General features: G+C 40.7%; 5 protein-coding genes across 13 annotated transcripts in view; 2 read left to right on the top strand and 3 right to left on the bottom strand.

The window, feature by feature from the left end:
• Nucleotides 1-12,829, bottom strand: part of LOC127396482 (interleukin-5 receptor subunit alpha-like) — a 19,640-nt gene extending 6,811 nt beyond the window's left edge. Inside the window, exons 1-7 of the mRNA XM_051644216.1 lie at nt 12,727-12,829; nt 12,222-12,376; nt 11,949-12,096; nt 11,277-11,385; nt 11,004-11,191; nt 6,855-6,991; nt 3,318-3,462 (exon numbers count right to left, since the gene is read on the bottom strand). Of these exons, the coding sequence (XP_051500176.1) occupies nt 3,318-3,462; nt 6,855-6,991; nt 11,004-11,191; nt 11,277-11,385; nt 11,949-12,096; nt 12,222-12,376; nt 12,727-12,829 (985 nt within the window). The remainder of the gene's footprint in view (nt 1-3,317; nt 3,463-6,854; nt 6,992-11,003; nt 11,192-11,276; nt 11,386-11,948; nt 12,097-12,221; nt 12,377-12,726) is intronic.
• A 25,821-nt stretch (nt 12,830-38,650) lies between these two features.
• Nucleotides 38,651-68,298, top strand: LOC127392543 (granulocyte-macrophage colony-stimulating factor receptor subunit alpha-like). 3 transcript variants are annotated; one of them, XM_051636634.1, is made up of 13 exons: nt 38,651-38,778; nt 38,871-39,046; nt 41,259-41,398; nt 42,965-43,003; nt 43,900-44,038; nt 57,930-58,059; nt 58,151-58,329; nt 59,675-59,814; nt 63,104-63,142; nt 65,155-65,284; nt 65,724-65,820; nt 66,669-66,750; nt 67,849-68,298. In XM_051636634.1, the coding sequence occupies exons 1-13, from the start codon at nt 38,651-38,653 to the stop codon at nt 67,921-67,923; spliced, it is 1,494 nt and encodes a 497-aa protein (XP_051492594.1). In that variant the 3' UTR covers nt 67,924-68,298. The 3 variants fall into 3 exon arrangements, with proteins under 3 accessions (XP_051492594.1, XP_051492613.1, XP_051492603.1); XM_051636653.1 differs by lacking the exons at nt 38,651-38,778; nt 38,871-39,046; nt 41,259-41,398; nt 42,965-43,003; nt 43,900-44,038 and adding exons at nt 52,097-52,206; nt 52,969-53,062; nt 53,241-53,374; nt 56,648-56,771; XM_051636643.1 differs by lacking the exons at nt 38,651-38,778; nt 38,871-39,046; nt 41,259-41,398; nt 42,965-43,003; nt 43,900-44,038 and adding exons at nt 52,097-52,206; nt 52,847-53,062; nt 53,241-53,374; nt 56,648-56,771.
• Nucleotides 68,299-79,473: 11,175 nt separating this feature from the next.
• LOC127392557 (granulocyte-macrophage colony-stimulating factor receptor subunit alpha-like) lies at nt 79,474-97,623 on the top strand. Of its 4 annotated transcripts, none has more exons than XM_051636673.1 (12): nt 79,474-79,553; nt 83,876-83,993; nt 84,166-84,302; nt 85,338-85,458; nt 87,086-87,215; nt 87,307-87,485; nt 87,888-88,027; nt 91,362-91,394; nt 91,984-92,113; nt 92,803-92,851; nt 93,480-93,558; nt 96,834-97,623. In XM_051636673.1, the coding sequence occupies exons 2-12, from the start codon at nt 83,906-83,908 to the stop codon at nt 96,900-96,902; spliced, it is 1,155 nt and encodes a 384-aa protein (XP_051492633.1). In that variant the 5' UTR covers nt 79,474-79,553; nt 83,876-83,905; the 3' UTR covers nt 96,903-97,623. The 4 variants fall into 4 exon arrangements, with proteins under 4 accessions (XP_051492633.1, XP_051492625.1, XP_051492643.1 ...); XM_051636665.1 differs by having other exon boundaries at nt 92,761-92,851; XM_051636683.1 differs by lacking the exon at nt 93,480-93,558 and having other exon boundaries at nt 92,761-92,851.
• A 36-nt stretch (nt 97,624-97,659) lies between these two features.
• On the bottom strand, nt 97,660-103,338 carry SLC25A6 (solute carrier family 25 member 6). The gene is made up of 4 exons (XM_051636705.1): nt 103,149-103,338; nt 101,355-101,841; nt 100,570-100,710; nt 97,660-100,068 (listed from the first exon to the last, which is right to left on the bottom strand). The coding sequence occupies exons 1-4, from the start codon at nt 103,257-103,259 to the stop codon at nt 99,911-99,913; spliced, it is 897 nt and encodes a 298-aa protein (XP_051492665.1). The 5' UTR covers nt 103,260-103,338; the 3' UTR covers nt 97,660-99,910.
• A 2,619-nt stretch (nt 103,339-105,957) lies between these two features.
• Nucleotides 105,958-134,530, bottom strand: ASMTL (acetylserotonin O-methyltransferase like). Of its 4 annotated transcripts, none has more exons than XM_051636600.1 (14): nt 134,365-134,530; nt 132,698-132,829; nt 131,197-131,244; nt 130,523-130,587; nt 128,564-128,625; nt 126,413-126,521; nt 121,650-122,076; nt 118,403-118,565; nt 116,445-116,629; nt 116,270-116,305; nt 114,371-114,500; nt 113,226-113,369; nt 112,562-112,684; nt 105,958-106,196 (listed from the first exon to the last, which is right to left on the bottom strand). In XM_051636600.1, exons 1-14 carry the CDS (start codon nt 134,455-134,457, stop codon nt 105,982-105,984), a joined length of 1,932 nt encoding a protein of 643 aa, XP_051492560.1. In that variant the 5' UTR covers nt 134,458-134,530; the 3' UTR covers nt 105,958-105,981. The 4 variants fall into 4 exon arrangements, with proteins under 4 accessions (XP_051492560.1, XP_051492580.1, XP_051492552.1 ...); XM_051636592.1 differs by lacking the exon at nt 105,958-106,196 and adding an exon at nt 109,791-110,970; XM_051636620.1 differs by lacking the exon at nt 116,270-116,305.
• Between the last annotated feature and the right edge of the window lie 9,330 nt (nt 134,531-143,860).

Genomic DNA, 143,860 nt, shown 5'->3' with positions numbered 1-143,860 from the left:
TTTTTCTGGGTGAAAATGCTTAAAATTAGTCTCAAATAACAATACTTTGAAACGGAAACAAGTGGCTTGGTTTGCAAAAATGCAGGACAGCTCTCTGTTACTATTAACTTCAAAGTGATCTATGAATGCTCAGAAGCTCTAAAAATTAGACCAATTACTTCAAGTTGCTATATATGAATAATGCTGATCAAACATTTCTTTTTTAGCAGAAAGTTTCTGTACTAAGTAGTTCAGCTCAGTTTAAATTATTGGGGTGTTTTTCAAGGGCATATGCTAATTCCAATGGAAAATGAATGTGTTTCCCATGAGAAAATTAACAAATTCTTTTCATGTCAAAGGAACAATTCAGAACAAATATTTTAGTTATGTTTTGAATTATGTTATTTCATTTTGATGTTTCAGCTTTTTTAAGTGAATACTGAACTGCTTCTTAAGAATGCGTTCCTAAAGAAATGTAGCACATTTCGTAGATGAAACACTGGAATGTCATGTAGAAGCAAACAAAAAGCAGGTCAATCCAAGCTCCTTCAAAGTTTTCACCAGGAAAACTGATGCTTTCCAAAATAAAAATACTGAATGGATGTTTTCCCTTTCAAGTTACTTCACAGAAAGATCATTTTTTTTCAATTCACTCTATGAAATTAGGTATCTGATTTTCATGGCATTACCATGAGTGACACTACTAATAACTGTTGGTTTTTTTTATCTAGGAAATATTAAAGGACACTTCATAGTGTCCACTTACACATGTTCCTAAAATAAAATGGGCAGAACACTTCCCTAAGCATCAAGGGAGATGTCTAAAGATGTTTGCCTGAGAGTGTGATCCCTCAATGTAGTATATTCATAGCTTCATGTTATAAAAGTCACCCATCTTCTTTGAGTACAGGAAGGAGGGAGGGAAATTGCCACATGACGTGACCTTGCACATATGTGCAGTGTGCTCAAGGGGTAAATCAGCATGCCACACTGAGCACTGGTGATATTGCAGCTTATGTGCAGCAGTGGGTTTGTCTGTCATATACTTTTCTGAAGCAGAAGAAACCTGCAGTGATTGTTCAGCCTCAACAGCAGCTGTAGCAGAAACTGGGAAAGCTGTCGTGTTGAGAACAGTTGAAGGAGAGTTGCAGCTGCTGAGAGTCAGGTTTGGTAGATGGCAGCTGGGATGGGTGACTGTTCATTTCCTTCTTCTGGTAAAGGGCTGGCAGGGAGTGAGCAAACCTATGTTTCCCCACCAGGGAAAGCCCTTCTAATTTCCCTTCTCTGCACTGTCCACACATCAGATGTGTCCAGCCCGACAACAAGCAGAACCCCTTGCTGGCCATGCTACCATCTTAGGCTAATTCTGTTTTCAGCAAGAAGAAAGCAGCATCTCCATCTCTGACGGGCTGAAACACGTTCTCTTCCTTCACCACAGTCAGTGTGTGGAGAAACTAGGTTTCTCTCTCCAAGTATTTCACATGCAAAATGTTTCTGAAATGAATGAAACTGGGCCAACAACAGTGGCAGCTGTGAGGTGCCAGCAGAACAGTGGGATGTGGTGAGGCATCTCACAGAATAGTCAGGCAACATCTTATAAACCCTGTAACTGAATTTACAGTCAATCCACTGCAAAAATAATAGTGTCTGGCCTTCTGTTTCCTGTGTCTTCAGATAAATACAGGAAACTCGATAGATAAAAAAGACATATTCCAAAATACGCACTATCTTGCATTAAGTGACCATATTTGTCTTGTTTTTATTACCAATAGTACTGTTTTGGTTTTTAGCTGGTTTGTTGTTTGTTTTTTTTTTTCATGTCAAGATACAGAGACAAGTCTATGAACCAGTTTCTCTCCACAAATTTAGAGTGTGACCTCATTGTACTATTTCTTCTTTACCTAACCTGACATCAAGGAGCTGCTGCATGTGGAGGCGTTTTTTCTCATCACAGAAAGCACATGAATGTTAAAATCTAGTCATAGGGGGTGAGGGAAAATTACTACAAGTTTCTTGCTTAATTTGCTTTGAAGTGAGCTTTAGGAGCCAAACCAGATGCATTTAAATGAGAGCTAAACCATTTCTTACCTCTGTCATATAAGAAATTATTCCCTTGATGTAGCAAAAGAAATGTTTGACTTAATCCTTAAGGATTATATGATTTGATGAATTTTATTACTTTTGTGGGTTTCTTTCCTTTCTGACTCTAGCTGAAAGCATTTCTAGAGTTGCTTGGCCTGTCCATTGCAGAGCAAGCAGGAAAGGACTGTGAGTTTTTTGGCTGCTGACCATTTTTGTTTTCTAAATGCTGCCAAGAGTCAGATGTGACTTATCTCGGGAGAACAGTCCTGTGCTAGACTGCGTTAGGACCAAGGAAACACAGCTCATTAGACCAAGCACTGCCTTTCCCTACAGCACCTGGAGCTTTGGGGGCCTGACGTGTGCCATGGACATCTAGGTACTGCTGCAGTACAAATACAGCAAGGAGAAGAACAGGTGTAGTAATGAAGCAGATGTGTTCAATAGTAGTAACATACTGTCCTTATCTGAGCCAGGATGAAGGCGATTTTCCTTTTACTGATTTTTTTTCTTTCCTTCGGTAAGTTCTCTATTAACTAGCAGCAATTTTTCCAGCTAGTGAACTGATAACACTGGAATGTTTATGTTATTGCTGGGACTGCAAGGTCACTTTGGTCTACTTAGTGATTCTGCACCCACAGATTATATGAAAGCAGAAGAGTGGTATCTGTCACCCTCCCATAGGGAGGACTGGACTAGAGGGACAGCAAAATTGACCAAAGTATTCCATTCCATAGATCTTGGTAAGCTCAGTGTAAGGATCATGGAAGTCAAGCCCCTTCTTGCTTCTTCTTCCCTTCTCTTCCGTTCATGGCCAACGTCCAGGGAGGACTCCATCTCTCCACCACCACTGATCCCCAGGCCCGTGCATTCCTGACCCTCCTCACTCTCCCTCAGCTCCTGTCTGCTCTGCCGCTCTTTCCGGCAGCTCCAGGACATTTCAGAACCGCTCATAGCTCAGGAGATGCCCTGGGAGTTCCTGGAGGTGGGGGGAGGCAATAGGGCTTTGCACATTCCTGAACACACCTGTATATAATTGTACATATTTTCTTATATCATTGGTATTCAATCAAAGCTGTCTAGTTTAGTTTCAAATCCAGAAAGTCTCTCTCCTTCATTTTCTCTCTCGTTCCCTACCTGGGTGGGAGGGAGAGGCGTTGGAGAGCGTTCTTGTCGCTGGTTTGACTGCCAATCCTGAATCAAACCATGACACATATCTAACCATAGGAGCTATGAATAGTAAATACATGATAACTTACCATTGTGAATAAACACTGGTTCGCTCCATTCACTCCAAATCTTGTTTCTTACACATACCTCTTTCTTCACCTTCACTTGTGCTGAACATTTTTTTGCTGGCTTATGAAATGGGTACTCATACGTCTCTGCAGTGACATTTACAATCTATCAAGATACATTTAGGGAATCAGTCTAGGTGATTCAGATTGCAGTTCAAACTGATATAAATCTAGGGATGTCAAATACTATAATCTACATTTCTAACCTAATAGGAAGAGATTTTCAGAACAAGTGTTTAAGTCCAGACACAGTCTGACTCTTACCTGGAATGTGTTAAAACTCAGGCCTGAAAATGAAGGAGCCTCTAGAACTGATATGATGGAAGGAGGTATCAGCTATAGTGGGACAGTATGAATCTGAAAACACTGATTCCCCTTTCATTTTTTATCACACCAAATGATTAAGGATGGATACAGTAAAAATGAAACTCCAAACGTCAAGGTTTTGGTGTAGGTAGTGTGTTAGACTTGGTTGTCTGGTAGAATAAAATCTTGCATTTTTTATCTGACTGGTAGTGAGAGATGCTGACTCCTATTTTAGGGCCTATCTTGAAACTTCTTTAATTGTGCCCATAGAAGAAAGCACATAACTTTAAAAGATCAGCCCCATACAAGGAGTGTCAGAGTTAAAACAGAGAGATCCTTGAAGTAATCATCACTTTTGAAAACTGAAACCAACTGCTGTAAATAAACAATGCTACCAATTTCAGAAGTAACAAAAAAGAAATCAGGAGAGGACATTCCTGCTTATAACAATTACAAATAATGTTAGGAAGTTACAAGAAAGTAGAAAGTACGTATCTCAGACACAGGGTACCAAAATCTTTGCATTTTTGCTGCTAGGAGTGCATGATGAGGCAATACTACAAGGCCAGCTTTAAGAAAAGTGACTTCCTGTTCTCCTCATACTGACTAGTGCACAGTGTGGATTTGACCCTGTATACCATAGCATTTCTTTCTCTCACACTCTTTAAGACATTTCCAGATCTGGTGTCAAAATTCCGTCCAAAAGTTCAGGTTAAGTTTTTCAAAAGTAAGCAAAAATGGGGAAAAGCGCTTAAGATTTCAAAAGTAAACTGCAAGTGATTACAAGGGTTAAGTGCTAACCAAATGTTCTACCTGAAAATTTATTCCTAAGGGGCCAATAATCATTATATGTCAAAGTAAGAAATTTCCAAAATGCAGGACTGAAAGGCTTCTTATAAAATTGTGTAGGCCACTTTCTGGCAATCATGATGGGCAGCAACTTTCAGTCATGTCTACCATGATCATTCTTGGGGGATGTTTCTCTAATCTATTGTCAATAACTCTATAGAGAGCCACTCCCAAGCAGCCTCCAAAATCTGTTCCTGTGCCAGACTTTCATGGAATTAGGGCACTTTTCCTGACTTTTAACATATGCTTTCTTTGCTTTGACTTTAGCCAGTCACTTTTTATCCTACTCACAATTTGACATGGCTATGATCCCTTAACAACCTTTCACTTATCAGAAAACTGTTAACAGAAGCTACACTCTAGGCCATGTCCCTCAGATTTTCATTCCTAGAGCAGGTTTTCAAACCTTATGCTCATTTTGATATCTCTCTCTGATGTTCTCTGAACCTTTTTCTATAATATGTATATTTTGTGGTGGTGCCCATAGAACAATTTGAAACTTCAGGAGAAACTCAGTAGCTAGAAGGGCAAATTAGTCACACATCTTACACATGACAGGCTTGTCACATGTACTTGAATAATATTTGACCTTTGTGTAATACTATGAAATGTTTGCTTCGTGGTTCAATATGATCCACAGATTGTTTTTTCTTCTACATTGCTTCCTACATGTTAATTCCTTATTTTGTGCTGGCATGTTTGACCTATATTTCCAAATTATAGGACTTGCCCTATTACTGAATTTTGGCTTATTGATTTCAGACTTACTCAACATTTCAAATTCTAATCTTGTTTCCCATAGTCCTTGTCAACGCAGTCACATGCATATTTAATGCCCTATTTGCCAGCTTTATCAATCTGTATCATAGTATTATTATTTGTATATTAAGTATTCATCTGGTAATCTCTTCAAGCATAAATAAATAAATAAATAAATAAATAAAAATAGACTTTTATATTTTAATCATTATACTCTTACCTGTTCTTCAACAAATATTTACAAGTCTTTTTGTCGATACCCTAACACCTCAACCATTAAGTCTCTGTGATGAAAATTAAGCTATTTTCTTGACCAGGAAGCAAAACCCCAGGCCTTCTCTTTCTTCTCTCTTTCTCTTTCTTCTCTCTTTCACTTTCTTCTCTCTTTTTTGTCTCCTGTATTGCTGCTGTAGTTTTATTCCTTACCCCCTCTTCCTCATCCTTTTAGTACTCCTTGGCTAGGTAACTATGATTTTAATGAATATTAGCTTTAACACTGATTCTGCTCAAATCTACCTTAAAGTCCTATCATTCACCTGGTGCCCTCACACTTCTTGTTTTTGCTGTTATTTCACCAGCCTGTCTCCTGTTTTCCCAAACCATCCCATGTGTGGAAAGAAAATCAACCCATAATTTTCCACAGCTGTATGTGTTTATTCTTTTCCATGCCCCAATGCTTTTTCTTTGCTTGCCTGTCCTATGTTTATATCCAGCAGATGTGTACAAAGCAGAGGAGCAGCTGTGTAAGAGAAGAACAATAAGAGGTTTATTCCATTTAAGTATGTGTGCTGGACCATTTTACATATTCGACATTTCCTTCCAGGGTGTGGAAGGAATTAGGAAGCTGGAAACAGACTGCAGTGGCTTCAATAGACTATAGGTTGCAGGGTCCCTCTGCTCACCTTGGACACATCTCAGCCCCACAATGGGAGGGGGCCTCTTACTCCCAGCCCTCCCCACTTCCACCTCCCTCATTCTGGGTTTTTGGACATGAAGGAAAGCTGCATGCATAGGCAGGAAGGGATCAGAGGGCCCCAGGATATCTGAACAGGACATCAGGGATCTAGCATGAACCTCCCTTGCTCCCTCTGCTCAAAGCCTTTAGTGATGATGAGCTTTATGAATGGACAGGGACAAGCCCCTGGGTGTCTCTGGCAAGGGTTTTGAAGCTGTATCACTGGCAAACAAGAGGGGTGATTATTTTAGTAATGTACGTAGAAAGAACAACAATAAAGTGCTGTTTTTTTCTTTTAAAATATTATCAAAGTAGCAACTAAACTTTTCTTTTCACCAATACATATTTTTCAATAACAAAAAGTCAGTAACTGATTGATTTGTTAATGTCAAATTCAAATTGAAACTTAAAACAACCAATCTACCTCAATACAAGCATGATTTTTAAAGAGTTGAAAATATGTGTTGTTTTTTTGTTTCTGACCAGAAGGAGAAGTTAGATTATTCACAAAATACCTTAGGACTTCATTGAAGTTTCTTTGAGTTTTAATTCTATTAAATTCAAGGGATGCCTAGTTTTTATTAAAATTATGCTATACAGATAAACTTTACTACCAAAAAACAGATTACCTTACGATCTGTTATTTTCACTTGATACAAAAAGCACTTTCTTCTTGCAGAACCAATAGTAGGTGGGGGTTTCCAGTGAATTTTAATACTTCTGTTTTCAAGGGAAACAGAGACGTTGATGGGTGGGTTCAGTTTCTCTGAAAAAAGAGCACAGAATGACTTTCTTTACCTCATGTTCTTCTCATATTTATGTTGATGCAAAATATCATGTTAATATACAGCTGACTATTTGGGGTTTTATCACACCCAAAGAAGGCATCCAGTGAGTGACACATTTTCTTTAAATGTGCTGCGTGCTAAGTGGGATCCACTTCTGTTTTGAAATAGAGGAAAGTGGGGTTTTCTTCACATATCTTTCCAGGGAAGTTATTACGTGTGGGCAGGAGGAATAGCCTCTATGTGTCACTCTCCAGAGTCTGAGTGGGTGTCAAGGAGACCTCCAGTCTGCCGCAGTCTGCCCACAAGCCTGGTAGTATAACTTTGAAAAAAATTAAATGTCATCTCTCACTGAGGGTTTACTGAAGGAGTACCAGCTCCTGGCAGGTCTTTTTCAATATATGAAGTTTGCTGCAGATGCTTAAGAAATAATTCTCTTTCTCCTCTAAATGAGTAGGTGAACACTTGGTATGGAAGAAGAAAGTTGTGCTTAGGAGATGTAAGCCAACAGAAATTTCCCCTCCCACCACTGTGCTCCAGTCACAAAGTACAGGAAGTGCAGTGGCAATGGGGTTTTTATTAGGGAGAGACAAGGTACAAGGTTGAATGCAAGGGACATTTGGGTTGCCAGGATTTTAGGTTTAGATAAGCAAGTCTGCAGTTGCCTTCTAGCATGGCTAGAAAGTTAGGTTAGAACACTGTTCGGGCACTGTTCCAAGGCGTGTGCTGGAGTACTCAAGCAGCCTGAGCCCTCTCCAGCTACTATTGCACTGCTCTGCAGGGAGGAACATAGCTGAAGTTTTCCAGAACAGTTGTCCCAGCAGAGGCAGAAGTGCACAGCAAATCTCTGTGGACAGGGTCAGTGGGGTCTGGGGCTGACATGGCTGCAATGTGGTGCCAGAGAGGGAGGACGGAGGACAGAAGAAGAGAGAGAGGGTGAATGGCAGCATTACTGGTCCATGAACATGCTGTGCTTGCCCTACCAGCTGTGGCTGCATGACCTTGTCTCTCTCCATGGGTGTGTTTGTCATGCTCGGGTTTCCTTCTTGGCTTTTCTTTTTCCTGCTGTTCCTTGAGAAGTCTCTTCTCTTTGAGTAATGATCCCATGAAGTAAAAAACATTTCTCGCAGTGCTACCTCAAGCTTGTAAAGCTGTTTGCTTCTGCCTGTCTCCAAAGCTGTCGGCAGTGATCAACACCTACCTGCCTTTGAGGGTGGAGGAGTGAGAAAGAAGCTCATTTTTTCTTTGGTCTGTGTGGTAAGAAAACCATATTTTTCACCTATACTATTCCCAGAGCACGTCTCTCTTGTCTGAGTATACTAAGAGTAGGAAACCATTCTTTTTCACCCTTTTCTCATCTGGAAATTTTGTCAGCCTCCACACACAGACAGCCAGGACTGACTTGGTTTTGGGCTGTGTGCAGCACAGGGCACGCATGACTCCTGTTTCTCAGAGCGTGCATCATGTTACTAGAGGGAAGATTAGACTGCAGGGGTTGGTAACTCCCAGGAAGACAGTGGACCTCCAGGACCATGCAAGGGCTAGGCTGGATAAAACCTACCTGGAGTCTTTCCTGTTGAAGACAGGGAGCCCGTATATGAACAACCCTTTTTGATATGTGTGACCTGAATGGTAGAAGCACCTTCTCCTGAGGGAGATGACAATTCTGGCTCTCAACATTGGAGCCATGAGAGAGTAATTCCACAGCTTACAATGTGAACAGTGGTGTTCCCTGTAAGGTCACTTAGATCTTGCTGTGTTCTACCAAAGGCTAGCAATGGGTTTTAAAGGCAAGGGGAACTGACGGTTTTGTGCCTGAGAGGAGAGGAAGCTGCTGAGATAGCTGTGACAGGCATGCACCCTGATAATGACTAGAGATGGCTGCAACAGGAAGGGAAGAAGGGCAGGGCAGAGAGAAGGCAGTGGCTGCTCTCAGCAGAAGGAGATTACAGAGTCACTGTCACAGTCATTGCAGTTGGAAGGGACCTCTGAAGATCATCTAGTCCAACCCCCCCTGCCAGAGCAGGGTCACCTACAGCAGATCACACAGGAACACATCCAGGCAGATTTTGAATGTCTCCAGAGAAGGAGACTCCACAACCCCTGTGGGCAGCCTGTTCCAGTGCTCTGTCACTCTCACAGTAAAAAAGTTTTTCCTTATGTTTAACTTGAATCTCCTATGCTCCAGCTTGTGCCCAGAGCCCCTTATCTCAGCACTGAACACTGCTGAAAAGAGACTGGACCCATTGTCCTGACACCTAGCCTTTAGATATTTATATACCTTTTTGAGATGCCCTCAGTCTTCTGTTCTCCAGGCTAAACAGACCCAGCTCTCTCAGCGTTTACTCATAGGGCAGATGCTCCATTCCTGTGATCATTTGTTTGGCCCTGCACTGGACTCTGTCCAGTAGTTCCTAGTCCTTCTTGAACTAGGGAGCCCAGAATTGGACACAGTACCCCAGATGTGGCCTCACCAGGGCAGAATAGAGGGAGAGGAGAACCTCCTGTGACCTACTGGCCACAGTCTTCTTAATGCACCCCAAGATGCCACCAGCCTTGTTGGCCACAAGGGCACATTGCTGGCTCATGGTCAGCCCATTGTCCACCAGGACTCCTAGGTCCTTCTCCCCAGAGCTCCTCTCCTGTAGGTCAGCTCCCAAACTGTAGTGATACACAGGGTTTTTCCTCACCAGATGTAGTACTTTACATTTGCCCTTGTCACATTTCTTTAAGTTTCTTCCTGCCCAGCTCTCCAGCCTGTCCTGGTCACGCTGGATGGCAGCACAGCCTTCTGGTGTATCAGCCACCCCTCCCAGTTTTGTGTCATCAGCTGTCAGCAGACTTGCTAATGGTACACTCTATCCCTTTGCCCAGGTCATTAACGAATATTTGGAATAGGGCTGGACCCAGTACTGGCCCCTGGGGGACTCCATTAGACACAGGTCTCCAACTAGACTCTGCCCCACTTACCACAACTCTCTGAGCTCTGCCTTTCAACTTTCAACCAATTCTCAGTCCACCTCACTGCCCTGTCATCCGTCCATTGAGTGGATGGGGTGAGAAGCTGAGAAAGGACAGCTGGCTCCTTCCTACTTATCCCCCCACTCTCTCCTGCCCACCTCAGCCCTGGGCTGGGAAAGCTGCCTGGGGAGCAGCACAGTGGTGGGAGAAAGAGTGAAACTGCCAAGGTGGGGCTGGGCGAGCCCTCAGGAAGTTGTCAAGCAGATTAGAGTAGTTCAGGCTTCACCTGTGAACATTACATGGATCTTTTGCTGCTGTGTGAAACATTTGATCCTAAACCTATGTCCCATGGCAGCTCTCTGCTCTGGAGTCTGTGTGGGATCAGTCCCCAGCAGGCAGTCTGAAAGTGAGATTGTTCCCAGTCAGCTATGAAAACACCTCATGCAGTCTTTCTGCAGATCTTCTTGCTTATTATTTCCACCCTCCCCCTGCTCCCCCCTTTAAAAAAATGTATATATATTTTCAGGACAGTCTGATTTTCTTGAAAATGTTTTCTTTTGCTATAATAGAGGATCTTGCTTATAGCTCGATTTGATGGCAGTGTTAATCTTTAGGTTACTAATGTTTGAGAACATTTATATTCGTAATTTCAGTTAGGGATGAGATTTGTGTCTATTTATGTTCCTTTTTAATTGTTTTTTTTTTTATTTGTCATTAGTAAAAAAAAAAAAGTAAAGGATAAGAAAGGGAAAACAACAGAGAAGAAGAATATACTGTTTTTCAAATCACATTTTCTCTTACTAGCCTGTCAATTTTTTTAAATGCCAACTATTGATAATATTATATCAGAAAAAAAAAAATTAAAGCCTTTAAACAATAAGGCACTTTGTTTAATCTTTGCATAAAATTCTCAAGGAGATGAATGCATAAAAAATTAGAATTAATATTCTGACACTTCCCTCTTTCCTTTCCTTTCTTTCTAGACCAATAAAATAACCAATAAATGAACCTTTAATAATAGACAATACTTACCTATTGTCTGAGGGAGAAAAGCTTTGTAATAAGACAGTCCTCCTGAATTATTTCTCAGATCTCTGACAGTTATGTTCAAATATATTTTTCTTGCTGCTTGGAAATATATTTCTTTCATATGGCATCCAACATTTTTCTTCCTTGCATTTTGTATATATTGCTGGCATTCAAAGTCTTTTCTTACATGTCTGTAAGAAGGAAATATGACTCCAGTAAATCAAAGACTGATATAGAAAAAGAAGGTTTCATACTTATTTTGGACAAGATCCTTACCTGCAAGTAAAAAATACCTGAATATCTTCAGGAGCTTCTGCTTTAATATGCCATGTGCAATTGAAAGAAGAAATATTATATATGATGCATGAAAGATTCTGAATATACACTGCAACAAAGAAAGGGAAAAAAGGAAGTGTGATATTTATTTTACATGGATTTTCTAATAACAACATAATGATTGCCTTTAAAAATCCATTGTGTAGCCTTATTTCTAGAAGGGTGAATAACTGGCAGTTGAGAACAAATGAGGCTTTTTGAGCAGTGACAACTAAGAAGCACATTCTGCTACTACTACCATTTAAATAAAGAAAAAAGGTCGACAGTATTTTGTAGCTGAAAAATTTTGCTCTTTTAAGAATTTCTGAAACTAGATAATACAGAAGAAAATCTTCAAGAGACACATGAGTTGCTAGGGAAAATGGAGAGAGTGATTGGGTCCTTCTGACATCTTGCTCCACACAGCTGGAGTTTTCTGAATCTGAACATGTATAATAAAGGAAATAATTCTTCAGTATTCCAAAGTGTTACATAACATCTTCTTAACAAATCCACACACAAAAATAAAAATAGCATAACATAATAATGAGCTTTTAGAAATTATATGTCTCCAAGTAAGACAGAACATTATCACAAACACTTGGATGTGTTTACATGTAGGATATAGCTGACCTGGGGGTGCCTTGTAACTCAATTCTGTCCAGTGACCCTCCTTAATTACATCTTCTGATTCTTTTGCAAAAAGTTGTGTTTTAACTTTAGCGTTAAAACCAGGATGTAAATCAAGATGTATTCTCTTTTGCTTCTCCTGCAGTCTTTCCTAAGAAGGAAATGTATGAAAATAAATGGTACTAAATATTGAAAGGGGAATTATTCAAATTCATCTCATAAATGAAGGAATACAGTATTCCATTTTAAACTACATGTAACCATTGAACAACTTACTTTCCTTTCATGAGTGGTATTGAAGAATTTATAACTCAAAATATACTTCACAGTGTATTTATCTGTTTCTTCTTTTGTCAGGTTATTGTTCCAGAACAGAGTTACACTTGACTCATTCTTAATAATCCACAGAACATTATGTAGCCCAGTTCCATCTGCAAATAAAATGATATTACATAGAGGAATAAAGGGCCCACCACTGTCTGCACAAAGGATTTGGCTCTTGCCAAGTGTTACGTGCCCAGTAGCTTTCCCAGGAGCTCTGCTTTTACATAGAGCAGGAGGTTTCTGAAACCTGTTGGATGTGACTGACTTCAACAGTGAGATTTGTGTTTACCTATCTGCAGCTCAAAATGTTAGGTAATTCACTCTTACCTGCCTTGGACACCTGTCCTACTGCAGGTCTCTGTTTCTCCCTGTGGGCTGTAGAAAGTGCCTTGACAAGTTCAGATTAAAAATGTGGGATGGCTGCTGTAGGCTTAAATTTACTTAATACTTTACTTACCCACTAGATCTCGTTGTCCATTTGACAGGCTAGTGGAAACCACTGTCTTACACTGGAGAAAACTTAATATCAGCATGATAGGAATGACTGTAACATGTTCCATGACAAAGGCTTTGGGCCACAAGTCTGCAGAAAGTGAGGCTCTTCAGTTCCACACTTGGTTGAAAAAGTAGTTAGAACTTGATATTTTCATTTTGCATCTGTGAAATAATATGAAACATTCATTTAACCCCTTAAATAATGTCCAAAATATAAGTCACAAATATGAAATCACTTATATTTAATGAAGCTTGTTGATTGGTGCCTTCTATTCCCAGAATGTTTCTATTTAAACCCATTCTTTAACTGGGTGCCAGGGCCAAAGAGGACACGTGTGCTGGTTTTGAATGGCAGTAGTGCTTAGATTGCAAGGCAACACCACAGATATGACACTACTGATACTGAAAGCAGTTTGGGTAAGAGCCACCTGATAAATCCCTGGCTAGAAACAAAACCAGCAGTTGTTTCTGAATGACTTACCTAGCCTCTAGCGGCAGTAGAGCAACTGGCACTTCTAGGTTGTTATCTGTGTTACTTGATTTAGGTATGTCCTTTAAGAGGTTATGAACCGTAAGTATCAGAGGAGAGATGAATCCTGCCATTTGCAAAAGTGACTATCAGCAAAAGTGCATTTGGTGTTTGACAAATTCAGGATACAATAAGCAAACAGATTCCACACTGATCAAAGCTAGCTTCAGAAAGGCACAATTGCTGCTTCTCTGGTGGTTGAATATTCATTCTGAGACCCTCTGAGCTCTCCACAGAATTGATATGCCTTTGTGTTCAGAAGCTTTCACTAACTGATTTAACTTGGCTCTGACTGTTTTTGGTACTAAATCCTCTATGTGTGTTATACATACATATAACATGTATATGTATGGCCCTGGAGCCATCTCAAAATGTCCATAATACATCAGCTAACAAGTGGAATCGTCCATGTAGAGGAAAATGTGTGAATGTTCAGCACATCCAAAACATCTGCCATGAGGTTACCTGGAAAAAAAAAACACCAAACAAAACCATACCTGTACACTTACACAGATAAATATACCTACAACATCGTTAATTCATTTGTAATCTGTTTTAGCACAATGCAGTGAATGCATTTAATTAATGATGTCGTTGTTTATGAAGTGCTATAAAAAAAACATAACAAAATGCATTAAGGCAGAGATTTCTCCATCTGGTTCATTCTGGTACTGATCTCAGCTACAGCAGCAGCTGCTGTTTTATCTATGCCTCAGCTTGTATATGGCCAACAAAAAAAGCAAGTAAATTCTCCTACGTGCTGTATCTTGGAAAGAAGCCAATTCCAAGTGCCTGGAGAGGGAAGAGGTAAGTTGTGCCATTAATGATGGCCCTGGAATGGTAATGTGTGTGGCAAGATAAAAAGTTGGGGAAAATATAAAAAGAAAAAAAGGGCCTTTCAAGGTTTTATGATTCAACAGGTAGTGGTTGTAAAGGGTTCATCCTCTCTCATGACACGGAGCAATAGAAAATATTCCTAAAAACATTTATGTACTTTATATAAATTAGAAGAAAGGGAAAATGAGGATGGAAAACACTAAGCAAGTTAAAATATTTGTGGCCAATATTAACAGGACTTTTGTGGAAAACACAAGTCAAAAGAGGACCTTGTCCTGGTTTGAGCCAGGATTAAGCCAATTTTCCTTTTACTGATTTTTTTTTTCCTTCAGTAAGCTTTCTTTTAACTAGCAATAGTCTGTTCTAACTAAGGCTGATAAGAGAAGGTCACACCTTCACTCTGCCGGCTCAGACACTACAGGGAGATCTATGAGCCCCCCGTAGGAGGCTGAGTTAGACAGACAGCAAAACTGGCCAGAGATATTCCATCCCATACATCTACTTAAGCTCAGAGGAAGGTCAGAGATCACGGAAGACAACTTCCTTCCTGCTGCTTCTTCCCTTCTCTTCTGTCCATGGCTCGTGTCTGGGGAGAACTCCATCCATCCATCACTATCGACCCCCAGGCTCGAGCTCTCCTGACCCTCATCACTCTGTGCTCTCTCCGGCAGCTCCAGGATTTCTCAGGACTGCTCCAGCTCAGGAGATGCTGTGGGAGGTGCTGGGGGTGCGGGGAGATGAGAGACTTTTGCAGATACCTGAACATATTTGTATATAATTGTACATATTTTCTTATACCATTGGTGTTTAATTAAAGCTGTGTACTTTAGTTTTCAATCCAGCCCAAGTCTCTCTCTTTTTCTCTCTCTCCTTCCCTACCTGGGTGGGAGGGGGAGGGGATCGAGAGCGTTGTTGTCAGACCTGAGTCAAACAGTGACAACCACCCTTCTCCAGTGCAGTCCATGGAGAGCTCAAGGAGGAAGGAAATTGTCTTCTGTGATCTCTGACCTTCCTCTGAGCTTACGTAGATACATGGAATGGAATATCTCTGGCCAGTTTTGCCGTCTGTCTAACTCAGCCTCCTACGGGGGGGTCATAGATCTCCCAGTAGTGTCTGAGCCGGCAGAGTGAAGGGGCGACCTTGAAGCCCCAGCAGTTAGAAAAACGTTCTTCTCTTATCAGCCTTAGTTAGAACAGACTGTTGCTAGTTAAAAGAAAGCTTGCTGAAGAAATAAAAATCAGTAAAAGGAAAATTGGCTTCATCCTGGGTCAAACCAGGACAGACCTGAAACAGGAAAAGGAACAAAATTAATCTTCAAGTAGCAACAACTATTAGTGTTAGAAACAAAAGTGGAAATAATATTAAGGTGTTATAAATGCATTTGGTTGGAGACTGGAAACTCAGGGGCAGAGAACGAAGATTTTTAAAGTAAGTCTGAATAAACTTAAAAAAAACCCAACCAACTTGAGTCAAGGAAAGACATTTCAAGAGAGGTCAGTGCTGTTTCCCAGAGACAACTTACTCCTAGGAATACCTTTTGTACAGCACTGATTCAGTGTGTAATTAGCTCCTGCATCATGCTCCCACAGGCACTGCCATGGCAAACAAAGAAAAAAAAGCAGGCACATGAGAAGCTACTAAAAAGTGTTAGAGATGGATGTACCCTCTAACAACCCTAGTTCAGCAACTGTACATGCTGGGGCGGTGCTTGGAGAGTGGGTTGTAGGAGGTGGCCACAGTTGTGGTTTATATCTGAATAGCATCTCCCATGGCCACTGCTGCAGACTGAGCAGCAAATGGACCTCTGAGCTGACCTCATAGGGTGTTTCTTATGTTTATATGCAATTAATTGGTCCTCAGAAAACAGCAAAGGGAAAGCCCTGCTACAGAAGGACACCCAAGGTGACCAGCATGGAATTTAAAGCTGTCCATACCAAAAAGGCTTTTGATTCATGTCCTGTCAAAGAATGCATATTTCCATTTATGCCAGCACAGATGAGCAGAAAGACAGAAAATTTATTCTCAGACATACGTAGACAAGACCATGTGTTTCTAATCCTGTGCTACAAAAGAGTTTTATGTTAGCATATGGTGCTGAAATTCAGTCTATGTGGTGCAAAATGAAATTCACTGCCCGACAATATTTTTTTAGGGGTTTTCTGGTCCTTTTGTTTCTGGAGAAATGCACACTAGCTAAATATACTTGCAGACAGTCCAGTCAATCTAATGGGATAGAAATTACCTCAATAATCTGAAAAATAATCTTCAAGGAAAAAAAAAAAAATAAAAATTGCTTTTAAAAATTACACTGTCAATTTTTTTTTTTTTTGGTAGGAAATTATTCTTAATATTAAAAACCAGTACTGCACATATATAATTCACTTTTTTCCCCCAGTATTTAATTTATCCTCTTGCTTTCATTGCTGAGTTTCAACTATGCCAATGCCTGTTGTTTGCTGCCCAGCAATGTCTGGTTTATAGTAGTGGGTTACTGGAGTAAGAAAAAGGGGAGGGAACAAAAGAGGAACTAACACCCCATCCATCCCTGCAGCTGCAGAGATCATATTAAGGGCTTCTGCAAAACCCACCTGGTGAATCTGAGAAGTGGACAGTCAAGGCAAGAAAATGAAAGTAATGAAACTAATCTTCACAATATTTAGAGCAGTTACTTTGAGTGTCGGGAAAGGAAATAATTTCTTTTTAAAAATTCAGGAGACCTGGGATTTTCCTGAAAGGTAGATCTGTTCATGGTCCATGTGTCTGAATAAATAAATCTTTGAAAATTTTTTGGGGCTGAGTATGATATCATCCTAAATAAAAAAGTTAACATTTTAAGAAACAGCATCTTAAAATATTTTCTTTGAAAAAAAATAAGAAAATCATACAAACCAGATAATTCCAAGTGCTCTTGAAATATGTATTGTGTTTAATTTAGAGACTAAATTTATAGCATCATTGAATTGTTTTGGGGGAAAAGACCTTTAAGATTGTCAAGTTCAACTGTTAACCCAGCACTGCCAAGTCCATGACTAAACCATGTCCCTTAGCACCACATCTACATATCTCCTAAACACCTCCTGGGGTGATGACTGCACCACTTCACTGGGCAGCCTATTTTAGTGCCTGACAACCCTTTCAGAAAATATTTTTTTCCTAATATCCAGTCTAAACCTCCCCTTGGACAACCTGAGGCCTTTTTCTCTTGTTCTATCACTTGTTACTAGGGAGAAGAGACCGACCCCCACCTCACTACAACCTCCTTTCAGGTAGTTCTAGAAAGTGATGAGGTCTCCCCTCAGCGTCCTTTTCTCCAGGCTAAACAACCCCACTTTCCTCAGATGTACCTTGTAAGACTTGGGTTTTAGAGCCTTTACCATCTTTGTTGCCATTCTTTGGTAACACTTCAGCACTTCAATGTCCTTTTGTAGTGAGGGGCTCGAAACTGAACGCAGTATTCAATCATTAATTCAATCATTAAACAATGAAATCCTTTATTTGTATCTCTAATGCACAGTCCTAGCTAAGGGGTATCACTAGGACTTCTTTTCTGGTTGAGACTACCTAGAACATTTAAGACTCTCAAATCTTATTTTTCAAAGCCCCCATATTTGATAGTAGGTAACTTTGAAACTGATAAAGAAATAATGAAATAAACAATACAGGTCAAATACATTTTAAAGGTCTAGGTAAATAAAGAGTCAAAATAGCACTACCACTCACATTCCTTTTTTCAAAACTTACCTTCTTCCAAATAGCTGTTGAGTCCTGGACACTTATGCATCATTTGGGCTGAGAAGCAGGAGGTCAGCACTGGAGAATGTCTTCATTGAAAGCTATAATTAGAAACTGAATCAAAAGACTTCCCTTTTCACAAGACATCCCCTCAGAGAAACCTGTTTCCACAGCCACTTCCCACTGTGGGAACAAAGCACACCTCTGAATACACAAAAGCTAATGAACCTTTAGCCAAGTTCTTCAAAATACCTCGAAAGAGGCACACCTCTGAATGACTCAGTGTTCAGAGCTGTTGCTAATTTTACTCTCTTTTAATGCAGAAGAGAAAGATTTCAAAACATTTCCCATGCTGTAATAAACTCTTACCATTTAAGATAAAGACAGGTCATAGGACAAATTAAATCATGTAGTACAAGTGGTGGCTAGGAAATTAAAATCTCAGAAAAATCATACCCTACCTGCCGTTGTTCTCTTGGTGTTTTGGGTGGCTTATAATCATCTTTCACTAACTAACTAACTAACTAACTAACTAACTAACTAACTAACTAACTAACAAAACCCCCCAAAACCCATAAAAACCCACAAACTAGACAGATAACTAGAAATCTCAGAACTTATGGAGGAAAAAGAACACAAATCTTACATTTTGAAAAGTAGCTATGTCTGGATTACTGTCAATTTCTGAATCTTTGCTCTGCCTAGCTTCTGAAATTGCCCTACTTTTACCTTTTTTACTTTGTAAATGGAGTTTGTTTGCAGTTATCACATACACAACTACAAGCTGTACTGACATGTTCTGCCCCACATTCTGGGGGTGTTTGACTGCCTTGATAAGAAGGGGGTTTGAAATCAGCTTATCATTTTATTCCTCCAAGCTGATATTTTCAATTCCAGCTTTCCAACTTAAGCTGCGTTTAGAGGGGGGATAATTAATAAAATTGTTCCATTTTTTCTGGCAATATGTGGTTTGGAAAAGATATGTCTCTTCATTCAAGTTAAATAGTATATTTGCTGAGAATCTGACCCCATGTTTTGGTGCAAAAAATGAACCTAAACTGTCAAGAATTCTTTACTGCTTCTAAAAAAACCCCAATAATTTGGACAAGCTATTGTCATCTTAAAAGTTTCATTTCATAAGCACTGCTACAAAGGACTGTAGAGCTCAAGGAATGTATTTTCTTTAATTTACCAACTGGTGTACTCCCCTCCAGAGCATAGAAACTGGCTCTTCTGCTTTGCTTCTCCCCATCTTCAGCTACTGGTCACATAGCAGAGAAATGCTGACAAAGAATGGATCTCACCTCTCCCCCTCTCTTTGATGACTTGTTAGGTGAAGTGGTAGAGACCTAAAGATCATTACCCTCATCCCAGACAGAGGTTGTTACAGTTAAGTACAGAAAGATTTGTATTCTTTCAGTATGTCTGTTAAAAACAGAGTAAAAAGACAACCAACAAAAAAAAACCCAAACCAAAACCAGAAACCAGAAAAAGAACCAACACCCAACAACACACCCAAAGAGATGTCATGTAAAAGTCCAATGGAATATTTCAGCTTCCTGCTAATAAAGCCTTAAAACCTGCTGGTTTGTGTCTTGGGTGTACATCATCTGCCTCTTCCTTTTAATAGTTGTGGGGGTTTTTTTGCTGTGATTACTGTGCCTGTTTTATGCTCAGACATCCCTTATACATAGACTCCATAAGTTAATCTTTATTTTAGATTTAAAAATAATGTATTTAGGTCCATATGTTATGTTATTGTTAGCACTAGATAAAGCAATTATACAACCTAAGGCCAAATCAACAAACTTAACCTGTGTTTTGAAGTTTATTAGACATAAGCTTAAGGTGGATGTGTACAAAAATCCTGTACTTTTCTAACGATGGACTAGATGAAAGGAGGTAAATGATTCTTGAAAATTAAATACATTTACTAGTATGTTGCATTTAAGCAAGCAGAACGTGACTTAGAATCTCAAATCCAATGGTAATCACAACAAACCTGACCTCAAGCCCAGTACTCCATTTTTAAAACATAGAAAACTTATTTTCCCATTCTGCTTATTAGCAAAACATGTAAATCTTACCTGGTTTAAGTGTGGTTTGTACATTGAATTGATGTTAACATATTAGTAATTGCAGCAAATTCTTCTGGTGTTTTTACATCAATTAAATACTACCATTACTGACTTCAGAAAAATGCCATTCACTGCCTGCTGGTATGTTTTCTGAAGTTTTCTTATAATCAAAGATGAAAAGGAAGAAAGCTACACCTCAGGGATTTTTTATTTTATTATTTTTTTTAATTTTCAGATACTGTTAATTTATTCGGAAATGCAAGAGTGGTAAGAATTCGACACTTTTTTCCATCCTTACTAGACTCTCACACTGAATTGAATAGTAGATCCAGTCCATTGAAGTGCTGCATTGGAACAATATATAGATTTGGACTGATGGAAATGCTGTGCCATATAATTAAAAATATCCATAAAACCAATGCACTGTGAAGTGCTTCACCCATAAAGCCAGTACTCTAAGCAAAGCTCAGGACTTAGCAGCCACTTCTTTTGTACCCATTTGACCCCTCTTTTGCTTTAATTCCATTGAAGTGCCATGAGTGTGACTAAAGGACTTAGGTTTTCCCTTCCCACCCTCCCCTCAAATTCTCCCTTGTGGTAGTGTTTGTAATTATGTGCTGGGGACATTTGGATACTCTTTAGCTCCACCTTTGTTTACACCAAGAGGTGGAGAGGGGAGTATCTTATCTTTTGTTTTACACTGATGTGACAAAGAAGTTTCAGATATTTGGTCTGTTGAAAAGTTTCACTGCAAAGGGGTAGGGTGGCAAGCTTGAAGGTAAGGGGAGTGTCCTAAAAGTGATACATGCCTGTAAGTAAAAGGCAGTTTTGACATCACAGTTCTCTACTGCAATGTTTAAATTACCAGCATTTGGGTCTCTCAATCCTGCTTTGAAGCTGATCTCATCTTTTTGTTTCACATAATAGGCATGGCAGCTGTCCATGTGGCCTTCTACTCTGTGTCTGCAATCTCAAATTGCAATGTTTAATTTGTTGTGGATTACTTTAGTAACACTTTTTAAAATGAAATAAATGCATATGTACATATAAGGCTTGACAGATAAAGTAATTTCTTGGAGATGACTTCTTACTTTCGAAAAGCTGACTTTGCATTGGGGTGGGAATGAGCCCTATAAATGAAGGCAATACTATGTAGACATGTTTTTCTCAGCTAATCAGGAGGAATCAGTGAAAGGTTTGAATTTAAAAGGCAGTGCTGGTAGTATTGTGACTAAATCAGACCCAGTTATAATCTACCATAGGATATAAACTGCTTTAATGAGGAAGAGAAAGGGGAGGAAAAAATGTGGAAAAAAAACAGAGCCTGAATATTTTCTGAGCGAGGATCTGAGGAATGGAGAGATGATGCAAGTTTCCCACATCACACCAGCAACAGCTGAAATAACTAGGAATTGCTGCTATTCTGAAACTTCTGTTTTAAACTTTGTGAACTACATAGAAAAAGTCAGAACATGATCGGGAGCTGATACCTTATTATGCACACAAATTTCTCTGGGGGGTGGTGGTGAGATCAGTGCTGAATCACAGCAACTATGAAGACAAGCTTATAAAGCTTGAGACTAAGGCTTATAAAAATTATTTATCTTTGAGCATGAAAACAATAGATACACATCCTGAGTATGCCTAGGAAGAGAGTCTACTCGATTATCGGATAAGCTATTTTCATAACCATTACTCTTCTTTCAAGAGAACTGGTGAAACACAGCCTAACACAGAGAAAAATCCTAGACACTTAGGAACATACATATTGACATCTTATTGCTAATTTATGCAACTAGTCCTGATAACATATTCAAGCATGGACGACATAATAATTAATATATACACTATATATCAGCTAGTAAATTGCTCATTTCTGTATTGGAGCTACTAAGATCTGTGTATATCATTGCATATCTCAAGGAGGCAGAGACCTCAATGCCTTCTTCTTTAATTCTGTTTATCATTCAGCATTCCCACTTAAAAGGATGAAAATGAGCTACTGACTTAGTTGAGAGTATCTTCCTGCTAGACACACACTAAATTTCTGCAGCATTTTAGCAGCTACCTGACATGTGCAGTCTATGGACAGAGAAAAATGAGGGAAGGAGGCAGGTGGGGAGGAGGCCTGCTGGAAGGAGGCAGGTGGGGAAGGCCTTAAGATCCAGGCTCAGTTTTTTTCTCAGTCAAAAGTCTGGAGATGAGATGAATACTCAGTTTGCGTTTCTACAGTTTAGGACTAGGATCTAAGCAACTGCAAACTGGCATCTACAAAGAGCTGGTTTCCATTACAGCTAATGGAGATCTAATTCAAATTAAGAGTGAAGTACAGAGAGAGAGAAGGTATTGGGTGGGGAGAAGACTCATATCACCTTCAGGTAGGTCCATACAGTAAAACAGATAAATCAACTGTAAACTACATTGGTTAGATCTCTTCTCATGACACTTCAATTTCAGACCTCTGAAACTGTTACAAATGCAATCTCTGCTCCTTCTGTTCAGAAAAAAAAACTTGGAAATGGGCAGATTGAAAAAAGCAATATTCTGAAAGAAAAACCTTTTTTTTCTTTCCTATCATTTAGTGGAGCACTGTTAATTTCTCACCATGATTCCTCTAAAAAAAAATCATTTAAGAATATCCTTCAGAATGGTTCATCCTATTTTCCTTCCCAGTTGGTATTCATACAACATTTCAGCTCCTTAAAAGCAATCCCTGTCCTTATAACATCTTCAGGTCTTAATTTACATTCTTCCACAATTAAGAGCTAGGACTGGCTCTGTCAAAGCATCTGTTGATTCAAAAACAATTAGTAAAAGACCGTTTCCTATCTAAATTGCTGAAGATTTTTAGAAAGTGCAGCCTTCTGCATCCTCCATCTGATTTTTTCAACTCACAAACCAGTATTTGATAAAGCGTCTTCTAGTGTTACCATGGGGCACTATTTGCCTAGCCAAGAAAGACAGCATATATGTGCAAATTATATGCTTGGTGAAGATGAGCATATCCATGTTGTTTACACAGCCAAACACAGAGTGGAAAAATGTCTATTCATTTGCTCTAGCCATAATTTTTGGAAGAACTTTCTCACTATGGTGAGACTCCTCTCCTACCAAACCGTAGTTTCCAAGATCATGATCGTAAAGAGCAGCATTTCCCACTCAGTTGAAAAAATAAAAAAATTTACTCATTGCCAAGCATTCTGATCTTATAACACTCACTAGAGACAGTGTCACTGTTTGACTCAGGATTGACAGCAATACTCTCAATCCCCTCCCCACCCAGGTAGGGAAGGAGAGAGAGAAAAAGAGAGAGACTTTCCTGTATTGAAAACTAAACTACACGGCTTTAATTCAACACTAATGATAGAAGAAAATACACACAATTATATACAAATGTGTTCAGGAATGTGCAAAAGCCTCTTGCCTCCCCCTACCCCCAGCAACTCCCACAGCATCTCCTGAGCTGCCAACAGCCCTGAAAAGTCCTGGAGCTGCCAGAGAGAGCACAGAGTGATGAGGGTCAGGAGAGCTCGAGCCTGGGGGTCGACGGTGCTGGATGGACGGAGTCCTCCCCGGACACCGGCCATGGACAGAAGAGAAGAAGCAGCAGGAGGGAAGTTGTCTGCTGTGATCTCTGACCTTCCTCTGAGCTTACCTAGATATATGGAATAGAATATCTCTGGCCAATTTTGCTGCCTGTCTAACTCAGCCTGTCCTACATGGGAGTCATAAATCTCCCAGTAGTGTCTGAGCTGGCAGAGCAAAGACTTGACCTTGGAGCCCTGGCAGTAACAAAAACATTCTTGTCTTATCAGTCCCAGCTTACTGAAGAAAAAGAAAATAAGTAAAAGGAAAAGTGGCTTCATCCTGGCACAAACAAGGAGAGACAGGCAGAGGGAAAATATCTATCCATCTGCCAAGCACAAGTAATAAATTACTTATTTTTGAAACAACTTTTGCTAATCTCAGTTCCAAAACACGTCAATCTCTTTACAGTTGAACTATCTAACAAAATAATTGTCATTGGCCACTTCAGCTGGAGAGATATTCCAATATTAATTCTGTATTAGAGAAAGGTAGCTTTCAGGATCTCTGCTCAGCACTCTTAAATATTCATCAACAGTGATAATTGTGCTGTTCAGACTTCTGTCTCCTTGTTACCTGGAGCTCATCAACAAAAATTCTTCCATTGCATTCTTGTGGTTTCTTAGTCTCCTATCAGTGAGAATACACTGACCAAGAAATTACACTGAACGACATCGAGCTGTGTCAGTTCATCATGACACTTCTGAAGCATTGCCATAGCTCAGTTTGGAGCAATCATTACATGCACTTTTTTAAGCAACTCTATTCTCACCCAAAAGACTGTCTTATCTACCAGCACTGATATTTGCAATTAGTTTAAAGAGGAAGAAAGGAAGGAAGGAAGGAAGGAAGGAAGGAAGGAAGGAAGGAAGGAAGGAAGGAAGGAAGGAAGGAAGGAAGGAAGGAAGGAAGGAAGGAAGGAAGGAAGGAAGGAAGGAAGGAAAAGAAAAAGAAAGAAAAAGAAAGAAAGAAAGAAAGAAAGAAAGAAAGAAAGAAAGAAAGAAAGAAAGAAAGAAAGAAAGAAAGAAAGAAAGAAAGAAAGAAAGAAAGAAAGAAAGAAAGAAAGAAAGAAAGAAAGAAAGAAAGAAAGAAAGAAAAAGATTTTTATAAAATCTTAAAATGTTAGACATCAAAAAATATAATTTATTCTAAATTTTAGAAAGTTTTGTAAGAAGAACCTTCTGCAATCTACAACTGTCTGAAAATAGTTCAAGGGCTTTTTTACAGTTTCCCAGTGGAGACTACTTGATTTTTCTGACTAAACAACAAGTTTTTCACTGAAGAATAGCTGGATAGAAAAAAAATATGTGGACGAGAAGCTGAATTAAAATCTGTCAGTCAGAGAAGGGCTGCTCTAGCACAGCCTTGCCTTCCTTGACAGAGGAGGAGATGAGGGTTTCTCTCTCTGGGAAGAGTTTGAGAGAGGGGAATGAACCTTGCCTGAAGTTTAAAAGAGGAATGATGTTAGAGTCTACCTCTGGTTCACAGCTGTTGTTGTCCATCCATAATTCAATCCTTCAGTCCCACAAGAAGGACACAGGCTTTTCTGATGGAGAAGATGAGAGGATGCAGCCTTTTATGGTGCTAGTTGCAACTGCAAAGCCTACGGAATTCCCCATTTAGCATGCAGGAGAGTCCCACTGAGACATTGCTTCTCCTTCTGGGGTGATTTTTCAAAGCTGTATCTTCAACTGACCTTTCCAAAACCTCTCCTGCACTCACTCAGTCCAATGATACTTGCCCTTTTCACACAGATCAGCTTGCTCATCTCACTGTGTGCAATCACATCAGCCAACTAGTAAATGAGCCAGATCCCTGTTCAGTCCACACACTACTTCCTTTTCTGCCCCTTACTAATGCATTTGGTCATGCAAACAGCTCTCTTGATGTAAGAGGACTCAGTTTGCCCAGCTGAGTCAAGGTTGTCGTCACTCTGTGAAAATGCTCCCTGTGTTAGGCTGAGTCACATCAATTTTGCCCCTTCCAGTTCCTTTTATCTGACAAGTGTATGTGGCTAAATGTTTTTCTTCCTTTTAAGCAGTTGCACCTTAGTTTAACAAAGGTTTATTTCTGAAAAATCGCCATGTTTCAATAGATAAAAATGTAAGGAGAAGATAAATACTGTGCAAACATGATAGAGCTAGCTATCTCACCACTGAAACTACCAGTACTGGAATCAGCAGAGGAGCCATCTGGGACACTGTGCAAAGGTCTCTCTCTACATCGGGATGGTGAGATTCATCTGCTGCTACTTAGATATCTGTCAAAGATCCTTAAGCGTGGGGTCATATCCTAGGATTCTTCTTACAGAGAATAAGGATGAATGAATTTACCATGATTTAGGTGCCTGTTAGAGTCTTAATCTCATTCCATAAGGCAGCATGAATGAATTATCCCCTGGATAATTGAGAGCCTCGCCCTCTTGGAGGCAAGATGGATGTAATATTTAGACGGTTAGCATTAGAAATGAATCCTAGCTTATAGGTCTGGAATGACTTTTCTAGTAACAGCTAACCAGTTATTTAACACCTAGCCCTTTCCTTACAGAAGGCAAGCTTTACCCTTTTCTGTCCAATACACTGCTTCAATGGAATTTTTTCTATTTGAAAACACTCTGGGAATATTTAATGCTAGAGGTATTATTGGAAGCTTTATGGATTTAGCAATGATAATGCAGAACACATTCCTGTTCTAAGATTGTAACCTAATCTTCAGAGGAGATTTGTTTTCTTCATTTGTCATGTGACTTTGGTCTTTTGCTCATGCTCTCAGCTCCACTATATGAATATTATATTTGGACCTGTGTTCTCTAGAGATTGCTGCCAGAAGCATTCAAGATGTCTGGGTTTGACAAAGAGTATCACAGTCTTTTGGGTTGGTCTTTGCATGTGACTGTGACTAAATAATATTACCACTGTGTGCATGGAAAGGATGTTATAAATGATACAGTATTCAGGGCTTAAAAAGTACTGTATCTTTTCTGAGCATCTCAAAGGAAAAACTACACCAACTTGAAAAATAAAGGGTAAGCAGTATTTAAAAACACTTGAAAGAAAAAATAAATAAATAAGTAAACAAACAAAAGCAGAGCAAAACTAATTTGGATAGTCTATCTAACAAACTTGAACAACATATCAATGAATGAGGTATTTCATAAGAGGAAAATTATTTCAGTGCAAAACCCCACTAGAAAGTAATGCTTAGAACATGATCAGCCCAAGTTTACTTTCTCAGGATTTTCTCACACAATACTCAGTGCAGTTTAGGCTGGAAATGACTGAACAATTTGAACACATTTCCCTGTAAGTCAGACTGAGTACAAGGGAAAGAAACGAAAGTACTTGCGTCACTGCTGTATAACCACAATTTCAGACTGATTTCCCATTCTGCAAGTAATCAGATGATTGTCATTTGCACCTTAAATCTAAGGAATTCTGAAATTCAGAAATGTCTTTTCAGTGTAGATATTTATATCTGCACAAATCAGGTTCAGCTAATATTATTGTCAGAAATACGCTCTGACAATACAACATTCTCCGTCACCCTGCTCATTTTCCCCCAGAAGTATCCATTTCTCTTCACAGAGTATGAAGTGAACAGAGTCGTGTAGCTAAAGTATAGATGGCTACAATATGGAGTTTTAATTTACACTTCAAAAATTGATCCCACCCTTTAAATCTTGTTTAACACTCACTGTATGGAGCTATAATGTGTAAAAGGACTGTGAACAAAAGCCCAATTTCGTGTGGTCAGTCAGCCTGCCTGCAAATCCAGCATATAAACTCTGTTAGCAGAATTTATGTTCCTGATTAAGTATTCCAACACAGAATCTGTCTGTTCTGCCATGATTATATTAAGTAAGTAGATTCTTATTAAATACATTGCCCTTGTTCTATCACTACACGCCTTTGTAAAAAGTCTATGTCTTTAATGTAAGCCTCATTTATATATTGAAAGGCCACAGTAAAGTCTTCACAGCCTGCTCTTCTCTAGGCTGAGCTCTCTCAGCCATTATAGGAGGGGTGCTGCAGCCTATGCAGGGCTGCTTTCAATCCATTCATCCCCCAGCCTGTTTCAATACTGGTGATTGCCCCAACGCATGTGCAGGACTGCCCTACTCCTCTTGGTGTCACCTGCAAACTTGCTGAGGGTGCACTCAATTCCACTCTCTATGCTGTTGATGAAGATGTTAAACAGCACTGATACCAGTACAGACCCTTGAGGAACACCACTTGTTGCTGGTTTACACATAGACACTGACTGTGAGTCTTTGGATGCACCCATCCAGCCAGTTCCATAGCCACCTAATAGTCAAATTGATATCTCTCAAATCTAGAAGCAAGAACATTGTGGGGAACCATATCAAAGATCTTACAGAAGGAATTTACATATGGGTGATTTGAAACTCTGAGTTTGGACTACTTGGGCAGAAATGTCCAACACAAATAAACCTATATTTTAGAGTTTCATGCATGGAGTATCCCAATGCTGCTACTAACAGAAAAATTTGCACCTTTCCTCCTGTAATTAGGGTATGTTTTGTCACTGTTTGAGGGGATGGTGGGGAGAATTAGAGCAGAACAAAACAGACACAAACCGAAGGGCAGAATGTGTAAGTAAGGGGTGACTGGGTGCAATCAAGAAGCTAAATTAAGCCCTCTGAAAGTTACATGGGGCCTTCTTGTACACGGGCAGCATCTTGCTCCTTTCCAGGCTGAGTAATCAGTCTTTGTTTCTGTTACTTGGAAAGATTCTCCAGGTGGCCACATGATGGTAGCCTAGGATCAGAGACAAGCAAGCTAAATCACAAACGTAAAGGAAATGCGGTGAAAAATTACTTCTTGTAAACTGAAATAAATCCAAAAAAAAAAAGGTTGGGACCTGTCACTACCACATGGTGAGGAGCTGAGCTGTATTTCAGCTTCCAGGTAGGGCAACATCCACGATATGGCAACCTAGTGTACCTACTGGGTAGCCCTGTACGGAAATCTACTAGGTGTTTGGAGCTCTGCAGTGTTACTGACAAAAAAGCTTATGCTTCCCTTACTGTGTAAAACTGTCATATAACCAGCTGCAATTGTTGCCTGCAATTTCCCCTTTTCTTCTGAAGTGCAAAACAAAGGGAGTAAAAGGTTTAAACAAATCTCCTTACTACAGACTCAGAGTGTCTTATTCATTAGAGAAATTACTAACTTTGACTGTATGCCACAAATAATGGAAAATGAGGGGTTTGGACAAAATCAGCCAATTCTGTACTTTGAGTAGATCTGGTGTTATTTGCAGATTTGAACCAAATTCAGTCAATGGATTCTTAGCCCTGTTTCTGGGAAAGTTACAGGCTCTGCTTGGAAGAATTTAAGCTAACTTAATTGTGTACAAAGGTGAAGACAGTGTTTGTGCTCTACAGAAAAGGTCGCTGGCCCTGAAGCCAGCTTGGGGCTCAGGCAATTCTGCTGCACAGATATATATATTTGTTGGTGGAATTAAAAAATAATAATAATAAAAAAATTAAAAATCAAAAGCAGGGACTGAGAGAGTGAATTACCCCCCACTGTAGGAGTAGAGCATGTTTGTGACCATCTAAAGAACCTGAAGGTGCATAAATCTATGGGACCTGGTGGGATTCACCCACGGGTCCTGAGGGAGCTGGCAGATAAAATTGCTAAACCCTGTCCATCATATTTGAGAGGTCATGGCAGTCTGGTGAGGTTCCTGCTGATTGGAAAAAAGGGAACATAGCCCCTAGTTTTAAAAAGGGGAAAAAGGAAGACCCAGGGAACTACAGGCCGGTCAGTCTCACCTCTGTGCCCAGCAAGATCATGGAGCAGATCCTCCTGGAAAGTCTGCTAAGGCACATGGAAAGTAAAGAGGTGACTGGTGGCAGCCAACATGGCTTCACTAAGGGCAAGTCATGCCTGACCAGTTTGGTGGCCTTCTACAACAAGGCTACAGAGATGGTGGATGGTGGCAGAGATGATGTCATCTACCTGAGTTTGTGCAAGGTGTTTGACACTCTCCCACATGACATCCTGGTCTCCAAACTGACAAGGCATGGATTTGACAGATGGATCACTCGGTGGATAAGAGATTGGCTGGATGGCCACACCCAGAGAGTTGTGGTCAATGGCTCAATGTCCAAATGGAGGCAGGTGATGAGTGGTGTCCCTCAGGGGTCAGTACTGGGACCAGTGCTGTTTAACATCTTTGTTGGAGACATGGACAGTGGGATTGAGTGTATCCTCAGCAAGTTTGCTGATGATACCAAGCTGTGTGGTGGGGTCAACACCCTACAGGGAAGGGATGCCATCCAGAGGGACCTTGACAGGCTGGAGAGGTGGGCCAGTGCCAACCTCATGAAGTTCAACAAGCCAAGTGCAGGGTCCTGCACCTGGGTCAGCACAACCCCAGGTACAAATACAGGCTGAGGGGAGAATGGCTAGAGAGCAGTCCTGAGGAAAAGGACTTGGGGGTGGCAGTAGATGAGAAGCTCAACATGAGCCACCAGTGTGTGCTGGAGCCCAGAGAGCCAATTGTGTCCTGGGCTGCATCAAAAGAAGTGTGGCCAGCAGGGCCAGGGAGGTGATTCTGCCCCTCTAGTCTTCTCTGGTGAGGCCACATCTGGAGTGCTGTGTGCAGCTCTGGTGCCCTCAGCACAAGAAAGATATGGACCTGTTGGAGAGAGTCCAGAGAAGGGCCACCAAGATGATGAAAGGCCTGGAGCAGCTCTGCTGTGAAGACAGGCTAAGTGAATTGGGGCTGTTCAGCCTAGAGAAGAGAAGGCTCCTGAGAGACCTTATATTGGCTTTCCAGTGCCTGAAGGGGCCTACAGGAAAGCTGGGGAGGGGCTTTACATCAGAGAAGATAGTGATAGGACAAGGGGTAATGGTTTTAAACTGAGAGAGAGGAGATTTAGGTTTGATGTTTGGAAGAAATTCTTCACTCTAAGGGTGGTGAGGAACAGGAATGGGTTGCTTAAGGTGGTTGTTGATGCCCCACTCCTGGAGGTTTTTAAGGCCAGGTTGGACGAGGTTTTGTGCAACCTGATCTAGTGGTAGGGTTCCCTGCTCATGGCAGGGGGGTTGGAGCTTGATGATCTTTAAGGTCCCTTCCAACCTTAATGATTCTATGATTCTATAAGCAGTTCTAAGCCATATCCAAGTTGCTAATATCACTTTCTTCTTCTGATACCTCACATAAAAATGTATAAATTTAAAAAATATTAAGCCAGATTTAAAAAAAAAAAAAACACAACAACACAAAAAACCAATAACAAACAAACAATCAAACAAGTTCACTTTTGATTTTCAAATTTTTCCTTGACTGTAATACCAATGGTCTCTTTTAGCTTTAGGTATGAAGAATTCTTATGTTTCAAATTAAAGACTGAAAAGCTAGTTATATAAAGCTTGTACAATTAGACTGGTTTTAAGAAGAATCCAGGTTGACCCAAAAAGTCTGTGATAAAATGGGCTGGTTTAGTAAAAGATTTTAAGCTTTTAAACTAATATGGCATGCAACCCCTCTCCGTTTCATTAAACAAACCAAGTCATCCTTCAGACTGCATAGCAGCTCAGAGGATCTTCATTTTTAAGTTAACTGGTTTACTGGAAACATCCATGTGTGAGTCAAACACTGATTCTGAGACTTTAAATTAAAAGACTGGGTGGCACATGTAGTACCCCAGCTCCTCTGCAGAGGTGATCTTGGCCATTCTGTGGATTTTCATGAAGCCATACATTTAATATAGTTAGTTAAATTGCCTATGCTAGAATTGATAGAATATAGTTTACTCTGTATAAATGTTGAAAGTTTAAACTTTCCCAACCTATATGAAAATTTTCATAATTTGGGCAATGCACTTGACAAGAAATCAAAGCTGTTGTATCAGCCCAGCTTCCTGTATTCACTGTAACAGTTACATCATGAGCCATCATTTCCAGTGCTGGGAGTCTGGGTTGCAAAAATAATTATTTTCTGAGAATCTGCATGGTCCAGTTTCAAGAATTACAGAAGATAAGCAGACACAAAAGCCTCATCACTACCTTTATCTTCTAGCAGGACTCTTTCTATTCCTCTACAGAGCAGCAATTAGGACAACTAAGTTTTTCTTCTCTCCCTTTGCCAACAATTGTACTGATTAAATGCAGTGGCCTATATTCCACAAAGTCACCCAACCTCCCAGACTTCATCATAATGCAATTTGTCAAAATAAACTGTTGGTGTAATTGTGGACTTCTATTTACTTGCTATTTATGGCCATGCTTGATGCAAGTATTCTTTTAAGAACTATAAATAGCCACACAACACAGCTCTACTCAGATCAGTGTCACTATCATTCCACACGCTCTGGCATGTGTGAGCTTCAGCTCCTCACTTGCATCAGGAAGCTGCTTTTCTGGCTAAAGGGATTTCAGCAAGAAGCAGCATCGACTTTGGAAGACTAAGTAAATGCTGTGTCTTCATACTGACATCCCTTGGCTTCCTCAGCATCTTGCTCATCCTACCAGGCTCAAAGAAAGTGTCTTCTTTTTATTTGAAATCAAACATTAACCTTTCCTAGTATGTTTACCTTGTGAAATGTTTTATGCAATCACCTTCAGTTCTAGCATGAAGCCATCACTGAAGGAGAAAGAAAACCTCAACCATAAAGCCTTCCTGATGTCAACCTCACCACTGGTGATACCACATTTATTTTTCAGCAAGAGCCTTTTGCCAGAGGACAAACACATCTTGAAGTACCAGTTTTCTTTGGAGGGTTCACACTGCGTCTCACAGAAATCAGTTTGCTGAATGTTTCTTCACACCTCTGAAAGTGAAGTGGAGCATTTATTTCCTCTTGTCTTTGGATTTGAACTAGAAAATAATAGTAACAGGATTGCAGATTGTGTCCACTATGCAATGACTAGTATTTCCTGCCATACTAAAAAGCTTTGAGACCAGCATGATTACATACTTACATCCTTTACACAGGAGACCTGTTTCATTCTGTGCACTTTATGGGTGTATATGAGGCTCAGTTGTTTAGATTCCAACCTACACAGCACAATTGTTACCTAGCTGGGCAGACTGTACATAACATACAGAAAAACAGGTTTCAGGTTCACTGGTACAAATCTATCGCAAAAAACCCTAATCCACTCCAATTTTGCAGAAGTGTCTGCAAAGAAATGGAGAAATAGAACAAAAGGTCTTACTTCTACAGCTCCTGAAATGAAGTGTCTTAGAAACAAACACGATAGCACCCTGTTGCCTACTCTGCAAATAAAATTGAGGAATTGAGACCTGAAGAAGAGGAAACATCTCCTCAAGAAAACCCCTCAACTCCTCCTCTGCTCAGAAGAGCAACAAAAAGAGAGGCTGATGGGACTTAAGCTATACAAGATACAGGCAAACAGCAGCAGGACAGATCTGATCTAATTTACCTCTCATCCAGTGAGATGTAACAGATACATATAGTAAGATTCATATAGTCAGTGGATATTAGAACTAATCAGATTTAAATGCTGTTGTCTACTTTAATAATTTCATTTTCCTGTTCAAATTATTTAAGTATGAGAAAGGCTGGAATCAGACAGTACAATAGGTACATGAGAAAGCAGGTGCTGTTTCTCAGTTTGCAGAAAGCAGCCAAGATGGCGAAAAAGGCTTGAGCTTCCTCATTTTGGAGCCTGATAACACAGGCACTTGTGTATCTCCATGCCTGGGCAGTGCACAACCAACTGTATTAGCACTTCACCACGTGCACTCATATTGTCGAATGGTGTTGGAAATGGGACATGCGGATTCTGCAGCCAGAGGGCAAGGGTGGCTGCGCACTTTCCCAGGGCCGGGGTACAAGCACAGACAAGTGACATGATGCTGATTTGGTATGCTCAGGGCATTTGCATGAGTGAAGAAACTTCCGGTCTGTGTGTTGGATTCACCCAGCCCAGAAAAATATGTATACATCAAGTGGTAACGTTATGAAAGCTGGTGACATTGGTTTGCAAGCCTAAGCAGTAAGCAGAAGATAGTGGCATGGCTCGGTACCCGAGCTAAATCTGAACCACAAGGTAGACTCATATATTCACCTACCTTTGAGGTTTTGCCCTGTACGAACACCTATATGAAAAACGTGTGACAGAAACGAGTGAAAATCTTGTGAACTAAGTGTTGAATAGGATGCCGCTTTTTTTTTTTTTTTGCTATATTTGCCTCCCTGTAGAAAAACAATGGCTGTTACCACACTTTTCCTCTTTACATTACAGAAGTACAGGGTAAGGGAAGTAAGTAAGACATAGGCGGGATTCTTACACACAGTTACACACGTGGTTTAGAAGAACTTACTAAAGAAATCACATTTTCAAGGCATGTGAAGGTATCCCTACAAGGCACACTCAGTTTCTGTCTTTTTTGTGTCCCATTACTATAAGTGCCTCAGGGAAACAGGTTTTCAAGGAGGAGGTAGGTGTTTACTTTTGTCTTTGTCTGTTGTTTATTTCTGCTCCAAAGAAGCTAGGGGAAAAAAAAAAAAACACCTGCATTTTGTTATTTGTGCTATTTTTAAAGTTGTTAAAATAACTGCAAGGAGTGGATGGACATTACCTGCAAATGCATGCTTTTGTCTGATGTATGTCATAGCCAAAATCTTGATGATGCTTTTTTTCTAGTCTGAAAATAATTATTAAAAAAATATGTTAAACTTAGCAGAGTTTCCAGTATTACTGGCCTCATCGAAATGGCAATTTGCTTGGTAAGTTAAAACCTGCTTTACAGCACTAAAGAGTACTTTATCTTGAAAACACAATTGAACTAGAAATGTTCAGATTTTAGCTCTACATCCATAGAGTAAAATCACTATGCAATGCAGAGTGACTCTCTTTCAAGAGTACTGCATTTAGTCACCAGTAGAATATAAGTATGTCAATGCCTTCTCTCTTATTACAATTTTAATTCTGGAGTAGATGATTTCACATATACACAATTCTCTGAAAATGTAGCAGGAATGTAGGCATAATTTTATCCTCATAACACATGCAACATGTAATTTCATTTCACAGATTCTCCCAGAAAAAAAAAAATAAATAAATAAATAAATTAAGTTTCCAAGTGTTTCAGAGACAAAGCTGAGAAATAAAACTCAGATTTTATGTTTTAATTATAGTGCTCAGTTTTAAGCACTATACCCAGCACAGATAAGATATTTCACTGATGATATAAGTAATTGGTTTTTTTGTTGTTGTATGTGTTGTGGGTTTTTTTTCTGTTTCAGACCTTCCTTTTCATTAATTATAAAAATCATAGCAGCATCAAGACATGATAAGCTACATGGTTTCATGTTCCTTATAAGAAAGAAAGTCTCAACCACCTCTAGTACTGTTCTTCTATTGCACCTGTTTTTTCTGAAGAGAAACAGCACATGATACTAACACAGGTGTAAGAAAGAGGAGGAAAAAGCATTTCCAAAAATAAATTTGCAGTTTTCAGTGAGAAAAGAATAGTGGCAACATTTCTATTCAGCACTTATATGTGGATTCTAAATTATGCAAGAGAGGAAGAGAGTGAATTCTCCTGGATTCACCTGACCAGGATGGATAGATTAGTTTTTGAGGCATCCTGCTGGGCTGGTCACCTGGACATAAACATAGTGAAGTCTTCAATCACCTCACACTCACCCTTGACTAGGTAGAATAAACTGTGTCTTAAGTAGCTGTTTCTTTCCAGTGGTTATTAAGGCAGTGTAGAGTTACTGGTTCCCCTGTGAATATATCTATACATAACTTGGGTAAATTTAGGCAAGACAAACTTCAGCCTAGAATTTGACACCATCTTCAGAGTCAGGTTTAAAAGTTAAAGCCATTAAATTTCCTTTTGTTAATTTCCAGTAGCAAGTATGTTATTTGCAATCCTTTACAAATTATCTGATCCATGGTGTCCAAGAGTCAAGAGCAGTTTATTCATTTTTTGTTCAAAAACTACTGAATAAAAGTAAAAATTCTCTTGGGCTCCAAGCTCAGAGGTGAGATCCAGTCCTTTATTGTTAATAATTCTGATTAACACAAAGTATTGCAGAGCCAAAATTTCTTTTCTCTGATATTTTTCTGCAACTTCTACTCCTACACAGTTTCTACAATCTGCCCAGGAGTTGGAGGTAGTTGGCTCAAGAAAGGTAAGTAAATAAATAAAAGCACCTTGTGTGCTGAAAACTGTGAGTTGTTATGAAGTTGCGTGCAATCACAATCATCACATCTGTCTCAATTAAGTACCTTACTTCTCTCATGTCAAGAAAGATTTCAAATATGGCTAACGGTATTAAAATATGGGAATATAAGTTATTAATACACAAAACAAAGGATGTTTGTGAGGCTATTAGTATAATTGCATATATATTTCATTATCACTATCATAGAATATAAGAAGCTGTTCTGAGAGGGCATTACAGAGAAACTAAACTGTTCTTTGCATCAGAGCTCACAGAAAAAGATCATGAGAGCATGATCCTACCTCTTCTTTATAGAAATAATGATAAAGAATAATGATAAAGAAGGGACAAATATGGGGTTACTAAAAGACAGCTGGTTAAGCAAGAAGCCACTAGAGCAATTTATCTAGTCCTCAAGGATAAATTGGGAAAAGAAAAATTTCAATTTATCATTGAAATAATGGGAGATAATGGAATAAATGCCTCGTTGAAGACTTAGCTCTGTTCCAAGGGTTGCTACAAATAGGAGTAAAACTGTAACACACTGTTAATGAGTACAATAGACTCAAAAATAAACCTTGAAGAAGCAGAGTCATACTTATCTACTCCACTAGGTTTTCTTTGGTATATCCAGAGAAAGGTGAATAAATAAAAACTGAAAAATAAATGCCCTCAAAACCTGGAAAAAAAAGTGTTGTCAGTAAAGGGAATAGTATGTCTCACACATATCTGAGTGATCTCAGTATGTTCTTGGTGTTGGTATAAATGTAACACTATGCGGTTGATCATGGTTGTTTTGTAGGCAGAGTAATGTTATGGCTGAAGCATTTAAGCTAATTAGTTTAAAGAACATCTGAGGATATCTCTATAAAGTTTTCTGGGATATTAAGAACTGAAGCTATTGCTTAAGAGGCCAAGGATGTCATTTCATTTGCCTTTTTCTTGACCACAATGCCATTTGAGGAGCTTCTTTCACCCTACTTCCTATGTTGCTAGACAATTCAACTGCTTGCTGAGCCACATGTGGATCAGGTTGTGATCTCATTTGAAATCAGAATAACCTTTTGTTTTTCTTTGGGTTTGCAACATTGCCAAAGACTTCATGAAGCCCATCCCTTTAAGACCTTTGCACCTGTGGTCATACTTCAGACTGCTGCACTTACCTCACAAGCTCTTGATGGGATGAAAACTTCTCTATCTCTTTTGTAAATGAGGAAGTGAAGTTCACAAATTTGATTGACCCTTGGTCATAAAGTGAATCTGTGGCAGACCAGAAAACTGAGCAAAGGTCTCTATCACCTCAGTACAGTACCATAATCACTGGACTCTAGGGAGTGGTTTGTAATACCTATATATAGATAAACTTACACACGAGTCGGATATAGGCAACTCTATATTGAAAGCTTAAATGCCTGTAACACAGCCAGGGAGGCAGGATGGAATCAGGAAGGAGCCATGGAGGATGGGGAAGGACATGGAGTGCTTAGGTCAGTACTGCTGGTAAAAGAACTGCCACTGAGCCAAATTCTTGAAGTAGTGCCAACCTTAATTTTGGAAGAGGGCAAGTTTTCCAGAAATCCAGAAGTACTCAGACAACTCTGTTGTCTATTGAAGAGTAGCTGCCTGGAGCAAGCAGTGAAGAACATTAGGTAAAAGCATTGTGTTAGAGCTCCTTCTCTTCTGGAGAAGAATTGCCATTTCTCACATTACAGCTGAAGAGAGGAAAGGAGTCAGTTGGAAAATACATCTTTTGAATTCTCCTTTTGATAATCCTATTGGCAAGGGAAGTGGTAGAGGCCAAAAAAATAAATGGTTTCAAAAGGGATGAAGGAAGTTAATGGCGGATCAAACTTTCCCAGACTGCTGAGTACAGCGATCTATGAGGTAGGCTTTAACTTTGGAAGTCCATAGGGCACTACTTGCTTTTAGCTAAGAAAGCAGTCTTACTCTTGTTTTCCTAATATGGTGGCTTCTGAACCATGTCTGGAAAACTGTGTTAGACTTGTAGGGAACTTTAAGGTTAATTGTGCAGGTACATGTGAAGGTAATCAGTAGTGGTGCTTAAACTCGATGAACCACTGTCATGGAAAGCTGTGGTCCAGTCCTTCAATTCATGATGATAGCAGTGAAGAAGAGGTACTGCATGATTATAATTTCCTACAGGAAGCCTCACCTTTTAATAGGGAAGAAAAAACGCAGGGCATTCATTCCTTGTTCCTGAACGGTCTTCTAATTTAAGCAAGCTACCAACTTTGTCTTCAGCTTTGTCTTGATATTACATTAATGACATGGTTATTTAGGCCTGCCTCTACCATGCTTAGTGCAAACAAAATTCCCCCTATACTTGAATCCAGTGTGCCAGAACAGATTAGCAACTGTTTTAAATTTAAGATCAAAAAAATATGCCATCCTTTCTTCAAAATCCTGACATTTCTGCAGTAGTTAGCCTCAGGAAGAAGTCTCAGGGTTAGGTTGGGATCACCCAGCTTATTTTAAACCTTAAATCTTTGATAGGTCAGCTAAGGGTCAGAGCACTTAAGACAGACACAGGAGAGAGAACTTACCTTGCTCACAGTTGAAAAATTTATATTCTGCTGTAGACTGGACCTTAGCTGAATGTGAGCCATACAAAGGACACAACAGTAACTGCCTTAGTAATTGGCTTCCACTACATCACTGTACCTGACTTGATTAAAGAGGTGACTGAATCCTAGTCACATCTTCAGCATCTGTAACAATGGTAGTTAATCCTGCTGGCTCAATGCAGATAAAATCACTGCTATCTTAAAGCATGTAATTGCAAGACTCAAACAATATGAAGTTTGATTTACTAATCAAGTGGCTAAAAATTACTAAATTATCTTGCAGTGATCTGCATGATTTGAGTACTTGTGCAGTCTTTCCACAGAGTGGACATGGGATATTCTTCCTGTCTTTGCAGACATGAACAGGACAGCCATTGAACATTTTACCTGTATCATTTTTAATGTGTCATTCATGAACTGCACTTGGCATGTGGGCAAGACTGCTCCTGAAGATACACAGTATTTCCTGTACTGGAAGATCTCAAAGTAAGTAGGTCTGCTTGAATCTAGGGAACTTTGATTTCTGGTCTGACATGTGATATTGTCAATATTGAATTAATGCATTATGTCATGTAAAGGAAAGAAGATTTCACAGAATGCCAGAATTACATAAGGGATAATTATGGAAGGAACACAGGATGTAGATTCCAAAATGTAATGATAGAAAAGAAGAGAGCTTATTTTCTAGTAAATGGATCTAGAAGTGGACAAAACATCCAGTCATATGAAGAGAAAATTCATCTGCATGAAATTGGTAAGGATTTTTTTTTCCAGTTTTGTTCCCAGTTATATGGTAAGGAATGAACAATTCATCCCTTGAAAAAGCATATTCTGCTCCTCAGAACAAGTTCTTTCCTTGATGGTTGAATGTACAAAAACAAATGCAGAGACAATCTGAAAATACAGGGAGAAGAATGGTGAACATTTCAGTCAAATATTTATTCTCTGAAAGAAAGGTGCCATCTTTTGGGACTAACTAGTTAAGGATGCCTGAATGGGACTATCTAGATGTTGGACTCATAATCTTGTAACTCTGTAGTTCTTGTAATTCTCTTCATCCACATAGTACCGAAAAAAAACCAAACCCAAATAACTTAACACTGTAAAAAAATCTTTCTTCTTTTTTTTTTTTTTTTTTAATAGAAGAAGGACAGTATTTAAAAAAAAAAACCCACCCCAAAATACAAAAAGATCACTCTGCATAGATTTCATGCTGAATTCAGTAAAATCTAACAAATGGTTTGTTCTTTTTAATTTTACCTACTGTTGCTGCTGATACTCCAGACTTCACAACTGGAGTATTAAATCAGAGAGTCCTGCTTCAGAATATCTCATTAATACAGTAATTCTGGTAAAGCTGAATTACATCTTTTTAGATTATTTGCTTGAATTGCTGCTCACCGAGCCACTCTCCATTTTTTATCAACAGTCCTGGCTAAACGGGGAGGTCCCAGGTGACTGGAAGCCAGCAAATGTGACACTCATCTACAAGAAGGGTCAAAAAGATGACCCTGGGAACTTCAGACCTGTCAGCCTGACATCAGTGCCAGGGAAGGTTATGGAGCGGGTCATCTTGAGTGCCATCATTTGGCATGTACTGATTAACCAGGTGATCAGGCCCAGTCAGCATGGGTTTACAAAAGGCAGGTCCTGCCTGACTAACCTGATCTCCTTCTATGACAAGGTGACCGACCTGGTGGATGAGGGAAGAGCTGTAGGCATTGTCTATCTGGACTTCAGTAAAGACTTTGACACTATCTCCCACAGCATTCTCCTTCAGAAACTTTTGGCACTGGGCTTGGATAAATGCGCCGTACGCTGGATAAAAACCTGTCTGGATGGCTGGGCCCAAAGGGTGGTAGTTAACTGAGTTAAATCTGGCTGGTATCCGGTCATGAGTGGTGTTCCCCAGCGTTCAGTAATGGGGCCTATTCTCCTTAATATCTTTATTAATTATCTGGATGAAGGCATTGAGTGCACCCTCAGTAAGTTTGCAGATGACACCAAGCTAGGTGGGTGGCTAGGTGTGTGTGTTGATCTGCTGGAGGGTAGGGAAGCTCTACAGCAGGACCTAGACAGTTTAGATCAGTGGGCTAAGGTTAATTGTATGGGGTTCAACAAGGCCAGGTGCCGGGTCCTGCACTTGGGTCATAACAACCTTATGGTTAGCTACAGACTTGGTGATGTGTGGTTGGAAAGCAGCAGGTTGGAAAAGGCCCTGGGGGTATTGATTGACAGTCGACTAATGAGCCAGCAGAGCGTGCAGGTGGCTAAGAAGACCAATGGCATCCTGGCTTGTATTAGGAACACTGTGGCCAGCAGGAATAGGGAGGTGATTGTCCCCCTGTACTTGACACTGGTGAGGCCACACCTTGAATATTGTGTTCAGTTCTGGGCTCCTCACTGTCAGAAGGACATGGAAGTGCTGGAGCATGTCCAGAAAAGGGCAATGAGGCTTGTGAAGGGCCTAGCGCATAAGCCCTGTGAGGAACGGCTGAGGGAGCTGGGGTTGTTTAGTCTGAAGAAGAGGAGGCTGAGGTGAGACCTCATTGCTCTTTGCAACTATCAGAAAGGAGGCTGGAGCGATGAGGGGGACAGCCTCTTCTCCCTGGTGACATATGACAGGACTAGATGGAAAGGACGCAAGCTGCACCAGGGGAGGTTTGGGTTAGATATTGGGAAGCATTTCTTCACTGAAAGAGTTGTCAGAAATTGTAATAGATTGCCCAGGGCAGTGGTGGAGTCATCATCTCTGGAGGCATTTAAACAGCATGTGGAACTGGTGCTTAGGGACATGGTCTAGTGGTGAGCTTGTGGTGTTAGGTTTAGGGCTGGACTGGATGATCTCGGAGGTCTCTTCCAGCCAGGGACATTCCGTGATTCTGTAATATCTACCTAAATTTTTAAAAGGCAGAGTGAAGAGAACTGATTATTAATCAATTGTACTTCTAATTATGCTATTGTAGAAAAACTCACCCCTCCACTAAATGTCACTGTGAACTGTACAGAAGCTTCCCATGGTTGTGAAATTTGGTGGCAACCACCTCGCACAAGTCACGTGAAAAGACGTAGCTGCTTCAAATATGAAATGGTCATAGAAAACAAGGTAAGAATAATTATGATTCTTAACAGTATTTTGCATGTTTGAACTTACATACACACAACCATACAATCACCACTCTGTTCTCTTTCTCTACTTGCACATGAGCTCAGGGCTGCTGTCACTCACAAATAGGGGCAGCAAATGGAGGGATTGCTTTCAGTCCATTGTACAGCTGGTCATTAGAGAAACTGGGCAAGAGATTCCCTACACTGAAGGTGAATAGCAATTTTAGCACATATTGGTTGATGGACCATAGCACCTGAAGACTTTATTATGAGCACTCATAGGAGACATCAAATGAACTCTAAATATACAACAAAAAAAAAACCCAAAACCACCAAAGCTGCTGCTAAATTTGATATAGCAAATTTTATGTGTCCCTGCTGATTTTTGATGAAGTTAGGTCAGGACCTTCTTTTCTGTGGTTTTCCTCTCTCCAGTCTCCTATCCCATCAGTCACATTTAACCATGTCTTTCTCAAACTCATTTTGCAATTGTTCTTACTTTTTGTAAGTCACTGCTGCTCAGTCAGGTTTATGGTATTACTAAATTAGATCCAAAGAACTAACACACACTTCATTTAAAAAACAGACCTCTAAATTAGGATGTGCTGCAAGAGCTCTTAGGTATCTTCACCTGGACCCTTGTATTTTCCATCCTGTTCTGTGTCAATCCAACCTTGCCTCCATCTACTGTTGGCTCAGTTTACTGACACCAGTGTAGGGTTTCTGAAGGAGTTTAGGGGTTCAGGTCTAGCTAAAGTGTGCTCAATAAAGCAAACGCTCAGAATGGCTGCACTGCAGCAGTCACAGACAGACATAAGGAACAGCACTACAGCATCTGTTCGTTGCAGGGTTTTATGAAGTTCAATGATCTTTCTTCTTAAATTAAAGTGGTGCGAGCCACCCATGTCTTTGAATAAAAAGAAATACTATGTCAGGTTACTGGAACAGGATATCCAGGTTCTCCAGTCCCTAACTGTATACAGTTGTTATTATATATTTCATTAATAGCAAGAATTTTGAAAAGCTGGATGAATACAGCCAGTAGTATTATATCCAGTAATAAATTTGAAATCTTTACAGAAATATTTGTGAGTTCCAGCAGTAAAAAAAAAAAATAAATAAAAATGTACATAACTAAAACTAATTTCTAAGAATGTAAAAGGTACACAGACAAAAGTTTTGATGAAAAAAAAACAACACGCAGTCCCAGTTTAGTAGCAGGTTTTTTGTATAGTTTGTTTTCTGCAGGTAAAATGTACACTATTAATTAGTGGCAACCTGAACCTGTTTTTTGTTTAGTTATTTGATAATCAGTTCTGCAGTAAAATTTAAAGGGTATGACATTTCAGAGTACCAGTGATGAAGAAAAACCTTTCAGTGGAAGAATAGTTTAATTTCATAGTCTTTAAGGGAAGGCATTAAAACTATTAAAATAACTTTTTTTTTTTTCCCCCTTCACCCCTGAAAATCAAGCACTCATAGGCAGGACTCATAATTGTATAATTTAAATAAATAAATAAATAAATAACAAATAATGACTATTTAAACTTTTTCCTGTTCCTAGGTTGATTCTAAGGAAAACATCAAAACCACATCTAAAAGAGTAAGTCTTTATTACCATATTGATCTAGTATTTATGCTAGGTTGAAATGTCACCTATATTGACCATCCTAAAAACAAATATATTTGGATTCACTCTACCAGTTTCAGCATGCTATGTAAGCTCTTTATTGACAACTTTTCTAAACTCAAAGTTTTAAACTGTTAGTTATGAAACATGATACAAAAGCATTTCCACATGTAGAGCTTTATATTACTTCTATGCAAGTCACAAAATCTTACCCTTTTTCAACCTTTTCAACTTCCTACCAAATATATATGTAATTCCTCATTACACTTAGTCCCACAAAATGGGAAGATTTTTTTCTTTATTAATGGTGTCTGGAAGGGGTTGAGATAAAGGAAGCAAGAAAATATTTCTTGAAGGGTTAAGGCAGTATAAAGAAGAAAAGAAAAATCAGGTTTTCAAGAAAGCTCAGTTCTTTTGAGAAGAATTTCAATCTATGTCAAATGTGTCCCTGCCACATGATCTGGCTGTTAAACTCTACACCAGTTTTGAAAACATCCATGGTGAGGGAATGCCAGATCTATAAAGAATTGCCTTCCAGTAGAATAAAGCATTTACAGATTGAAAATAAACTACTGATTATTTTTTCCTGAAGTCCCACTGTTTAGCAGAGGCCAAGGAGCCAGGGAAACATACTGCAAATTTTATCTTTACATCATTAATAACAAAAATGTTCAAACAAGAAGAATTAGGATGGAACAAGCTAATTTATTAAGAGGTAATTTTCTATTTGTTATTTCAGTCTAGTCTCTTCTCAGAGGCGTGTGTAAAATCTTTTGTAATTCTTTACATCATTGGATGAGCTTGACACGTTCTTAACATCTGTACATCTAGGGAACTAAAAGTTCTCAATCTAGTTGTTTTGCATTTAGGAAAGAAGCATTACAGGAAATTCTTACATATTTGAGAGCTTCAATGCAGAAAAAAGGTACAGCGTCAAACTTAGAGCAACTGACAATGGTTGTTTAGTGAGCCAAAGCTGGGGAGAGTGGAGTACACCTGTAGAGTTTGGTAAGAAGAAAATAACTTCCTTGACCTAGTTTTCTCTCAGTTATTACTTGTCTGCCTCATTTATTGCTTCATGTGTACAGATGGAAACACATTCTTATTTGCACACTAATTCATTGGATCAAAAGGAGCAAAGAATTTTTATACCTCTTCTTATGAAGGAGGTCTCCAAGGACTCTGATGTGACAGTGGGTGCTCCTTGCAAGGAGACAGTGAATAAAGCAGACCTTTTTGAGATCTATTGCCATTTCTTTTCCTTCTTCCATTTCTACTTCTGGTTTTATATATATATCTCTTTTCACCAGTTACTTTCTGCCTCCTTGGATTTTGAAGCACTCTGTAGGCCTCAGTTCCTTACAAAATGCTTGGTAAATTCTCCAGTTGCTGCAGACAGTCCATACACTGTTAGACATCCCATTCTTCCACATGTTACAGGGCAATGAGGTGTTAAGCTGAAGAAGCAGCCATTTCATACCTGTACTTGACACTATAATGCAAAGCAGATGGCACATAGCTCAGCAGTCATTCCTCTTGTGTGGTTCTAATCAATACTTTGTTGATTGCTTGTCTTTCAGGAAAAGAACAACTTGCAACTTCTTCGTCATATCTGTTATTTCTGTTATCACTGCTGGTAGCAAGTCTCCTACTTTTTCTCTGCACAGTGTAAGCCTTATTTCTGGTGCAAAAATTTTCACTCTGCAGTCGAAATAACACCTCATTCCCCAACACAAAATTTTTGGTGTCCTTGTAAAGGAGAGGAAGGAGGGAGAAAATTGACACTGAACTATGGCAGAAATCATGACCTGGTAGCTGTTCTTCAAGTGGGCTTTAGATTTCTAATTCCCAGCTTTCTTATCCACTTGCTCAGCGTAACACAACACTTTTCAATAGTGGGAAAAAGGCCTTATAATAACAGTGCCACTTTCCTGCCATCAGATGACAATGTAGATAGGTAGTATATTAAATTGTTTCCTTGTTTTGAGGATATTACCCCTTCAGATACTTAAAAAAACAACTTTTTATTATTCCTGATAAGTCATAAACTACATTATTATCAACCAAATTCTGAACAATTAAATGATACCACTGTATTCAGCCTATGTAATTTTCAGTTACTCTATTTGCTACTTTTTTTTTTAATAGAAATAAAATAATACCTTGGGAGCACTATCATACAGCAGGTGTTCATGTGTTTGCATAGTAACTCTTTTCTTCATCACCCCTTTTTTTCACCTTAGAAGGGTTTATTTGAAAAAGACATCAGCTGCAGTGCCACAGCCAAGAGACCCATTCCATGAGCTCTCTCCAACAGATTTCCAGGTATATTTTCTTTCCATTTGCCTGAAATTTGTTGTAAACAAGGATCCACTGCAGTCTCAAAAGTATGACCCAAATGTCAGAAAGATGCACAGAAGCAAGGATAGATTTTCTTTCTTTTTCTTATTCTTGGGGTATTGAAAGAACAGGTACATATGCAGGTAATTATTCTGGTTTTCCTTTTCCATTCTGAAACAATTGTCATCAGTCTACCTGGAGCATTGAAGAAAATACATAATTTTACCCTGCTCTCCCAAAAAGCTGTATGCTATCCTAGAATAGTGTTGAGCTTGAGATTCTCAGCATAATAATAATGCAGAATCAGACTGTTAGTCAGTGATGGGGAGAGAAGGTACAAAGAAATCTACTGCTGGCCAAAAATGGTTGTGCCATGGCAGATGTTGAGACCCATGTTAGTATTTGGCAGTGACGCTGAAGGAGGAAAAGTTTCTAAGGTATGGTAAGCAAGAATGTATAGCAGAGTGCTGAGAGTTTCTAACTTAAGTGGAGAGCTGAGAGCTCATGAGAAGAAGAAGGAACAGATAGACATTGCAAGTAACAGGGGGCAACTGCCCATCCAGAAACCATGTTGCAAAATTTGCTGCAGTTTGCCAAGTTTCTAAGGTGGCTACAGCCACCTTAGGAATTAAGAATGTGCCCACAAGGACACAGTGGATCACTGGAGAGCCTTTATAGATATTTTTGCTCCCTATTCCTTTGTCATGTTAACTTTTGCATGTGAAAAAAAGATTAGATTTCTGGCTTTTGAGTTATTATTTTGGGAGCTTATCATGGAGAGAAGTCCTAGATATGTCAAATCCGGTCTTCTCATTTACAGAGTCCTACTACAGCTTCTATATAATAAATAGCAATTTTCTGAATAACAGGAGATTCATAAATTGTAAACTTGTAGCTATTGACATGCATGAAACACTAATTAAATGTTTTACTCTTCTTTTCATAGGCAAAATATAATAATCAATTAACAAAGCACAAAGCTGAAGAAATAATAATAATCGAAGAAGTGGCATAATGGCATGCGAGTGAAACAAGCAACTTGCATTTTTTCAAACATATATGTCTTGTTGGCAGCAATTTACAGGTTTTTCATATTGTCTCCCTCTTGCAAGCAGAGGTAATAGCATTGCCTGCAGAGAAAATTCCTCCAAAGCCTGTCTTTTAAAACTTCTTGTATTTGATTATGGTGATTATTCTTGTAATGTTTAAGCAAAACTGTGCTTCAGAAGTTATTACACTGTTTTTCAATACCATGCAAAAATAAAAAAGAACCATCACACTGAAGGGGTTCAGGATCGCCAGTGGTCCAAAGCCTTGGAAGAGGTACAGTCATGGTGAGATTGGATCAGGAGTAAAAATTTGTCCTCTGCATGAAAATTCACTGAAAACCAGTCAAGATCAAACCTCTTAAAAATTATCATTTGCTCATACAAAATCAGTACTTTTAAAGAATTCAGGAGACAATTTTCTCCTAAGTCTATTTGTTGCAGTTAGACTGTGTTACTACATCCTTCAGCACAGCATGACCTAGATGTTGCTCACAGCCATTCCGAAACCCAAAAATTTCCTCCCACTTTTCTTCACTTCATATCTGTAGATGAAAAAATAGCTTAAAATGTGATTGCTAACAAGTAGCAGATAATTACATGTGTGGGGTGGCAAATGTTGAAAACAGAACTTTTGAACTCTTGAGGAGCCTATCACTTGCTAGGTGCAAATGGTGCAGGCTGATTGTGTGGGTTGTCCAGGTAACACCTGGACAAAACAGAAGCTGCACATCCTGAATAATCCCGTTAGTAAGGAGATATGAGAAAAAAACACATCAATTTGGAGGCTAATCACACACTGTCCTTCCATGGATGGGTTATTTAGATTGAGAAGACCAGGCTTTAGGAGCCATTTAGAGCCACGAAGTCCCCAGTGCCATGCCTGTGTCCCGTGCCTCTACACCTTTATGTCCTGTCCAGTGTCTCTGCTTCTAAAAGCCTCTGCCATCATCCAGGCCATGCCTGCATCAGTGCGTTAGAGTTATAAAACCTTGGTAGTACCATACAAAGCTAAACAATGTAAAAGAAATTATCCATGGACACTTGGTTGAACAAAACTACTAATAGGCCAAAAAAAATTTCAATAAGACCAAGCCTGACAAACTTCAGCCCTGAGGCCTTGCAAACTCGTTACATAGCTTACAGCCTATGCCTACTAGACAATGCTTTTCCTGACTGGCTTTTCAAAAGCTGTACCTGAAGATGCTAAAATGACTACTTCTGAAATGGGTTTGATCTTTGTTTCTGCATTTCTGACAGGAAAAAAACCAAGGACAGACTCTTGCACAGGGGAATGCCTTGAGTGATTTGCCTATTCTGGTAAAGTGAGCCCCTGAAAAACAAAAGAGATGCTGCCAAGGTTAAGGAAAGACTGCATCAGGTGAAAAAACTCAGCATTGTGGCCCTTAAATTAAGAAGCTGGAGTTAGTTGTCCTCATCAAACCAGAGCTTCCTATGGGAGTTTTAAGTCCTGTCTGGAGCAGAGCTCTGGCTGGAGGCAGGCATGCCTTGAGCCATCCTGTACTGCAAACTGAGCTCCAGCAGTCAGGCAACACAGGGGTCGTGCAGCAGAGGACATGAATAGAAGAGTAGAGTAGAGTAGAGCAATAATCTATTCTCCAAGATTTTGAGACTTAAATAAATATTTGGTTTAGTCCCTTTCCTGTAGTGACTCTACTTCCTGTAGAGCCAAAAGTTTGTAAACAGCCCTGGTGTCTCTGGCAAGCTTTGTCTTCTCTCTCTCTTCTTCTTTCTGTTCTTCTTTTCATTTCTCTTCCAGCTCCTGGATCATAGCCAGGTCACTTGACACAGTCTTTATGACTTTCTAAAAGATAACAGACTTTGGTAGAACCATCAATCAATAGCATTTTTAGGGTTTTTTAATTTGTTTGCATTTTTTGAAAGCCCCAGGTGAAGTCTTGCCCTAATATAGGCAAGCAAATAAACCCTCTAGGTAGGACAATTCCTTGGCAGTAACACCACTGTCCTTGTGGGCTGTTTGGATTGTTCTGCTGCAATATATTCCAATTTAAAAATAAAATTACACAAAACCTCAAGACCCAGACTTCCTCATGGTGTTATAGCAGTGCATAATCTGAGAGAGCACCAGAGAGCACCCTGCTCCTCTACTGCCTGCTGTACAGGCTCACACTGGAGCATGGGGCTTTGCCAGGGGTGCACAAGTAGTCATGCAATTGAGAGTTCAACTGGGGAAAGAAAACCCAGTATAGGGGTGACATCCTTCTCACTAAATTGGAGAGATATGGGTTTGATGGGTGGACTGTTCAGTGGATAAGGAACTGGCTGGATGGTCCTGTCCAGAGGGTAGTGGTCAATGGCTCTAAGTCCAGATGGAAAACAGTGACAAGTGGTGTCCCTCAGGGGTCAGTGCTGGGCCCAGTGTTATTTAGCATCTTCATTAATGATACTGACAGTGGCACTGACAGCACCCTCAGCAAGTTTGCTGATGACACCAAGCTGGGTGGTGTGGTTGATATGCCAGAGAGACAGAATGCCATCCAGGGTGTCCTGTGAAAGGGTGTGTCTATACACTGCCCAGCAATCCAGCCACAGCCATCAGTGGGCACAGCCTTGTGGTCCAACTGCTTCTGCCAAGAAACTTCATCTCTATAGGACTGTGGAGCTATAAGCCCCCCCATAGCAGCAGCTGCCCTTACATACCAATCACTAAAGTGATGAAGGATCAGTAAATGCAACTTTGATGCAATGGATCCTAGCCTTCCTTCTCTCCAGCCCAATCTCCAGAGTGCTGATGGCTCACCTCAACTCCTTTTCTCTGTTCCCGCAGTGTGGGTGCCAGAGGGTGAGCAGAGCTCCTGGTTTGGATGTGTCTGCTGAAGGAGAGGATGGGAGATTTCTTAATGCTCTAGGAACTGACTTACTGGAGGAGGGAGACCAAGGGAATTGAAAAGCTGGGGGAAAGGAGAAAAGCAGATGCACTGAAACTCTGTCTTCATTTTCCAGATCCCCATTTGATTCTTTGTGACACTTCCTATGGCTCTGTTTTTACTACTGTAGGCACTTCCCCCCTTCACCTCTCACTTCTCCATGAAAGTAGTAGTGCTACATTTGTGGTCATCTGTTACTACCACAAAATCTGGTGCTTTTCTTCCAAAGATGAGACAAAATAAAGGTGGCTTTTTTCAGTCTTTGTGATCAGAAGTCTTTTCTTCCACCTTTGCTTCCACCAGTAAGTGTTAAAAAAACACCTACATGGATAAATACGGAGTTTCTTTAACGTGAAAGTGGAGTGAAACTTCTAACAGTGGACTACTTTTTCCTCTGAATGCCTGAAGTGTAAACTTTCAGTTTGACTGTTGACAATTTTCATGTGATAGGGATAGTGATAGTAATTCTTATAAAAAAAGAGCTGCTTCTATGACTAAATCTACTTTCTAGTAAAATATCCATCTATTGATATTTGCTCCTCAATCCCACTGTTTGCTTCTTAACTGTACTTCAGAAAAACTTTGTCACATTTTTATTCTTTCCTAACATACAACAAAAGTGAACTCCCATGACTTGGTCCTTATAAAGCCACCATTATTTTAGACCTTTCCCTCTGAAACCACAAAAGACCATGCAAGCCTCTGTTGATTCTCTCATTATTACTGTTTCTAGGGATCACTGGAGGTTTTTTTAAGTTCAGGATGCTCAAAGTGGGTTGTTTGTCTCTTCAGTCAATACCAAGCAAGTGACAGACATGATCAAATGCATGAACACATCCAGAGGGTGTCCCTTAATGCATTGCTTTTCAGTTCAGGCCCTGCTCTGTAAGAAGAGGAAAAAGAAAACAGCACAACTGCAGCCAAAGGAAAAGATGTGAGAGAAACAACCCTGCAGACATCAACGTCACTGAAAAGGGAGGGGAAGGAGGTGCTCCAGGTGCAAGAGCAAAGATTCCCTTGCAGGCCATGGTGAAGACCAGAGTGAGGCAGTCTGTCCCCCAGCAGCCCGTGGAGGTCCATGGTGGAGCGGATATCCACCTGCAGCCAATGAAGAACCCTGCACTGTATCAGGTGGATGCCCAAAGGAGGCTATGACACCATGGGAAGCCCACACTGAAGCAGGTTCCTGGCAGGACCTGTGGACCCATGAAGAGAGGAGCCCATGCTGGAGCCGGTTTGCTGGCAGGACTTGTGGCTCTGTGGTAGACCCATGCTGTCCCTGAAGGCCTGCATCCTGTGGAACAGATCCACACTGAAGTCCATTAAGAAGTTTGGCCCCTGGAAAGGTTTCACATTGGAGAAGTTAATAGAGGACTGTCTCCCATGGGAGGGACCCCACACTGGAGCAGAGGAAGAGTGTGAAAAGTCCTCTGCCTGAGGAGGAAGGAGCAGCAGAGATAACATGTGATGACCACAATCCCCAGTCCCCATCACCTGCGGGGAGAGGGGATGGAGAAAAAAAGTGAGTGCAGTTGAACCCAGAAAGAAGGGGGGTGCTTTTAAGATTTGGGTTTATTTCTCATTATCCTACTCAGATTTGATTGGTCGTAAATCATACTAATTTCCCCAGCTCGAGTCTGTTTGTCCATGACTGTAACTGCTGAGTGATCTCCCTGTCCTTATCTGGAGACGTCAGCCTTTCACTATATTTTCTCTCCCCTGTTCATTTGAGGAGACAGAGCAACAGAGCAGCTTTGGTGGGCACCTTGTGTACAGCCAGGGTCAACCTGCCACACATGTTTTCTACCTAGGCTTCAGTTTCAACATTTGAAGAAATAAAATTACTTTACATGGATTATAGATCTCCATTTTAAGTAAATTGCATTGTCTTCTGTGAAGCAAAACATTTTAGAGTATAAGAGGTACCTTATACCCTCTTATATCCTCTTCAGGTACCTCTTCTTTAGAAAATGCACAGCTGTGACCTGAGAAGAAATGGACTGAGAACAAGCGCGGATCACAACTTTTCTTATTTGAAGACTTTAGATCCAAGGTTTGAAATCCTTCTTTTCCACAGGCTTAAGGAACTTTCATCGTTTGCATTGTCATCTCCCTGAGTGCTCTCATAGACTATTTCTGCCCTGCCTGCCAGGGCTCCTTCCACCCTTCCTAGGGACCAGGACCCCACGTCAGCCCCCCAGGGCAGTCAGCCCCTGCCCCAGTAAGTCTGCAGTAGAGCCAGTCTCCAGCTTCCCACAGCCCTGCCCAGACATGGGCCCTGCTGAACTCGGCCCGCCCACAACCCCACGTCCTGGCTTGGCCTTGGCCCATCCCTGTCCCTAAGGAGGTGCCCACTGCCCAGGGCTAGAGCTGCCCTGGATGCCCTCAGCTACCCTGCTCCTGGCTGGTGGTGGGATGGGCCCTGGCTGCCAGGCCCTGCCCTGACCCACCATGGAAAACCCCCACTGCTCCCAACTCCTGAAAAAGGTTTATATTGAGAGGTGCTTTGTACTACACAGTATTCCTTGGAGCTAGAGAGAAATACCTGTAAAATAAAAGAATTGTATGCACTCGCTGGATTCCCAAGCACCAGTGGACTTTGCACAAGATAAAGGAAAATTTAACCAGTTAATTGCTTGTCACTGTTATATGAATTGTGCAATGATATGAATTTAGTAAGAATCAGGAGGGAAGTGATGAGCATCATATCTTGCAACACTTCCGATGATACAACAGTTCCCTAGAACACAAGCAGCAAGGACAAGGGAGAAAGCCCTATTTATAGCTACACGACCGTTTAAAATACAAGCCTTTCCATCTTCTCTGAGACTGAAGACTGTGACAGAAATATAAATGAGGGAAAGACGTTTAGAAATAGAAGGTAGGTCCATCTTTGTCTTCCTATTTGCTTGCTGAGGTATTCCCTGAGGCTCTGAGAAGTCCAGAGCTAGAAGGGTGATGTCCCAGGAAAAATCTAACAAGCTGTCAGAGGAATACATGGAGCTGAGTTGAATGATTTTTTTTCGGAATAAAGTACCTGCGTGCTAAGAAAGGCCCTCGCCACAGTTTTGATTTTCCTGCTGGATTTGATACCGAATTAGTAGCAGTTAGGCACAGCTCTTAGATCCACTTTTAAGCATATACTCAAAAACATCTTCAAACGTAGATGGACTAATGCCCTCCCCAATTTACATAATCACCATTAGACAACTTTAGCTAATTGATACTGCTGGGACCCATTTTGATATTTTCTGTTTGAAGCTGTTTAACCACCTGCTTGTTATCTATTAACCCTAACCTTTGTATATAGCAGATACATAAATAATCTTTGGATCTTAACACAGCAATCACCAAATGAATGTATGTAACATTTGTACAGTGCTTCTGAGATCATCTGAGCTTTACAAATCATCACACAAATTGTTTTGTTACAGAAAAAGCAGCTTATTTAATGTTGCTACTGTTTATTTCAACATTTCTCTGTCTGCTTAAGAAGTCTATCTGATCTTTCATCCCACTAGAACTGAGAGATAATCAAATGGTGTAGAAGCAGGCATGTGAGCAAGCCAGACTAAGTTAGAAGGAAGTGGTTCACACTGGCATCTTTCACCTTGAGCAAGTTTCCCTGATCTCTGTCTCCAAGGAGGAAGAGATGGTTTCTCCTCTTGAGCTCATCTTCATGACCCAGTGGATGCTGTTGATCTCCCACTTGTGTGTTGGCTGGCACTGCTCAGACTGTGAGTACAACACTTTTATGGGGCAATCTTCTGAAGCAGAGTGTAATGTGCTTTTCTCATTATGGGTAGTTGTGCTTAAGTTGACTTCTGTCTTAGATACGCGAGGTAGTAACCCCTGTACCTGAAACTCTGAGAATCAGTCCTGCACCTTACTGATCCTCTTACGTGACACTTGCAGCAGAGGTGCCGGACTCACCTATTAGAAATTTAAAGCTGAATCAGTGGAAAATGGAACTGAGTTGGATGAGCAGCATGAACTTCACTGAGAACTGGTGTTCAGTAACCACGGAAGATTTTACCGAGACTATAATGGTAAATTTGCTATGTAAAGTTTAACAGAGATAAATTATTACACTTCCTCCTTTTTCTTCATGTGCTTAATTCAGGGAAAAAAGTATCCTTGATAGGAAACAGAGAGTGTTTTAGCAGTCCTTTCTAGACCTGTGTTGGTACTGAGGCATGTATGTCCTCTCTGGCCACTCTTGTGAAGTTCTTACCTTCAGGGGACTCTTGTGGAATTAGGACCTTGTTGGGACTGAAGTGTAAGATTGTCTCTTTTCCTGGTTTCAGAGGAACATTGGCAAGAGACATTCCATGCTGTGCAGATGAGATGTACAAAGGACAGATTGAATTAGTTAGATAAATGAATCCTTACTGACTTACCTAAAAATAAGACATAAGCATTCAGGGACAGGGACACGCAGTGATGTGCCTGCTCAGGGCTGATTGGTGTGACACAGGAACTGTGAAGACATGGTATTTCTGGAGTAGCTCCTGAGAACTGAGTAAGTTCATACAAAGAAGGGTTTGGATTGGAAGGGAACTTTTAAAGACCATCTAGTTCAAGCCCCTTGCCATGACAAGAAACACCCCCCACTAGATCACTATGCTCAAAGACCCATCTAACCTGACCTTGAACACTTACAGGGAGAGGGCATCCACAACTTCACTAGACAACCTATTCTATCACCCTCATCATAAAAAATGTCTTCCTTACTTCCGATCTAAATCCACCCTCTTTCCATTTAAAAACATTGCACCTTGCTTTGTCACTGTAGGCCTTGGTAAAGTCTCTCTATGTCCTTTATTCAAGCCCTTTTTATATATTGGAAGGTCAGAAAAGTCTCCTCAGAGCTTGTCTTTCTCTAAACTGAACAACCCCAACTCTCTCAGCCTTTCCTCACAGGAGAAATGTTCCAGCCCTCTGATCACTCTTGTGAACTTCCTCTAGACCCGCTCCAATGGATCCATGTATTTCTTGTTCTGCAGAACCCAGAGCTGGATGCAGTACATCAGGTAGGGTCTCAACAGAGCAGAGTAGAGAGAGAGAATCACCTCCCTCAAATTGCTGGCCACTGTTCTTTTTATTGAACCCAAGATGTGATTGGCTTTCTGGGTTGCAAGTGTACATTGCCAGCTCATGTCCACCAGTACCCTTAAGTCTTTCTCCACAGGGCTGCTTCAAAACTATTCATCCCCAGTCTTTACTGATGTTGGGGTTGCCCTGATCCAGCTGTAGGACCTTGTACTTGGCCTTGTAGAACTTCATGAAGTTCACAGGGGCCCACTCCTCAAGCTTGTCAAGATCCTCTCAAGATCCTTGCTGTCATCCACAAGCTTCTTGAGTGTGTGCTCAATCCCACTCTCTATGTCATTAATGAAGACATTCAGTTGTATTTGTTCCAGCATGGACCCTTGAGGGACATGGCTTGTTACTGGTTCCACTTGAACATTGAATCATTGACTAATTTAAGTCTTTGGTTGTGCCCATCCAGAAAATTTCTTGTCATCTAACAGTCTATCTGTCAAACTCCTATCTCTCTATTTTAGAAGCAAGAATGTTGTGGGACACCATGCCAAAGGTCTTACAGATAGCCAGGTAGATATCTGTTGCTCTTCCCTTATCAACTGTTGCAGTCATTCCATTGCCAAGGAGCCATGACTTTTAAATATGGTGGAGGCTGGCTTGGCAACTACATCAGTCAGTTCCCTCAGGACCCTAGTATGCATCTCATTGGGACCCATGGACTTACATATGCTCAGGTTCTTCAAGTAGTCCCAAACCTAATCCTCTTTTATGATGGGAGGGATTCCATTCCTCCAATCCCTGCCTTGAGATTCAGGGATTTGAAAGATATGAGAAGGTGATAGCCAGTAAATGCTGAGGCAAACATTTGCTGAGTACCTCAGCCTTCTCCATGTCAGTTATTACTAGTTCTCCTGTCTTATTTATTAAAGGCACTACACTTTGTTTACTGACCAACTTACACATGGTAGCCTGTATTATTATTTTTCACATTCCTTGCCAAATTTAGCTCCAGGTCAGACGCAAACTTCAGCTCCAATTTGGACCCAAATTTTTGATAGCAAACGTAAGATCTAGAGCTCAGATTTTGTATACATGGATTACTTGAGAAGTGTCATGACTTTATGAACACTTCTGCTTCTGGTTTAGTCTGTTTTCAGTTCTTATTAAGAGAAGGCAGCAAGCTAAACACTTCCTATTTTGCAACTGCTATGTTTGTCAAGCAAAACAGATTTCTCTTTCACTGTCCTCTGCAAGTCGCGCAGATAATTCAAAGCAAGTCATGAAGCTGCCTTCTAGGGATTACTCTTTTCCCCGTATATGTATAATTCATGCCTTAGCTGAGTTTTCTTCCTCTAGAGTCCAAAGCTGTCTCCATCAATTTGGCCAATATTTCTTGTGCATCTGATTGGGTAGGTAATTTCCAAAATAAAATTGTTTCAGTAACAGGAAGGAGTTGGTCTTGACAATCAATTTTGCATTAATAGAGAGGGAGCATTTTACGTTACAATACTGTGTCAAGCAAGATGTATATTACAGCTATGGTAAACAAAGTTTCTATAGGCAGTTTCTAGAAAATTCTGACATTTGCAAACTCCTCTGATACTCCATTCAGTTATATCGTCTGTATCAGTAATCACAGATTTGAGTAGATTCATGTCACTCTCATTTCAGCTAAGCATGAAAATTAGTCCTCCAAGCTCTGAGAGGAGCTACTAGAGAGGTACAACCTCTGCCTGAAGGCAGTGTCTCCCACCCATCTGATATGCCACTATGTCTTCCTTCACCACTGCATTGACAAGGCACCTATATGACTTGCCCAAATTAGATGCTAGTTTATAGAAAGCTAATGTTAGTGGAGATGAACCTCCAGCCAGGTCCTTGTCCAGGCATTATCTCCCTTTGTCTTTTGAAGGAGTGTAAAGTACGGCCAGCTGTTGAATCTCATGAAAGCACATATGCTCTATTTTGAGGGAGTTCAACTGATTTGGTGGACTGTCATGAACTATGGGTAGAAGGAAGAGAGGAACTGCTATTCCTAATACTGTAATGAGATTGTCTTGTGGAAAGCACAGAAGTTTGCACTGGTTAAGATTCATTATCCAAAAATTCTGAGAGTAGTTCTTGAGCCTGGGAAGACACCAGCACCTAAATCACTATTTTAGAGGTCCCACTGTTACAAATCAAAAACAAGCTTAAGGTCTTTTTACAGGGAGCAGCTCTGTGTAACCCAATAGATGAAAAACGAAAAACTAAACCTTCTGCATGACATTTTTCAGGCAGAGAATATGAAGTGCATGTTTGGAAATATAGCACCTGCTCTACACAATGGGGTCAGTTTTTCTGTTACAACGGTGAACGTGAATGGCACATACTCAAGCATATGCAGATATATTCCTCAAGGTAATGCACTAGGCTTCAGAAAAGGATTTGTCTACTTCCAATGAGCTGGGGGCAAAATAAAAACTGAAACCCTTCACTTGTTAATTCATCTGTTTCCTGTAGGATGATGAGGTTCTTGTTCACAGCTTCATGATGATGTTTCTGTGAAAAAAAAATATTTCCTAAAACTAGGTCAGCAATTCAGAATGTTCCTAGAACTAGTTGTCACCTTGCTTCATGCCATCTTTTTAATTGCCAACTCTCTTTAAATTGTTGGTGCTAATATTTTATTAACTGCAATTGAATGTCTTTAAAATGTGATTTAAATCCAAGTGAAATAGGTTTGCAGCTGCAGTTTTGAAATCAAGAACATCAGTGACATCTTGTGAAAATCTTGAAAAATGTGTGACACCTTGAATTTTGTCACTGAATTTTGTTCATGGTGCAATGCCCAACAATTTGCAGTGTCTCATCCACAATAATAAAAGGTCAGACAGAATTTACTTCTCTTAGTGTGAGAGGAGTAGTATACATTGAGACTATTAAGAGAATGAGGTAAAAAATCTGTTCATGTAATCAGTCTGGAGCTGTCATATACAAAACAGCAATACTTCCTGCCTCATCAAGCTCAAAGTGATTTGCTGATTCTTTTCAAATGGATGGATAAGTAATCCTTCCTTTTAAAAGGCACGTTTAAACTCCTTATTGCATTTTGTTGGGGCTGGGGATTAAGGAGTAAATTGACATATTTGTGATCAGAAGTTTCCTCATGTTAATCTCAGGTGGATTAAGGTATCACTGCAGCGCACAAACAACAAATGTTTCCTTTTGTGGCACTGTGATACCAGTGTTTCCTTTTGAATAGGAATAATTCAAAGCATAGGGGTAGCCACTTTATGTTTAAGTCTGTACTATAGCAGTGTAGGCTCCCCTGAGACTTAATCTATCAGATGCAGCTATAATCATATCTTTGGAGAATTTATAGATGATAAATTCCTCTGAATCTGGCAGAGCAAGTATATTCCAATGTTACTACCTAAAGCAAAGCAAGTAATTTGCAACCTAAGCAATAGCTAGATGGAGTTGCAGATGTCTAAAATATCTGAGCATGTGACAAGATCCTCCAGCTTGGAGCAGTCACACAGTTTTTCCTCATCATGGATATTCCTGTGTTTGCAGGCATGAACGGGTCAGCCATTGAAAATTTCTCCTGTGTGATTTACAGTGTTTCCCTCATGAACTGCACTTGGCAGGCAGGCAGGGATGCTCCAGGAGATACCCAATACTTTCTCTACTGGCAGAACTCAAGGTAAGTAAGTCTACTTGAGTCCAGGCAAGTCTGTATTCTCATTTGACACATCACACTGCCCATGCTTAACTGACATACTTGCTAAATACAGACATGATGGTGATGCAGTGGAATGTGAGCTTTACATTAAAGATGAAACTGGCAGAAACACAGGATGTAGATTTCAAAATGTGAAGATAGATACTGAAAGAGCTTACTTCCTGGTGAATGGATCTAGCAAAGACTCCCTGATCCGGTTCTATGATGAGTACATTCAACTGTATGAAATTGGTAAGTAAATAATTTCTTTCAGCTTTATTTTCATTATTGGATGAGAGTAGTAGAGCATTTATCCCTGAGAAGGAACCAAGCACTTTGTGTCACCTAGAGTTGACAGTAAGACACTGCGACCTCTTCACCAATCAAAAGAGCAATGGGGGAAATTAAGCAAGGAAGCTCCAGAGCCTTATATTCTTTAGCAATCTACCCTTACTGTTTTTAGGTCTTTCTCCAGCAAGATCCACAGGATTAGAGTGATTGTTCTTTCCACTGCTGCCCTTTCCATGATGAACAAAGACTTTTCAACAGAGGACACTTTTCAGAACAAGCTTATCTGAGCAATGATTTCTCCTTCTCTTTGCCAGCATATCAATGCTATACTCTCAATTAAATAAATGCATATGTGTACAAAACACCCAGGGTTTTCATAGGCTTTTTCACATATGATCTACTTGGAAGCATCCCTGTGCAATTTACTTTTCCTGTGGCACAGCCTGTCTGACCAAGTCCCACTGTTTTTGGTATTACCTCCAAAAAATGGGCAAATAACATTTAATTCTATAAGGAGAAAGAATTGAGCTGTAATATCTCTCATGGCAGATGAAACAAGACTGTTCTCTTACCAAACAGCCCATCACAAATAAGCCAAGCCTGCCTCTAAATGTTGTTGTAAAGTAGCAATCTAGCTGAAACTAAGATTTCCCCTGTCAGCCTTTTATCACCTCTTCTGTCACGAGTGGCTGTCTTTTGCTGGTACAATAATCAAGTTCTTGGTAATGATCAAAATATAAAGGTCCTCATATTTTTGCTCACATCTGTTAGTCTAGGGAAAATGTGTGAAGAAGTTAGCCAGCTTCTTAAAACTGAAGTGCAATGCTTACATTTTTATGCCTAATTTTTTGGAAGGGGGAAATAAACTGCGAAATTCACAGCATCAAGGTAGAGACACCTTCATGGTACAGAAGCATTGTGTGAGAAGGCTTGAAGAAAGAAATTACCTTTGGATTTATTATATTAGGGTTGGCATCAGCTTGCTCTTCTGCAGTAAAAAACAACCTTATAAAAAGGAAGCAGGACTCTACCTTATTAATCTAGAAAAGTAAATGGAAGGGGGTTGTGTCTTTGTACAAGTCTAAGTCATGTTCCCTGGTTTAGTCACTGCTCTTTCTGATCCCAGGTACAGGACTTACAGAATTTTAGTCTTTCAATTATTTCTATCTGCATTCCTAAGAAAAGCAGACACAAACTAGTATCTTTCTTCATGGAAGTGTTACTTGCAATTGCACTCTCATTTATCAAAGCAAAAAAAAAGATCAAGTAATTTTAGTAATTTGAATTTTGGGTTATATAATTTCAGAAAAGCTCATGCCTCCATCAAATATCACTGTCAACTGTGATGAAATTAAAAATTATTGCATAATTCAATGGCAACGACCCCCCATAAGTCATTCTAACAAAGACAAATGTTTTAAATATGAAATCAACATAAAATATAAGGTAAGAGGAATTTCTTCACTACATTTACCATTAATACATATGTCTGCATTTAGCAATACACATGGACAGAGAGAAACTCAGTCTCTCTTGTATGGTGTAGCCTTCCTCAGACATAGTACTATATAATTTTGTGGTTGTGCTTTTCAGGCATTCTGTTATGCCATACTGTTCAATTTTTTTTATCCCTGTTCCCCCATGTGAGATTTTGCTGGAGACACACTGGTTGACTATGATTGTGTGGGACACTGTTAATCAAGATTTGAACATATAACAGCTGCGGCTGTCACAAAATGCAGAGAAGGCACTTCTTTCACTAAGACCTGTTGAAGTTGTCCTTAATTAGAGTCCTTCCAGTGGTAACTGCATCTTTATGAAAGAGCAAAGCTCAGCTGTAAATAATGGACAGAGAAATGTGCATCCACTTAACAAGTAGGAGTTGATGGATGTGAATGAAATTCATGGATATACGTAATGCAAATAGCTTATCCAGATATCATATAAAGCAACATATTCTTTGCTCCAAGAGTTGAAGATGTATAATGTTAAATAAAAGGAAAATACATGTAAGACAAAGCAGAAAGTCAGTGTGAATAAGCACAGGTTACTGAGGGACTCATTTAAGCTACTGAAAGTCAAATTCAGGCCATGACTTTACAAATCTGATTTGCAGCAAAAGGGAAGGAGTGAGATTGCTATGTTCCGCCTCAAGAGTAAACTACTGTAGCTGTGTCAGAATTGCGCCAAATTTCCACAGGGTGGCAGACAGTGACTACAAAGGAAAACTGTGCTGCAATCAGATTTGGCCACTTAGTGGCTGATTGAAGGCTTCCTCTAGATTACTATTACTTGTTTTATAGAGTATTCAATTCACATGTAGTCTGAAATGCCTAGCATTTTTTAAATAATCATTAGCAGTGTTCATCTTTCTAATTAAGGCAAGATTCAACAATTACAACATTGCAAAATGTATTGTTTTACCACTGTCAGGTGTAAACTTGTATTGTTTTACTGCTACACTGTGATCAACGTATGTTGTTACAGCTAACCAGAAAACTATTTGCATTGGGAGAAAACAAATGATAATAGCATGAGGAACATAATTTCAATTACAGTTTTTCATGTTTGACACCAAGAAACCGAATTTGCTGAGACTCTTGGATTCTTCTTCAGCAATGTTTTAAGTTAAGGCTTTATAGATCGGGATATCTTGGAAACCTGAAGGTGAACTCTACCTGTGAAAACTGAGCTAAAAAGCTACAAAATTCCTCAGCTTTTTCCATATCCCTTGTCACTAGGTTCACCCAACTCAGTGACCAACAGGTCTGCAGTCTCCCTAAGCTATTCTTAGCTTCCAGTTCACTCATAAAAACCTTTCTTGTGTTCACCTCTCTCACTGGTCTCAACTCTAGCTGAGCTTTTGCTTTCCTGACTCCATTCCTGCATGTGCAGATTTTTCTCTTTGTGTTTCTCCCAAATTCCTTCTTCTGCTTTCTGCATACTTCTATTTTGTCTCTGAGCTCAGACTCAAGCTTCATTTCCTGCCATGCTCACCTGGAACATTTGCTCAGTTTTCTGCACACCATAATTGACCTTTCTTGTGCTCTGAGAAGGTTGTCCTTGTAGATCAACCAGGAACTTTGCCCTCCAGGGCGATTTCCCCTGAGTACCAAGGCCTGTGTCTGAGGTTTTCCCAAGCTGCCTGAATAAGGTCTCATCTGCTTCCCTTTCTTGATCACAAGATCTGGAACAAGCACCTACTGCATTGTCAGCTGTGTTGGTCTGTCCTCTGATGCCTACTCACAAGCTCTCCTAATGGTTCATCATTTGTCCAAGACAGACCTCTGTGTATTGAAGGCACTCCTCTGCACAGAGCCCAAGGACCAGGATAGCAAGCCTGTTTGCAAGGACACTCTCACCCCACTTGGTGAGATGTATCCCATGCCTGCTCGGTACTCCTTGTTTCTCAAAAAGGGTCCTAAGGTCATAGAGGCCAAAGCCCTGCCTGTGACATCAGCTGCTCAGACAGGTGTTGACCTGCTGGATGAATTCAGTTCTGCTCAAAGCTTTCCCTCTCACTGGAAGGACTGAGGAGACACCATCTGGGCTTCCTGCCCTTGACCATACCCCTAGAGTTCTGCAGTCACCCTGACTCTATTGTTGATGCCCACACAGAAGAGCAGGAAGGAATTCAATGGCCAAACAAGCCTGGCAGACCTCCATCAGGTCAAGTTAGCAGATTGGTGCCACCAAACCCTGTGGGAGGGAGTATCTTTTAACTGTCATACAAATTTTCTCTTTCATTTTTTTTAACACAGTGTCCTTTAACACATCTCTTCTTCCAAAATTTGCAAAAGACCAGATGTACTGGAACTCCACTTTCTGAAGGTTTCCATGACTTCATTGCTTTTGCTTCTCCTACATAATTTTTTTAAAAAGACAGACCAAAAAAGGGGATGCTCCTTCACTTTTTCCTAAACTAACCCCTGTGCTAGTTTACAGATTCTAGAAGTTGCTCTGTACAGCAGCGTATCTTGCAAACTCATGCTCAGGTGCCATGTGAGCATGCATGCAGTTATTTTATACAATAGGTTTGGATTAATGTAATTTGTTTAAAAATAGAGGAAAATAATTCAAAGTAATTTGAAAAATAGGTAACTGGCAGGCTAATGGAGATGACTCTGCAGTCACTAGTTGTATGTGGCCAGTACATTACATCGTAATCATTATGTCTATTCAGAAGAGATGAGTGAATTTTATTCTGTGTATCAAAAATGTAGTTTTAGGGAAGCCTAAACTATGTGTGAATTCATGTCAATATTGAATATTTTAATCTGACAGAAAAGGAAACTATTTAGATAGTATTTTTAATTAAATATAGTGATATTTATTGTAAAATATAAACACTAGATGTCAACTAAAAATTTTATCTCATGGATTTTGATCTTTTTTTCTTCCTGAAGTGTGTAAGAATGTTTGTTACAGTTTTCATTCAGGTGTACTTTGCTTGTGTTTCCAGTTGTGTTTCCAATCTGAAGTATAACCTATTTATCAACTCTGGTGGTAAGGAAAACAAATACTTATCCATAGAAGAATTGCTTACTATGCAAACGTGGCATTGTAGACAAATTATATAGTACATACTAAATATTGGATAAATTACTACTTCTTCTGAAAAACTGTCAAGTATATAAGAAAGGGTAGTACATAAAAAGAAGACAATAGATAAAAATGGCTTATTATTGAAACACAAAACAATTGTATTTTTATTTTTTTTTTCCTCAATGTACAGGCTAATCCTGAGGGAAGAACCAAATATATTTCTATACAAGTAAGCCTGGTTGATATGTGAAAAGTAAACAGCATGCAAGTGCCTTTAATCAGTATGTGTTTAATGTGTGCTTTACGGGATCCCTATTTATAAATTTCATGAACGTATCAAATGGTAAATCAACACGACATATGTCATTTATTATACATTCAAGGGCAGAACTTTATTACTATTCTGTAAGTATTGTGAAAAACCTTCCATGTTGCATTATATTGTCCAATTTCCTCCTCAAATATTTCTATCACAATTTGAAGTTACAGTATCCATGACAGCAGAGAAAACACCTCCTAGAAATATATATATATATATATATTTTTTTTTTTTTTTTTTTTTTAATTAAAAACTAAGACCATAAAAGCCATGTGGGATGCTTTGGGATGGAGGCTGTCCTCCAAGTATGCTGCAACTCCTAATCAGTGCAGCTTACACTTCCAGGCTTTATCCACATGTCTTTTGGGCCCAACACAACAAAAAAGAACCAGCCCCACGGCCACTCACTCAGCTTCCCATCTCATACACACACTGGGATGGGGAGGACAAAGCCCAGCTAGAAGCTCATAGGTTGAGACAAAGGACAAGGAGGGTTCTTCACCGATTAAGGTCCCGGGCAAAACAGACTCAACTTGGGGAAAAATAATAATGTAATTTCATACTAATCACCCACACCCGGGACACAGACACACACAGAGCAGGGCTTGCATATGTTACCCCACCCCTCCCTTCTTCCCGGGCCCAAATCCCTTTGTTCCCGGTTTCTCTCCCTCCTTCCCCCCAGCGGCACAGGGGGACAGGGGATGGGGTTTAGAGTCACTTCACAGGCTGCTGGTTCCTGCTGCTCCCTCCTCCTCAGGAAGAAGGATTCCTTACAGTCCTGCCCTGCTTCCCCACGGGGTCCCTCCCATGGCAGAGAGTCCTCCATGAACCTCTCCTTCATGAGTCCTTCCCACGAGGTCCGGAGCTGCTCCAGCCTGGGCTTCCCACAGAGTCAGGGGCTGCTTTGGGAACAGCCACCTCCTCTGGCCCCGGGGTCTTCCACAGCTGGGCAATCAGAGTCCACTGGCAGCAAATCCTCTGGCCACAACATCCAAGTCCCCTGGCCAAATTCACCCCTCCTGGCGCCTTCAGGGAATGTTCCACTATGTTCCTCCACTAGTACAGGGGGACAGCTGCCATCTCGCCACGGGCTGCAGGAAAACTTCTGCTTGGGCACCTTCTTCCCCTCTTCCTCACCAACCACTCAGGATCCTCACCCCAGCACTGCCTTTCACTTCTCCAGCTCTGCTCTTCTTCCCTAACTGTTCCTCTGCTCAGGTGTTATCTCAGTTCTTTCGTATATTAATCACAGAGGTGCATCTATTGTCTCATAAATGGCTCCTTGGGTAGCTGGGTTTGGAGCAGGGGAAACTTCTCAGCTTCTTACAGGAATCAACCCTGGGGCCCTTCCCCTGCTACCAAAAATCCCACCAAACCAAACCAGCACACCTGAAAAAGTATCCAAAAGCAACCAACTATGGTTCAGTAAATTATTGAAACACTAAGTATTGAAGTCCTCTGCTTGTTTCACAGGTTTGGCTGGAAAGTTGTGCTTTCCCTGAAAAGTCATAATGCGAAGCCTGAGGAAAGTTAGGTGCACACAGTTTATTCTTCAAATTGCTCAGTTATAGCAGTACTTAAATGAGACAATTCAAGGTATTTTTTCTGCCTCTGTCAATGTGCTGAGGGAAATTATCAATAGATGAGACTATATTGTATGAAATTGCAGGATATTGTTTAAAAGATAAAAAGATTCTAAACATTAAAAGTTTAACGAGTGACAGGAGATGCACAGATATGTACCTATTATATATATAATAAGCATGCATCTGTTTATTTATTGCTTTGTAACAGCAGCCTGCTTTAACAAGCAATGCTCTTCTAGCCTGGTAAAAGTTTCACTGGTAAATGGCACTAGCATGTTATGAACACCCAGACGTGAAGCAAAGAAAAACAACTCAGTTTTGCTTTCTTTTTAGGAAGGGGGGAATAATCACACATTTCAAAGATCCAACACAAGAAAGAAATACCTCTTGGAAATGAGAACAGCTGGCAGTACCTGCCTCATGAACACAGCCTGGGGAGAGTGGAGTGCACCTGTAGAGTTTGGTAAGAGTGAAAATCCACACCTTGGGCTACGCTTCCCCCAGAGATGTCCTGCCTACCTCACACATTGCTGAATGTCTGTGGACACATGGATATGTAAAGGCTTGGCAAACATTTTGTTTCCCTCCACATTCCTGAGAAGAAGCAGAAGAAGAGAATTATACGTTCCTTAAGAGTCTGACACTGGAACTCAATACAAAAAGTTGCACATTTGCAGCTTAAGTGCATACCTGCTTACTGCAGGGAAAGGAAACCAGGCTCAATGCCAGTCCTTCTCAGCAGGTGTTACTGCTAAAGTGCTAAATGAAGAAACTTATTTTTATATCAAGAGAAACCTTTCAGACTGATAATCACCAGTCAATAAGCACAATAGATGTGTGACACAGCTCTGCATCTGTTCCTCTTTATAAGTAATAATACCTTATGACCATTTTTCTTTCAGGAAATGAAGAAATAATTTCTTCTTCAGTATGGATTTTACTTGTGGTAGCAGTTGTGACCCTCGTAGTGGTAATCATTGCAATTTTGTTGGGCAAAAGGTAAACTTAATTTTTTTTTTAATTATTTTATTTTGTATGGGTATGTGAAACAACTGTAAATCTTAAACAAACAAGGTAGAGGTGTCTCTGCAGGATAGATAAAACTTTTTTATTTACACTGTAGGAGAAATCAATCCAAATGAGTGATCCAGAGGCAAGTGCTATAATAGTGATGTCTGAGTTCCATCCCCATCTGATCCATACAACTTTTTTGCAGGATCTCTTCTGTCAATGTGGCAAGGAGAGCAATTACATGCAATTAATTATGTTAACAGTACAGCTGGTCTGAATATTTGCAATGTAGAGTGTCTACACAACAGGTTTTCTGATATCTTGAACTGCTGAATTGATTGCAAAGATCCAGGCTGATTGCACTTACTGGTAAAGATTTTGCAACGTTCACTAGAATTACCCTAGCAAAATGAATGCATCTGAAAGCACATAAGCTCAGCAGCTAACTTCTTGAAATAAACCATGTAAATGAAATAAAAGGGATATTCTGCTGCATCATGCACTTTGTACAGAAATATATAATAATTCGGAGAAGATACTCTTCTTCCAACTTGTTAAAATTTTACACCCACTTTTCACTTAAAGAGCAGAACAATTAGGAGTTCTCTTTCAAAGAAGAAAATAACTACTAGTGAATCTTTAACCAAAAATGAAACTATTACCATCCAAAATCTTGGTGTTTTTCTTATTTGTGTTCATTCTGTGCTGAGATTATTTATATTTTTCATTTCTCTTCTATCCTGGAAGAGGAAGAGATGAACGCTGCTTCAAAGATGCAATGATTTGATGGCTACTTAATTATTTTTTTTTTCTATTACATCCCTTTTGATCTCCAGGACCGGCTGTTGGAAAGCAGCATTTTTACAAATCCCAGATCCAAAAAATGCATTTTGTGGACTGCCTGACACAAATCCAGAGGTATCTTCTCTTTCTGATTTATATTAAATTTGGGAAATGTATACAAGACTGTATTGCAGGTAATGCTTAAATTCTAAGGAATTTAGCATGGAGAAAACTCTTCTCTTTGCCATATTTTGAGGAATTATAAGAGAAAGTCAGCAGGCAACTATGTTAAGGGCAGTCAAATGCAGTGCTCTTCCAGCCTCAGGGAGGTTACTGCCATTTAAGAGGTACCAGGGGCTGGTGCTCCCACTGGTAGGTTCAGACAGCAGCAAGAGCTGTGTGTTCTCCCAACACGAGGCACACACATGCAGAAACACACACACTGAGGACACTAATGCAGCCAAGCCAGACAGACCAGCATGGGTGCCTTTGCTGGCACCACATCAACACCAACAGCAGCCACATAAATAGGATTGCAGACAGCCTGCTGCTCCTCTCTGGCTGAGCAGGGCTGAAGTTTGCCAGTGAGACATGCATACACCTTCACTCTCTGCCTTCACAATAACCATAAATTCACAAGTTCCTCACATTTGATCTCGGTATCTGGGTCCTGAGTTCCCTCCTGCCAGGTCTCCAGGTCTCTCCTTGCATCTTTGAAGGTGCAGCTCTTCTCTTACTCAACCACTAATCTTAGTGCATCTCAGTGAAGTTCGCTAGCAAGTTACACACACAGGATAGATAGAAGTAAAGATGTTATAAAACATAACTGAAAAAAAGGATTTTGTGAGGTAACAGGATAGACTGTGCTGGTAAGACACAGTATTTGACAAAATCAGCATGTCAACCAGCAGTTCACTTGTGCCTTTTTTTGTCCAGAAATTCCTCAAGTTTTGTCCATTAGTTTTCCATGGTCTTTTCAGTTAGCTAAATTTCAGGCCATTATCTACTCATCTACATTCATATATTTCAGGCCAATCAAAAATCATGTGTCAGCATTACAAAGTTGCTCAGCTATGTCCAGTTAAGGAAAGCTTTTCAGCTAAGAAACAAAGTAGCTAAGTATTTCTATAAATATGTAACAAAATTTTAAATACAACAGAATTGTGCATAAGCAAGGAGAGGATAACCTAACCATGCGTATAAAATTAATTGAAGTATTTCTTTTCCTTTCAGCTGATGGAGAGCAAAATTCAGTCATTAACATCTGAAAATGAAGATATAATATTAGTTGCTGACATAGTGAAATAACCAAGAAAAACTGAGAAATTTGAATTTGCCTTGGCTCAGGCAGCTGTATATAAATATATCTGAAAAGTATGGAATAATGTATAGGTCTTCTTCACTTTCTTCCTTTTCTTGTGCAGCCCAGAGAGAGTAACTCATGTAATTTTTTTAAATGTCATTGTATTTGCTTTTAATTCTGGCTAACTTCAGCTGTTTGGATAACTTGGCCTTCCTGGGTGTCTTCCAATTTGTAAATATGATTTAAATACTTTGGTCAAGAAGTTTTGGTTACATTTTAATTTGTTTAAGGAAAAAATAATGTTTGTCTCGTATTAAAAAGAAAAAGAAGGAATGTACTGAGACTAATAATAATCATAATAAAAAATTCTGGTGTCTGAATGCCATTGTCAAAAACAAGCCTATTCATAGTCAGAGTTTCCTCTGTTTTCTGAAAGTACACAATGACAACTAAAAATTTGAGAATGGGGTTAGAAACAGGCTGAGACATTGAGAGGTAATCAGGGAGGAATCTCAAAGGACAAAAGCATGTCTAAAGCCCTAACTAATCCTACAGCTTAAGTGCTTTACATACAAGTTAAGAGACCAGCCACCATTAACTTTTTATCAGCAGAGAATTTACTTCTGTAGGTATCTAGCAATGCATGTTCTTCCTGCTCCCTTGCCTTTTTACTACTTTCATTTCTCTCTAACATCTTAGTATTTTAAAATATTGAGTGTATGACTTAGTTAATCTCTGTGTACTTTTGTTCAAACAGAGGCCTTTACTACTTGGCTGGACAGTAATTTTTCAGAGCTATAGGATTAGGACAAGGTACTGGGAAAACAGACCAGGCTGTTGTTGAATTCAGTGACTGGTTATGAGGGGTGTTCCTCAAGGATCAACGCTGAGACTCATAGCTATTTTGTACTGACAGTAACTTGGACAATGGCATGAAATGCAGCCTTAGCTCTGAGGTTCTGGCAGGCAGCAAACTGAACACAAATCAGAAGTGCTTCTTTATGGTAATGAAAACTACCCACATACTAGGCTATACTGAGAGGTGTGGACCCAGTAGATCAAGGGCACTGAATATTCCCTCTACTCAGCACCCATGAGACTGCACATGCAGTTCTGTATCCAGATTTTGGCTTCCTAGTGCAAGAAAGACATAGACAAACTGGTTAAATTCAGCAGCAGGACACCAAGGTGATTATGAAGGTTTAAATGAAATGGGATTTTTCAGCCCAGAGAGTAGAAGCTGACAGGATCCACCAATATCTTCCACTAAGTCGGCAGAACAGACTTGTCTGGGAGTTGCACATTGTGAGGATGAGAGGTAAGAGTCACAAGTTACAGCAAAATAAAATCCAATCTGATATCAGGAAAAAGAATTATTTACAGGAGTGGTTGGATGGTTGCTGGAACAGGTATCCAGAGAGGCTGTGAAATCTTCATCCTTGGATATATTCAAAACACAACTGGACAAGTAACTGGATCTCACATTGAAGTTGGCTGCACTTGAAGTGGGAGATTGGACTCAGCCACCTTCAGAAGTATATTCCAACCTAAATATTTATCTAACTATTTCTCTAAATGGCTCTTGTCAAAGCTGCTCAGTTGGAAAGCCTTTCTAAGTACCTGTTGTGAAAAAATGATACCCATTTACACACTTAAAGCAATTGGAAGACCAGGAATTCTACTAAGTACTAGTACAGTTGCCTAGATAACTACTGTGTAACACATGCCTCTTCCACTTGGGAGTAACTTGACTCAGAAAGATCATTTCTTTTCAGTGCTGAGCTGTCAGATTGAGCCAGCTCTGCTTTTTTATTTTTATTTTCCTGATGCATTCTCCAGCTAATACACAGCCCTGGTCAGGGCTTGGGAAAACGCAGGGAAGGTCAGTAAGATGAGTAACTTAGGCAACTCGTGTTTTGGTGGTCCCTCTGAGGTAGGAAAAGGGATAATGTCCTTTAGGGCCAGTTCTTCATTTTCTGTTTCACTGACTGGAAGGGTCTTTTGTCTCTTATGAATCCCAGGAGGAATACTTTGTAGTCTTTGTAGTCAGAAAGCATCATAAATTGTGAATCTTATTCAAGGGAGAAAGAACCAAAGTGTAGTAGCTAAAGGGGAGTGTTTAGGTCTTCTTATTGTGGAGGAATGTAACCCACTTTGATTATATTCACATTTTATATAGATGTAGCAATGTGTTTCTCAGCTTCTGGTGCAACAATTCTGCAGACCAAGGAATCTGAAAACTACTCAGATTATCAGAAGAGAAAGGGACTAATTTGGCAAGAACTTTTGTCCTTTCCAATGGCATGTACAGTTCCCACAATGAGGTATGATACAGCTTGAGAAAGCAGCCTGAGGAAGCCTAGATTATTTGGAACATTGGAGGGTTGTCAGATCTATGAAGAAGTACCTACACAAGATAACAAGATGCATGTGTGAGACCCCATCTGGAGTACTGCATACAGCTCTCAAGCTCTCAGCACAGGAAAGACATGGAGCTGCTGGACACGGTACAGACAAGATCAACCAAGATGATCAGAGGGCTGGAGCAGCTCTGCTATGAAGATAGGCTGAGAGAGTTGGGGCTGTTCAGCCTGGAGAGGAGAAGGCTCTGGGGAGAACTTATAGCTGCTTTCCAGTACCTGAAGTGGCTACAGGAAAGCTGGGGAGGGACTTTTCACCAGAGAGGGAACTGATAGGATAAGGGGTAATGGTTTTAAATTGAAAGAAGGGAGATTTAGGTTACACACCAAGAAGAAATTATTCACCATGAGGGTAGTAAGATGTTGGAATAGGTTGCCCAGGGAGGTTGTGGATGTGCCCTCCCTGGAGGTGTTCAAGGCCAGGTTGGATGAGCTTTGTGCAGCCTGGTCTAGTGTGAGGTGTCCAGGCTCATAGTCAGGAGGCTGCAACCTGATGATCTTTAAGGTCCCTTCCAGCCTTTACCCCATCTATTCTTTGATTCTACAATGATCTTAGAGGTCTTTTCCAACCAAAACTATTCTATGATTCTATGATTCTATGTTGTTCTTAATGTTAACTCTGTTAGGCCATTTTCCCAGAAGCCTGGAAGACCCAAGGCTTACTTTGCCATATTTCAAATTTGGCATTATATTCTGCAGGAGAGGCCCTGCTTCAGTGTTGCTGTGTACAGAGCTGTAAAAGCCCTATTGCCTGTTTTCTCTGCTTAGAGCAGTAGTATCTGAATGTGGCAGGCTTTAGAGGTTTTGCTTCTAAATATTAGTTTAGCTGACCATTGCAGCCAGTCTCTCTAATTAAGTCCTAGAAAACCATCATTTCAGCCTTTAATGCTCTCCTGTCTTCCTCATAACACTGAGTCAGGTTCTGCTAACACTTTTATCAACTCACAGCCAGTTACTCTTTCCAATGCTGGATTGCTGGGTTTCCTTACACTCTCAATTTGCTGGATCCCTACACTGAACTGCTTATGCAGTTTGTCAGCAGAAGTGGTTTCAGAAGATATTCTGTCCTGCAGGTGGTGTCTTCCCTGTTCCAGAGGACACTGGAGTTCAGTCATGCTCAGATGATGCAGCCTTCCAAGTCAAGCATTTTTATACCAGACAGAATTTTTTTATTTATTTATTTATCACATGGTGACAGCAAAATACAGGCACATAAAGGCTACACTGGGTCAGAGTAAAATGTCCAGCCAGCAAATCCAACACATCAGTATGTTAGGATTTTTCTTCATCATGTGTGCAACTTTACATTTTTGTACATTTTACATGAAACTGGCATTTCAGCTGCTAATTTATCCTTCAGTCACTGACTGTTATCAAGAATATATTTCCTCACAGTCATCTTTGGTTTCTATTATCTCAAACTGCTTGTAACTCTTTATCCACGTGAGGATCCTACTCTTATCTCGGGGTTTCTTATGCTTTTGTCCTGATCTAACAATGTGATGCTGACTTTTTCTCTAGTTCCTTTGACTCGCACTTCATTTTGAGAGTGATCTTCCCTCTCATTCCTCTTGAAGAAAAGTCTCAGCACAACATCCTTTAGAGCATCTGTAGTACCAAGTACTCACTGATACTTTCTGCTGTCATCTTACCTCCTTTAACAAATCCTTGAAAATAATGTATTCATCTATTTGCTCAATGGCTTCTGATAGACTCTTTTTCTCAAAAAACTATTTATTACTAGATTTTTAAAATCAGTTTTACATGTTTTTCCATGAAAAACTTTTTTAGCCTGGCAGAATTCTGTCAGAATTCATGCATCTTCCTGTCTTCCTTCTGTGGATGGAGCTCTAAATCTTTGATGAATGCCTTCTTCCTTGTACAACCTCTCTGATCCTTTTCCTTTGCTAAACCAGGATCAAGGAGATTTTTCTTTTTAAAGAGGAGGAAAACAAAACAAAACAAAACAAAACAAAACAAAACAAAATACTATTTTATCTGTATTATGAATGGACCTAAAGAATACATCTCAATGTTTGATCTAACTGCATGGGAAGATACCAGAGTAGGCATAGCCATGTCTTTATCACTTACTGCCATATTGGCACCATGTGTGAAGGCTTTGTAGAAGCAGAGAATGTTAGGTAACATTTATACAGAATAACAGTCTATTTTTACAGAATAACAGCACAGAAAAAAACTTCCACCTTTGGTTAAAGTCTAATTTCATACAAGGCTCAGCCTTGATCTGGAATTATACCAAGAGTCTTACCATGTGATTCCCCAGTTTGGGTGGCTGGTCAGTGGACTTGTTCCTATCTACAGATGTAATGCTGGAAACTCGCCATAACTTCCAAGGTAGTCTTAAGACTCCAAGAAAAAATGTTAAGCAATTTTCCCACATAAAAGAATTAGCCTTTGAGCACTTTCATTCACAAGAAGAAGAGGCTTATCCTCCAAGTAGCCCCACTAATTTTGATAACTCATGTATCTTGCTGCTCCTTTTGGTTTAGACTTGGGGGGTCTACAATGTTTTTCGTAATCAGGTGAGGAATCACTGATACATGAGTTTCATACTTTGGTGTAAAACCGCTTTTGAGTCAAATGCTCAGGTTTCTATACTAGAATTTGAATGTAGCTATTTAATTATAAGAATAGTTTTAGAATGATAATAGACATTTGACTATTAGACTAAATACTCCCTGGACTACTTTCTCTCGTTGAGGCCGGTTGTCATGTATGAGCCCAGATACACTTTATTAAATCTCTAAATAAGGTGAACACATGAAAACTGCCTTTAGAAATTAGCCCTGACCTGAGCTAGCCTCTGGACTACATCCAGGAGTTGTTCAGGACATTGCTTGCAAACCCTGGCCTAATCAGTGCTGGGAACAGTTGTTCCTGGAGACGTTCCAGTACTTGGGAGCCTTCTAGTTCCCAGTGCAGCCAGGGGCGATCCCTCACACCCTCCAACTTGTACTGTAGCTGAATGTAAACAGGTCTTGGCACACCTACTGCCTTTGACAAAGTTAATGATTGCCTTTTGGTCAAAGACTCGCCTGGGGAGCTTTTTGCAGCAGATCCGAACAACAAGCCAATTTCTTAACAAGGCTGAGTTCATGCTGGACACTCATGCAAATCATCTTTGTATTTTTCTTAGTATGCAGCAGTAGCCAGAGTTGAAATGTTCACAATCCCCACTTAAAATAGAGATAGGGTTGTAATTGACTACAGTAGTTTACACAACCTTTCACTAAATCTTTCCTCTTGGGTAAAATTGCCAGAGTGAAGCATGGTTTGGCTCTAATCCACCAAAACCTAACCCTTCATTGGCTCTGTGTAGGGAAGGGAAAGTATAATCAAGACAATATTGAGACACTCAGAAGATGGCATTATGGTCTTGTTAAATAGGCTCTGAACAAACTCTTAGCTTGTTTCCTGTTTTCTCCTGGAAAGGCATCATGCATTTCAACTTATTTAGGGAAGGTGTTACACCTGCGTTCAAAAATGGGTCAGAAGTTCAACCCAGAGAACTGCATGCCTATCTTTGAGCAAATTTCTGGTCAAATTAAGAAAAATAAGTTAATTGAGAACAGTCAGAATTATTTTACTGAGAGTAAATGCATCCTCACAGCTAAACTGAGGAAGTGTGGTCTGGATGATCAGGCACTGAGGTGGATCATGAACTGGTTGGAGGAAAGAAGTCAGAGAGTTGTGGTCAATGAGACAGAGTTGAGTTGGAGGCCTGTATCTAATGGATCCCCTCAGGGGTTGGTGCTGAGACCAGTATTATTCAATATATTCATCAATGACCTGGATGAGGGAACAGAGTGTGGCCCCAGCAAGTTTGCTGCTGACACTGAACTGGGAGGAGTGGCTGGCACACCAGAAGGCTGTGCTGCCATTCAGCAAGACCTGGACAGGCTGGAGAGTTGGGCGGGGAGAAACTTGATGAAATTGAGCAAGGGCAAGTGCAGAGTCTTGCATCTGGGGAAGAACAATCCCACATACCAGTACAGGTTGGGGGCTGAGCTGCTGGAGAGCAGTGTAGGAGAAAGGACCTGGGGGTCCTGGTAGACAGGAGGATGACCATGAGCCAGCAATGTGCCCTTGTGGCCAAGAAGGCCAATGGCATCCTGGGGTGCATTAGAAAGTGTGTAGCTAGTAGGTCAAGAGAGGTTCTCCTCCCCCTCTATTCTGCCTTGGTGAGGCTGCATCTGGAGTATTGTGTCCAGTTCTGGGCCCCTCAGTTCCAGCAGGACAGGGAACTGCTTGAAAGAGTCCAGCGCAGAGCCACAAAGATGAGGAGGGGAGTGGAACATCTCCCTGATGAGGAAAGTCTGAGGGAGATGGGTCTCTTTAGCTTGGAGAAGACTGAGGGGCAACTTCATTAATGTTTACAAATACTTAAAGGATGAGTATCAGGAGAATGGAGCCAGGCTCTTCTCAGTGATGTCCAGTGATAGGACAAGGGGCAACAGGTGCAAGCTGGAACATAGGACGTTCCATGTAAACATAAGGAAAACATTTTCACTGTGAGAGTGCCAGAGCACTGGGACAGGCTGCCCAGAGAGGCTGTGGAGTCTCCTTCTCTGGAGACATTCAAAACCCGCCTGGATGCATTTCTGTGTGATCTACTCTAGGTCTTCCTGCTCTGGCAGGGGGGTTCAACTTGATGATATTTCGAGGTCCCTTCCAAACCCTAACATTCTGTGATTCTGTGACAAGAGGAGTACCACAGGGGCCTATCCCAGGACCTATCCAGTTTAACTACTTTATCAGTGGTCTGGAGGAGGTGATGGAGTGTATTGTCCTCTTGTTTGCAGATCACAACATATTGGAGAGTCCAGCTAATTTGCTTAAGAAGGGGGCTACCAACCAGAGGGACCCAGGCTGAAGGAACAGTCCAAAAGGAATGCTGAAATCATCCACTACTCACTTGAATTTACTTCATCCAGAAGATGAAAAGGTAAATAATATAACATTATTTTAAAGCAGCTTTTTCAAAAACAGTGCTTTGAAAAATTGCACTGTGTATTTCCTAGAAATCTGCATTGCAGCAGCCCTTGTTACTCTGTTACATAAGAGCTTCATACAACATTTGGCAATTTTTTGAAGGGCATGAACACGATTGTTTCATCTACTCCTTTCTTATGAAAGGTTGGTAACATTTATGAAGCTTTTATTAGCTTGGTGCTTTTCTTAGAACTCCTAATACTGCAATTGATAATGCTAGACTGAGACATTATTATTAACAGATTAACACATAGAGTTAATTTTCTGTCTTTCATTTATGATAAGCTCTTCATGAATTTGCTAGCAACATCTACACCAACAACATGAAAGACCACCTGCAAGAGATCCCACCAGACCACCCTATACCTATGGGCTAAGAGATCTGGTGCTGGAAGGAGCTGTCTTGGGAGAACTGGAGAGGTCTTTCCCACCCTTGACTACTCCTGTCAGAGTCACAGCCACTCACATTGCCAATATTGAACTAGAATGTGCCACAGAAAAGAACATTAAACAAAACCCAAATTGTTGCCGGTGTATTATAAGCACCATTGTATAGACTGTGGCAGTGTACAAGTTGTTGAGATAAATGTTCCCAGTGGAATGTGGGGCTTATTGAAGGATGACACAAAAGAGTTCATAGGTCTTGAAGAAAGCTGGTCTCCAAGAAGTTCAGAGTCCTGAACTTGTCCAAGACCTGAGTGCAGCCACAGGGCCAGCAGTGCAATGGCGTCTCTGACCAAGGCCTATCCCACACCACCCAGAGAGGGAGCACAGGCAGCCAGACCCTGAGACATGGGAAAGGGTGGCTGCACCAATTAGTGCCCACAGAGCCCTGGTGACTTAGTCCAGACTAGAGTTTAAAATGAATCAGTTAAAACTAATTCCCTATTTGACCAGCCTGAAGACACTGGTCAGATGACACTGTGAGACCATCCTAAGGTTACCCAGAACCTGACCAAACACAGCACCACAAGAGGATGCAAATCCCTTCATCAAAATTAATCAAGCATACTGACACACACTGCATCATACATACATGGGGCACAGGAGGATGGTGCTATAGAAAAGTTACACAAGGTGGTAGTGGTCACTGAGCAGGAAGGTGGTACCCAAGAAGAGCACATTTGATGAACAAGCAGTTTCAGAGCACACTGTCACATGTACTAACTGTGTTCTCTTTAGGCTACATAAAATAAACAAATTAAATCCTTTAGTGAGTAGATCTGAAACATGCCACTCCTGTTCCCAGTGAACTGAAAAAGTGGGCACAAACTGAGTCAATGCTGGATATGTTGTTCTAGAGAAAAAAATCTGCAACAGAGCCACTGTCTCACATGCACTCTGCATTGACTATAACTCATTTAACCTCATCTATAGGTTTTTTGATCCATAACCTCAGCATTTTAAAATGGAAAATATTATTAACAAGCCCTTCTAGTAGAAATCACTGAGTAAAGGTGGGCAAGACGGAGCAGTGTGGACTGAAAAGCAAAGACATTTAAAATCTGAAATGTCTGTGAATTTGCTGTTGGTGGATCTGAGCACACACGTAACAACAAAAAACCTTTGTTCAAAGAAAGCAGGTTTAACAAATATTCTTACTCTAGCAGACTAAATGTTAAGGATCTTGCTTCATTCCTGAGAAGACCAGGGAATTCCTCGCCTTCACAGAATCACAGAATCACAGAATCTTAGGGGTTGGAAGGAACCTCGAAAGATCACCCAGTCCAACCCCTCTGCCAGAGCAGGATCACCCAGAGCACATCACACAGGAACGTGTCCAGGTGGGGTTTGAATGTCTCCAGCAAAGGAGACTCCACAACCTCTCTGGGCAGCCTGTCCCAGTGCTCTGGCACTCTCACAGGAAAGAAGTTTTGTCTGATGTTTACATGGAACCTCCTATGTTCCAGTTTGCATCCATTGCCCCTTGTCCTGTCATTGGTCATCACTGAAAAAAGCCTGGCTCTGTCCTCCTGACACTCACCCTTAACATATTTGTAAACATTGATGAGGTCGCCCCTCAGTCTCCTCCAAGCTAAAGAGACCCAGCTCCCTCAGACTTTCCTCATCAGGGAGATGTTCCACTCCCCTCATCATGTTTGTGGCTCTGCACTGGACTCTTTCCAGCAGTTCCCTGTCCTTCTGGAACTGAGGGGCCCAGAACTGGACACAATATTCCAGATGTAGCCTCACCAAGGCTGAATAGAGAGGGAGGAGAACCTCCCTTGACCTACTAACCACACCCTTTCTAATACACCCCGGGATGCCATTGGCCTTCTTGGCCACAAGGGCACATTGCTGGCTCATGTTCATCCTCCTGTCCACCAGGACCCCCAGGTCCCTTTCCCCTACACTGCTCTCCAGCAGGTCAGCCCCCAACCTGTACTGGTATGTGGGGTTGTTCTTCCCCAGATGCAAGACTCTGCACTTGCCCTTGCTCAATTTCATCAAGTTTCTCCCCACCCAACTCTCCAGCCTGTCCAGGTCTCGCTGAATGGCAGCACAGCCTTCTGGTGTGCCAGCCACTCCTCCCAGTTCAGTGTCAGCAGCAAACTTGCTGAGGTCACACTCTGTTTCCTCATCCAGGTCGTTGATGAATATATTGAATAATACTGGTCCCAGTACTGACCCCTGAGGGACTCCACTAGTCACAGACCTCTAGCTAGATGCTGTCCCATTGACCACAACTCTCTGACTTCTTCCTTTCAACCAGTTCATGATCCACCTCACTACCTGACTATCAAGACCACACTTCCTCAGTTTAGCTATGAGGATGCTCTGAGAGACAGTGTCAAATGCTTTACTAAAATCCAGATAAACCACATCTACCACCCTACCATAGGAGGCTATAAGGTTGGTCAAACATGACTTCCCCTTAGTAAAACCATGTTTTACCAGCTCTTAATGACCCCCTCATCCTTGATATGCCTAGAGATAGTGCCAAGAACAAGTTGTTCCATCACCTTTCCAGGGATGGAGGTGAGGCTGACCGGTCTATAGTTACCCAGGTTGTCCTTCTTGCCCTTCCTGTAGACTGGAGTGACATTTGCTTTCCTCCAGTCCTCAGGCACCTCTCCTGTTGCCCACGACTGACCAAAGATGATGGAGAGTGGCCTAGCAATGACCTCCACCAGTTCCCTCAGCACCTGCGGGTGCATTCCATCCAGACCCATCAATTTATGGATGTCCAGATTGCTTAACTATCCTGCTGTTGTGCCAGTGCCAAGAATGGAAGGTAGGAGGTAATTCCAGTCACCCCTGCTACAAGCAAGAAATAAAAGTAAAGGATTACATGCCAGTAATCACGTAAAATTAACTGGGAAGTGGCTAAAGCTCAGCATGACCCAGAGCCACATTTGAAGTTGCTGGAACTAAAAGTGAACATTGTGGCTTAGCCTCTCATATTTACGAGACTGCAAAGTCTTTTGTGAACTTGATATTACTGAATTCAGCATATTTATTTTTTAATCTATTTTCTTTCAGTTTGAAAATTCAGACAACTTTGCACCTAACCCATGACATTGTAGCTTAAGATGAACCAAACAAACCCAACCCAAAACTGGGCATTAAGAAAGTTCAGCAATTTGGTTGTTACATTTTCCATTCCACTTTGCCTACAGATACACAATTTTGCATCTCTTTGCAAAAGCATTGCTGGTGCAGAGGTCATAAATTATATATACAGCCAGACAGGTCCAGAAAGAATCAAGTGGCTGTGTTGGAAGCACTTTAAACATGGATTACTCACACAACACTGCTGTTATTTCCAGAATGTGGTATTTATGAAAATACATATTTTTGGAGGACAAGTCTATGAGCATGGACACATATTATGTCTACCAAGTGTTTATGCATTTTTTTTTGTTGGGTATTAATGTATCTTTGGATTATGAGTTTGCATATTGTGTCTATTACTGCTTAGTTCATACAACATAACAGGAAGGGTTAGTTTCACAATCAGTTAACATCTGCAAGTTAGGAAATTTAAGGAAGTTAAAAAGCAGTAGGGGAAATGATAAACCATGTCACTTTCTGACTTGCAGCGTTTGCTACTTAATATCACTGTGCAGTAAAAAAAGTGAACTGGCAGAGCAAAACACTTACTGATGCCTATGTGACTTCAACTACAGGTTCAAGTGTCCTTGCCATTGCAATCCAAAATCAAGCAAGATAAAGAAGGAGGATTTTTTCAAGAGGAGGTATGTGTCTCTGTGTTGTCTGCTGTTTTTTTCTGTGCCACACAAGATTTTGTGCAGAATGCAAATGTTTGTCAAGGACTAAGCAGGTACAATTATACTAGTAGACATATGAAATCTGGATTATTTTCCTGCTAAGTCTAGGCAAATTTTTGGGGATGCTTTAGCCTATTGGATTAGAAATGTAAATCTGTGTATATAAAGCTTTCTGCAAGAAGCAAGGAAGACCATGAAATGTCTATGATGTCTATTGCAATATTTGATGTTTGTTTTCTGGCATTTATTTTGCAAGAACTGAAAGGAAAGTTATTTTCTGTGTCCTTTCTCCAAATTAATCTAACTAGAAATGTGTGGATTCCTCTTCCTTATTAAAAAAAAAAAAAAAAAAAAAAAAATGTAAATCACAGAATCTTGGGATGATTGAGGATGGACATTCTGATTTTCCTGTCCTTGCTCAGAGTAGTGCCAACTACCACAGATCGCTCCAGGCTTTGTCCAGTCAAGTTTGAGTATCTCCAACACTGGAGACTCCACAACTTCTCTGAAAACATATTCCAGTGATTTACTGCCCTCACAGTAAAAAGTCTTTTGTTGTGTTTAGACTCACAGTCCATTATTTCAGTTTTTGCCCATTGCCTTCTCTGCAAAACTGCTTTCCGGCAGGTCATCTTCAGCCTGTGCTGGTACCAGGTATAGATCCTACACAGGTACAGGACTCAGCACTTCTCTTTGCTGAATTTCATGAGATTGTCAGCCCATTTCTCCAGCCTCTTCAGGTCCTTCTGAAGTGACACAGTGGTATATCAACCACTTTTCCCAGTTTGGTATCATCTACTGAAATCGAAATTCTAACCTAATGACTGAAGTGATTCTGCGAAAGTTTCATTTAGGAAGCAACTTGAGAGAAATATTTTGTTGCCATATTTCATTGTAAGGTTTTTATTCCTATTTTCATGCTTCCTGGTATGCTTAGTAAGCATAAGGTGTTTTCCATATGTCTGCAATATATAAGCATCAGTTTATCCTCACATTACCTTGTGAGTAAAACTCAGATCTTCATTTCAATAAGTGTGTTATGGGCAGGAGAAACTTTCACAGAGCTACTCAAGAAAATAAAGTCACGCACAAAGCTAGGAATTAGAACCAAGGAACTTTGGTCTCAAGTGACATTTTTAGGTAGCATCCTGCACTCACAGCCTAAGACAAAAGACAATAGACTGTATAGACTAAAAACGTTAATGTTGAAAATTCTTAAGTCAGTATTTAATGGATGTTTTCTGTAAAAACTACTATAGGCTACCTTAGCTTTTAAATTTTAATGCATTTTCCTTCTGACACGTTGATACTGAGATCATTGTAGAGCAGATTGAGTTTGACCATGCCTTGCTACAGAAGACCAAATGGACTCACATTTGCTAGCATCCACCTCACCAGGTTTATGATCACTACTGCTGAGGACACATCATTAGAAAATTTCTGGTAACATTAACATTAGATAACTTCTGAAGACGAAAGTGAACACAGGCTCTGCTCTTCCCACTGCAAGCCCAATGGACATGTCCAGGGCCTGGAGGCAATGGTGCCAGCAAGCACTCCTCTAAGCAGGCAGGGTTAGAGATGACTCCTTTGGCAGCGCTCCAGACAAATATTTCCAAGAGAAAAAGAGTAAGGTGCTTGTATTATGGGTCTGCTATCACGTGCAGAAAACCTGGGGCAGATTTTGAAAGCTGAGGAGTCATGCGAGCAGGCAGAGGGAGATAACAAGAAGAATGAAACAAGGACCCTAGAGGAAAGGTGAGCAGATAGTTGCCAAATAACAGGAAAGCGAATGCCTAAAAAGGAACCTGGAATGAGGAAAAGAAGGAGGAAGAGTTAAAAGAGAGTAAACAGATGGCAAAAAGTATGGAGTATGAAAGGGGCAGACCAGAAGACCAAGAAGTCTTGAGGTATCTATATGCATTACTGGGGAGAACATCAAGAGCATGAGAAAGTGGAAATAACTATCTCACACAGCATTTCACAGCCAGTTCTCCATACTGTTTTTACTTAAGGTTCTTCAATATCACTTCTCAGCAGCTGGAGCCACATCCTTTTTGTAGCATGATGATTTACAAAGAAAAGATTGATGCTGCAAGAGATAAGCAGAGAAGAATCAGGCTATAGTGAAGAGTCTGTCTGTTGCAACCCTGACATTGTGTCCTGTCCTAGCTTGATTCCTGGAGACCATGACTGATGAGTCACATCAAGCCAATTTCCATTAAATGTTAGGTTTTTCCTGGAAATATTAAAGATTCCAGCCTGACTGGAGAGCCTGGTTGGGATTTGGCTTCACCATTGAGTCGGTCTGGAATCAGAATTCTGAAATTACTGTGAAAATAATATAGAACAGACAAGTAACAAAATATTACCATGTTTATCTTTTACCTGTGTTTGTAAGAATTTACCTCATACTCTTAGAATTAACCTTAGAAATACTTGCAGTCAAGAAAATGGCTACTAGGAAATTACACTACTAGGAAATACTAAACCAAAGAAAAAAAGAAAGCCGTTAACCACTGTCGCTTCTTCATGTAGAAAAGAAAAAGAGAAAAACAAATGCTGGGAATAAAAAGAATATCTTCCAAAGAGAATTCACTTCCTCTGAGAAAAGGAAAATGACACCTAAGATACAGATGTGCTTGACAAGAGCTGATGCCAATGTTTGACTAGCTCTGGTCAGATGTCCAAGCCACATGAAGGAATACGGAGTCACCCTTTGCAAGTATTCACACTTCCTTAGTAATTCAAATTTCCTACAGTGATGTGTAACACCTTACTACATGGTTTCTGACACAGCAACAAGCATAGATTTGAAGTAGACTGTTCCTAAGAAGAGGAGTTCATCTAGTTTGAAAAGTAAAGAGCCATTTGCAATAGCAAACAGGAAAAAATACTGTGATGGTTTGACCTTGTCTTGTCACTAGGTGCCCAGCAAGCTGTTCTCTCATTCCTCTTTCCATCAGCAGGTGATATCCAGCCACTGCCTGGGAAGGAGGGTGACTACGTACGTAGCAGTGGCTTCAAAAGACAAACACCTTAAAAATGAATGCCTCCTCCCACCCCAACCCTCCTTTCTCCCAGCTTTTACTGCTGAGCATGTCGTATGGTATGAAATATACCTTTGGCCATTTGAGGTCAGCTGCCCTAGTTTTGTCCTCTCCCAGCCTCATGTTTGTAGCCACCATTTAAGTAATAGAACATGGTATTGAAGTCTCCCCTACACCTTCTTTTCTCCAGGCTGAACAAACCCAGTTCTCTCAGCCTTTCCTCACACAGCAGGCTTCCCAGTCCTCTGATCACCTTAGTGGCCCTTCTCTGGACCCTCTCCAGCCTGTCCACATCGTTTTTGCAGAGCAGGGACCAGTGAACTGAACAGTGTTCCAGGCGTGGCCTGACAAGCACTGAGTAGAATGGGATAATGACTTCTTTATCTCTGCTGGTGATGCCCTTGTTGATGCAATCCAGCATCCTGCATCCTCTTGGCTTTCTTTGCTGCTACAGTGCATTGTTCACTTATGTTGAGCTTATTGTCTTCCAGGACCTTCAGGTCCCTTTCCACAAAATTACTTCTTAGCTGGATGGATCCCAGCCTGTGTTGCACTCCTGCTGCATTCCTGCTAAAACTTGATGGAAAATGAGACCTTTCTCTTCCTGCTTTGCTTACACAGTTTGGTTCTCAAGTATCCTAGGACATGCTGGCAGGAGCAGGAAAAGGCTCTGGAAGTGCCTGGTGGTTTTGGTGCTTTGGCAGAGCACTCACAGAGAAGTGAGTCATTCACACAGTGACACAACCAAAAGCCAAACCATGCATTTCCCAAAACGTGTCTTTAACAAATGGTTGAAACTTGGCCTAAATGCTCACTTTGCAGCAAAAGCTGGAGCACTGCATAGGGAAACCTTCAGTGATGTTCACATGAAAAGAAAGCAAGAAAACCTGACTTTCTGATGGTATGGCTAGGGTAGAAATGTGGTACCACAGCAATCCTAAGTCATGGTCTCTGCATGAATGCAGTGAGTATATGTATCATAATGAGAGTCTGTGATCTCTATCTCAAAACATTGTGTTGTAATAGACAATAGGGAACGTACTCGCTTCTTTTGAAGAACAGATGCCTGCCAGATATTCTGAAGCACACACACTGCTTGGCTTTTCTAAAGAATATTTTCTATGGGTGAATTAGACAGCATCTTTAAGTCTTCCCATGAAAAGAAAATGCAGCTTTGCAGAAACCAAAGTACACTTTGGCATCACTATTTTTTTTATTTTATTTTTTTTTCCCCTGAAGGTTTCGTTGATTCTTTCCAGAGAAGAAAAGATGTTTGATACTCTTGGACTCATTTGCATGGTTTGGTGGTGTATGATGCTATTTCATTCCTTGCACGCTGTCATCCAGTGTATAGAGTGTAAGTATGTTTTTGCAGATATAATCTGAGAAATAGGGAATAATTCTTCATTTATCAGAGAGATTTGCTATTAATCTGGAAATTGTCACCTCAAGCCTGACAGATACTATCCTCCACATTCAAGAAAATCAATAGCTTATCCTTGATGGACTTATTATCTAACATTTTTCAGCAGAGGCACAAGAATCACATATTACAAATGTGAAAATGAATTGGGAAAAAATGGAACTGTCCTGGGAGAGCAGCAGGAATTTCTCAAATTACGAATGTACCATCATGGGCAAGGACATGGAAGGTATACAGAAAGAGGTAAACTTGGAATTTCCTGAGATAAACTACTGCACCTTTTTCTTTACCTTTTACTGATTTCATTCACTTTGAAGAAATGAATCAGTTGCAGGTAAGGTCTGACCAGTGAATGTTTGCAGTTTACAGCTTGACCTGTCAGAGGCTGTGGAAAGCCACCATCAATACCAGGGTGCATTTGCTGCAGGAGGAGCACCCATGCATAGTGCAGAACTGCAATTCTGGCACCAAAGTAGAAAGGAGGCAATAGCCTGAACTGTACCTACATTGGATGATGAAGAGATGTAGTTACTGAAAAAAAAAAAAAAGGGGGGCTGTGAGACTAACTGAGACTCAGAGTATTTAAAGAGGCAGAGCAAGAGAACTTTAAAAAAAAGTAAAAAAAAAAAAGAAAAGTGAATTCCATTGATTTTTATTAGGTCAGGTTCTTCATTTGTTTCCCAATAAATTGAATCATGTCTGTAGCCCAGGTTATATTATAAGACCACATTATTCAAAGGGCAAAGCAGGAAACTTAGAGAGAGATGTCTTATTTAGCCTAGCTAAGCACATGCCTTATTAAAAATACATGTTACAAATATACATCACATCTTTATTGAAGATTGTAAGTATAATGCCATAGACACCTTTCTTAATCCCTCAGGAGGTCAGACAAGGACTTCTATTTTGCTTAGTCCTTTGATTAAATTCCATTATTGTTCCCCTGTTACTTAATGGTTGTTTGTTATGTCACTGGTGCACTGTTCACCTTTTCCAGTTGTTGCACACTAGCATAGCATCCAACTCCTGAGCTGCAAACTTGTTGTGTAGTTATGATTTTGATCTCTCAGCTGTATTGTACAAAACGCTCAAGTTGTAAAGGAGAGAGCTCTTGAGCCTGAAACACATACATACATACTTACATACATACATACATATATATATGCAAGATTTTGGCCACATAAATTGAGTTTCTTGACTTGCACTTCCATAGCCAGCATCATCTAACACCAGCAGTGGAAAAACAGCAAAATAAAACATCCATATGTTCTTTTTCAGGTGAATAGTCCACTGTGCAGGTTTCCACTGGAACAATACCTGCCTCTGCACGAAGGAGTAGACTTTTCAATTGAAGTGCCAAACACAAACATCTCAAAATCCTGCACCTTTATCCCTGGAGGTAATGTCTGTGGTCTGGGTAAAGTTTTCTCCATTTGCAGTCTTTTAAAGGTAAAGAGGGCCTTAGAAAACAATTCCTTACACAGCAGGTAACTGCTTTATTTCCTGTTAGGAACACTGGGGGTTTTTTGCAGATCTGCTGAAATTACTTGCTCTGCAATGAATGTTTCCACAATCCTGCAAGAGTTGCATTACTACAAATATATCAGTAATAGCACTATTCTCTTTCATCCTAGGGCTCCAAAATTTCACTAAATGTCAGTGGCTTAAGGGTGGATTCAAGTAACTTCTCTGGCTGCTACAAATTAAGATGTTAGTGGCTATTTCATTATGAAATGCTTTTCTGCTGGGCTGATGGTGAGTTTGCCAGGAGCCAGACCACAGAGCTAGGTAAAGCTGCAGCCTGGAGATCAGTGAAACCCAGAAAATGGGAGGAGGAAATGCTGGTGATAAAGAGCTAGGGCAGAAGAGAATGTAGCAATCTCCTCACCTGTCCCCAGCGTGCACTCCAACGTGCACATGCACACACACACACAGGCAGGTTCCCTCAGCTGTCGTGCACCAACTGAGCTGAGGCAGCTGCTACACAGAAGCTGGCCCCATGTGCAAGTTAAACAAAGTGTGATTTAGGCAGATCCTAGGTTCATAACTCCAAATGAAGTTTTTGCAGTCCATTTTGCCCTTTCTTCTCAATTCAGGATTCACTAAAATTTCCCTGTCTTGAGTGCTCCTGCACCTGTGCAAAACTGGGGCATTTCAGACTAGACAGAGGTGATCAGATCAGCAGATTGCTCATATCTGAGCAAGGAAACTACTACCTACTCCTACTTCCTGGGGACTTAACTGAGGAAACACTCTCACACTGTAACTCCCCAAAACATAAGCCAGGACACACTGCCTCTTCAAACCACTTCCTTTTGGTGTTCATCCCCACCTGGCCCCAGCCTCCAAAAATGCAAGTTTCACAGGGGACTCCTCCAGGTTTCTATCAGTGTGTCCTCAGTACTGTGCACTGGAGGGGGATGGAGGAAGTAGTGGAGGAAGCCTCCATCCTTTTGCTGAAGCTGGGACATGCCACAGAAAGAAGCAGAAAATTAGCTGAAGGAGAAGAGAGAAGCAGGTCTGCACAGACGAGCTATGACAGAGCTTCCAAAGAAATGAGATTCCCACTTAAATGTGCTCCAGAAAAGGAAGTGATCAAGTCAATGCAATACACATCAAGGTGGAAAGAACGAGCCAGAAGGCTATTTGATGAAAGGGCAGAAAAAACTCCCACCTTACTTTTAAAAGTCCCAGCTTTTTAAATATTGTGTGTAAACACTTCAGGACTGGATTCCAGGGCATTAATTCCAAAAGGAGAAATCGTTCTCTCTGTAGTACCAAGGATGGCATTAAAATGCAATGTGCCTTCCTTTACCTGTGGGAGTGTTCTACTCACTCCCAGGTTTAATAGTTATGAGGCAGTCAAAATAGGCTGAGAGTCCAGCATTCTCTCAGTTGTCATTCACAACCCAAGCATTAATCAGCTGGAGTTGCAGATGTCTAAAATATCTGAGCATGTGACAAGATCCTCCAGCCTGGAGCAGTCACACAGTTTTTCCTCATCATGGATATTCCTGTGTTTGCAGGCATGAACGGGTCAGCCATTGAAAATTTCTCCTGTGTGATTTACAATGTTTCCCTCATGAACTGCACTTGGCAGGCAGGCAGGGGTGCTCCAGGAGATACCCAATACTTTCTCTACTGGCAGAACTCAAGGTAAGTAAGTCTACTTGAGTCTAGGCAAGTCTGTATTCTCATTTGACTCATCACACTGCCCATGTTTAACTGACATACTTGCTAAATACAGACACAATGGTGATGCAGTGGAATGTGAGCTTTACATTAAAGATGAAACTGGCAGAAACACAGGATGTAGATTTCAAAATGTGAAGATAGATACTGAAAGAGCTTACTTCCTGGTGAATGGATCTAGCAACGACTCCCTGATCCAGTTCTATGATGAGTACATTCAACTGTATGAAATTGGTAAGTAAATAATTTCTTTCAGCTTTATTTTCATTATTGGATGAGAGTAGAAGAGCATTTATCCCTGAGAAGGATAGAGTTGACAATTGGTATGTGAACATTTTTATTTTATACACTGCTTTATAAAATAAGGAAGTGGGGAATTTTTACTGCTGAATTACACAAAATCCTTCATACTATTTTTATATAAACTTTGGTTACTTTAGATGTCCAACAACAGAAGTGATATATTGCCAAGTGCTGCTACTGTATTTTACTCCTGTTTAGCAGATAACATTTGCTAACATCAGTAGCACACAGTTGTACATCAGTGGCTTCAACTTCCCATGTATTTTGCTATGAACACATGACATGTAGCTGATTACTGACAATATCTACATTCATTATTTAATTTCCTTCCAGAAATACTCACTCCTCCATTAAATGTCGCAGTCAATTGTACTAGAGACTCAGCGGGTTGCATAATTACATGGCAACCACCCCTCACAAGTCATGTGGAAAATGTTAAGTGTTTCCAGTATGAAATTAGCATACAAAATAAGGTAAAAAACATTTATTGCTTTGTATTTGGCACTGTACCTAAATCCATGCATATCTATAACTTGAAAACTTTTGTTTCCTTGATTTATTAACTTCTCTCCTAGGCTGCGGTGTCCTCCTGCTCCAGCTCTGCTGGTCTCACATCCCGCTGCCCATGACCTGATTTCAAACTAATCAGAGGTGCAAAGCAGAAAAGCAGACTAGAGCAGGAAAGTGTTGTGATGGGTCTCTGTCCAAGGACTGGGAGAGACGCTGATATGCTTTCCTCTGTGAGCCCACCTCAGAGGAGATGATGGTGTGATACCAGCAAGGGCGCTGCACTGGTGGCAGCCTCCATTCCAGCCCAGTGCCGTTCATGCTCCCTCTGCTTTTCTGGCCATGTCAGCTTTCACCACCCTGACAGCATTTTGCACATGCTAGGAAGTTCACAGCTTCCCCTCAGTTTCCACACTGAAACTGGGACTGTATGACTCTCTTCCCAGCCTCCACACCTCTCCTCCACCACACCATCTGTAACCCTTTTGCAGCCTTCCCTTTCCCCTGGAGCCTGGCTGAATCACTCTGCCCCCTGCCTGCCTACACAATAGCTGTCAAAACCTCCCTGTGGAAACCAGCACTTCAAGAGAGACACTCTTCTGAAAAATTAGATACCAATAACTCAGGGAAAGTTCACACAGGCCTAGGGTAAACATCCACAATGGATGTGTTTATTTCTCAGTGAGCTATCCTCTGCACTCTGTGCTGTCAGATGTGGTGTTACCAACGTCCTTCTGAGGTAGGTAACAAACGATTTCCCTAAAGTGCTTCTTTCTTTCCTTTGGCTGCAAGAGAGGAACCTAAAATGGCTATCTCACATGTAAACATGTATGTGCCAAAAGCAAGCAGGGATTTCTCCTACACTACCGGAAGAGCTGTAGGACAATGTACCATAGCAAGCACAGAAAAAGTGCAGGACAACAGTATGGACTTTATCATAGCAGAGGTATGTCTGGTTTCCACCAACTATGATGGAGCAGAGAAGCTGAGGTATCAAATCCTCCTCCACAAATCTCACTGCCTAAAGGACCTGACTTTAACACTCTTAAGGACAAAGGGCAGGAACATTCTTTGAGCCCAGGAGTTTGACAAGGAGGCAAGAAATAGCACTCTTTCTCCCCAGCACTGGCATACCTGCTTTACCATCACATGATTTTCACATGTGGATGATGTCTGTGCTGTGACAAATTAGTGCTCCCTCCCCACCCCCTTTCCCAGCCACAGCTTAGATACTTACACAGTGGCAATTCCTCAGGCACTTTTAACATAAGACCATTACAGGAAAGAGCAGCTAAGGGTTAAACAAAAATATACAACTGCAATACACCCATGCATCATTAAAACTCATTCAGAACAAGGCCTTCAGCTTGCAAGTTGTTTGGATTGTCTGGATTTTGTATCTTGCACACATTAATAGTATCTATCTTGTTAGCAATTTCAAGAAGCAATTGCAGTACAGTGCTTCCCCACCAGCTGCTGCAATGACACAGTAAGATCTTGTGTGAAACACTTAGAATGTTTTATATATAAAAGACATAGATACCAACATACAACTAAAGTAATACTATCAAAATGTTTCTTTTAAATAAATACATGTTACTTCTTCCTCCCCCTTGCCACAGACAGAATGGGTGGGGTTCAGTAGACTCCTGCATTTAGGTGTGAAATTAATCATACAGACTGAGACACCCTAATGTAGGTATATGTCAAGGAGCACAAACACCCCACAGCAGTCATTGCATGTCTAGGCCTTTGTGCATCTAAGCAGGTGCCTCATTCTCCTTGGGGTGTTACAGATACGGGAGGTACCAGAGGTACTTACAGAGAGTTGGCAGATAGAACTCAGGCCTTTCCGCAGCAACCATTGGAGGTAGGGCAGCTAAAAATACTGCACACCTAAAGCTTAAGGACATCATTTGCATCTTCCCCATTCACAGCACAGGCTGAGGATTTCCAACACGTTCTAAGTTCACAGTATCACAGAATTGTCATGGCTGGAAAGGACCTCTGAGATCACAGAGTCCAACCATCAACACAAAAAAACCCAACTTAACAAACACAAACAAACCACACACACTCCACCAAAAAGACACCCACAAAAAAGCCCACAACCTTGGCCACTAAAGCATTCCCTGAAGTGCCACATCTACATGTTTCTTGAATACCTCCAAGGATGGTGACTCCACCACCTCCCTGGGCAGGCTGTTCCCAGTGCCTCACCGCTCTTTCTGTGAAGAAATTCTTCCTAATACCCAAGCTAAACCTCCTCTGCTGCAACTTCAGGCCATTTCCTTTGGTCCTGTTATTCATTTGAGAGAAGAGGCAAACACCCACCTCCCTACAACCTCCTTTCAGGAGGACAGTGAGGTCTTCCCTTAGCCTCCTCTTCTTCAAACTAAAGATTCCCAGTTCCCTGAGCTGCTCCTTGTATGACTTGTTCTCCAGACCCTTCACCAGCTTGATAGGTCTCCTCTGCAAGCTAAAAGAGCTCAGCTGACAAAGAGTAATGGGGAAATACTAGTCTACTTCATAATGCAACATATGTGGCAGGGTGTATTTTCTGAAATGAGACATTCCTTCCAATAACATCTTTCTGGCTTTTCCATAATGGCAGCTATCCTTTTGACATCGCATGTGACAGATGTTTCCAGGACCTCAGCTTCTCAATGCTTTCTGGGATCACTGCTGAAATCACTGCTGTTGATTCTCTTCACTCAGTTTTGAACTTATCCTTTTCTTAAAAATTTCAGGTTCTTTGATCCAGGTCAACGTTTGATTCTAGTTAATTACATTTTGACTGTATAGGATGTAGCTCTTCACAGTACTTTGGGGAAATTCCTGATTATGGATCACTTAGATGTCTAACAGAGATTTTGGCTGAAAGGAGGGTAAATTTGCTGCTCACATCAATTTTCCTGTTCCGTGTTCTCAAACTATTGTGAAATTGCAATTTCCAGATCCACTGTGTCTGGAGGATGATTTGATTGCTTGGGTAATTTGGATATACTTCTGTTGGATGAGAATGCACAGTGTAAATACGCCCTCAGAGGTAAAAACAGCTTCTCACAACCACTGGTATCACTCATGTTTCCTTCCTTTTCTAAAATTAAATGGAGGAAGCCAAAACTTTATTTAAAGTGCTATATTCTAGGACATTACTGGAGCAGAATATCCAACTGACCTTTCAATTTAAAACTACTTATGATCTTTATAAGCAAGAAAATGAGAACAAATGAGGGAGAAATATTGTAATCTTTGACAAGAAAATAATGAAAATGAGTATTTGTCTTTGGTTTGCAGGATGAGCCCACAGAAGAGAAAAAGTATCCTCGTGTAAGTATATTTGTCATATATAAATTTAAGCTTTTTCCCACTTAAGCATATAATACCATTATAAAAAATATAGTTACTTCTAGAACTACATAGAATATCAGTATGTCAATGAGAATTCAGCAAAATATGTTCCTGTGGTATCTTTGTAAATTTAATACTTCCCTTTTGTATGGTGCAGCTTATACTAGGCAGAATTTTCCATGCATTTCACAAAACTTCATACTTTCCATTTATTGCACAAATACATTTTGCTTAAAAAAACCAATAAATGGAAACACTCTCATTCTCATATCCATTGGTGGAAAAATACCACTGTAGTTCAGGACAGAGAGAGAGAACTCTGCAATCTTCAAAACCTGTGAAAGATAATACGCACCATCAATCTTCCCCTGACAACTGAGTGCTCCTCTTGGCCTTGGAATCATCTTAGGCTTGGCAAATTCCAGGCTTTGTATAAGGTATCATGAGGCCAGATGATACACTTCTGTTATTAGATTGTCTCAAAAAACTGTATCAGGAAATTAAACCACACATTTTATTAATATTTGCCAATGGGGTGAAATGCACAGTTTGATTGCTTTAATTTTAGGTAAGGAACAACATATATGAAATGCAAAATTACAATGAGAAAAAAAAATACATCCTGAAAATCAGAGCACGTGGAAAAAACTGTCTCCTAAGCTCAAACTGGGGGGAATGGAGTGAACCCATTGAGTTTGGTAAGACTGTGAAGTATTATTTCAGTATAATTATTTTTTTTTCTCAGTATTACCCAGGTTTGCCTCCCATTCTCCCTCACACTCATATGAAGAAAATCTTGATTCTTACCCAATAACACGGTAGGAGCTGTGTGGCAATTTTCCATGGGGAGGAGAAGCTCCAGTGCTATGGCAATGGATGATAGCAGCCTTTCATTAGCTGGGATTGTGAAGGCAGCAGTTACTCAGATGCTGGGGCTACAGGAACAGGCTGGGATAGACTTAGTCTTGTCTTTGGACCAAAGTGTTGAGGCTCTGTTCAGTTCTTTAGGATTTTCCCACGAATATCATCCCCTTCCTTCCACATCTTCCTTTTCACCCTTTCCTCAACACACTTTTTACAGTTCCAACAGTTTTGCTCTGTTACCTGTTCTGTGACTCTGTTTCTTCTCCTTTTCCGGATTTTGGGTTTTTTAATTTTCTAAATTTTAAATGTTTGAAAAGGTTTAAAATATGCTGAGGGTACCTGAACTTTTCATAAAGGTTCTGTATGAAGTCAAATCCTTCAGATAATTTTAAAAAATTAGGTCAAAACTGCATTCATTACTGACAATCACAAATGTGGCATTTTGGCACGCTACGACCTTTCTCTCTCTTGAATGTTTCAGGTCAAGGGCAAGATTACTTTATTGTGATTTTATTTCTGATAGGCCTTGGAACAATCTCAGTGACACTGCTTCAATATTGTCTTTTCAAAAGGTAAATCAACCTGATTGATGTAGAAACTATTGATCCAGTATTATTTCTATGAAATAAATTTCTCCTGTATCCTACTTTCCCACCTACAAACTTAAGCAATTTGATTATTTATGCCATAGAATATTATTCCAGTACTGTTGCGAATGACACTTTGACATGTAAAATCACTACAAGTAAAAAAGGGGAAAGGATGTTCAAGTTAGTAAGGGACTGATTCCTCTAGATGCTGCAATAACTTTTCCGTTCTTCATTTTAAGCATTAAACATTCATGTTGCGTTGAAGCCATTAGCTTCACACAGTATCAGACAAGAGGAAATCAGGACAAATGAACGTGCCATTATTTTGAGAAAACTCACATAGTGGTGGAAGAAAGTTCTGTCACATGATTTATTGAAAGTCATTATTTACTTGAGTATTTCTTGTGATTCTCATTACTGAAGTGATAAGTGTAATAGTAGTTACCCACCAGCCTACACTCAAAACACTTTCCTTCTCACTTAGTGATTTGTATAGCAATAGCCGTTCAATCCTGAAAGTACTAAAACTTCATTAAGGCACAGCATAAAATGTTTTAAGTTATGTTACCAGTATTTAAAATTTCTTCATAATTTCCTTTCGTACACAAAGGTATTGCAGTTTCAAAAGCATTTCTTCCATTCCACAACCAAGAGACAAATTTAATGTATCAACTGATGAAGATAACCAGGTATGCTTTCTTTTAAAATCAGACAAATTTCTTGAGTATAAAACATAATAGGCCAAAGACTAGAAGAAATGGCATATTAAGAGGAGAGTCAAATTTGGTCCATTAAAAACTAATTTGCTCTGTGGAAAGTATGGATTTGAAACTAGAAATGCTCTAAGCCAGTGCCAAGACTAGTGATTATTCTGTATTTGCAGCTTTATTTTAAGACCAGAGTTATCACTTTTACTGACACCAGTAATTTCTGCATGTACCAGTTTTGCTGGGTTGCTGGTCATCCTTTGAAAATAACCAAAGTGAGGAAGCATTTGCCATCAGCATTCTTAAATTTCAGTGACCATAATACAATGCAAATATATATTTTTACAAGCCTGACCTACACCTATGCAAAAACACTGGTGTACTGAATCACAAAAAGGAGGGTTGGAATGTCTCATCAGTTTACCCAGCTTTCCTCTTTGCTTCAGTAGAGGATTAGTTGTGACAGTTTTGATGCCCTGTGCAGACCATGTTCAACTACTATCCTATAAGCCTCCCTATGCAGGCTATTTTAATGCTTAATTATCCTTACTTTTAGAAACCTTTAATAGCCTCTTTTACTGCACTTAAAATTCATTATTTCCTATCCTTATTCCTTTCCTGGTTACAGTATCTTACACACTTGCACATTGTCAACTGCACCTAAATCCTCCTGTCTTTCCTCACGTCAAAACAACCAGACTTCACCCCATTCATGTTTCTAATTTGTCTGTTTGAACAGTGGCTTGCAGAGTGCCTGCACAGTGACCCAATGCTTTGTAGCAGCTGGCTAAAGCAAAGATGTACTTTAAGTCAATAAACCAGGTTAGCTGTTCATAGTCTAATATCTCAGCAGGCAAAACCATCCTTTCAAAGAGGCTTTCAAAAGTCCTCACAGATATTTTATACCAATTCTTTAAAAAGAATCCTCTAAGCTATTACTGCTAACACTTCCCAGTTTTTGTAACTCTATACCAGTGCATTGTTGTTGACTTAGTTGTCTTTGGTCCTACCTACCTTTAACAGAAGGCAGGTAGCAGTGTCACTTGGACGATTTTCCTTAAATAGCTTAAGTCCTAAGATATACAGGTTGTCTCATAGCTGCCTATCTTCCCATCTACAAGAAGGGCAAGAAGGAGCATCCAGGGAATTACAGACCTGTCATTCTGACCTCAGTGCTGGGGAAGGTTACGGAGCAGATCATATTGAGCGCTGTCACACAGCACATGCAGGACAACCAGGTGATCAGACCCAGCCAACATGGGTTCATGAAAGTTTTGCTTTACTAACCTGATCTCCTCCTATGCAAGGTGACCTGCTTAGTGGATGAGGGAAAGGCTGTGGAGGTTGTCTACCTGGACTTGAGTAAAAGACTTCAGCACAGCTGCCTGCAGCATTCTCCTGAAGAAACTGGCTGCTTATGGCTTGGAGAGGTCCCATGCATGGCTGGACCCAAAGAGTTTTGGTTAATGGAGTTAAATCTATCTGGTGGCCAGTCACAAGTGGTTTTCCCCAGAACTCAGTGTTGGGGCCAGTTCTCTTCAGTACCTTTATCAATGAGATGGACAAGGCAATCAAGAGAACCTTATATGAGCTTGCAAATGACACCAAGTCAGGAGGAAGTGTTGATCTGCCTGAGGGTAGGAAGGATATACACAGTGATCTGGACAGGCTGCATCAATGCGCTGAGGCCAATTTTAAGAGGTTCAACAAGGCCAAGCATCAGGTCCTGCACTTGAGCCACAAAAAACCCATGCAAGACTACAGGCTTGGGGAAGAGTGACTGGAAAGCTACCCAGAGGAAAAGCACCTCGGGGTGTTGCACACTTCCACACAGGCAACAAACTTCTCAGCAGTAGCGATCAGAGCTCAAGCAAAGCCCTCAGCTCAGATTGCCCCATGCCTGCCAGCAGGCATCATGAAGATAATTTCAATCTCTCTGATGTGTCTACACAGTTCCTAGATTCTTCTTTGTCCATTTCAATCTAGTTTTTAATCCTAGTTTCTTTTCCTCTCCAATCTTGGCTATTTTTAATACTGATTGAGTGCTGAAATTCTTCTAGGTGGATAATAAAGCACAGGGGTTCTCAGGAGAGCTCTCCTTCTCCACTGAATACCAGAGCTCTCTCTTCCTGGCATTTACTGTGCCATTTTGAAACCTGTAGTGTGGTTTGCTACTCACACCTTTTTAAAGCTGGCATTTCCTTATTTTGCCCCAATTTAACAACCTTTTGCATTTCATAATTTGTCCTGGTTTACAATACAACTTTCCTTTATCACAAAAAAAATTAAATCATGATTTACAAGGCCCCGGCCTTTCTGCACTGAGTTTGCACTTGTATTTTTAACATCATGTTAAAGAACTATCAGTTTTCCCAAAATCTGTGGGAAATACCCTAGCAACACATTCACTCAGAGCATCAGGCAACTTGCATCTTCCTCATCTGTTTTATTTTACCCATCTTCTTCCACTTTTTGCCACTCATCCCACGTGCTTACCTCATCCTCACTCAGAATTACACTTTCAATACTTTGGTTTCTTCTCCTGAATTACATACACTCAGAGAACCTCCAGGACACATTCTGTGTGCAGGTGCATAGCTTTACTCAGTGGATGGCCAAGTATTATAAAACACCATGACCACAAAGCTCTTACCCGTCCCAGACTTCCTAGATAAAATACCCCACCAAGACACCCTGCTTTAGTGTTCTGTAACATACCTTCACTATAACAGCAAGCTTGCTTTTCCCCCCTTTAGGTTTGTGGTTTTTTTTCCAGTACTACCCTTTCTATTTTTAGAATTAAATATATCTCCCCCCAGTATTTTAAGTCCCAACCCTCAAATCAGTACTGTTTTTACACAGCCACTTCCACTCTCATAGAACTCCAAGTTAACAAACATAAAACTGTATGATAGCATGCAAAGTGTTTCCTCTTTAAGTCCTGTTAATGCCTATATATTGAAAACTCTGGGAATACTCACAGAATAAATTTATTCTATTGTCTCAGTTAGAGTAGTCCAGCATTTAAATAAACTTTTATTCTTTTTTCCTTCAGCTGACAAATAGCTAGCACTGATCATGCATGTGAGAAGTCAACCTTTAACTGTTCTTAAAAATGTTTGCTCCTCCTTTGCACTCATTTCTTAGATATTAAAACAGCAAGAGAACATGCCCTTGGCACTGCTGCATGTAGAAGTTCTCTGATCATCAGCTGGCCTGCAGCTTATTGTATATTACAGAGTTTTTTCTCTCTTTAGACAGAATATATACATGTAATAATAAACAGTTGTACCGAGGAAATAACTACTGTTGAAGAGACAACCTGACTTTCCAAAAAAGAAAACACACTTGGATTCCTCAACATGAAAAAAAATCATGAATCTTGCTGACAACTAAGGAGCATTTCCAAGCATGCAATTAGAAATGAAAATCAGCCCCTATAAGACGATTTGTCTCATAAAAATCCACCAAAAATTGAGAGGGCTAAGAAGTGGATCAACGCAGTAAAATGAGTTCTAATTTGTTCAAAGCCGCAATACCTGACACCTAGACTTTTCTGCAAACATCTGCCATGAAGACTTGCTTAAACCTTGCAGAGATTTTCTTCACAATGTGAGACAAGGGCCTCTCATCTCCATCAAGGAAGAAACTTCCCATCATTTCCTGTCATCATTGCTACGACACTTCTTTCCTCTGAAGCTATTTTGAACAAGATGATACAACTGCTCAAGAATGTCACAGTAGCTGGTTTTCCCAGCTTACCTTTTTTCTATAGTCAAGTATTTTCTGAAGGGGAGACTGGCTATTCAACAGGTATTCACAACAGTCCTTCAACCATGCACCCAACACTAAACTGTCTCAGTATATTCAACAAACCTTGTGCAAAATGGTAAATGAGAAATGACACTTGTAAAGAAGTAACTATCAATGCTAGGCTGCCAGTCAGCCATTTCTGATGCCTTCTGAAAATAAAGGCCTTAGCTGAGCTTTCCCTTTTTTCACAAAACCTAAATATTCCCCCATTAAAAATATTTTTCAAAATGAAAACATTTTACCAAGTGTTTCAATAAGGCAGAAAACAAATGCTTTTTAAAAGTCTCATTTATTGTTTGCCTCTTATGATCCCACACTGCATAATCACACATTGAAAACTGCTCCTGCACAACTAAGGGAAGCCATTTACCAAAAAAAACAAAGACAGACAAACAAAAAAACCCACCAACTAGTACATGATGAATGCACAGCTTAGGTAAATTGCAGTTCCACTTTAAAAAAAAAAAAAAAACCAAAACAAAACCACACACTTGCATTGATTTCTTCTCCTATTTCTTCTGGTTAAAACCTAGCTCTGGAGACAGGGGGGGCTGTGTGTGTGTGTCTGAATCATCTTCCACTTTTAAGAGTTGCTCAAGCAATTATCACATTTGGTTCTTCCTCACAAAGCTTAGGCCACCACACACTCACAGTGAGGTTATGTGATGTATTCTACTGCTAACTCTACATTTCAAGCCACTGATCTACAAAATAAGCTTAAGCAATGTATTCATATAGACAAAAAACTCTTCCCCTACAAGCCCCACCTCTGCCCCCAACAATATAAGTAGAACTGAAAAAGCAGGTTGACTGGTAAGGTCAACATCAAATGACCTGCTTGCACCACAAGAGAGCTACCATACCCAACAGGATGAAAACACTTGCAGTAGGTACCCAAGTTTGCTATTAGTCTGCAAAGTAGCTGCATAATGTACTTACATGCACATACAGATGCTGAAAGCGGCGCTTCTGCAACAGTGGAAGGAAGAAGGTCAATTGTGATTGAGAGGAAGGTAATAATCAGCCAAAGCCAAGTAGGTAATTTAAATAATTAATCTTGACATCAACCTCAGAAGGCACACAACAGAATTTGAGACAGCTCAGTCAGCCTTCAAGGACTTGTACAATGACACGTTTCCTTCTTTTACGATACAGGGATAGTTCTTAAAAACATGGTTGAAGATGTGAACAACTTGCTTCCCTTTACTGGTTCCCCTACCAAGTCTTTTCAGATTACAGAGTACAAAAGTAAGATTATATACATATGAAGCGCAGCACATAAGTATTACATTATCTCAAAGAGCAGTATGAGAAATTATTCAATCTGGTTTTGGTCTTCTGACAAACCTCAATTAATATTGAAGGCTGACCTACCTTGACCTGTACTTTACAGCCACACTGAAGCATATGTATTCCCTCACACCATGACTACAACTCGTTTCAGATTAAATTCATCTTCCACAGAGGTCCTGACGACTGCAACACATCAGGCCAAACAGTATCCTGACTGACACAATCAGCATTTCTAAATAGCAGCAGCAATACAATACACAGGTTACTCAGAAGATGAAGGCATTTACTAGGTTTCTGGATTTTTGCATGAATGCCATGTTGCTTTCTATATTGATTATTTTTTTTTTAATGAATTTTAAGCTGTTTTACCATGGGCAAGAGTACTACTTTTCGAATGTCTTGGAACTTTGGGCTCTCCTAACACTACAACAGAAAGAAACTCATTTGAAATCATCTGAAAATTTGCAAATGAATTTGTAAGACTCATGCAAAAAGCCACTTGCAGCAGCCCACCATACACTAACAGGCACAAAGAATGGGAGTGGTTTCTATTAGTATAACCCATGCTTCCCCCCACCCCCCTAAAGTTCTCACATTCAATTATTACTTTTTTTTTTAATCAAGCTTATGATGTTACAGAGTGCAGTGTATCAGAGGAACCATTATCTGAAACAAGTTTTCAAACAAAACAGGCTTTCCCAAATCTTTTATGTAATAATTTCAACACAGACAGAGTAAGTATGTTTATTGTTTTACAGCAGAATGCCCCAATTTAAGAACAAAATTGCTAGATGTTCAGCTGTGCAAAATGGTACATAGTGCTTCAGTACGTGTGGAAAAGAACATGATTTGTTAGCAAGTACTTTCAAATATAATTTTATGGTCCTAGAAGATAGGACTTGAAACTGGAGACTGATCCACAGGCAAAACCATTTTTTCTGCCTGCATTGGACCCAGCCACTTTGGACCCAGAACCAACGACACTGATTTCTCATTGCTGGAAAAAAATAAAAATAAAAATCACCACACTGAATTGCCAGATTCAGTGCTTTTATGCATGTTAAGCAAGAAATGGATCAGTCCTCTATGCCAGTTTCTAGCCCCATCTGCCAATATCATCTGGCTTCGATAAATAAGACTCACAAGGATTTCTTGAAGGTCAATGGTCCATAATGGTAGTTATTCTACATGATCTGTTCAACTTGATTTCGGATACTAGTTAGGTTGTTTAAATGACTTTCTTGAATTCATCGTACAGCACAAGCACAAAAGCACCCCCCATGCCTCTGAGGACATTAGACCATGCACCCTTGAAGAAGGCCTTTCCTCCCTCATCCCTTGCTATCTTCCGCCAGCAGTCAATTGTTCCAGAGTACATGATATCAGCTGTAAAAAAAAAAAAACAGAGTAATTTTTAACTCCTATCATTGTATACAAGACACTTTTAGCAACTGCCCTGCTCCACCTCTCTAGTTACTTTTGTTATATCCGAAGCCACGTTTCAGGACTGTAACACAATACTCAGTTCAGGCAACAGAGAATCTTTTTATCTGCTTGCCTAATTGTAAAAAAAACTAAGTAAAAAAATAAGCAAGTGTTCTTTCTGGCAATGATACTGTCCTCCAATTGCCTTTACTTAATTTGTCAGTGCAAACAGGTTGTCCATTTCTCATCTCACATTCTATGAAGAACAGTCCTCAGAATAAATCCTGACAAACACCGTAAGTTATGGGCCCTGTTAGATTTCCTCATATTATTTAATCATAATACAACTTAAACCACACTTATGGAACAAGGAACCTGTAGGTACTGAAGGACAACCATTAGGAAAAAAGAACTCTACCTTGTTAATGCTGCTTAAAAGAGCTGCACAAATGAACAACCTACCTCCTTTGCGTCCCGACTGCATCATCATTCTACGCCGCACTGTATCAAAGGGATAGGAGACCACTCCAGCCACAGCAGTCACCGTCTGGGCAATCATCCAACTGATAACAATGTGAGTGTTTCTAGGATCTGGGAGCATGCCTGCAAGAAAAAGCCATCAATTCATTTTTTTTTATCTTGTACATCCTCCTCCAGTTCACTCACCGCACACGACAGCTATTATCCTAGAACTGTAGTATGAAACTACGTTGTAAAGTCATCTTTGAAGTTGCACCATGACACCACAAAAACCTTTAAGATGCTGAACAAGCTCTTTTTAGAAATGCCACTGTCCCTGTCAATTACATTAAACTGTAAGCTAGTATCAATGACCTCTATGCCCAAAGGTCATTGCCTTAACAAACAAATGCTCTGAAATGGCACTGCTCAATCCCATTCTGCTTAACACACTTGAATTGGTCTAATGTAACCACAGTGATGCACTGAACAACAAAGAACCTGTAATTGTGTATGGTTACCAACATGCTTTGATGGTAGTAGGGAGAACTCCCTTAGGGACAAGTACAACACCAGGAGTATTTGAAAGCAGCCTGCAGACATGAATACGAGCCTGTCTGAGTTCTGCCTCAAACACTGCAGTGTCACCAATGCTAGCACAGATATCCTCTTCCACTTCCATGCTCACATACTTTCTACAGCCAGACAGAGAATAACACCCAAGAACAGACACAAACAGATAATACAATTCCAGAAACAGTTTTATCAGATGTCCTCTGCAATTTTACCTTTTGCTGTATCATAGATTCCAAAGTAGGCAGCTCTATAGATGATGATGCCTTGGACAGAGACATTGAACCCTTGATACAAGCCACGTATACCATCAGACTTGGTGATTTTCACTAGACAGTCCCCTAGACCAGAGAATTCTCTGTCTGCGCCAGCTTTTCCGACGTCAGCAGCCAAACGGGTTCTTGCAAAATCCAAGGGGTAGACAAAGCAGAGGGAAGTGGCTCCTGCTGCGCCACCAGAAGCCAGGTTACCAGCAAAATACCTCCAGAATTGAGTGTGCTTGTCTACACCTCCCAAGAACACCTGCTTATACTTATCCTTGAAGGCAAAGTTGAGAGCTTGAGTTGGGAAGTATCTGATGACGTTAGCCAAGTTCCCTCGCCAGAAAGACAGCACTCCTTGTTCCTTTGGAATACGCACTACACAATCGATGATGCCCTTGTACTGCTTATCAGCGGCAATTTGCTTACTTGCATGTTGTACCTGCAAATAAAAAACAGGTATTTTGACTGTATGCCTTGGCACGCCTGCACTGCAGCTCACATCATGACACAAGGAGCTGTTAAACCTGAATGCCTGATGGCAGTTGTCCACAGAGATTAAGCTTCTGTTAACCATGATAAAGCAGTGGCGATAGCAAACTTCCAAGCAAGAGCTCCCATGTCAGTATGAATCTTAAGACTAAGAACTGTAATTTGCTTGTAATTCGTTGAAGATCAGAATTTGAGGATTAAGTTCATTTTTAAGAACTGAAAGGCCAGGGTTGTGGGGTTTTTTTAGGCACTGGAACGGGGTGCCCAGGGAAATAGTTGAGTCACCATCCCTGGAGGTATTTAAAGACATGCAAATGTGGCAGTCGAGGGCATGGTTTGGTGGCTGCCCTGCCACTATGCTAGGTTAACGGTTGGACTTGATGATCTTCCAAGATCTTTTCCAGCCAAAAAGGTGCAGTGATTCTACTACGCAGACACAAAACCAGGGAACGTATGTGGAGGAAGAATCATTGACACAGGTCTTGTATAATTATAAGAACTGGAAAAAGGCTTAAAATCGCTTCCCAGCTTCTTCAGAGCTCAGTACTTGCCAGAACAGGCAGGGGCAGCAGCGATAAAGGCCAAGCACAACACAAGCACGTCAAGAGCAGGGGTGCCTAGAGCCTATGGCCCGTACTGCGCGAAACGGGCCTACCGGCCGAGCGAGCCGCACTACACCGAGAGAACCTCCGTCAGCGGGGGAGGGGGTTGGGAACGGCGACCGCTCCCTCCGCCCAGGGCCGGCCGGAGCCCGCTCCCACCGGCGAAGGTCAGAGGAGTCACCTTGGGGCCCGGGGCCGCCCCGCCCGCCGTGCTCAGCCCCGGCCCGGCCCGGCCCCGCCCCGCCGCTGGGCCAATGCGCTGCCCGCCCGCGCCGCCGCGGGAAGGTCACCAAGATGGCGGCCGGCGGGCGGGCGCGCGCCCTCCCTCCCCCCTCCGCCGCGCGCCAGGAGCGGGGCGGCAGGAAGTGACACGGCGGCCGCCCCCTCGCCCCTCCCCCCCCCCCCGCCCCCCCCGCCTCGGGCCCCGCACCGCGGAACCGGCTGCCCGCCGGTGCCGGCGCCCCCCGCCCGCGGGGCCCCCCTGCGGCCGCCCTTTTGTTCCGCGAGGGCGGCGCCCGCCCGGCCCCTTCAGCCCCCTGCCCCGCTCCTCGCCCCCTCCCCCGGCCCGGCCCGGCCCGCTCGGGCCTGCGGGGGAATGCGACCGGCTGCCCCCCCCCCTCCCCCCGCTCCCGCCGAGCTCGGCCGCGCCGCTAACCTGCAGCAAGAGCTTGACCCGCTCGATGGGCGCCACCGCCGTCTTGCTGATGGCAGCGGCGACGCCGCCCGCCAGAAAGTCCTTGAGGAAGGAGATGGCCTGGTCCGCCATGTTCGCGCCGCGCCGGAGCCGCCGGGAAACAGACGCCGCTCGTGCTGGGGCCGAAAGGGCGGGACCGGCCCCGCGCAGCCGCTAAATGCCGGCGCTCGCCGGCCCCGCCCCCCTCGCCTCCCATTGGTCGAGCCCCCCGAGGGGGCGGGGCCGGGACGCCTCAGGGCGGCGGGGACGGCGCTTGGCCCCGCCCTTCTCGCGCGCTCCCGCCAGGGCGGCGCCAGGGCCGCAGCGGCGCGTCCCGCCGGGCTGGCGGGGCCGGGCTGGCGGGGCCGGCACCGGCACCGGCAGCTGCTGCTGCGAAGGGCGACAGGCCTCGCCTCTTCCCCAGCCCCACCCCCGCGGGGCGGGGCGGGGCGGCTGCCCCGGGGGCTGGCGCGGTCCGGCTCGGCCCCGCTCCGCCCGAGCCGCAGTAGGGCGTGCAGGTCACCGTTTATTTCCCCCCACAGCACCCGCCTTCTGAAGCGTTTCTGCCGCCGCTTTGTGCCGGTCTCGGGAGAGCGCCCCGGCCCCGGTGCGGGGTAAGGAGGCAGATCCCGCGGAAGCGGTGTGCCCCGCACGGCCCGGCCTGGGCAGCCTGGGGTTCTGCGCCTGCCTGGTCCTCCCGGCCATCGTCGGGCTTTTCTGTCGGTGGCTTCAGCTAATCCCAGACGAGGAAGCGCCGAAGAACCTCACAGCGGCTTCCGAGAGGGACTGAAGGGAAGCGCGGTCCCAGCTTCTTGTTCGGGTGCTCAAAGTTAAACGCTGTGAAAAGCTCTTCGCGGGGAATATAGTCAGGATCTAATAATTATCAATCTTGTGGATGGATATATTAGCAATCTGAATGGCATCTGGGATCTGATCAAGTTAAAACGTATTACAAAACACCACGTTCTTAGCAATCCTAGGGAAGAAAAGACATTCTCATTTCAAGACTTCATACACACAGACACTACTCTTTTTAAAAAAGAAGTCCTAAGGTAGCAAGACAATTTTCTGTCCAAGATTTTGATACCTAACTGAGATACTTTCAACAGACTGGATTTCTTAGGATGGATGCTTATGAACATGAGAGCTTCTGGCATGTGAGCTTTCTTCCTGCTGAAGCCCTGTACAGGTAACATGCTGGTTAGGGAATAAAGGTGCCTCAGCAGGGACTCGCAGCAGAGCCCCCGCTTCGTCTCTCTCAGTCAGTGATTTCTGCTTATTGTGTGCTGAAAGTGAAATTTTACTCCTACTGGCCAAACTTCGGTCTGAAATTACACCTATTCCTTCTAAATGCAAGTCTTGAAATTGCTCTGGCTGGAGGGCACTTCTAAATAAAGCCAAGTGTTTAAAAAAAAACAAACAGATGGCTGGTCAACCACAAAATGGCAGTAGCTGAGGTGCCTCAAATCACTGCTTACCCGTGTGTGTACTTCACAGGATTTCAAAATGAGAACGTTTCTCTCACGGGGCACGTTGTGAGAACAGATGTGCCGGGCACAGCCTTCATCTCTGGTGTAGTACTTTCTTTGTGAACATCGCAAGATACAAAGTAAATTGTGTGCTATTTTGTATTCTGAAACACATAGGGAGGTGACTCCTGCGCCCACAGAGGGTTAGGCATGTACAGGACCATATTTTGGATGTCGTTAATGAAAGGCTGTGGTGCGTATTCTCAGACAGGCACATACAGCTTTGTGTGGTATTTTTCTTTTAGAAAAAGCCCATAAATCAACGTGAATACTCTCATAGCACAACACAATATGTACAAGGCTGGGACCTTCTTTTTCTCTGTAAAATTTTATATTGAGAAAATAAATCTTTTCTGTTGAAAAAATTTTCTGTTGTCATACTCTGGGCACCTGAAATGTTGTCAGTTTGAAAAATGAAGGTGAAGCATGTGTAACTTTTGTGATGTGCAACTGTTCAGTCACTAATTGTCCTGTCCTCTTCATCTTGGGATCTCAGATGCATCTGACTGGGGGCAAATCCTTTTCATTTTAGCACCATGCTTTCTGTTCTTTATCTAATCTCATATTCTGCCATCCACTTTTGTAAGAGCTCACAAATTATGTAGGGCTGAAAAGGAGGAGGAGAATGTTCTTCAACCAAATGTGGTGCCTCCACATTTAATCTCCAATTATAATCACAGGTGAAATTTGTGCTTTTATACATCTGCCTTTTCCCAGAAACCTCACAGAAGGCAGAGGAGTGTCTTGACTCTTGAGAAGCTGCTGCTCCAGTTCTGTCTCTGATCTTGACTATGACGTTGCAGTAGCAGTTTTCAGACTTCATTAGGCAATGTTTATTTCCAGTGGAGAGTGTAACACAGAACACTAAAATGGATGGTGATTGAAGTAATGAAATGACATGTGCTTTTACCTCCCGAAACAGGGTCAAAGCAATGCGTGCTGGTCTAAAAACCAGACTATTCTAATTGCACCACGTATGAAGAAACTGACTTCTCAGCAACTTGCATGCTGCTGTACGACTGCTGACTTCTTTCTGAGGGTACTACAGGTGTTGCAAAGCCACAGTATCACTGCCATCAAATGATGCCAGCATCTTCTGATGTTATTCTACCCAAGTTCCAAATAAATGTAAGCAATCTCTCCCCCTTTAAAAAAGAAATTTCAGAAAGTAGACATAACATTTCTTGTTTATGATATTGAGGGGAAACTGAGAATGTATTTCCATATTTACAAAACATCAAACATGACTACAAACATCCAGATTTTACTACTAGATCCATTTATTTCTAGGTCTTAACACAGAGAATGACATCTAACAAGTTTCCTGTCAATCTGATGTTGACATCTGTGAACCCATGTTGTTCCAGTAAGCCTCGATATTCAAAGCCACTTCTCTCCTTTCCCTCTGTCTGCACAAGCATGTTCAAACACTGCAGCAGAGCTGTGCTCCTGCTCTTCTTCTCATCATCCAATACCATTTCAGCCAGCAAAATCCCACAGCCTAGTTTAAAAAGCAAATGCATGCAACAGTATTAACCCATGATCAGGCAAGATAATTCCTGCTACTGTATATAAAGGTGCAAAACTACAAGATGCAGGTGATTTCACTTCTCATTTCTGTATTTGCTGTTATTAAAGAATTTACACACTATTAAATGTATAATTTACTCCTCTTGCAGAACTCAGGAAATTCCCTTCCACACCGTGGAGGGATGAAACACAAGTCAAGTCATGCCTCTGTTTTCAGAGGAGGAGGGGATGGCTTCTGTAGTCTTGGCATGGGGGTTGTGGAGAAAAGGAAGAGAGGAATAGTTGTTACATCTCTTTGGGATATACTGTGCTTCACACTCATACATGCCACAAAACTGGATGGCAAGAATTACATAAGCAGGGAAGTCAATGTCATCCATTATTTCTGTAGGAACTGAGGTCTTTGTAGTGGGACTGAACAGAACTTAAACAATCCTGTAACACACATCCTCTTCTTCAGTCTTCAGACCCATGAGGGGAAAGGGAAGACACAAGTGGGCTACTGACAAAACCAGCACTGTTTTAATCATTGTCTTTTGGCCCTGCATATGTTGTGGTGGTTTATTTTGGCGTAGTGTGGATAGGAGGCCACCAACTTAGATCAAAATAGCATTTCACAGTGATTTTAGTGCTACTAAGTGCTGCGTAACATTGGTATCTTTCTGACCCTTAAGGCAATCTCCTCGGAGCCATTCCTACCAGCACACCTTAGACATTTAACAATTAATAAAAAGTAAAATAAATGTAACACGGCAGAGAAGAGACTGAGATCTGCAGATAAAATTGCTGGTTGAGACCTCAGTGTTAACTATCAGGAGTCATGAAAGATCTTCTGACCACTTATTAACAAGTTCCCTGCTTCTTCCCTGCATCAGCTACCTTACTAAATGCAAGTTCTAGCCTCCTACCCTGTGATGAACCAATGACACAGGTTTCCTTTGCAAAGAAAAAGGATTAGCCAAGCACTTCTGAGGTGAGCCTGAACCTACATTATCTCTCCAGGGGGATTTTTCTTCCCCTAATTCAGTCACCCATAAATGAGACAGCTGTATTTCGGCTAGCTGTCTTAAATATGCATTCTCCATTATTGAATGTGTAATCCCTGTTATTAGGAAAAGAAGGAAATTTCCTTTCAGAAAGACAAGAAGAATCATCTCTGCAAATGCCTGTTTTTCTACTGACCGGAGAGCTCAAGGTTACTAGATGATCTGAACACCTAATATGCAGGTATCTAAAGTTAGGGTGCTGAAGCCCAATTGTTATGATTCAGTGGTTTCTATTCCACCTCCCCATTCCTTTTGATCCTCCCTTGCCTTCAACAGAGGATTCTGGGAGTTGGTGCTCCTGGTTACACATCCAACATTACTAGGTAGAATAATGCAGGACTATAATTTCTATTACAGCTTTGGAAAATGATGTTCAAATTTTGTACAGCATGAAAGGATAACACAAATAGAATGGTCATTATAATTTGCCACAGAAAGTTATTTGGGACATCCAGACAATATCAGGGTAATCTGGAAAAACCCAATGTGGGAAGAACACCTTCAAAAATTAGACACGGTAAATTAAGCTAGTACAGGGAAATTTAAAAAAAAAATAAAAAAATATCTCTCTACAGTTAATGAATATTTACTAATGTAATTGAAATTTCTTCTTGAGAGGAATTGAAACAGAGCTAACTTTCAACCCTTTCAGGAAGCATACATACCTTGATGAAGAAATTTTGGCTCTGGTTTTATAGGTGATAAAAATTAATGGTCGCAACAGTCTTTTCTGGATTAGAAAGTAATTTAATCCAGATTATCATCGTTTAGAAGGACATAATGGGAGTAAAGTGCCAGCTCACAAAAACCATTGTTTTAAATCCCCCTCCCAAATACTTCCACTATCCAGGAGTCAGCTAAGACACGCAAAACTGAGAGCTCACACAAAGGGGTTTAGCTGTTAAATAGCTCTCCCTAAGATGTTGTGCTGGGTGACTCAGATGACATACCACCCTTCACTTCTGACTCTTCACTTTTTCAGGGACTGTAATAAGGTCAAATATTTATACAAAAAGGATTGAGCTAGGACAGCCAACCACGTTATGCCTCTTTCTTACAAATTTCTCTTTCTATCTTCCTCAAGGATTCTTACTGCAGTGCTCAATGAACAGATGCTGAAGTTCTTGTTTCTATTATTCACGTATCATTCTGTTAACCCCCACAATTCTCCACCTCATAAGATTGTTTTCTGTGCATCACATTTCCTCCAAAGTGTTGTTAAGGCAGAATGTGGATAAAAGACAGCCTCCTCAAGAATGCATAGCTGAATGTCAGTTCCCAAGGAGCAACACAAAACATACAGGCTTTATTGGCAGAATGTAATTTGGATTTTAAAACTTAACTACCTAATTTTTAATGTCTTGATTAGTAAATAGGCCCAAATTTTTTCTTAGTTATGTCTATTGCTTAGGAAGTCTTTTCAGTGTAACACCATTAAATCCAGTTCTTCCACCAGTCAGCAAAAGATGCCAGCTTTCTCCAGAGCAATTGAAAAAAACTAATGTGGATATTACAGAGAAGATACCTTTATAATTTTTAAGGTGACTGGGGTACAACAAACTATTAGAGAACAGCTTAGGCTGAAATGGACTGCAGGAGATCTCTAGTCCAACCCCCATCCAAAACAGGGCAGCTCTACAGTCAGCTCAGCTTGTCCAGGGCATTGTTCTCAGATCTTGAAATCCCCTAGGACAGAGATTCCACAACCTCTGCATAACCTGCTCCAGTTTGTCATTACCCCAAGAGTGCAAAGCTGTGGTGCACTACCACAGACACCATGCCTAAGGGACTAATTCTTAGTGTATAGAGTGTTGTGCTTTAATCACAGGGTACACTGAGGTTCTGTGGTAGCCAAGCACATTAGACAGTTCCACAGCACTTAGAGGCACAGTTTTAAAGTCTCTGACAGTCACAGGTGTGCCAGCTTTAGGATTGAAGTTTTCTGACTCTTCAACAGTTTCTAGCAGCTTCATGAACAGCATTACAAACTTTATGAATTGGTATGAGATGAGAAACATTTGATGACAGGAATGTTTCCCTCAAAATACAAGCTTGTTAAGCATAATGGCAAATTTCATGTCAATATGGAAAAGAAACTTATTTTAAAGTTAATCTTCTTAAAATATTTTGCCTTGATGTCTGTACAGATGAAATTAGTCAAATTTCCATTTGTAAGAATCTTCTGCTAAGAATTTTAAGCCCTAATGTAGTAGAAGTCTTAACATTTCCCTGATTTTGTGCAGCTGAAATGCTCTGTAGTAAGCATGTTTCTCATCATTAATTGAATCACTATAGCACTTTCACTTAACTCAGTGCTCAAAGAGTAAAGTAACTTTTGATTAAGTAACATAAGACAGAGTCTACCAGGCTGATCCAACTCTTGAGGTTGCTCATCAACTCTTTAATTTGCTGAGGCTGGTGATTCAGCACAGGCACAGCCTCTTTCACACTGGCTGACTTGGTATTATTACTATAGAGGTGTGACAGGCAAGAAACTCACAGCTGATAAAGAAGAAAGCTAGTTTGAAAGTGCAGCTTTAATCTCCAGGAGGGCTTCCACTGCAAAATACACTTTCAATAGAAAAAAATATCAATGAAGTATTAGAAAATTTATTAGAAGAGGTGACATTAGTGATAAATTACTTGAAGAGAAGGGATACAGTATGTACTTCTCCAACCAAAAGACTGGAACACAAAGAAACTTGTATTTTTAATTTTCATAAGAGAATTTATACATAAATCCTAAAACACATCTCAAGTAATGAGACAGAAGGCATATATGGCCATTTAACCATATTCAGAAAAACATGAGATGGATAGGAGCAGCCCACAACTGCAACCTGTATACACACTGTAGTACATACTGTGGCTGGAGGTCAGAGACTCTCAGGTTTCTCTGTGGTATTACAGCTGCTGCAGGAACATGTTCAAACTTTGTCCTACTTTTGCCTGTGTAAAAAGTGCTTAAAGAAGGGTATCTTGAGGGGTTTTTGAGTAAAGCTCCACAGAAAAGTGAAAAACACAACCAGCATCCCTGAATTCATGCAGATGGTTCAGTATCCATTTTTGTTTCCATTTCCAATAAAGACGAGTAGTAACCACTGAATACACTGACTAGGGAGAATTCTCTTTAAGGCCCAAGAAAACTAAGGTATTAAAGTGGCTCATAAAAGCTTGTAGTTTTAACTTGCCATACTATACAGCTGTGTCCAGTCTAAACTTCATACAGTCTGCAAACTAGCCAAAAGAACTGGACATGAAAGTATTAAGTACACAGGAGTTTTGGCCTGCCCCTGACACTTCATAAATGCATAAAACTCACTCCTGCAGAAGTGGCAAGTCCAATTTTTATTCAAAGCCTGTAACAACTATACTTCAGATAAAGGATCAAAATTATTCTAAATGCATAGTACATGCTGGTTGATAGTGGGTATATTGCACAAGTGTTGTAAAACATCATTACAGTTTGCTTCTGGGCACACTACAGTGACAAATTCTTCTTGAAGCACAAAACAGCATCTAGTAAGTTTCCTGTGATCTTAATTTGTACATTTGTGAATCCATATTTCTCCAGTAGCTGTTTATATTCCGAGCCACTTCTCTGCTTGCCTTCAGTCATACTGAGGGACTGTAGTACAGCTCTAGGAGGGTGCATCTTCCGTTCATCAAGCACAATTTCTGCCACTAGCAAGGCACTTCCTGCATTTCCAAAACAACCAAAAGTGGTTCAGTAAAGTATTTCTGGCTTCAAGTTTTTAGTGTTTTGTTCAGAAACATTTAGAGAGGTCCCTCAGACTAGTATTTTAACAGTCTTCAGTAGAAATCAGTGACTGAACTCCACTTTCAGTAATCTCTTCCTGGAAGCAACCATTAATTATTAAAAGGAAGGGGAAATTTAGAGCACTGTCTCCATTACAGAAAACAGAAAAGTTCAGATCATTTCCTGCCAATGCCAAGTTTAAACTCAGCCTTGTTTCCATTTGAACCAAGCAACTTCTGTAAGCAACTGTCATACACCAATCTTCACAAAAGATTAACACAGTCACCCACAATTTTCATCCGTAATTTATAAACAGGATTATGCTTTATGGCTTAGATCTAATTTTGACTGCTCTCCTATGAAACCAACTTCAGAACTTCAGTTAATCCTGTTGGATTAAGGAATTACTTCATTTTAGCAGTCAGGCTTTTCTGCTTTTTGTCTTCTCCTTTGATCTTTCATACTGTCCAAATATGAGTTAACAGTGTGCCCTCGCAGCCAAGAGGGCCAACCATGCCCTTGGGTGCATCAAGCACAGTCAAGGGAGGTGACTGTGCCACCCTACACTGCACTGATACAGACCTACCTTGAGTACTGTGTGCAGTTTTGGGCACCTCAATATAATAAAGGCAAACTATTCAAGTATGTCCAGAGGTGGGTGACCAAGATGGTGAAAGGCCTTGAGGGCCAGACTTATGAGGAGCAGCTGAGGTCATTTGGTTTGTTCAGCTTGGAGAGGGCTGAGGGATGACCTCATCACAGCCTACAATTTCCTCAAGGGGGGCAATGGAAGAGGAGGTGCTGATCTCTTTCTGGTGATCAATGATAGGACATTAGGAAATGTACTGAAGCTGCATCAGGGGAAGTTCAGGGCAGACAACAGGAGAAGGTTCTTCATTGACAGGGTTGTCAGTCCCTGGAACAGGCTCCCTAAGGAAAGTGGTCACAGCACCAAGCCTATCAGAGTTCAAGGAGCATCTGGATGACATAGCCACATGGTTTAGTTTTAGGTAGTTCTGTGAGAAGGGAGTTGGACTTGATCCTTAGGGTTCCCTTCTAACTTGACATATTCTGAGAGTTTATGATTCAAATGTAGAAGGAAGAAGCAGCTACATATTTCTAATGAAATCTGTGCATAAAGTAGTGCTGAACTCCAGTGAGACAGCAAAGTGATAGCAAAATAAACTGCTTCTTCTTGATTCACTTAAAGGAACTTTACTTAGACTATCTGTATGTATAGAAATAAGCATGTGCTTAGTTATTTGATTATACTAGACTTGGTAAGAAAGACTGGGCAAGGCAGAGATAGGGGTGATGACAAAGTTGTATGTGAAGTCTGCAACTACAGTAAGGGCTTATTTTATATAGTTTTATTAGCAACTTAGTTTCCTTTTTTTCTTAGTAGGTATTACCATAATGCAAGCATAGGCATTCAAGCAAAGGCTATTATGATTGGAAACTTCTTATGATTACTCATTATGTTTATACATTAACATGCACTTTTAAGCCTACAAGATGAAAAAAACTTACCCGGTTTGCAAACAGCTGATACCTTGCTTAACAGTACATGTATCTTTTCATCAGGCCAGTCATGAAGAACACGTGAAAGGATGTAAAGATCTGCTTCTGGAAGGTTATCCTTGAAGAAGTCACCTGTTGGAAAGCACAACTAGCACATTCCTACAGAAACCACAGAGTACATTCTTGCAAAATGAAATAAAACTATTGCAGAGGAACTAGGAGCTTCAGCATAGGTAAAGAAAGAAACAAGAATGAACAGGTATAGGGATGCACTGATTTACAGATAAAGGAAGTGTAGTTAAAGAAAAGAACACAGATAAGAATACTGTAACAAAAATGGAGAGAAAGCCTACAGCGAAGAAAGTCCTTTCTAGCCACCATGTTGATCTTGCCTAGAAAAGAAAAGCCTGAGGCATGGACATGCAGCCTCTACTGCCAGTGGTACTGAAAAATGACCAATTCATACTTTATTTGTCCATGCTCTCCAACCATAGCCAATTTGTCTTTATCCCCACAGGCCTGAGAAATATGTCTCCAGTTAGCATGGGTGAGCCTACATTGCCTTAAGACACACATTTGGGGTAGAAGCAGGGTGGCACACCATTTTCTGCAACAAAAGGGCCTACTCTGTGCTCCCAGGTGACAAAAATAAGACAAAATGTGTTACATGTACCTGATACAAATGTGACTGGAGCTGTGTGTTGTCCTGAAGGCTCGAAGTAAGAGGTGTTTGCAATGACTTCTGGAAGGTCAAATACTGTGACCTTGAGATTTGGATATATTTGTACTAACTCATGAGCCAGAGCTCCAGTGCAACCTGTTGAAAGTTTAATAAGAAAATAAATCAAGTCTCTTCTCTCAGCATTTGCAGACACTTTTAAAGGCAAGGCTGTATAGAACATTAAAATAGAGACATCAAATCAGAATTAGAGGTAAACAGTCAGCTCCACAATTAACATGGACAATAGCACTTCCTGGTGGATACAGCAATGCTTTAAAGCTTGGGGAATGCAGGCATGACTCCTTACAGTCATGGAATTGCTAATATGACCTTTGATACCAGTACCTCAGGGTTCTTTTGGGAGTAGAAAACATTATGAAAGGGCAGGGACACGTAGCCTGTAGATGAAGAGCACTAGAACTATTTACCATTTACAAAGCCTTGGTATCTGAGGCTTGACAAATACTCTCCAGCATGGTATAGGATAGGGATGGTAAAGTCTTGCAGTCACTGCACAAATGGCAAATGTTGCATCACTATTGTCTTAATTCCTTTGACATGCTGTCTACCTTGTCAGGCACTAAGTAAATGCTTCTTCCTTCAGTAGGTCTCCCTGTGCTATAACATTCCCTCTGTGCTACTCCAAGCACAGGGCAAAAAAGGACACTAACAAGAAGAGTTTCTTCAGGTCTTCAACATTTTGGTGGTCATCTTAGATATTAATAACTAAAACAACACACAACTCAAACCCATTCTAAAATAATAAAGCCTTTTTTTTCTAGCAGTGCAGTGTTTCAAGTTTGATATCCCAATATAGAAGGATTAAAATAGAAATCCTTCATTGCTTGAGAAAAACTTGGGACATGCCAAAGGACAGCAACAGCACAATTGAAAATGGAGCTCCCAACCCAATATTCTTTCAGCTGAGCCACTGCAGTCAGTCCTTCTATTTTAACATCATAAGACTAGAAAAATAAAAGTAGGTGATATTACTGCAGTTATAGTAAAAAATAGACATATGTTTTAAGTAAGAAAACATAGAACTGAAATCGAGCTTTTGCCTTTAACTGTTACACAAGTTCAATTACAGGCAATACCTCCTAAATCACAAGCAGATTTAAACTGTGAAAGATCAAATGCTGTAGCCACATCTCTTGCTGTCAGGTGGGCAATGCTGTGCATGGCAGCCATGAAACGTTGTGTCACCTCCTGGCTGTGATAATAGTCCTAAAAAGGAAAAAAAGCAGAGTAACTGAATTTTATTTTCATTATTTAAAACTATGTACTTCAAAGGCAGTGGGTGCACACCATTAATATTAGAATTCTAAAACTAAAAGATTAGGTAAAAATGCCATTGATTAGTTGCTCATCCAAGTTTTTTGCTGTTTCACTGCACAATAAGCAGATTTTTCCATCCTCTCCAAAATTATGATCACACAGACTTTTTTTGCAGTGTCTCAAAGGACATACACTTGGGTGGTTGGAACCTGGTGTTGGTGATGTCCCAAGAGCTGTTAAATTCAACACTTCTGCCCACTGCAGCCAGAGCACCATAGCAGGAAAAAAAAGCGGTAATCTGAAAAGTGCTTTTAAAGAAATACTGTACACCTTTGATCTACATTTACTAACACACGTGCACCACGGCAAGATGTCTCCAGATTTTGAACTGTTCAAAAGGACAGATTGAGTTTTCCTTTCAGTCTCTTAAAGTGTTCCTTCTTCATTATATACTCAGCAATTGCTTTCATTTAATTCAGACATTTATTCTCCCATGGTAGGGAAAATAACTAGACAATTGGACCATAAGTTAAACCAGAAATATTATAGCTCATACTGGGTTTTTTGATTAGGTGAGAAGCAAGCATTTGGTACCAGAACCTCAAGCCTTTGCCTTTGAAACGATACAAAAGCATGAAGCCCTTTATGTCTCACTTTCATACAGACATCAGTAGTTAAATCTGGCTTTACAACTACCACGAAGTGGAAGGATCTCCAGACTGTAACATGCATAATGCCACAGGCAGCCCATATACTGTGCTTTGACGTACTATCCTGTACACATATGGAGCCCAGGCCTGAACTGGTACTGACTCCTGCCACAAGCATCACTCAAGCTGGTACTCCAGGTGTTTCATAGAGGGTGAGGTCCACACCACCTACATTAAAACACTTTATTTAAGCATCTATTGCAACAGCTAGCCTGGAGCAGAGTATCTGAACACCCTTTAAAATAGCCTTGAAAGGATTCCTAGAAGAGGTTCTGTCCAGTAATCTCAGTACTAACACTAGTCTAAACAGGACCTTTTTAAGTCTTCAAAAGCCCTTCCTTCCAGCAACTGTGTATGAGGGATGTAGACATATCCTTTAAGAGACTGGCTTTGTCATAATTTAGAAGCTAATTTATATTAAGAGCCTCAGGATGTGGTCTGAAGTATACCTTAAGCCAGGACTGCTGTCAGAGATGAAGTCCTGACATCTTCTGCTCACTCTACTAGTCCTCTCCTGAAAACAGGCACAAATATTTATGCCTCCAACCTGCTTCACCAGGTGGATAACTGACAAGCTAAGCTAGTTATAAACGTAAGTGGTTCTCCACTCTGAACACATCCACCTTGGTTAGCACTGGAAAAGGAACACTACAGAGATGGAAAGAGACAGAAGAAAGAATTACAATTCTTATCAGCAATATGTACCAGCTTGAAGCATATACAAAACTGCAAAACTTCAGAAAAGAGACTGGAACCCTTCTCCACTGCATCAACACAAAGCGACTTCAAAACCAGCTGATTACACAGCCAGCAAAGGCTGAACTAGAAGCACATCAGTGCCAAGTGATAGGCATCCAATACGGAAAGAGTGCAAGCATGACAAGGTACTATCCGGTGTTATAAAAAGGACACAAATGTAAATTAAGCAGGCTCAGAGGTTGTTCTGAGAGTGTGTTAGCTGGATGGGCAACATTTTAGCCAGAGAATTTTAATCAACACTCAAATTACCCAGTATATTCTGTGATTGCTCCAGCACTTTAGAGCCTAAAGTTAGATAGAACAGAAGTCTGAGTTGCAGTGTTTCTACCATTTCTGAGACTTAACAGATTTCTTAGACAGCTAAACCATTTGCAGTTCTGGGCTACTCACAGCTAGTTTTGATACAAATAAGAGTTTACATTACCTTAAATAAATCCTCTGCTTTCTTTCCAAAAGCTCGATGGTTCTGCCTGCTGCCTTCCCTGACAGCAGACTCCAAGTTTGTGAACAGAGGCCAAAGGTGGTCATTAGAGTGGATAATGTAGCCATGAAGTGAGCATTCACCATCTGAGGTCAGGTAGATATTTGCTGAATCTGTATTACTGTACCCTTATGGGAAGAAAGCAATTGTAACCAGCTTTGTTTAATTACTTTACAACTGAAGTTTAACAACTGAACAGGATTTCCTGTGTAACTCTTTACTTACCAAATCCTGATCTTGGGACCGTATTATTTTTTGTGCAAAGATCTCTGAAATAATTCTAAAGGTCTTCTCATCCTTAAGGGAGCAGTTACTTTGTTTATAAATAGAATTTAGATGCTGGAGAATATATATATATATGCATAAATTTTTTACTATTATTTTTTAAACCAGAGTACCTCAGCTACACCCCTGATATACTGGGGAGAGTATTCTACGTTCATCATTCCTCACTGCATTTTTCTTTAGATTATGGCTTCTCCTTACCTTAAACTCAAGCCTTCTTCAGTATGTTTTGCTTTTAGGGCTTTATCCTTGTTTTTATCCTCTAACAGGGTTGAAAACCTCCTTTATTTCCTTTTCTTGGCACTTGACCATTTCAAGTTGTACTATGCAAATTATGCATATGGAAACATGTAACTACATAGTGCAGACTGAAAAAGTTAATCCTGACTTGCTCACCTTCATACACCTTCAAGCATCATTCCAGTTAGGGGAACAAAATTAAAGCTGCTGTCCAGAACTCTTGTCATTAAACCCCTTATTCTCTGCTGAAGACTGCAACTCTGCATTGCTGCAGCAGGAAACGGAATTTGGTCCTTATTTTAAATAGGATAGAATCATTTAGGTTGAAAAAGACTTTTAAGATCAGAGTTCAACTATTAACCTAGCACCGCCAAGTCCACCACTAAACTATATATGTCCCTTATGCACCACATCTATATGTCTTCTAAATACCCACAGGGATGGTGACTTCACCACTTCCCTAGATAGCCTGGTTCCAGTGCCTGACAACTCTTTCAGTGAATAATTTTTTCCTAACATCCACTCTAAATGTTGCATGGAACAACTTGAGGCCATTTCCTCTGAATCCTGTCACCAATTACTTGGAAGAGGGGACCAACCCCCACCTCACTACAATCTCCTTTCAGGTAGCTGTAGACAGCAATAAGGTCTCCCCTCACCCTCCTTTTCTTCAGCCTAAACAACCCCAGTTCCTTCCCAGTTCCTTACTTCTTGTATGACTTGTGCTCCAGACCCTTCATCAGCTTTGCTGCACTTCTCTAGACACACTCCAGCACTGCAGTGTCCTTCTTGTAGTGAGTGGCCCAGAACTGAATACAGGACTCAGAGTGTGGCCTCACCAGTGCCAAGTGCAGGTAGACAATCACTTCCTAGTCCTGCTGGCCAGACTATCTGATGCAGGCCAGGATGCTGTTGGCCTTCTTGGCCACCTGGGCACACTGCTGGCTCACATTCAGCCAGCTGTCAGTCAGCACCCCCAGGTCCTTTTCCTCCAGGGAGATTTTAAACCACTCTTCCCCAAGCCTGTAGCCTTACATGGGTTTGGTGTTGTCCAAGTGTAGATGATACATTGCTCCCTGGGACTGCTCACATAAATTTTTCTTAGGAATTTTTAACAGCCCTCCATCCAGAGAGCAAAAGCAATCCTCAAAGGAGACCTGATTGGGTTCATTAGGTAGAGCCTGCCTCCAAATAAAACAATTCCAGCTACTAATAATGAGAGCAAAGAAGCAACCATCTATTTCCCTTTCCTCCAAATGTAAGTTACCCACAATATCAAGCCAGACCCTGTGCAACCTTCAAACTCAAAGCATCTTGTCCAGTGCTGCACATCTTTCAGTACTACATGGAGTTGGCGGTAGGAGAAGTTAAGTCACCTTCTGGTGTCTTTTCCAGTAATCCAAGAGCAGCACATGCATCAAGGAGTCTTTCTGTTCCACACAGAGAGGTTCCAACCTCATTTGCAATATCCACAGCCTTCAGTGGACCTTTATCTTTCAGATGATCAAACATCTTCAGCTTAGAGGCTACAAACAGAGCCTACATGTAAGAACAAAACTGTTAGCATGCTGCGTTTAAAAGACTGCAAACAAGAAAAGAACCATGCCATTTGCCGAGAATTATTCAAAACAACTACTGTTCTTTAATAAGTGTAACACATCTTCACAAAACTCCTAAAAATTGCTATTATTTCCTTCCCTCTTAAAGGGAATTCACTAACTTAGTCAAGTAACAGACTTTTGAATAGATGTGTTTGGGAGAGAAGGGAACTAAAAATATTCTTGAACATAGCCTACAATTATTTTTTTTTTATTAAGACCACCTCTTTATTCAGATATTTCACACAACCCCATCAGTAAGCTTGTTCCATAAGGTCAAACATTCTTAAATGTCTGAACCAATGCCAAAAAAGCCAATTTTACCCAAATTTACCCAAAATGTAAGGAACTGGAAAGCTCCACTAAGGCAGTGCAACAACTTCAGTTGCTATAACACTGGTCTTTGTTTAATAAAAATTAAGGAAAAAAAAAGAATAACATTACAGGACACAACTGTACCACATGCACACCTTAATACAGCATGCACACATGGAATGGGGAAGTGAGAACACCTAGTGCCTGATGGTGAAGAAAAACCCACAGGCAACGCAGCTGCCTAAGCTGAAAAACTTAACTAAATTCTCAGAGACATGTTAAGCAAACTAGAGAAGAAAGTTAATGATACATGACAATATATACCAGTATTCAGAAACAGCTGGAACATGGAAAACCAAAAAACTTACGTAGAGCACAGGAGTGGAAGCACACACATGTAGGCAACTATCATGTACTTAAAAATTGAAGGCAGTCAAGGAAAAAAAGGATTGACATCCTATTTAATGAAAATTAAGTGGTGAAAAAGAAATTAACTTTGAGAGGAAGGTCAGGTACTGTGTGTTCATGTATTTTTTCAGAATTCTCTTTTTACAGTTTCCTCAGTGATTTTACTAAGAAAGCATGGCTGGGATTTATTATAATCCAGGCTTTCATGATGCTGAGCCATTGCATCTAGTCAACAACGTTTTAGCTTCCAAGACCTGCCTATCTTTAGACTGATACCACCTGGAAACTACAAGAACAGGAAAGAGAAGGTTAGAAGACAGGGTCAAAAACTCAATTGATCCAAATCACTCTTTCTACCATTGTGTAATTCTCAGTTCAAGGTGGGGAGGACAGGGGGAGAGAGGGGAGAATCAAAGAAAAAAAAATACCACATGTCTGAATACAGATCAGACTATAAAAATTCCAAACATATTAAGTTTGAGAAAGTATGATTTAACACTGAACCCCTCCTATTCTTCAGCAGCAGCTGTTCAGAGTAAAACAGGCAGCTACAACTTTGCCTGCAGGAGATTTCACTCTGCTATATGAAGTCCTCGAAACAACACTCAAGGATCAAGAGGAAATACAACTTCAGAGCTTTTGTGAAACCAAATTATTTGTGCTTTTATCCCTGTTCTACAAATGGAAAGATGATGAGTTTCATTATATCACAGGAAGCATTCATTTCAACTGGTAATTAATTTTACAATGAACCAGGTCCTAGGAAAAATATTATTCACTAGCACAACATGAAACACAGCACTTCCTACTATGACTGTACACTGGATCAGTGGGAAAGGAAATCTTCTGCTTTCATTTACAGTCTCTACTGTCTTTCACTGCACAAAACTGAATTTGGCATAACATCACTGTAAACACTGTACATAACATGCAACAAGACATCAATGATTCTCCACACCGAAATGCTCATGATTTGCTATATCTATTTACTTAAACTGAAGAAACGCTAAGCAACATCTCACCCTTTCAAATACATACAGACTCTCTCCCTATGGATACACATAAGGAAGTTCACAAATGCAGCAGTCTCAATGCTGCTTTATTCCAAATCACACCCACAGCAGCACACCCACTGATCTACAGCAACCACAGTATGGTCTTCCTTCAGATCCAAGTAAAACTGCCCACTGTTTCAGCAAAACCACAGTCCATTGTCTTGCATGTTTTCTTCTATACCCCCCTCAAACTTGTTATATCTTTCCTTACAGGTTTGTTGTTTTACTGCTACTTCAGCAGGTTTTGTTTACCTCTTCCTAAAACATACAATGACTCCATGGAGATCAGTGATCTATTAGAATGATTGGTGTCAGTTTCTCCTTCCCCTTCTTCACTATTGTCTTCACTACATTGCAAGCAGAAAACTTGGCAGCACTTAAAATGCCCAGCTACTTGTTTCTCATCACACTTGGCTGCTACACAGAGCATGTGACCTTCTGTTTGTAATCTGTTATGTGTACATTACCATCAGATACTGCCTGGAGATTATCAGCTAAACATAACTGAAACATAAAAAAATAATTCTAATACTAAACAATATAAATTAGAAAGGAAATATAATGTATACAACTCTTGTAGCAGGTTTGAGCCAGATAAATTAAACATATTAAATGCTTTCTCTGCAGAGTATCTAAAGGTAACTTGCTCCTTGATTATGCTCTTGTGATCAGTAAAAAAAAATATTAAAAATATCTAACTCAGTAATTAGTTAGAAATTTCTTACAAGCATTTTCAAGTTTCCCTACAACATTCTACTTGTGGAGCGAATGTTCCACTTCTGATGTTACTGTTATTCTGAAGCCTCCCAATTCCACTAGAGCCTGGAAGATACATCATGATCTTTCATAAACTGCATTTAATTAGAAAAGATTACAAAAGGCACGTGTGGGAAACAAGAGGGTACTCTTTCCAGACACTCTGGAAACACAACTGTACTGCTCACACCTGAGGTCAATCATGCAAGTACAAAAAAAAAAGACTTGTCTTCTCAACAGACAAAAATTTTTATCAACTGGGTAATTGAAGTTTCATAAAACAGATGAAAGCAAATACCAAAAAAACCTGTTTGCACTGCACCAGAAGTTTCAGCTATCTTAGATTCTCTGGTATTTCAGAGGTCCTTTAATACTAATTATTAATACATGCCTACCACAGCTCAAACATTTCATATTACCTACTATATATTAAAGTTCAACGAAGCAATTATACCAGTCAGCAACATGAATGGTTTTCTTTTTTCCCTTACCTTTGAAGCTCTAAACCCATCCAGCAGTTCTAGAATTTTAGATGGAAGTTTTGCTGTGCTTTCTGATACTCCGTTCCGATTTTCCAAAGGTACCATAAAACCAGTCCTGACACCAGAACTGGTTTCAGAATTGTACATAGCTCCTGAGGAACGTATCCCACTGCTGTCCAACTTCCTAGCACCTATATGCTCTGTGAAATGGGAAGATTCATTTTCTCCATCACTTAGGTTCTCAAAAGTGTCCACAGAAGGGACAGAGTCATACTTTTTATGTTGTACATTCTGTTTAGGGGGCGGATAATACAATTCTGCTAGCTTTTTGCAGAAGTGATTCAGAGGAAATCCCACCACATTCAAGAAGTCTCCATGGACATACTCCACTAACATTCCACCGAGGGCCTGGATTCCATATCCACCAGCCTTGTCCCTGGGGGACAGAAAGCAAAAACAACATATCTCATTAATGTTAAAGAGTAAAGGTAGCTCAGAACACAAACAATCCACCAGTACTACAAAGTCTGGAATAAAGACCAGTGTACTCAGGATAGAGGTGGATTAAATCTACTAGTTAGGCTCAACACTTCAATGTATAGGTTGCAAGATAAATAGGATGAATATTTTACTAAGGATGAGTAGCTCAAGGTCTTTATGCTTCAGACAGTCCAAGTGACATAGCCACCCAAGCAGGAGGTACATCAGCTGACTGCAGATTGTATTACCAGAGGTTACTTAGCATCCTCAAAGTCCTGGCTACCAAAAAGGTAACAACAACCATCATCAAGCCTGACATGGCCACTGGGTCACCCAGCTGTAAACTGACCCCAATGCTATTCCACAAGAGGGTGAAGGGCCTTTAGGAATATGTTAGCTCCAAAAGGAGCTTACAGTGAGGAAGACAAATGACAGTAGTATGCATCTTGTGGATTTCAGGCACAGGAATATCTGAAATAAGGATCAGGAAGATAGAACTTTCCTGGGGAGGAGCAACCTATCCAAATACAAAATCCACTACTACCCCATTCAGCCCAATCCCACTCTTGTGTAACTCTCTGAGATGTAAGTAAAGTTGTGACTCACAGCACTGTGCTCTTAGATGTCATGGTAATATTAGTAATTTGGTACAGGAGTGTATTTTCACAGAAAGGAACCTTGGAAATCTAATTTGTCTTTAGACGTAATAATGAAAATTCCACTGTGTGGAATGGAAATGCGTACACGCAGATAAGCTGAAATAGAACCAACAATTTCACTGTCCACATTTAAGGAACAAGGCAGTTGGAAGTACGCTTACTGCATGATAACAACAGAAGCTGAAAGCCTAGGTCAGCAAGCTTTGAAACCAAAGGTCAGTCAGTCTCAGATCTATCAACTTCAAATACTATGGAATTATGCTGAGAGGGAGGCAGAAAACATTGTAACCATAAAAAATAGAAATACTCTATTTCCAGCAAGGACATTAACACAATTGGCCACATCTTGTTTATTTTTGCAAAGAACTTCACACGCAGGCATTGGCTCTTGAGTAGGATTCTCTACTACAGCTTCTAGCCCAAAAGCATGAGCGTATGTAGTTAGTAACAGTTCCATTGGTTTTTCAACAAGTGGCTTCCTTGCTAAAACCCAGAATATATCAGGATTTACACAGCTCTTGTAACTAGCACTGGCTAATCTGATTGGCTTTTGTAACTGGATACTTTTTTTGGCATAGCACTAATTTTGAGACTTCATTTATAACATTATGCACAGCATCACTTAATTTGTGTTGTAATAAAATAAAACTCACTTTAAAGACCTTTTGACAAAGAATAACACTGCTGCAACAAAAATATTTTTCAGTAACTTACTTATGTAGGGGATGCATAATTTCAGCTTAATGTGTGCAACACCCACTGATTAAAAAACAAACCAAAAGCAAACAAAAAACCCCACTCTGACAACCAACCAACAATACAGCAGAAGTGTGTGCAACATCCACTGACCATTTAAAAAAACAAACAAATGCAGACAATGAAACTCACATACAGTACAACAGTGGGGTGGGAAGGGAGAAGGTTAATAAACATTAGAGCACATTTCCCTTATTAGCTGTAGAACTTTATGAAGTTAAACAAAAGAATGTATGTATGTATGCAGTCTCTGAATTGTCAGAGCCAATGATATCAAATACACCATTAGTGCACTAACGAGCACTACTGTTCCTACAGATGAATGGACATATGTAGAACAACTACTTCATCAAGAGTAGTCAACTGGAGGAACATAAGATTAAAAACAAGATTCAAAGTTATTCTAGTATAAGAACAGTACAGTTCCCCTTACTTCTCTAATCCTACACCTGAAAGATTTTTTTCTCTTATGCTCTAAGAACTAATATCCTTAAGCTAACCATGAGCTAATTTATGCTGTGAGGCTAATTACTCACAAAATCTAGAAAAAACATTTGCTATAGCTTTGAAGAAAATAACTCTTAAGACAAATTATACAAGGGAAGAAAATTAGACAGTTCCATTCTACATTTTATTACGTCATAGTTATGTATGAAACTGTAGAGCTTCAGCCTACGTCATCACCTCTTTCCTAGATTGCAGTAGTGACCTTTGGTTTCAATGCCATCAGTCAGAGCAGAGCTACCAAAAACCACATATCTTCAGACTGGAAGTCATGAGCAGACACAGGGAAAACTGCTCACAAGGGAAAGATTACAAAATAAAAGAGCAGGGTCAAAGAGGCTAGCAGAAACTAAGTCTACTCATTACACAAGCCTTGAACAGTTAGGATTACTATGGTCCAGTCCTCTTTCTACAGAGAGCTAGAGAAGACAAGAGACCCTGCCAGCAGGCAGAAAACCCTTGGCTGGAAAGAAGAACAGGAATAAAAGAGACAGGGAAAGGCCATCTATCTGCAGCCAAAATTTTGGAAGGATTTTTGTAGCCTCATCACAGTCTACCTTGAGGTAGTGCTTCTCCCTCCCCCCCCCCATACTTTAAGTCAGCTATGTATACACTTTAGAATTAGTACCTGTGTCACCAGTGACTGACTTTTAAAATACTGTTAGCCAATTTTGTCCTTGCTAGAAAAAACTCAATCCAATCCTTAACAGCACAAGAATCAATTTTCTTTTAATTTTTCATGTGATCATTCAGGCTTGTGCGATTTCATAAAATTAAGTAGCCATTAAAAAAATTAAAAAATGGTCACTTGAGCTGCAGTAGGATTTAGAAAAACCTGTATGCACATAAATGTGTAACCAGTATGGGTATCCATGGAGGAGTGGGCCAAAAAAAGAAAACCAACCAAACAAAAAATCCCCAGCAGGATTCTTCTGTTTTGTAAAATGTACAGGACACTATTTTTAGTAGTTCCTTCCCAAGGCCAGAGCAAATGCTTCCTATGTTCTTGATTATATGCATGAACATAGATTGTTTTCTGCTCCAGAGAGTAATGAAATATATTCTCTGAACCTTTGATCCCTGAGAAACCCTTGATCTCATGCACCCTGTTTAGCAGAGTGAACAAAATGACCCAGTGCTGCTCATGAGCCATTCTGCTGCAACACAGTACTGCTAAAGCATACTTTATTTTAGAGGAAATAACTATAATATTTAAAAATATTTTTCAATCTGATATTCTTCCTGAAAATTCATGGTAATTTCTCCTTCAAACCATAACTTTTTGATCAGATCCACACTTAATCTTACTTACATCAGCTTACTGACCTTCCAAAAACCCATCTAGGAATTTCTGTTACAAACTGTATTCTTGCCAAAAGATTATCTTCTGCATAATCCAATTTAGCTCCAGTGCCTTTAATAAGCTGGGAACCTTACATGTTCAGAAAGTATGCCTCATTTACATATAAGCACTTCAATAAATCCAAAGTCTACACTTAATTCCTCTTTGCCTGGTAAAACATGACTGTACTGTTTTATAGCATAAATGAGTATAAAAACCACAACCGATACCCTCACACAGAATTGAAGTCAGAGAGCCAGAAGTTCACTTCAGATCACCTGATATGCAGTCCATCGTGCTAACTATGGCCTGATTTGCCTTCAGTAAGCTTCAGCTAACACAAAGGAGAAGCAAATTCCATAGTCACAAACATTCCCTTGTTGTCTTGAAATAATTCCTTTTTTTTTCTTTTAAACAATCTAGCCAACTTCATTTTAAGCATTCTGTTCTCATCCTGTTTCTTTTGTGGAAGCTATGTTGCCTTTAAGTAACTAGTATATTGCAAGGGTAGAGGAAACACAAGCTGAAAGAGTAAGAGCATAGGAACACATATGAGATGTCCACAAGAGGAAGTGAAAATTAAGTTGGCATTTCTTATATCAGAGCAATGCAATTTTGGTAAGTAAATCAAGTTCTAGCTTATTTCAAAGTTCTCCAATACTCTGATGATCCTATACTCACTCTATTCACCTGTGTTATAATGAGGATTACCCACTGTCTCAGATATCCAAGCTCCCTGAATGCTTCTGTTAACTGAAGGGCCACTGCATATTGCCTGAGTGTTTGCTCTAATCCAGATTATTTCAGCACTCTTCATGTTTCAGATTTGTTAGGGTTTTAAAAAGGTAGCTCACTTTTCCTGGAGGAATGACAGTTCTAGACAAGAACAGAATACTCACCTTGCATGACCCATGCTATCATTTATGACAAGATTGCATAGAACACAGAATAAAATGTTTTATACTAGTGACTAATAATGTACCTCAAGGCTTATTCTCAAGTACTGTGAGAATAGCTTCAGTCTTACTTACATTGGCTCTCCACTATGAATATACTCCCATAAGAGCTCTTCAGACAGGTCAGAAAATTTTACTTTAGTCTCTTCATAGAAATCAGTGATTTCTGTCTGTAGCTGATTATCTACAGAGAGGAAGAGTTCTTATTAGAAAGATAAATTGTAGTTTTGAAATCAAACTGAAATGTTATGCTCTGTTTGGATTCATTTGATGTTTTGCTTGAGAAAAAATAAATATACTACACTTATACTACACTTATACTACTCTTAGAGACAGTGGCCTTGTAACTTCCCATAAAAAGTAAAAGCTTGCATTTTCAACCTCTGCAGTCCTGTCTTAGGGCTAACAGGTCACTATTCATGCATGGGATGCATTCTTAGATTAAAAATGCTTACTTAGAGCTGTTTACAAACTGCTAGCACGCCCATCCAGCACTGCATACAAAGAAGCCTACAAACACCCTTTCTAACTTCATGACTGTTGTCAAAGGACTCTTAACACTGTCTCATAGCTAAACACCTAGCTATTACAAATGCTTGAATGTGAACCTGCAGTTGCATCAGTCCCATCAGTAACCATCAATGTAGCTTTTGTATCATCTCTCAAGAAACAACAAAATCATTTCAGACTTTTAGATACAGAAGTGGTTGAGAGAAGACCAGAGGTGCAATAAAGTACTGTCCAACTCTGTGTGGACCCTGTTGCATGTGGTACCCTGTGAATCTGGTATGATTGCAGATGAGGCTTTCCCAAAACATGTTCAGAAGGTAAACAGCCTTGCACAGGTGTGTGCGCAAATTACAGATTATCAGTTCCCTCTGCTTTTCCCTGTAAAAATCAGACTCAGCATCTCCTGTTACTGCTATTCTGATAGCAGTAGAAATTCCTGAGGACAAGAGAGATTCACAGTACAGACCAAGGGAAGAGTACTAACCAACTGCTAATGGTGTTAGTGTTGAAAACACAATTTAAGACCTAGCTAAAATAAAAAACTTGTTGCATAGGAAGACAAATTACTACATCTTTCAGTATTAATAAAAAAACCAATCAACTCAAGATAAAAAAATTGAGTAACATATGTCAGCAGCATTGTAACTATAAACTAAAGCTAAAAATGTATTCTAGAAAACTCTTCCACTGATTGCAACTTGAGAAATATGCAGACTTAGGATATTTGAATATGATGTGGCTCAGATTTGCAAACTTCAAATGAGATGTGCTGTCATAGCATCAGTACTGCAGTTGTGTGCATTTTTACTGTCTTCCTAGAGCAAACAATGAAAGGCATTATTACTCTTGCTGGATTGCTCACAGGAACCCCTTGATAAGATGCTTTATTTCTTCTGCAGCAGCTCCCTTTCTGCTGTACTAACATATTAATAAGGGTACTGGATCACTGACTTTACTTGTTACAAGAGTTAAGAGCAACCACTCTAGTCAAGATTAAAAGCTGTAAATGATTTGGATATGGAAAGACTATCTCCAGTGAAATTTCAGAGAAATTATTATTGCAAAAGTTCTACTAAAATAATATTGGCATCATTGTCAGAGGAAGCCTCTCGAACCAAACACTCCTCAGATTATATTAATGGTACAGTTCTCACAAAACCCACTTACTATATAAATTATCTGATAAAGAGCACTGATGTATTACTTCTTACAATTCATTAGCAGTCTGAGGCATTAAGCCGGTATTTTATTCATGCCCTAAAAACAGGCTCTAAAGGTTCTATTATTTACTGAAAAATTAACTACAGATACAGAAACCATGTGTATTCATCAGCTAGTATAAACAGGACACTGGAACAAAGTAAATATGGATCAGATTCTGCTCAGTCCCACAGTTTGTACTGCCTTACTTTAAATTCATTTAGAATATTCTCACAACTTAAACTAGTCTTAGTCCCATAGCTTTCAGAGACAGTATTTCTGAGGTCTGTTGTATTTTGTCATCCTCCTTCCTGTGTGAAAACTGAACACAGTAAGAAGGCTGGCTTTTGGGGGGAGTTTTTAATTAATATATTAATAAGGTAAATTCTCATCTTGAGTAAGAAGCCAATTCAGACAGTATATGAAAAATTTCCATCCTGTTTCTTCACTTGTACAAGTCCTTATGAGGACAATGTTTAATGAAAATACTGAGTTTTAATGAAATAACACACATACCTTTACTGCTGCAATGGATAATAGCCACTCCTGTGAAAACACTGTGCTCTTTCCCATTCAACCTGTCAGGGAATAAATGTGCATTAAGCAAGTTTTATGAAATGTCTCACGTGCAAAAACGTTCTACATGAGCCTGAGAAACACACTATTATATTAATACATCACCTGATGGCTACGACATGTATCCTAACTAAATTTTCTTTCATTTTTTTATTTCAATCTAGGTGAAAAGACATTGGTAAAACAAAAATACTACCAAGCAATTCAGTCATTTCAACTCTTCAAAATCTCACTTGTACCAATGTCCACAATTTGGATAAGCAGTCCATGGTATCAGCTTATTCACCACACATGAGAACAAGACAATCAGCATGACCAATGCCATTACAGACACCCTCACTGAAGGCTGGCAATAACTAACTAGGTGATGCAACTTAGACTAAACAAGTGATATGCAACTAGAGCTAAGCCAGTGGCCCCCAGGGATGCCATGGCAAGCCAGAGTCCTAGAGTCAGAGTGCAGGGGAAGAGCACCTACGTTCTCCCTCAGACTCCAGGCCCATACACGCTCTCCCTCGTAGCGGCTGAAGCGCGCCCCACAGTGGCCGAATCATTTTGAGGGCTTTAAATGTATTAATCCAATGTGTAAGCAAGGGAAGCAAACAAATAGCATGAGAACTTGAATCTCTGAAGAGACTAATTAAGGAATAATCTCCCGAAGATAAGACAGACTAGAGTTTGATGTGATTAGAAGCACCTTGCACCCTTACCATCCCCCACAAGACTCCACATAATTAATCTGAAGACAAAACACTTGAGTGAACATTTTTAACAGATGCCCTGGACATACACAGATACGTATCTTGTCTACATTTTTTTTACTGTTCATATAGAACCACATTAAGAGGAGTTATAAAAAACCTAAACTTTAAGTGCATATCATATCCATGATTAAGAGACTACCTACTGAACTTAAAAAAGCCCAAACATAACTCGAAACCAAATGCAAAACATTTACATTTGTTGGAAGTAGACTAAGCTCTTTAAAAAAAAGAAAAAAAGTACTATTTTTGAACTAAAAAAACTCAGCATGATTTAAAACAACTATTTTAAGTTAGTAACATGCCACAACAGATCAAAAATTCAGCCTAAGACACCAATGTGAAAAAATAAACCTAAAATAAGCTTAGAGACCAAAACTTGAAAAAACCCACCAAGCCACTTGTATTCTCTCTTTAGGAGATGCCCAAGTTAGAATGTAATCAGGTGAAAAAAGCAGGACACCTTTCTATATTCCCCCCATAAAACGGAAGTGTGAATAGTGGATTCATCACATCTCATCCTTCAGAAAGGAGGTGACTAGAGTTACCTAGTTGGTGTTTCTTACAAGAGTGCTACAAGATAACATTAAGCTCCCAGGGAAAAGTATCCTTCAGGTAAAAAGGAGAAGCCTAAAAATACACCAGCCAGCCTACCATCCATGGAGGACACTGCTGGAATTAGATTTTTCTTCCTCAATTAAATTATAGAATATAAAGCAATTGTCCATGAGCACATCACCATGTACTTTCTTGTATATGCAATATTTCTCTGCTAAATGTCAAGCCTCAAAACACTTCTATGATGGTTCTTGTCCTCTCTCCCATCATGATTTCTCTTCACAATGTCCCCTTCCTGTAACCAGCTGATACATACATACAGTCTTGTGATAAGTGACTCTGGAAACTAATCCAGGTGAAAACCAGATGGTTCATTATGTCCCTGACAGGCCTCCTAAGGTGAAGGGGCAAGAGCAAGCAACTGTGGGTAATCTAAAAGCAGGGGTTTTTTTTCAGTGGCAGAAGTGGCTTACACTAATTAAAAATAATTTAATTTTTCTATATATACATCAAGGAATCTGTACAGCTCCTTTTAAAATGCCCAATACACACATTTGGAATATTACTTAAAACTACAGACCTTGACAGCATCCTGTATGCATCTTGCTTATCAACTGGTTTTTCCAGGATCTGTTCATCCACAGTCTAAAACAGAAAGACAGAGTGACTGAGGTCACAGATAACATTTAAACCATCTTTTCAGCCTGGATTTCAAACATGAGTCTGCTGAGTAGAGCAAGAAGAATAGATACTTTGGTAGAACAGGTAATTAAGTGTCAAGTATATAATGAGTGCAACACTCTACCTCCACAGGCTGCAGCTTTCAAACCAAAGGGTAATTCAGCTTCTGTACATAACTCACTGTCTCAGGGGAGATGACAGGTATAAAAGTGATGCTTGCCACAAGGCACAACATTCATTGGCTCACATGATCTGGACTTTTTGATACTCAATAGTTGCCTGAGAATAGAAGTTCCCTTACATACTAGAGGATCCAAGGCCATACTTAGGAAATACTAGTGTTTCTGCAAAAACAGAAGCAAGTTTTCTAGCACTCAAGATAAGAATTGCCTTGTTGGAAGAAACAAAAAAAAACAACTCATGTAAAATCCACACCCACAAAAGCCTAGAGATATATCATATTGCAGGTATAACCTGTCAGCAAACAGTTTTCAAACTTTAAGCCTAAAGATACAATTAATTTCTACACTTATAATAAACTAAATCAATACTAAACCACGTAAGACTTCTTACCACAATAGTGTCTGCTCCTATGACAACATCAGGTGTTCTTAGGTGCTTCTGCAAAGGCGTAAAGAAAGAAGGTATCTCTCAAAAGGGGTATAAAGAACAACCTTTTAAAACTGAAGGTAAGAAGACAAATTCACTGCTTTACAGGTAGGGCTCTGCAATGATATAAAAACTAGACACTGTTTCTCTTTTTTTGCACTGTTTAGAAATAATAAAAAATTGTGATCATTTACGTCACCATAAAAGGGAGGAAAACAGGAGATTTGAGCAGACCATTTTCAGGTCATTATTTTTCCCCAACATGTTACAGGTAAAAAAATGCATTGAGTAAATAACTAACTGCATTCTCAAAGGTCAACCTGATCTTCAAAGTGGCATGCAGAATTTAAAGAAGTGCCCTGTATGGAAGAGAGGGAGTACAGCACTGAAGTTATCTAGGATCACTTTTCCTAGCTAAGTTTTTAAAACAAATAAACAAAAGCCAAAACACAGACAAAAAAACAAACCCAAAGCTTTCTCTAGCTATATTTTGCTTATCTTTTTCAAAACGGAACAAATACAGTCCATTTTGGGAAGCTGAGAGGTAGGGGTATATAAAGATGTCTTATAACTTTTTATTGGCTTTAATTTATAATCAACCCTTACAGCTGAGTTTTGATTTACTTTCATGTTATGAGGTACACAGTTATTTAACACAGCAAGACAGGAAACTTTTCTATAACTGTGATAATTATATTAAATAGTTTGCAGGGAGGTGATTCTTCTATAGAAAGGATGTTAATGTGCTTTAAATAGTAGAGCTAATTCCAGAAAACATTTTTAAAAATTCCTGTATGAAGAAGCATTTTGAAATCCACTGAACTAGCATTGCTGCCAGCACAGTGTTCTGCAATGAAACCCCAACATAAGCTAGTTAGTGAGGTTGGGCTTAAAATCTACTCTCCTAATGTTATACCATTCTCTGAAAAGAAGCTGATGGAATCCTGGACAACAATTTACATTGGAGATCATGCAATATTTGCTTTGGAGAATGGTGACATCTGACAACATTGTTGGTTTAAAGTGTTAGACATTCCTTTTCTGCCATCAGTGTAGGTTCAACAAACATACTGCTCTCTTTCAAAGCTGCATTATTAAGAAATTCTTATGGTACATTTTGGGAGATCTAATCAGCTAGACTTCAAAACAGGTTTTGGTAAAGAACAGCTTTATGTGCTCATACACAGTGATCACAGCCTAGGGCAGAAGTCAAATATGCAACTGACAGTGTAAGTTGGCAGGTCACTTCTGTTTGTGGAAAGCAGAAACCGAGTGCACGAGTTCTACTTTTGATCAGGTGAGCTAATTTCAGGAAGCTATCTTTCACAAATGACAGAAACCCATCCATTTGCCTTCAGTGGGGAAAATGCACTGAGACTACCTGCCAAGCACATGCAAATTAAGTCACAGGAACACCACTTCAAGACAAAGATATCAATCATTGCCAGAACATCTGGTAACTTACCATATGCATTCTGTTTGCTACTTCAAGAGCTTTCTGCTTTGCTGTTTCCACAGCATACTCATAAGGAGTTGCAAAAGATGATTTTTCAAGTGTCTCCTTAAACCACGATGGAACCACCTCAAACCGCAGGCCCTGTAACAAAGGAAAGCAACGCAGTCAACCTCATCTTGCTGTTAGAGGTTGTTCCCAAGACATGTGAAGGACGTGACAAATTCAATTTTCTCACCTTCCACTTTAACACCCTCTCCCCCCAGACACATAGAGGAAAAAAAAAAGTGCTTCTATTACAGTGTTTGGTGGATATATAACATTTGCAAGCAGCCCAAAAGAAAAAAAAAATAAAGATCAGAGGGAACTTTTAAATGGATGTGCTTATTTTACCCTTGTTATTTATTAGAACACAACTGCAGGAGTAATTTCACCATTCTTCTATAAAAATCAAACAGTATAAAACTTATGCACTTCATAAACAGACTACTAGTGGTTTGTTTTTTACTGAATCCATCCATAGCACTTCACTTGTGCACCAGTGGTACACATCCTGACAGGAGCTTTACTACCCATACTTGATACGTCATGATACATGTGATAAACAGAAAACAAGAAGAGCAGTTTCTGAACGGTTTTGCCAAAAACCCCTTATTCTTCCTGCTTCTTGCCTCCAGGTTATAGCTGTAAATTTACTACACCCAACAGGCACATTACACTTCTAAAAAATGAATGCACGCACGAACTCTGGCGCTTCTGCACATCCCTGTGTTTTGGAAAGAATATGTACTTTCCCATTTAAGTTCAACCTGCTGCACGAAGAACAGTAACACTAAACAATCTAAATTAGACACACTGTAATACTCAAGTGCCATTCAAAAGCAACACCTTTCCTCAGAGGGGGTCGCACATTCTGAATGTTGCGGATCTCTTCCTTCTTTGCAAAACGACAGGAGTCAGCTACTTTATTCCCCTTGGCCTCCCTACCCTTCCCCTTAACCCCATTCCATGAAGCTTTCATACATTTCAGAAGCCTAAACCAAATTTTCAGAAGCTTAGGCATGAAGTATCTAAAGCAAGGGCAATGGAAGTATATTTTTAACTACCTCAGTCCACGTTAAGGCCTTCTGAACTCTTCCATTACACGCCAGAAGAAATCATACTGGCATTTTTCGGCCTAAGCAAGTCTTTAATTTGATTATACCCCCTCCCTGCTCGGAGATCACTCCGGCGCACTCTCGCATGACCCCAATCACACACAGAACTGACGCACACGTGTGTCAAGTTGCTCACGGAGAAAACCTAACCGAGAATAAGTGCGATTGAAAAAAAAAATAAAAAAAATAAATAAAAGGGAGTCACACTGCTGCGTGAAGAGGCGCGCAGCTCGGGGAGCAGAACCGCGCGGGCCGCTGCCCGGGCCGGCAGGCGGGCGGGGCGCGGGGCGGGCGGGGCGCGGGGCCGCCGCCATCGCCCCCAGAGGCCGCGGGAGAGCCGGCCGGGCCCGTGCCCGCCCCGTGCCACCGGCTCCCGGGAGCAGACGGGCGGCAGCGCCAGAGGGCCGGCACCCGGGCATCCCGCAGCACCTCCGGCTGCGGGCCCGGCGGGGCAGCACCTGCGGGCGGCTCCCCTGCCCTGCCCCGCTCGGGGAAGCGAGCGGCCCGCCCGCACTCACTCACCACGTTGGTGAGGATCTCCTGGCGGCGCGGCGAGGCGCTGGCCAGCACCACCCGCTTGCTGACCAGCTTGCCCAGCACCGGGTTCAACGCCATGGCGGTGGCAGCAGCAGCCGCCCGACCTCGGCCTCCCGCTCCGCGCAGACCCGGGAGGGCCGGGGGGAGGCGGTGGAAGCCTTATGGGGCGGCGGGGCAGCGGGGCGGAGCCGGGCTGGGGCGGTCCCGGCCAGCCGCGGAGGCGCGGGCGGGGCGAGGAAGGGGGCGGGAAGCGGCCGGGAAGGGGTTCGGCTGCCAGGTCTACCCGCGGTCGTGGCCCCGTGGCAGGCGGGCTGGCCGCGGGACGCTGCGGTTGTCCTGGGAATGAGCTGTACGCCGCCCAAAGGCGGGCTTAAATGAAGGGGATGGAACAGTACTTTGTGCCGTAGGAGCCGTGTTTGATACCGCACTCCACGCTTCCCGGAGTTCCTGAATGGAATTTGTTGTTTTGTTTGTTTTTTTTTTTTTTGACAAAGAGGCGACTCAAATAATTTGTATTCGGTCAGAAGGAGCTATTTTCATCAGCTGATTAGATAGCCCCTGTTTGGCCTCTGAAGTGAGTAGAAAAAGTGCAACAGCAAAACCTCAGACTTACTCCAAGTAAGTCGCAAATCGTGTGATGGTATGTGTTCTCTCAGTGGGCTAATAAGACAGTAAAATTTATGCTCTAGCATTAAAAAAAATGCTTCCAGTCGTTAAAATAGCAGTTTGCATTGAATAATGAGGTCTCCCGATGTCTGCCTCATGGGCCATGTGTCGCAAAGGGTGTATTGGGGGTCGCCAAATCCAGTAGCCCAGCAGAGCCGAGGCTGCCGCAGCCCGTTCCACAGGGTCCCACCACCAAGCTGTGTGTGTTGCCAGCACACACGCGTGTGCGTGCTATGCACACGGGTACATGGGATGCATGGTAAACCACACAGAGCAACAGCACTGACATGGAGGCAAACAGCACGGAAGTCCCCTCCTGTTCCCTGTGCTGGCTGCTCATGATGAAGGTCTGAGAGTGGGAACTCCTATCTATCCTGTCTGTCTGTTTCCCTGCCTACCTACCTACACACACACACACACACACCTACCTATAAGCAGTATGGACCCCTGTAGTAGCAGACCCTAGACAGGACTCCTGTGGCACCAGAGGGGGCTGGAGCAGAGAGCTCAGTTGCCCCTGTGGGGGTACTGGGTCTCCCCACACCCTCAGCCTCCTGCTCCCGTTGCAGTGCTTGAGGATCAGCCTTTTGTTACCACCACATAAAGGCTGTACGACATCCTAAGTGTCAGAATTTAAATTTTGAAATTAGATTTTCAGTATGGGTAGCAGTGACTTGAGCACATTTGAAAGTTTAAAGACATTTTTGCTCAAATAATTAAAAAGTACTGACAACCTAGGGAAATAATACTGAATTGAAAACGGAAATAAAATGCTTAGATTAAACACAACTGGGGATGTAAATAGCTATCATCAGCAAATCCATAATACCGACAATGGTTCTGAGGTAGCTGGAGGGCAGACTAGAAAGAAAGGGCCTGTGTGAAACAGAGAGAGGATCAGTCTATGCTTGTCACAGAGCCTGTCAGAAAAAATGTCCTGATCATTTTTCAGGGCTGTGAACTGTGTGACACTGCTCCTTGCAAACAAGGAGTCTTGAAAGATACTATAGAAATGGAAACCAGAGTATCTTTCATATGATACTAATGTAATGTCTGACTGAAAAAAAGGACAAGGATCTCATCAGGTCATGAGAAACATGTTTTCTGGCACATGTAGGAAAAGTAAGGAGTTACTTCTCTTGGAAACATCTTACATTCCCACCCCTAATGCCTGCAAGTTTAACATAATTGTAAATCCCAATATGTGTACATCTTTAACATAATATAACCAAAGAAAAGTAAATTGCAATTGTGTGGATGCTCCTAGAATTTGGGACACACTTCTTGTCCAGAGTAATCTTTCTAGACTGTGCCTTGCTTCGTGTGGGATATAAACAAGCTTGACAAACTAAATTCAGACACTCCAGAGGAGTAAGATGATAATACAAATTTTTCCATCTCAAACCTGGGCCTGATTTTCTTCTTTTTCTCATTTTGTTCAGTCTTCCAGTGTAGTTTCACTGACATAGAAATGAAGCAATGAAGTTATGCCTCAGACCCAACATGTGTATGTATAAAGAACAGCCTTGACAGAAAGAACATCTTCTGTCCCCACCAGCTTTTTTTGATACACAGAAGTGGAGTTCAGTCTGTCTTGAGTCATCTGTAGAGCCTGTAGAGATGCATGCAACGTAAGTCATCTTTGTTACATGTGGTGTCTCATGAACTCCAGAGTAAGACAAGCATGACTTGCCTCCCTTGGTGAATTCTACTTGTATACTGCTCCTCTGATTTGCACAACAGACTTTTTGAAGGCTAAATAAATAAATAAGCAAACAAACAAACAAATAAATAAAATAACATATATGGAATCTCTATAGATTGTTTTCCATTAAAGATCAGGCAATGTTAAAAAATTGAGATCTCTACAACAATTTTTTTATGCAAAAAGAATAAGATGTGGCTTTTTTGTTATTATTTTTAAGGATAGGTAATTACTACATTTGTTATTCTGATAAACTTACATGACAGAGTGAGTCTATTTAAGAGACAATGACTTGAAGTTATTAAAATACACACTTTCATTTACCTTTATGCTATTTTTGTTAGTATAAATGTGGGTTCAAAGGACCCTTTGTGAACAAGGTAAACAAAATCCCACAAGCTGCCACAGCTCCATAGCAGCCCTGCAAGAGTCAGGCAGAACAAGTGTGAGGCCGCAATGAGTTGACCACTGAGGTGAAGATCAATAACACCAGCAGTTATCAGAAAAGTTTCTGTCTTGGCTGACTATGCTAGTCAAAGATTAGCTTGTCCAAGGTTGCTTATGAAACTGTTGACTTTTTCAAATACCCGAGGTATTTTGAACAAAAGCAAAATTTCAGTTAGAGCTCTGAGCTGCAGAGACCTTGCTTCAATATTTTTGTTCTGAACATCTCTTCTTTTCTGCCTACATGTTAACATTGTGGCCACCCCAGTAATACCTTCCAGCACCTAAGGAACACTGTGATAACCAAAGCGTTGTGCCTACATTTACATATATCACAATGATTGTAGGTGTTCAGCCAGGATGTGTAATTTTGCTGAGTCATCTGTGCAAGATCAACTTGTTTGGGGACCAACACATTTCCATTGTGAAGAAATTAGTGAAACCCAGAGCTGTTGCTACGAAGGGAATGAATGTTTCACCTTTCACAAGGCAGCTTGGCTTTTCTAGGATAACCTCATTAATTCCAAGAGCTCAGACACATATTTTTCAGGGACCCTCTTTCTGCCATTGAAATCCAACCATAGTCCAATGTGTCTGCATAGTTCATGAAGTAATTAATAGATTTTGTTCTATTACTATAGGGAAAAGAGCATTAATGGTTTACAGGTGGATTCTAATTCATCAGGTAATCATCAGGAACTCTGTTTAAAAAAATCATTGTGTCATTTAACCTTACTTGTGTTATGTATTATTTTTGTATTTTTATGTACAACTGATATTAACTAGTGATCTTCTGAGCAGTTACCTGCTTCATGTAATACTCTGTGTCCTTGATCTGTTAAGGTTACTTTTCATGTTCAACTAGATTTGTGGGGTATGAAGGGGGTATTCTAGATTTTTTAGGTAAAATCAGATGCTTGCGAGGTGTGTAAAAGAGAAGTACATGTTGGCTTTCAAATCATTTTGTCATTGCTTCTTGCAGACTACTGAAGATTTACTGGGCAATTGTAAGACTTTCAAGAGCCATTTTCCAGGTGTAGGGAGTGCTTTCAGAGTGGGTACCTTGGATTTCTTTCACCAGTCTTCTTTTTTAGCTCTGTGTTCTCATAGTCCATTTTTAAGAACCCCTGTCAATTCAGTTTTCTTAAGATCAAATCTAAATGTTCCTTCCCACTCTTCTTGGATGGCCTGTAATAGCTTGGTATATCTACATGATAGCTTTCCATAATTTTCTTTCCTATTTGAAGTACAGTGGTGTTGCAAGCATATAGAGATATTTTTTGGGAAACCACAGGAAGTCAGATTAAATAAGATTTTAAGTTAAATATGTGGTATGTATAGTATACAATGTCCCTGTAAATGTTTGTTTATATGCTAATTTGAATCTGTTTATCCCACATAGCTATCAAATTACATTATACCTTGCCTGTGAGAAAACCTCACCACTGGTAAGGGAGTGTAGTATATCTAGCCCTAGAAGAATACCAGCCTGTCTCTCAGGCAGCTCTGTGTCCATCTCATGGGACAAGGAGAAGCAGCTACATCAAATATGGATGTAGCAATGCCCAGGATGAGAACATGGCCCTTCACAGAAGATCTCTTAGGAACACTGAAATCATTACCCAAACCCCAGTGGAGCATCCTTGACCTGCATATTTAAATAGCCTAAAGACATTCATTCCAATAATTAATTAAAGAAGGGATGTCAGGAATTCAGAAAAACTCCTTTGCTTTTGTCCTCTGCCACAGACAAGACATTGCAAGGTGGAGAAGCCTTGAAAAAAATCTCCTTGTGAACAGGCGGCAAACCAAATTCTAGAGAGAGGAGCACAGAAAGACACGTTTTGTCCCCATGCTGTCCAAGCTGCCAGGTCCAGAGTGGCAACACAAGGCAGAAGAAAGAAAGAAAATAACTCTTCCTTGCAGGTAGTTTCCACCTGATACCAAACAAGTGCTATAGCCCCTTCTGGGATGAAACAATGTGCTGCAAGCATATCCCAATGTACATGATATAGAAGCAACATCACAGTTACATGCACATCTATGGCTGTCTTTCCCAGCTGTTGCCACAGCCCAGTGTCTGCTGCTGAAGGCAACTTCAGATCTGCAGCTGGCTTTCTCTGTGCTGTTAGCTTAAGGCCAACAGTCAGCCTCAGAGGAGAAGAGGGTGCAGTGCCCAATAGCCCTGTAATCACTAGAACAGGAGGGTAAGTGCTTGCTGACAGCATCCCTAGTTACCCACGCCTTTGAGAGGCAGTGGATTATATCGAGTCACTGAGCCTGTCTTAGAGTCGCATGACTGGCTTGTGCTGCAGCGATAGTTCCACCTCTCATCTCAACATCATCCCAGCCTCACTCCTAATAACATGTCCATAATCTCTAGAGGAAAACAAATGGTATATCAGAAGATACAGACAGTCGTTTCTGAATTGTTTATATTTGAAAAACTCAGAAGTTCATAAAGTATTTTCAGAAAATGTGTGTATGCACATAATGTATATATTATATACGCAACACGCATCTGTGTGTATTTATATAAAACACATGTACATTTTATCATGTAAAATACAAATCTATTTTGCTAAGTGTGAAAAACAAGTCATCCTTCTGCTTGTGCAGTATCATGAACCCTGCCAAGACAACGGTATAAAGTTAGGGAAAATGAAAGTAAGATGCAGAGGAGAGAAGGTTTTATGGCTCAGCTGGAATCTGAGCTGCTCCAGGAAATTACTTCCGAGGCTCCAAGGTCAAGAGCATTTGTGGAGCTCTCAAGGATATGTTCGCTATTGAAATCTCCACAAGAGGGCAGTACACCCCATAATTTTTGTACCTATTTGCTCTCATAATTTAACTTCCAAGTAGCTGTAGAGAGCTCTAACTTGTAGGGACTAAAGACCCCTCACCACAAACATTCGAAGTCCTAGTTTTACGTGTAAGGATAACTTTGTATAACATGCATGTGTGGACATACAGGGGTAACCAGAGCTCATGTTAATGTCAATAGGTCTAGCAGTGTCTTGAAAGAGACTAATTTAGAATGGACCTATAAAGGGACAGTGTAAACATATTAGTAGGTGCTGAAGTACGTTTGTAACAGCTTTTAAGGCCCCTCCAGGAAATTTGCATGGTTGGAAGAACAGGAAGAATCCACACCCTGTGGCCCAAATCACTTTATTGAATGTGAAAATAAAAACTTAAAGTAAATACTGTCAGATTAAAGGCTTTAATTTTGTCTTCTATCTTCTCAATCTGATCAGATTTATCAGTCGAAGAAAAGTGATCTGCTGTATTTTATCGTGGTGGACTTTAGATTTGGTGGAGCTGCCACCGATTTCTGGTCTTGCCCCCTGCTGGGCTGCAGAACTGTCAGCAGACACAGTAGCACCTGGTTTTCAGGGGCAATTTGGGGGTTGCCAGACCCTATGTCAACAAACATGGTTCTCAGCCAATGGGGTGTCTCTGCCCGGGTAGATTGACCACAGGTGAGATCTGATTTAGTCCATAAAAACAGAGTTCCTGCTGGGAAGTCCTCGGTTAGGTTTTCCTTTGGAGCAGTAGGTCTGTGCAGAAGCCTATCCTCCTAGGTCAGGATGCCAGGTAAGGAGCCTTCTCAAGATGGGGTGACCTAATTGTTGGTATGTGATGTATTTCTTCTAGTTAAGTCTTTGACTGAGCCTTGTCCCTATAAGGCAAGTTATGAGAAGGAGGGGTGTTCTCTTTGAGTGAATGTATACATGTGGGATTATTATTATCCATGTTAAGATTAGTAAAAAAAAACACAAACCAAAACAAAAAGAAGGCTTAAGAATTCTAGGAATTCTTAAGTAGTTGTGCTTGAGTGTATTAATCCTTAAGTACTTGTGCTGTAATGTATTCCTGAATGACATCTGAATTTGTGATATTATTTTTTATTTATCAGGGTGTTAGATAGTGTTGATTGAAATAAGTATTCATTCCTATTAAACCCCTGTGTGTTTGTGGGTACCTCCATTACAAAGGTGGTACAGCCTCTTTGTAAAGGTAATGCCTTTATTTTCTCACTCCTTTTGAGTCTGAGAAGGTGAGAAAGACCTGCAGCCTACTTAAGTGTTTGCTGAGGTCCCCAGGGAATACTGTTTCCCAGGTCATGAACCTGCATGGCTTTCCATTAGATAAACAAGCTGCTGTTACAAACAAAATGTCAAAATCTGAGTACAGTTGTCAAGAAGATAGTAAGAGTCCTGGGATATCAGCATTGCTTTTGTGGCATGGGTCTGTGGCAACACAGAAGTCTACCAACACCTGGATGTCTGAATGCAAGCAGCAGCTAAAGCAGCTGTAGATTTCAGAAATGGAGGAGGCAGTCAATGTGACTTCTTCCAAGCATGGAAGATTAAGCATCTAAGATGCTTAGAGCAACACAATATCTACTTTTGATCAGACAAGTTGTGCTTTGGTGCCTGGCAAGAACACATTTCCAGAGGTCTAAGTCTCTCAATGAGATATTTCTTCTGTATCTAGGTAGTGGTTTATTTGTCTATTAGTCACATTCCTTTCCTTAGAGCAGAGGTCTGGAGTTTTATAGCTTCTTCCAGCTTTCATACTGAAAGGACTCCATGTTTCTAAAATGTAACTGGCTGTTTATGAAGAAAACTATTTACAGACATTCTCTAACTGCGGTTGGCCTCTTGCAGAGGCTAACTTTCTGCATCTTTTTCCAGACTCTTAGTTACTGTATTTCTCTCCATCTGCCACAGAGGTTATTTCTTCAGCCTCTCTCCCATCTCTAGTTTGAATCTGTTTATACTTCTCAAGCCTGTTGTCCTTTCTCTTTTGACACAGCTGCTCAGGTGTACAACAGAGGAGGCAAACCTTTGAGTTTCCTTAGTTTTAAGACACTGAAACAAAATACTGTCCCATTTTTCTGGTACCTCACTATATCCAACAGCAGTCTCCTCATCTGGTAACACATGCCAGCTGTTTAGACTTTATGGAAAAATACTAAAAGCCATAAGGCTTGCAACCAAGTTCTGAAGACAAGATGTTCAGTAGGAATCTGAACTTAAAACAGGCAGAGGGCTTTTTTTGTCAAATAAAAAAGAGAGCTTAACAAATAATGCTTCAGCAAAAATTATGTTCTACTCTATTATGCTCCCCATAATTACACTTAAAAGGTCTGAGAAGAGAACACTAACTTGTAGGAAATTAATCCAGAATTAAACCAAATGTATCAAGATGAATAGCAAGACTGAAACTTTGTTCTCAATAACTCATTATAAGACTATGAACTGTAGCATAGAAGAGGAAATACTTATTCCAATAAAGGGTTCCTCTGTTTTTCAGGTTGGATTTAAATACTAAGTACAATAACAGGCTTACATCCTAATAATTCTTGTGAAAGTCACTTTATACTAGAATTTTCATTTTGAGCACTTAAAAGAACTGCAGCTTTAGCTAAAATCTTTAAGAAAATGCCAAAAAACCTGATTCTCATAATGGACTTTACCAGGACAAGATACTGTCAGATTATTTTAAATCACTTTATCTGGAGGAATTTGTCAGGTCATTAAAAAAGTGGCTAGTGTTACATGCTATCTCACTCAAGAGCCACTAGAGGTCTTGGCAGTGTATTTGTCAGAATTCAGGCCATGGCATCATAGTCTTGACTAATGCAGCTATGACAGTTTTTAAGAGTAGATTATGCTGCTACCTGAGGAGCTGAAAGAGCAAGAACCTGTGAATGGTCCTGCCCCAGTCAGGTGTTCTGCTAGTGAGCTTCAACAGCAGCAGTCTTCAAGAGATGGGTGATGGAAATTATGAGAACAGAGTAAGAAAATCTTGAAGTAGATTTAATAGTTATACACTTTGAAGCAAAGTGGGTTGTTACCAATATCCAGAAGGGTTTGTTGAAGGGTGGTACACAAGTTCCCCTTTACCAGAGTGTGAGAGACTGCTCGAGCAGTGGGGTTGAAGAAGGTGACCTCCAGAAGTCTCTTCTGACCTCAGTCATCCTGTGATTCTGTGACTTGTCAGCAGGGCTAAGTGGCAGAGGGCCAAGTTTGTGCCCTAGGCTGCCCCTGGGGCAGTCTTGGCTCCCTCCTGGACTGTGGGACAGCCTCCTTCAAGTCAGCAGCAGGCAAAGTTTCCTGGTGAATCCCTGCTGGCAGCACCCTAGCTGGCATAGGTGGAAGAGGCCCCACTCCAAGGCAGCTCTGACAGGCCTTACATGGGAGCACGGCCAAGGGCTGTCCAGCTTTCTGTGTCCTGCCTCAAGCACTGACATTTCAAGAAGTGGAAGAACAGGACAATCACATAATGTCATTTTCCTTTAATACTGCTCCAACTTCTGACTGTTTTCATCTTAGGGGTTTTCCTGAGTCTGCTATGGTTTGCCTAGTTAGTAACCTACAATGGTTTTCTCTTTCAAGTGCTTTCCCAGTCTCTCGGTGGACCCACGTGCATCCACAATGCTCTGGGGAAGGTGCTCCCCAGTTACACTAGGTGTTATGAGAAGTGATACTAATTTTTCCTGGCTTTGAGCCTGGATCTCCTTAGCTTAATTCTTTGGTTCTTGTTTCTTGGGCAAAGGCAGTGAAGTGCATCCTGATCAGCTTCTGCACTCTGCTAAGGATCTTTAGGAAAGATCTCTTCCCTACCTATTTTTACATTGTCTTTTTTTCTTTTCTG

The sequence above is a fragment of the Apus apus genome, chromosome 1 (genome assembly GCF_020740795.1).
Source record: "Apus apus isolate bApuApu2 chromosome 1, bApuApu2.pri.cur, whole genome shotgun sequence".
Classification (NCBI taxonomy): Eukaryota; Metazoa; Chordata; class Aves; order Apodiformes; family Apodidae; genus Apus; species Apus apus.
Note: the sequence above shows the minus strand (reverse complement) of the source record. Positions and strands in the feature narration are given on the sequence as shown.

Excerpts from the sequence above, each read along its gene's own strand:
- LOC127392543 (XM_051636634.1), top strand. The coding sequence starts at position 38,651 with ATGAACAGGACAGCCATTGAACATTTTACCTGTATCATTTTTAATGTG. Across the intron at positions 44,039-57,929 it reads GAGTACACCTGTAGAGTTTG|GCATGAACGGGTCAGCCATT; the intron begins GTAAGAAGAAAA and ends CTGTGTTTGCAG. Across the intron at positions 65,821-66,668 it reads GCAATTTTGTTGGGCAAAAG|GACCGGCTGTTGGAAAGCAG; the intron begins GTAAACTTAATT and ends TTTGATCTCCAG.
- LOC127392557 (XM_051636665.1), top strand. The coding sequence starts at position 83,906 with ATGTTTGATACTCTTGGACTCATTTGCATGGTTTGGTGGTGTATGATG. Across the intron at positions 87,216-87,306 it reads CTCTACTGGCAGAACTCAAG|ACACAATGGTGATGCAGTGG; the intron begins GTAAGTAAGTCT and ends TGCTAAATACAG. Across the intron at positions 92,114-92,760 it reads GAGTGAACCCATTGAGTTTG|GTCAAGGGCAAGATTACTTT; the intron begins GTAAGACTGTGA and ends TGAATGTTTCAG.
- SLC25A6 (XM_051636705.1), bottom strand. The coding sequence starts at position 103,259 with ATGGCGGACCAGGCCATCTCCTTCCTCAAGGACTTTCTGGCGGGCGGC. Across the intron at positions 101,842-103,148 it reads GGGTCAAGCTCTTGCTGCAG|GTACAACATGCAAGTAAGCA; the intron begins GTTAGCGGCGCG and ends TTTTATTTGCAG. Across the intron at positions 100,069-100,569 it reads GCAGTCGGGACGCAAAGGAG|CTGATATCATGTACTCTGGA; the intron begins GTAGGTTGTTCA and ends TTTTTTTTACAG.
- ASMTL (XM_051636592.1), bottom strand. The coding sequence starts at position 134,457 with ATGGCGTTGAACCCGGTGCTGGGCAAGCTGGTCAGCAAGCGGGTGGTG. Across the intron at positions 130,588-131,196 it reads TAGGAGCAGACACTATTGTG|ACTGTGGATGAACAGATCCT; the intron begins GTAAGAAGTCTT and ends TTTCTGTTTTAG. Across the intron at positions 126,522-128,563 it reads TATCCATTGCAGCAGTAAAG|ATAATCAGCTACAGACAGAA; the intron begins GTATGTGTGTTA and ends TCCTCTCTGTAG.